Genomic DNA, 144,179 nt, shown 5'->3' with positions numbered 1-144,179 from the left:
TTAGCTAAAATGAATTATTTCCAAAATAGAGTTCATGTTTAAGAAAGAATGTTAAAAGTACCTTGTTACTCATTTGTCACCTATTGAGATTAGGCTACATTCAAATCAGAATTATTTTTTTCAGGCTATGTCTTTTCCAGAAAGACTCCATTTTTAAGCCTCTTTTTACTCTTGAGCTTCTGTGTAGAGAAGTGAACACTGTCTGCCAAACCCATGCCACATAGTCTGACTACTGACTGATTGCTAGTAGAACACAGGCTGCCATTAGATAAACGAATTGGGACTGTAGGAACACGTAGGTATATTAAAACTTTTATCAGGGAAACCATATCCAAGAACCTATCCAATAAACCAGGCAAAGGAAAGGGTGTAATTTCTTCACCTGGACTATATGAAGTGATGGGTATCTGTTGGCACCCGCTCTGCCATGGTACTGAAAGCTGGGCATAGGCCTGCAAGGTTTAAGAAAAAAATGCATACTTGCATCATTCTTGTTACCTGCATGCCAAATCTTTTACTGAGATTCACAGAATATATACCCCAAGTTCACTAAGTGGAGAAATCCAGGAAGCACAGTGGAAAAACAGGCTTATGCCCTCAGGAACAAAGAAATAGGAACAAAGAACAGGAACCGATTTAACAGTGTACTGCCCAGGTGTATCACCCAGGTGTATGGCCCAGGGCAAACGGAAAGGACAGCGTGTTCCTTTGTTAGGAACAAAAGGCTTCTACATGCATCAGCAAGGCTCAGCAGGGGTCAAACACTGACAGGGCCCAGGAGGGTATTTATCACTGAGATAACAAAGTCCCCACAAATACCTGGAGTCTCTCCATGAATCATGGACAAACCTCAGAGATCTCCAGACTGTTTGTGGTTAGTTGGATAGTTTCCCTCCAGAACCACCACTGTTAATATGGTCTACGCAGCTACCTTCTGCCTAGCCACTTCCTTCTCCATCTAGACCTGAATTTTTCTTGCTCCAGATAGGTTCTGTTCTCTAGCCTGTGCAACGGACACATCTTCACTCTTAACCCTGACTCTCTAGGTTCTCCAGCATATCCTTCTTTGAATCTGCTTTTGGGTTTATTTCATCAGTAAAGATTATTTTACCACCTTCTTCTGAAACACCTCAGACTCTACAATATACATTATATACTCCTCACTTTATATTTAGTCTATAAATTGCACATATGCATAAATAAATTTACTATGAGCAGTGTGATGTGTGGTTTTACTGTTCATATTAGTAATTAAGATTAGAATAAAGGAATCTGAATTTTCCTCAGATTTCCAAGATAGACTGGATTTTCTGGCAAAGGCCTGCTATTGAAACTTATATTTTATGAATTCATTGTTATTCAACAACTTCTGACACTGTGGAAAGACACAAACAGCTAGTTCTGGTGAAGCACACTCATAATTATCACTCTGGAAACAATGACTTTCTGCCACTTTTCATTTCCAAGTCACATCATTTTTTCTTTTCTTTTTTAAATTTTAATTTACTTTACACTCCTATCACTGCCCCTTCACTGCAGGTTCCCCACTTACATAGTAACTCTCCCTCAAGCTCACTCCTCTTCTTTTCTGAAAGGGTAGAGCCCACTACCTGGCCAGGTATTTCCTGTTCTGGCTCATTAAGTCTCTGCAGAGATAGTCACATCCATTGCCACTGAGATCAGAAAAGGGAGCCCAGTTAGGGGAATATATTGCACAGGCAGGCAACAGCTTATGGGGTAGCACCAACTCTAGTTGTTGGGGTACCCACCTTAAGACTGAGCTATACATCGGCTACATATATGGTAGGTTGGGGCCAAGGTCCAGCTCTTTAGCTGGTGGTTCAGCTTCTGGAGCAACCAAGGGTCCAGATTAGTTGATTCTGTTGGTCTTACTGTGGACTTTCTATCCACTTTGGAGCCAACTCTACCATAAAAGTCCCCAAACTCCATTCAATGTTAGGCGGTGGGTCTCTGCACCTGTTTCAATCAGCTCGGTGGGGCGTCTCAGAGGACAGCTATGCTAGGCTCCAGTCTGCAAGCATAATATAGTATCTTTAATAGTATCAGGGATTGGTGCTTTCCCAGGACCCCACAAGTGGGTTTCAAGTTGAACCAGTTATTGGTTGGCTATTCCTTCAGTTTCTGCTCCATCCCTTGTCCCTGCATTTATTGTACACAGGATAAATTTGGGAAGGATGTTTTGTGGATTAGATGGTGTCCCTATCACTTCAATGAAATTCCTGCCTGGCTACAGTTAGTGTCCTCTTCAGGTTCCATAGCTACACTGCAATGAATCTCTGCTAATGTTACCCCCATTGATTTCTGGAAGCTTTTCCCATCCAAGGTCTCTGGTATGTCTTCGAAGTGCCCCCATACCCCCGACCAAACACATATTACAGATTTCCATGTGTTCTCCTAGTCTCTGTCCCTCTTGCCTGTTTCTCCCTACACCCTATCCTGAACCTTCTCAATTCACCCTCCAGTCCCCTCTCCCACCCAGGTCCCTCCACCCAACTGCATCCTAGGACTGTTTTATTTCTAGTTCTAAGTGAGATTCAAGTATCCTCACTTGGGCCTTCCTTCTTGTTTAACTTCATTTGGTCTGTGGACTGTAGCATGGGTATTCTGTATTTTATGGCTAACATTCACTTATAAGTGAGTACACAGCATGGATGTCCTTGGGGTCTGTGCTACTTCACTCAGTATGATATTCTCAAGTTCCATTCATTTGCCTGCAAAATAAATGATGTATCTTTTTTTAAAATAACTAACTAGTATTCAGTTATGTAGGTATACCACATTTTCACCATTCCTCAGTTCAGGAACATCTAGGCTGTTTCTAGTTTCTGGCTATTGCTAATAAAGCTGCTATAAACATAGTTGACCAAGAGCCCCTCTGTTATAGTGAGACATTTTTGGGGTATATTCTCAGTAGTGGTATATCTAGGTCTTGAGGTAGAACAATTCCCAGTTTTCTAAGAAATAACCAAACTGATTTCCAAAGTGATTGTGCAAGCAATGGAGGAGTGATCCCCTTGTTCTAAATCCTTGCCAGCCTGTGCTATCAACTTGAGCTTTTAATCTTAGCTATTCTGACCTGTGCAAGATGGAATCTCATGGTTGTTTTCATTTGCACCTTGATGACTAAGGACTTTGACCATTTCTTTGAGTGCTTTTTCAGCTATTGGAGAATCCTCTGCTGAGAATTCTGTTTATTTCTGTGCCTCATTTTTTTGATTGGTTTATTTGGGTTATTGTTGTCTAGCGTCTTGAGTTCTTTATATATTTTGCATATTAGAGATGGTAAGGCTCAATCTGAAGGCTATTTTTTTTTGACAGTGTCCTTACATTGCATTACAGAAGCTTTTCACTTTCATAAAGTAGCACTTATTAATTGTTGATCTTAGAGCTTGAGCCATTCGTGTTCTATTCAGAAAGTAGTCTCCTGTACCAATAAGTTCAAAGCTATTGACCACTTTCTGGTCTATTAGATTTAGTGTATCTCATTTTATGTTGAGGTCTTTGATTCACTTGGACTTGAGTTTTGTGCAAGGTGATAAATGTGGGTCTATATCCATTTTCTACATGAAGACATTCAATTAGCCCAGCGACATTTATTGACAATGCTTTCTTTTTTCCATTGTATAGTTTTGCCTTCTTTGTCAAAATCAAGTGCCCATGGGTATGTGGTTTTAATTCAGAATCTTCCGTTCAATTCCATTGACCAACCTATCTGTTGCTATACCAGCAGTGTTTATTACTATTGCCCTGTAGTATTGCTTGAAGTTAGGGACACTGATACTTCTCGAAGTTCTTTTATTATCCACAATTGTTTTAGCACTCCTGGGATTTTTGTTTTTCCATATGAAGTTGAGAATTCTTCTTTCAATGTCTGTAAATAATTGTTTTGAATCTTTGGTGAGAATTGCATTGAATCTGGAGATTGCTTTTGGTAAGACGGCATTTTCACCATGTTAATCCCACTTATCTGTGAACATGGGAAATCTTTCCATCTTCTGATTTCTTCCTTATTTTCTTTCTTCACAGATTTGAAGTTCTTGTCATATAGGTCTTTTACTTGCTTGGTTATAGTTACATCAAGGTGTTATACAACTTTTAGCTATTTTTTTCTTTTAAAGCCAAGTTATGTTTTATTTCTGAGTAGTGAATTAATAATTGATAAATATAGTAAGTTTGGATATATAAAATGGAAATAAAGAGTAATATATATTAACTAAATGGAATAAATCAAATGATAAAATGTGAAATAAAAAATTTATACATATATTTATGTATTTACTAGGTATATGCTCATGTGTGTGTGTGTGTGTGTGTGTGTGTGTGTGTGTACATGTGTATCTCATATTGACCTGGTTAGTTTATTTTCAACTTGACCAAAGTAAGGGTCATCTAGGAAGAAGGAATTTCAGTTGATAAAATGGCTTTATCAGATTACTCCATGATCTACATTTGTAGAGCATTTTCTTTCTTAATGATTAGAAAGAGGACATCCCACTTCAGGGTGTGCCATTAATAACCAAGTCTTCCTGATCCCTAAGAAGGCAAGTCAAGAAGACTAAGCCATCAAGCATCATGTCTCGATGGTTACTGTTACATTTTCTACCCTGATCTCTATCTCTGTTTTCCATTCATGCTAAACTTAATTTATAAGATGAAAAGTAAAACTGTTTCCTTCTCTATACTGCTTTTATTATGGTGATTTTTAACCATAGCCAAATAAAGCAACTAGGGCACATGGAGTAGGTGTGGAGGTCAGAAGACATCTTCTAAGAGTCGGTTTTCTTTTTTTTACCATACTGTTCCAGTGGATTCAACTCAGGTCTTCAGACTTGGTAACAGGTACTGTTACCACTCAGCTATCTCTCCAGCCCTGAAATATAAAATATATTTGTATTGACTCCATTCTACCAACAAAATTAACTATTTTTATAATTATTTCAGAAAATGATAAAATGACAAATAATCTTTTTTGATTTCTTTGTATCACTATGTTGAATCCTAAATATGCTGAAATCAAAACAGTAATAATTTTCATGCATCTTATAATTAATATTTTTGAAAAGTTTGCATGAATAGAAATAAGTACATCTATTAGTTCTTTCCAAGTAAACATAAAATAAAGAGCAGATAAGTGATTCATTATTCAAAAGCTTTGGGCAGTAATGAAAAATAATGTTAAATGTTCATACAGAGTACTCTAAAAGAATATAATTTTGCATGTAGTGGTGGTGATAAAGCAGCAGAAGTTGCTATGACAAAAATATAAGAAGTTGTAAAACTGAAAGCTACTTGCAAATATGACAATTCTATCATGTTCTAGAAGACTGGAAGTGAATGTCTTATTCTACATGAAGGTAATTCCTCATTTTAAATGAGGCTCATAGATGAAAATAAATTATTTAAACTTTAATTAGTTAAAATTAGTTCAGGCAAAAACCCAGCCATCTGTAAGAGCACATATTTTAGGGTCTTCTTATAATCTATTTGCGTAAATTTGAGTCAGTTTGCACTAGATGCTGGTTGGTTAATTTCTTAGGAAATGCTAATCGGAACTATAACTACAAAATAAAGTTTTTAAATATACAAACTGAAATAACTACTACTTTCAATATTTACCATTAGAATAGCTAAACCTACAGGAGTAATAAAATCTATTTCCATTCAACTCTATATTTTTGTCCAAAGTTCTCTTTATTCCTAAGTCGCATATCTATAAAGGAAAGAGAAACAGGACTTTCAGTCTCACCCACTATGTTGCTTCAGTTTTGAGCCCAGCCCTCTATGGGACCTTTGCTCACAGCTCCCTTTCAGCGTGTATGTTTGCTTTCCTTCTACTAGAAACTGGTTCATTGGTATCCTTCCACTAGAACACTACTGTATTAGTTACGTTTCTTGTTGCTGTGTTAAACTTGATCAAAGCAACTCATAGACTGGCTTTATTTGGCTTACCATCCAAGGGTAGATATTTCATCATGGAGGAGAAGGTATAGTGACTGAATGAGGTAACTGATCACATTGCAAATTGAGTCAGGAAGCAGATCCAGAAGCTGAAATTGGACTGAGTCATATATTAAGACCTGTCCTCAGAGACCCACAGGTTCTGGCAAGACTTCAGTTTCTAAGGTCTGATGACCTTCCCAAATAGCACCATTAACTGATATTCAAACACATATGGCTCTGTATAACACTTCACATTCATGCCACAATTCTTCCTTCTAAGTATGGTCTCTTCTGACCACAAGGAGTCCCTTTACTAATATTGTACTGTTTAAGTTTTTTATACTTATTAGTTTGGTGCAGTATTAGTGATTTGATCCAGGGCTAGGCAAATGGTCTACAGGAGAATATATATCCCCAGCCATTTTGGTGAATTTCACTTTCATGACAAATTCTTGCTTAGTTGTCTAAGTTGGCCCCAAACTTGTAAACCCCTTGCTTTGTTCTTCACTGTGGTAGAGTTTCAGGCAATGCATGGGGGAAATCCTTTTTGAGTTATCTAATGATACTGCAGGTCTGCTGGCAGATAGCCATTAGAATACTCAGCACAATCAAATCCTTGTATGTAAGTCCTCTCCAATGTATTAAAAAGTGACATTTCTAAAGGTCTTAGGACCTTACTCAAATTTGTTTGGAGTTCTGTGGCCCTTTTTGGGTGTCCTACATGTCTGTAACATTCCTCAGTATTCCATCAATTAGGAAAAGGCCCAAGGGAATAGTTTATGGCCTATCCTGGAGGGAAATGCCAAGTTGTATCTCCTTAAAGTCACATAGGCACCAACCTTTGTTCCTCTGAATCTATGTAAATTCTCAAAATAAATACCTTTGGGTTTGATACAGTCCTTTTTCTAGATAATGATCAGGGAAACGATGTGATATCCTTGACTAATAATACTGTCACTGAACTACTTTCCAAAACTGTAGCTACCATCAACATTTCCAGGAGAGTATCTGCAGGATGCTGAAGGGGTACTGTTACATTCTTGTTGTTGGTATTCTGGTGACAATAATATTTGTTACTATGTACAATAATTTCTCTTAAGGATATATCCTCAGAAGCCAAGCCTTCCTGTAGCTTCATGGTCACAGACTGAGATAAAGGTTTCATACAATTAGCTGCCAGAACTTCTATTCATTTCTCCAGGTTTCTGCCACTTGATTCACACTTCTTTTCTGACCAAAAGAAAAACAAGATGTAATCACCTGAAAGAAAGCAGGAAATAACTACAGTACAAGTAAAGGAAACAAGCATTGCAAAGCCAGCTGAACTGGTATTTTCTATTATTCTGGTTATGTTGTTTAACCAGACCAACTAGAATGGTCCTCTAGCTAATTATGATAGTGACCTATGTCTTTAATGGGTTGTGATGAATACAAAGCTGGTTGAGTATCAGATGGTTTCCTTGTAGATAAGCAATGGAGAGAATATTCAAGTGCTTTGGTCTTCACAGACAACCTTTTCAAAAGAATTCTGTAATGAACATAAGAAACAATGAAAATAATTCATTTTGAAAATATAGAAACTCCTAACATTAGGTTACAAAATAAATATTAACTAGGCCTGAGCAGATCTAAATTAGTGGAGAGTGAGCTTTCAGATAATGATTTTCTAAGAAGAGGTTTTCTCGATTTAAAAATATGTTCACAATTTTTAAAAAGTGTTAAGATTACAAATTTTTCTTCTTTGGAGAAGAAAGTAAACATGTGTATGTGGTTAAATGTTATGCTGTTTTCCTAATTCCCCAACATAATATGTTATTAATTCTTTGGGAATTTTATACATTGCACTCCAATCACACTCACTTATTATTCCTCCCAGGTCCTCCTCCTACTCTTGTGCCCTCCTAGCATAAAGAAAAGAAAAACATACACCAAGTCCAATCTGTGTTGCCCATATAACTCATTGGAGCATAGTCAAATGGCCAGTATTCATCTCTTTAAAAATATTCTTCCCCAATCTGCCCCCCACCAGAGACCATCAACTGTGAAGAGCTGCCCATCAGCAACTTTATCAAAAATTTTAAGAACATTCTTCAATAACTTCCTGTGTATAATATTCCTTTTAGGTGGTGGGGGAGGAGCAGTAGAAGTAGTCACAGAAGGCTTCCATGTCTCTTATTTACAACTTTGAGTCTGTAGTTATAGATAACATTGCAAAAGAGCTTCCTTACCCTTAACAGCTGACAGCATGGATCATGCCCATTCACATGGTTGCTGGAGGCAGCATGGAACATGAACTATTGGCATCCTTTTAAAGTTGGGTTCTTATACCTGTACTTCCCTTCCAAACCTTATTCCGTTCTAATTACTTCAAATCGCCACCCCACACCCCAACATGAGGTAGGAGAGAAAGAAAGTTAGAAGGTGAAAGGAGCTGTAGCCCTGTTAGGCTACTTCTTACTGATTAGGGTAATTTGGTTCCTTGGGGCAAGTCCAATCTTTTTTGTCAGGATATCCATCAGTCCAGCAAAACAGCAATTCAGCATTTCAACAATTAGGCAATAGCAAATGCAGCAGTGGTGGGGAGCAGCAGCTGCCACAGGTCCTCTCAGGGATCTCCCATTTATATAGGTCTCCAGAGTTCCTAGAATTAAACTATCTGCGGCCGGCAAAAATCATGCCCCGACAGAGCACAGGACAATCGTAGCTAACGACTGTAGACAAACTGAAGCAGCTCCATATCCCACCCCTGGGATTAAAACAAAACACATTCATATAACATAACTGGGCTTTAAGTAATGCAAAACTCTCACCACAATGAACCTCAGTAGGGTCTCTGGCTACAGCATGGACCATAGACACGAACATGGCTTGTGGCTGCAGCATGAATCATGGACGTCAACATGGCCTTCAGTGGGATCTTGGATCGTGGACATAAGCATGATCGCCAATGGAAGTATTGACCACAGACATCAACCTGGTAGTTTGTGGCAATCCTGATATCAAATAGGTCTGAAATGGCAGCACAGAACACAGATGTCAAGTCAACACGGCTTCCATCAGCCATGGATAACAGGCTACTTTTTGAAAAATAAAATGTGTTATATATGATCATTGGTCATTATGATACCCACTTTTTTGGTTTGTTTGTTTGTTTGCTTGCTTATACTTTGTTTTGTTTGTATTTCTAGACAGGATTTCTCTGTGTAGCCCCGGCTGTCCTAGAACTCACCCTGTAGTCCAGGCTGGCCTCAAATTTAGAGATCCATCTGCCTCTGTCTCTTGAGTGCTGGGATTAAAAGGGTGTACCATCACCATACAGCCATATAATAAAATAGATTGAACTTTACAGAAAATATCTTGGTACTTATAACAACATATTGTAGAAGAAAGAACATTTTCGCACTTGCCATTTTATAAAAAATTACAAGAATTTAATTTTTATGTCAACACTAAGTATAAAGTATTTTTCTCTGTGTTAGGTCTTCTAACACAACTGAAAGACTAACCACAACTCTTAGGAACTCATTACCTGTCATAATAATGTGGTACTTTGAGTTGATACACAGAGTGTAGAAGGAGTGCCATGGATGCCCAGTGACAAGCACACAAAAGAGGGAAATCAATATGAAATCTTGATGACTCTGGGACAGCTTTAATAAAGACTTTTTTTGATGTCTTTTCCACTTATTAGAGATTCTCTATTTTTGAAGCATTGGTTCTTAAACATGATATAGAAAAAAATTGTAATTCCAGATTTTTCTCAAGATCAATTACAATTTTCATGGTTGCCAAGGTTTGGTGTTCATCCATTTCAATGTCTGTTATCAGAAGCAACTGACCCTTTAACTAAGAAGCCTTATATCTTTTATCAGCATTTGACTTCTGATCACCTTTCTCATTAATCATTCCCAGTCCAGTGGTTTTGGATTTACTTTTTGTTAGTGTACTAATGGATACTGGTAACATTTAGATATTACTTACATAACCTTTTAAGTCACAAATCCAGAGTGGATATAAGTTAAATACTATGAATTGCTCATAGATGTCTATTTTCTATGTGTTAATATTATATGTAATATATACTATTCACATACATGTATAGATATATTAATTTTGAATAGGATGACAATGAACACAGGATGAGCAAGCATATCTGAAATAGGATATTGAATAATGGTTGGGTCACATGGTACATTTGTCTTTAGTTATTTGGGGAAGCTTCACTGTTATCTGGAATGACTGCTCCAGCACACAGTCCCACCAACAGTCAATGACTGCTCCCTGGTTGGTTGTTTTTGCTGGTTGTTTAGTCATTCAGAATGAAATTAGATGAAATCACAAAGTAGTATTTCCAAAATTGGAAAAGGAGATGCACACATCTTCAGCTACTTCTTAACCATTTTTATTTGCTCTTTCGAGAACACTGCTCAGATCTATAGCCCATTTTTTATTGGGTCATTTGTTTGCTTAAGTTTGGTTTTTGAGTTCTTCATGCTTTCTAGATATTAATCCTCTCAGAATTATAGCTGACAAAGTTTCTCTCTTGCTCTGTGGGTTTCTTTTTTCACACAGTGGGTTGTTTTCTTAGCTGCACAGAATCTGTTTAGTTTTCCTAGGTTCCGCTTGTCTATTGTGGGCCTTAGTGCCTGGGCTAACTGAGTACTGTTCAGGGAGTCGAATGAAAAGAAAGACGCCCTCATGAAATTTTAACAATAAGGTGGCATGAGCGAAACCTGAAAATGTCAATCACAAATGGCATGCCAGCATGCTTAAGGATCCTTCCACAGTGCCCCCAATGCTAGCATCAAGCAGTCAGTGTCTGCTGAGAAAAGGAGAATCAATATTCTGCGGGAATGAGTTCCCTGATAGATTAATAGAAGTTACCAAATCCCATTCCCTTCAGACACACGATTAACATTAAATGAACTCAGTAGGTGTATTTATATAATTTATATTTATTATATAACAACAATAATAAAAGAGGTGACAAATTCAAGAGAGATGTGGAGAAACACAAGAGAAGGTTGATGACACAGAAGGAAGGAATAGAAATGATATAAGTACAGTAAATGTATATGAAATTAAAAAAATAAATGTTAGAAATCAACTTGGTTTTCAAATATTTCTATCTAATATTTCTTTTCTAAAAATAAAATTTGTTATATATAATTATAGTTATTAAATACTTTGATGGTATCAAAATATAAAATTAAGCACACTCAAAATTCCTATATCTAGAATTTAGTAAAAATTAGTTAAAATAATGTATATAAATGTGATGATGTCTCTTTGCAATGAGTTGTAGAAATAATGTGAAAACTATAGAAAATAGTTGTGCATAGCAAATAAACAGTTTTTGCACAGCAAAAATTTATCAAAAATTTTGGAATAGAGATAAAAAAATCCAATTTAATGTATACAGTATAATCTTTACTTTCAGTCAGCTACTTTCAGTTGACTTAAAAAGTAATTATAGAAAAATTCCCCATATTCTCTTGATTTTTAGTATCTGTATTGTTTGAATCCAAAATAATTAGTTTACTTAAATGTATTTTTCAGCTCTCCTATAATTACACTTAAAACTCACAACCATTATAACATTTGTCCTACTGTGAAACAATTTCATTCACGTAACAACATTTAAAAAGCAAATTGACTCATTTGAAGACTTGACAAAGGAGATTTCACTAGTGTTTTCTCTTTAAAAATCTAGTTATCTAACTGGCTATTATAGATAATTTAAGTTTGCTATCTTGACAAAACACTTCATGAGTAATTAAAATCTGCTGTTAGGAAGTAAGTTATTTAAATATCAGGAAGAATGTTTGTTTTCAGAAAAATGTACAAATATGAGCAAATATGACATACCTTCTCATATCTACCAGAAAGTGTTAGATATAAGGGTTCTAGTAGTGATCAGTAAATGAATAATAAAAATGCAGATTAATTAAAAGGATCTAATAAGACCATCATTTGTGGTATACAATTGTAACATCGTTGACATTACTTAGAATTAAGTGATATAAGAGAAACAGAAACAATGTTAACAGCCTCATGTTATTGACAATTGCTGCCAAATTTATCTTCAAGCAGCAACAAGCAAAAAATGCAAATATACTGAAAACTTCAGCACACACAAGTATTATAATAGAGAGAAAAAATAACACAATTTTAAGATACATGTCTCTGAAAATAGGTGTAACTTGATCCATTCAAGGTGAAATGTGATTAAGAGAGTAAAGAAAATGGAATATTCAAATTGACAAATGAAGAACTGAGTTATGGGTACTGTCTAAAGTTCCAATTGTCCTCAGGACTTTGAGGCACAAGAAGACTACTCGTGTACACATTTAAGCTGAAAACAGGAATAAAATACAGTTTCTCAAAGGAACACCATGACATATTTGTTCCACTGCCACAGCTTAACTCACTAACTGAATTCTCAAATGGTAGTGTATTTTTAATGAATCTCTAAAGTTGATTATAAGATACCAGTCTGTGTACATAAATATTCTGGAAGGAACAGTAAATTTCATTCTAGGAATTTCTTTAGGATAGTAAACTTAAATTTTTTTTTTATTAACTTGAGTATTTCTTATATACATTTCGAGTGTTATTCCCTTTCCCGGTTTCCAGGCAAACATCCCCCTCCCCCCTCCCCTTCCTTATGGGTGTTCCCCTCCCAACCCTCCCCCCATTGCCGCCCTCCCCCCATAGACTAGTTCACTGGGGGTTCAGTCTTAGCAGGACCCAGGGCTTCCCCTTCCACTGGTGCTCTTACTAGGATATTCATTGCTACCTATGGGGTCAGAGTCCAGGGTCAGTCCATGTATAGTCTTTAGGTAGTGGCTTAGTCCCTGGAAGCTCTGGTTGCTTGGCATTGTTGTACTTTTGGGGTCTTGAGCCCCTTCAAGCTCTTCCAGTTCTTTCTCTGATTCCTTCAACAGGGGACCTATTCTCAGTTCAGTGGTTTGCTGCTGGCATTCGCCTCTGTATTTGCCGTATTCTGGCTGTGTCTCTCAGGAGCGATCTACATCCGGCTCCTGTCGGTCTGCACTTCTTTGCTTCATCCATCTTGTCTAATTGGGTGGCTGTATATGTATGGGCCACATGTGGGGCAGGCTCTGAATGGGTGTTCCTTCAGTCTCTGTTTTAATCTTTGCCTCTCCCTTCCCTGCCAAGGGTATTCTTTTTCCTCATTTAAAGAAGGAGTGAAGCATTCACATTTTGATCATCCGTCTTGAGTTTCGTTTGTTCTAGGGATCTAGGGTAATTCAAGCATTTGGGCTAATAGCCACTTATCAATGAGTGCATACCATGTATGTCTTTCTGTGATTGGGTTAGCTCACTCAGTATGATATTTTCCAGTTCCAACCATTTGCCTACGAATTTCATAAACTCGTTGTTTTTGATAGCTGAGTAATATTCCATTGTGTAGATGTACCACATTTTCTGTATCCATTCCTCTGTTGAAGGGCATCTGGGTTCTTTCCAGCTTCTGGCTATTATAAATAAGGCTGCGATGAACATAGTGGAGCACGTGTCTCTTTTATATGTTGAGGCATCTTTTGGGTATATGCCCAAGAGAGGTATAGCTGGATCCTCAGGCAGTTCAATGTCCAATTTTCTGAGGAACCTCCAGACTGATTTCCAGAATGTTTTTACCAGTCTGCAATCCCACCAACAATGGAGGAGTGTTCCTCTTTCTCCACATCCTCGCCAGCATCTGCTGTCACCTGAGTTTTTGATCTTAGCCATTCTCACTGGTGTGAGGTGAAATCTCAGGGTTGGTAAACTTAAATTTTAATAGTCCATTAATACTCAGGTTTATTTCAGCCCAGACTCTTCGCATCCTCACATTAAGAGGAATCACTCTTCTACAAAACACATTTGGAATTTTTCTTTTCTTTTCTTTTTTTCTTCTCTTTCCTTTCCTTTTTTGTATCGACTTTCACTTTATTTCATAATTTAGGTACTTTTTACTTCTACACAAATGTTCAGCAACTTGTTAATCTCTCTCTTTCTCTCTCTCTTCCTCTCTCTCTCTTGCCATGTAAGTAACAGATCCTTATATTATTTCAATGTATTTATATATATTATACTTATACTTATATGTTATTCAAACTAGGGAATCTTATTTAGGAAGTATAAAGTCTTTTTTCAAATTATATTTCTCCTTCTTACCAAGTGAAACACTTACAATTCCTATATTATAGAACGTGAAATAGTTACTCTATTGCTATTATAATTTCATATGCTTAACTTTTAAAAATGATGTGCAATATGAATACAGAATATAATAACAATGTGGTAAAGAAAAAATAACTATAAATACATTTCCTTAGATTTTGGAGAATTTGTAATCTAAGACACTTTTCTTTCCTTTTTTCTTTCTTTTCTTTTTCCTTTCCTTTGTTTCTTCTCTTTTTCCTCTAATTTTCGGGGGCTACTGATGTTGAAACAGGACCTGCTCATGCCAGGTAAACATTCCTCCTTCAGGCTATGTTCTCCATTCTCTTTGCCCTTTTATTTTGAGGGTCTTTAATGTTCTATAATATTATACCAACACTGGAGGAAAGCATCTCTGCCCATGTTCTCGATTCCTCCCCATTTCTAGTTCTGGACATCTTTACTCTGAACTCTTGTGTACTTGCACTATAAAATGAGAAGAAATGCCCATACTGATTTCTATGGTGGCAACTCAATTTTACAAGCCCACCAGCTGTGAATAAAGTTTCGTCTTTCCCCTCATCCTCATCAGCACGTGTTGGCCTTTGTTTTCATGATGATACCAATCCTGAGTGACATCAGATGGAAATCATAGCAACTTTCACCTGCATTTGTGAGTGAATACTGATGTTGCAAACTGTTTAAAATATTTATTATTCGTTCACGTTTTTCTTTTGAGAACTTTGTTTAGTTTCTTAGCCCCATTAAAGTATTTTTAGTTTCATTCAAATTAAATTTAAAGTAGGCAATGTTTCTACTAGCATCAATATTTCTATCGTTAATAGTTTCATATATGCTTGTGATAACATATTCTGCAATGAAAAGTATTCGATTTATTTCCATAGAGTTCAATATTGATTATAATTTATACAAAGAAAATAAACAGCACCAATATAGTTTCAGTATTAATGCATTTATAGCCTGATATTTATATACATAAGCCTCAGGGAAAACAGGTTAACACTGCATGTAATCTTTATTTTTTTTTTTGATCTTCTATAAGAATTCAAAGTCTTCTCCTATTTTAGCCTGGATGGCATCATTTGAGGAGTCTGGAGTTAAAAGTATCCGTTCTTTTTAGGCAACAGTTAATCAGTTACTTTACCATTTGTAGGATTTGTTTTATCAAATCAAGGTTTCAAGTGAAGCCTTATTTTGTGCATATGTTTAGAACTGCAATGAACTCTTTCCTTACTGGGTATCAAGCGACCATTTTAAAATCCTTTCTGACTAGTTTTGGTTTAAGGTCTCCTTTGCAAATATTAGAACTACAAGTACTGTGAATTTTCTACCTTCTTTTGCTTGGGGTATATTATCAATCCTTTCACACTATAAAAGTGTCTGTCACCTTTTATGGGGAGGTTCACTTCTTGGACTCTGCAGGAAGATTCAATGTTCTAATTAGAGGACTTTCTGAATCACTTGTAGACCTTGATCTTTAGTGGCTCAGGCTGTTTGTAATAAACTTTTCTTATGTTAATGAAATTGGACCCTTGCTATCATTGTTTCTAATAGTTGAGTAGTACTCCTTTGTGTAATTGTACCAAATTTTCTACATTCATTCCTTTGTTGAAGGACATCTCGGTTCTTTCCAGCTTCTGGCTTCTTTCTGGCTATTATAAATAAGGCTGCTATGAACATAATGGAGCACATGTCCTTGTCATATGTTGGAGCATCTTTTAGGTATATGACCAGAAGAAATATAGTTGTATCCTCAGGAAGTAATATGTCCAATTTATTGAGGAACCACCAGAATGATGTCCAGAGTGGTTGTACCAGCTTGCAATCCCACCAAAAAGGGCGATGTGTTCCTCTTTCTCCACATCCTTGCCAGTATCTTGTTCTTAGAGCATAAGCCATTGCTGTTCCATTCAGGAAAATTTCCCCTGTGCCCATGTGTTCAAGGTTCTTCCCTACTGTCTCTTATATTACATTCAGTGTATCTGGTTCTTCGTGGAGGTCCTTGATCAACTTCGACTTGAACTTTGTACAAGGAGATAAGTACGATTCAATTGGCATTCATATACATGCTGACCTCTAGTTGAACCAGCATCATTTGTTGAAAACGTGGGTTTTAGTTCCATTTTCAAAGATCAAGTGATCATAGATATATGGATTCATTTCTGTGTCCTCAATTTTATTCCATTGATCTACCTGCCTGTCTCTGGATCAATACCGTGCAGTTTTTATTACTATTACTCTGTACTACAGCTTGAGTTCAGGGATGAAGATTCCCCCAGAAGTTCTTTTATTGTTGAGAATATTTTTTTGCTATCCTGGATTTTTGGTTATTCCAAATGAATTTACAAATTGCTCTTTCTTTTTTAATTTATTTTTTATTGGATATATTTCTTTATTTACATTTCAAATGTTATTCCCTTTCCTGGTTTCCTGTCCGTAAGGCCCCTATCCCCTCCCCCAACCCCATAAGGGTGTTCCTCCCATCCACCACCCCCTACTACCCTCCCCTGATATTCCCCTGCACTAGGGGTCCCATCTTAGCAGCACCAAGGGCTTCTCCTTCCACTGGTGCCCAACAAGGCTATCCTCTGCTACATATGCAGTTGGAGCCATGGGTCGGTCCATGTATATAGTCTTTGGGTAATGGTTTAGTCCCTGTAAGCTCTGGTTGGTTGGCATTGTTGTTCTTATGGGGTTGCAAGCCCATTCAATCCTTTCCCTAATTCCTCCAACAGGGGTCCAGTTCTCAGTTCAGTAGTTTTCTGCTAATGTTCGACTCTGTCTTTGATATGCTCTGGTTGTGTCCTTCAGGAAACTCTGTATCCAGTTCCTGTCAGCATGCACTTCTTAGCTTCATCTATCTTATCTAGTTTTGGTGGCTGCATATATATATACATATATGGCCCACATGTGGGGCTGGCTCTGAATGGCAGTACATTCTGTCTCTGCTCTAAACTTTGCCTCCATATCCCCTCCTATGGATATTTTTGTTCCCCCTTTTAAGGGGTGAAGCATCCGCATTTTGGCCATCCTTATTCTTGAGCTTCATGTGGTGTGTGGTTTGCATCTTGGGTAATTTGAGTTTTTGGACTAATATCTACTTATCAATGAATGCATACCATGTGTGTTTTTTTTTTGTGAATGGGTCACCTTACTCAGGATGATACTTTCTAGTTCAATCCATTTGCCTATGACTTTCATGAAGTCATTGTTTTTGATTGCTGAGTAGTACTCCATTGTCTAGATGAACTACATTTTCTAAATCTATTCCTCTGTTGGTTCTTTCCAGCTTCTGGCTATTATAAATAAGGGTGCTATGAACATAGCAAAGCATGTATCTTTGTTGTATTGGAGCATCCTTTGGGTATATGCCCAGGAGAGGTATAGCTCGGTCCTCAGGTAGTAGAATGTCCAATTTTCTGAGGAACCTCTAGACTGATCTCCAGAGTGGTTGTGCCAGTTTGCAACCCCACCAACAATGGAGGAGTGTTCCTCTTTCTCCACATCCTCACCAGCATCTGCTGTCACCTGAGTTTTTAATCTAACCATTCTGACTGGTATGAGGTGAAATCTCAGGGTCATTTTGATTTGCATTTCCCTGATGACTAAAGATGTTGAACATTTCTTTAGGTACTTCTCAGGCATTCAATATTCCTCAGCTGAGAACTCTTTGTTTAGCTCTATACCCCATCTTTAAATAAGATTCAAACTGCCCTATCTAACTCTAGAAAGAATTCTAATTCTAATTCTAGAATTATTGAGTTGGAATTTTTATGGGGATTGCATTGAATCTATAGATTGCTTTCAGCAAGATGATCATTTGTACTATATCAATCTCGCCAACCCATGAGCAAGGGAGATACTTCCTTTTTCCAAGATCCTCAGTTTCTTTCTTCAGAGACTTGAAGTTCTTGTCATACAGATCTTTCACTTGCTTGGTTAGAGTCACACCAAGGTATTTTATGCTATTTGTGACTATTGTGAAGGGTATCATTTTCCTAATTTCTTTCTCAGCCTGTTTATCCTTTGCGTAGAGAAAGGTTACTGATTTGTTTGAGTTAATTTTATACCCAGCCACTTTGCTGAAGTTGTTTATCAGGCTTAGTAGTTCTCTGGTAGACCTTTTGGGGTCATTTAAGTTTACTATCATATCATCTGCAAATAGTGATATGTTTTCTCCTTCCTTTCTATTTTGTATCCCCTTGTCCTCCTTTTGTTGTCAAATTGCTCTGACTAGGACTTTGAGTACTGTATTGAATAGTTAGAGAGATTGGGCAGCTTTGTCTAGTCCCTGAGTTTAGTGGGTTTGCTTCCAGTTTCTCTCCATTTAGTTTGATGTTAGCTACTGGTTTGCTGTATATTGCTTTTATTATCTGTACTATGGGCCTTGAATTCCTGATCTTTCCAAGACTTTTAACATGAAGGGTTGTTGAATTTTGTCAAATGATTTCTCAGCATCTAATGAAATGATCATGTGGTTCTTATCTTTGAGTTTGTTTGTATAGTGAATTATGTTAATGGATTTCTGTATATTGAAGGATCCCTGCATCCCTGAGATGAAGCCTACTTCATCATGATGGATAATCATTGTAATGTTCTTGGATTCCTTTGTGAGAATTTTATTGAATATATTTGCATTGATATTCACAACAGATATTGGTCTGAAGTTCTCTTTCATTGTTGGGTCTTTGTGTGATAGAGGTCTAAGCATATGGCTTCATAAAAGGAATTGGGTAGTGTTCCTTCTGTTTCTATTTTGTGAATACTTTAAATAATATTGGTATTAGGTCTTCTTTGAGTGTGTGATATAATTCTGCCCTAAACTCATCTGGTCCTGGGCTTTTATTGGTTGGGAGACTTTTAATGTAGTGGGACTTATAACGTCCCCTCTCATTATAATAAAACAATAATAGTTTCTGAGGAAAAGAGAATTCAACCATCTGAGATGCCTTCAAATATTTTAGGGAGTTTCAGAAATTCAGTTTTGTGACTTGTCACAATGTTAAGACAGGATTATTTTTTGTGAGCTATCCATTTTATTTTATATAACCCCTCTCCCACACTTCTTTTAGAATTCCATAAGCTATCAAGTTCACTAAATTAGACTGCAGTCTACAATTTTGTTTGGAATTGTAAACATCATTTTTGAATGGTTAGAAATATGTTCCTATATTCCTATGTAAAGTCAAAATATTTTACAAAAAAGTAATTTCATTTATGTACAGTGACCTATATCTAGAACACAAATTCAGATTAGAAAACAATGAATCTATTAACTTTCATCTAATTCAACTGTGCATATTCACAAAGAAAGACACACACACATACACACATGAACACACATACACTACATTTATTTCTTTTAAAAATCAGCTTTATATGGATTTTTTTTGTTAGAAGTTCAAAGACTTCTACTATATCAAAGAAAAAGTAATACTTCTGACTTTTAATGGAAAATGAAAACTTATTGTTTGAGATGAGTAAAGAACCTTAAACATTCACACCCGCGGATCTTGGCCCGCAGCAGCTCTCTGCCCCCAGACCCTGTGAGAGAGAGACCCAACCGCCTGGTCAGGTGGGCACTCCTGAGGCTGCAGAGCGGAAGAGACCACCAACACTGCTCACCCCTGCCCACATCCCTGGCCCAAGAGGAAACTGTATAAGGCCTCTGGGCTCCCGTGGGGGAGGGCCCAGGAGCGGCAGGACCCCTGCCTGAGACACCACCAGAATCTGAAGGAAACAGACCGGATAAACAGTTCTCTGCACCCAAATCCCGTGGGAGGGAGAGCTGAACCTTCAGAGAGGCAGACAAGCCTGGGAAACCAGAAGAGACTGCTCTCTGCACACACATCTCGGACGCCAGAGGAAAAAGCCAAAGACCATCTGGAACCCTGGTGCACTGAAGCTCCTGGAAGGGGCGGCACAGGTCTTCCTGGTTGCTGCCGCTGCAGAGAGCCCGTGGGCAGCACCCCACGAGCGAACTTGAGCCCCGGGACCACAGGTAAGACCAACTTTTCTGCTGCAAGAAAGCTGCCTGGTGAACTCAAGACACAGGCCCACAGGAACAGCTGAAGACCTGTAGAGAGGAAAAACTACACGCCCGAAAGCAGAACACTCTGTCCCCATAACTGACTGAAAGAGAGGAAAACAGGTCTACAGCACTCCTGACACACAGGCTTATAGGACAGTCTAGCCACTGTCAGAAATAGCAGAACAAAGTAACACTAGAGATAATCTGATGGCGAGAGGCAAGCGCAGGAACCCAAGTAACAGAAACCAAGACTACATGGCACCATCGGAGCCCAATTCTCCCATCAAAACAAACATGGAATATCCAAACACACCAGAAAAGCAAGATCTATTTTCAAAATCATATTTGATCATGATGCTGGAGGACTTCAAGAAAGACGTGAAGAACTCCCTTAGAGAACAAGTAGAAGCCTACAGAGAGGAATCGCAAAAATGCCTGAAAGAATTCCAGGAAAACATAAATAAAAAAGTAGAAGCCCATAGAGATGAGACACAAAAATCCCTGAAAGAATTCCAGGAAAACATAAATAAACAAGTAGAAGCCCATAGAGAGGAGACACAAAAATCCCTGAAAGAATTCCAGGAAAACACAATCAAACAGTTGAAGGAATTAAAAATGGAAATAGAAGCAATCAAGAAAGAACACATGGAAACAACCCTGGATATAGAAAACCAAAAGAAGAGACAAGGAGCTGTAGATACAAGCTTCACCAACAGAATACAAGAGATGGAAGAGAGACTCTCAGGAGCAGAAGATTCCATAGAAATCATTGACTCAACTGTCAAAGATAATGTAAAGCGGAAAAAGCTACTGGTCCAAAACATACAGGAAATCCAGGACTCAATGAGAAGATCAAACCTAAGGATAATAGGTATAGAAGAGAGTGAAGACTCCCAGCTCAAAGGACCAGTAAATATCTTCAACAAAATCATAGAAGAAAACTTCCCTAACCTAAAAAAAGAGATACCCATAGACATACAAGAAGCCTACAGAACTCCAAATAGATTGGACCAGAAAAGAAACACCTCCCGTCACATAATTGTCAAAACACCAAACGCACAAAATAAAGAAAGAATATTAAAAGCAGTAAGGGAAAAAGGTCAAGTAACATATAAAGGCAGACCTATCAGAATCACACCAGACTTCTTGCCAGAAACTATGAAGGCCAGAAGATCCTGGACTGATGTCATACAGACCCTAAGAGAACACAAATGCCAGCCCAGGTTACTGTATCCAGCAAAACTCTCAATTAACATTGATGGAGAAACCAAGATATTCCATGACAAAACCAAATTTACACAATATCTTTCTACAAATCCAGCACTACAAAGGATAATAAATGGTAAAGCCCAACATAAGGAGGCAAGCTATACCCTAGAAGAAGCAAGAAACTAATCGTCTTGGCAACAAAACAAAGAGAATGAAAGCACACAAACATAACCTCACATCAAATATGAATATAACGGGAAGCAATAATCACTATTCCTTAATATCTCTCAATATCAATGGCCTCAACTCCCCAATAAAAAGACATAGATTAACAAACTGGATACGCAACGAGGACCCTGCATTCTGCTGCCTACAGTAAACACACCTCAGAGACAAAGACAGACACTACCTCAGAGTGAAAGGCTGGAAAACAACTTTCCAAGCAAATGGGCAGAAGAAGCAAGCTGGAGTAGCCATTCTAATATCAAATAAAATCAATTTCCAACTAAAAGTCATCAAAAAAGATAAGGAAGGACACTTCATATTCATCAAAGGAAAAATCCACCAAGATGAACTCTCAATCCTAAATATCTATGCCCCAAATACAAGGGCACCTACATACGTAAAAGAAACCTTACTAAAGCTCAAAACACACATTGCCCCTCACACAATAATAGTGGGAGATTTCAACACCCCACTCTCATCAATGGACAGATCATGGAAACAGAAATTAAACAGTGATGTCGACAGACTAAGAGAAGTCATGAGCCAAATGGACTTAACGGATATTTATAGAACATTCTATCCTAAAGCAAAAGGATATACCTTCTTCTCAGCTCCTCATGGTACTTTCTCCAAAATTGACCATATAATTGGTCAAAAAATGGGCCTCAACAGGTACAGAAAGATAGAAATTATCCCATGCGTGCTATCGGACCACCACGGCCTAAAACTGGTCTTCAATAACAATAAGGGAAGAATGCCCACATATACGTGGAAATTGAACAATGCTCTACTCAGTGATAACCTGGTCAAGGAAGAAATAAAGAAAGAAATTAAAAACTTTTTAGAATTTAATGAAAATGAAGGTACAAAATACCCAAACTTATGGGACACAATGAAAGCTGTGCTAAGAGGAAAACTCATAGCGCTGAGTGCCTGCAGAAAGAAACAGGAAAGAGCATATGTCAGCAGCTTGACAGCACACCTAAAAGCTCTAGAACAAAAAGAAGCAAATACACCCAGGAGGAGCAGAAGGCAGGAAATAATCAAACTCAGAGCTGAAATCAACCAAGTAGAAACAAAAAGGACCATAGAAAGAATCAACAGAACCAAAAGTTGGTTCTTTGAGAAAATCAACAAGATAGATAAACCCTTAGCCAGACTAACGAGAGGACACAGAGAGTGCGTCCAAATTAACAAAATCAGAAATGAAAAGGGAGACATAACTACAGATTCAGAGGAAATTCAAAAAATCATCAGATCTTACTATAAAACCTATATTCAACAAAACTTGAAAATCTTCAGGAAATGGACAATTTCCTAGACAGATACCAGGTATCGAAGTTAAATCAGGAACAGATAAACCAGTTAAACAACCCCATAACTCCTAAGGAAATAGAAGCAGTCATTAAAGGTCTCCCAACCAAAAAGAGCCCAGGTCCAGACGGGTTTAGTGCAGAATTCTATCAAACCTTCATAGAAGACCTCAAACCAATATTATCCAAACTATTCCACAAAATTGAAACAGATGGAGCACTACCGAATTCCTTCTACGAAGCCACAATTACTCTTATACCTAAACCACACAAAGACCAAACAAAGAAAGAGAACTTCAGACCAATTTCCCTTATGAATATCGACGCAAAAATACCCAATAAAATTCTGGCAAACCGAATCCAAGAGCACATCCAAACAATCATCCACCATGATCAAGTAGGCTTCATCCCAGGCATGCAGGGATGGTTTAATATACGGAAAACCATCAACGTGATCCATTATATAAACAACCTGAAAGAACAGAACCACATGATCATTTCATTAGATGCTGAGAAAGCATTTGACAAAATTCAACACCCCTTCATGATAAAAGTCCTGGAAAGAATAGGAATTCAAGGCCCATACCTAAACATAGTAAAAGCCATATACAGCAAACCAGTTGCTAACATTAAACTAAATGGAGAGAAACTTGAAGCAATCCCACTAAAATCAGGGACTAGACAAGGCTGCCCACTCTCTCCCTACTTATTCAATATAGTTCTTGAAGTTCTAGCCAGAGCAATCAGACAACAAAAGGAGATCAAGTGGATACAGATCGGAAAAGAAGAAGTCAAAATATCACTATTTGCAGATGACATGATAGTATATTTAAGTGATCCCAAAAGTTCCACCAGAGAACTACTAAAGCTGATAAACAACTTCAGCAAAGTGGCTGGGTATAAAATTAACTCAAATAAATCAGTTGCCTTCCTCTATACAAAAGAGAAACAAGCCGAGAAAGAAATTAGGGAAACGACACCCTTCATAATAGACCCAAATAATATAAAGTACCTCGGTGTGACTTTAACCAAGCAAGTAAAAGATCTGTACAATAAGAACTTCAAGACACTGAGGAAAGACATTGAAGAAGACCTCAGAAGATGGAAAGATCTCCCATGCTCATGGATTGGCAGGATTAATATAGTAAAAATGGCCATTTTACCAAAAGCAATCTACAGATTCAATGCAATCCCCATCAAAATACCAATCCAATTCTTCAAAGAGTTAGACAGAACAATTTGCAAATTCATCTGGAATAACAAAAAACCCAGGATAGCTAAAGCTATCCTCAACAATAAAAGGACTTCAGTGGGAATCACTATCCTTGAACTCAAGCAGTATTACAGAGCAATAGTGATAAAAACTGCATGGTATTGGTACAGAGACAGACAGATAGACCAATGGAATAGAATTGAAGACCCAGAAATGAACCCACACACCTATGGTCACTTGATTTTTGACAAAGGAGCCAAAACCATCCAATGGAAAAAAGATAGCATTTTCAGCAAATGGTGCTGGTTCAACTGGAGGGCAACATGTAGAAGAATGCAGATCGATCCATCCTTATCACCCTGTACAAAGCTTAAGTCCAAGTGGATCAAGGACCTCCACATCAAACCAGACACACTCAAACTAATAGAAGAAAAACTAGGGAAGCATCTGGAACACATAGGCACTGGAAAAAATTTCCTGAACAAAACACCAATGGCTTATGCTCTAAGATCAAGAATCGACAAATGGGGTCTCATAAAACTGCAAAGCTTCTGTAAGGCAAAGGACATGGTGGTTAGGACAAAACGGCAACCAACAGATTGGGAAAAGATCTTTACCAATCCTACAACAGATAGAGGCCTTATATCCAAAATATACAAAGAACTCAAGAAGTTAGACCGCAGGGAGACAAATAACCCTATTAAAAAATGGGGTTCAGAGCTAAACAAAGAATTCACAGCTGAGGAATGCCGAATGGCTGAGAAACACCTAAAGAAATGTTCAACATCTTTAGTCATAAGGGAAATGCAAATCAAAACAACCCTGAGATTTCACCTCACACCAGTGAGAATGACTAAGATCAAAAACTCAGGTGACAGCAGATGCTGGCGAGGATGTGGAGAAAGAGGAACACTCCTCCATTGTTGGTGGGATTGCAGACTGGTAAAACCATTCTGGAAATCAGTCTGGAGGTTCCTCAGAAAATTGGACATTGAACTGCCTGACGATCCAGCTATACCTCTCTTGGGCATATACCCAAAAGATGCCTCAACATATAAAAGAGACACATGCTCCACTATGTTCATCGCAGCCTTATTTATAATATCCAGAAACTGGAAAGAACCCAGATGCCCCTCAACAGAGGAATGGATACAGATATTGTGGTACATCTACACAATGGAATATTACTCAGCTATCAAAAACAACGAGTTTATGAAATTCGTAGGCAAATGGTTGGAACTGGAAAATATCATCCTGAGTGAGCTAACCCAATCACAGAAAGACATACACGGTATGCACTCATTGATAAGTGGCTTTTAGCCCAAATGCTTGAATTACCCTAGATCCCTAGAACAAACGAAACTCAAGACGGATGATCAAAATGTGAATGCTTCACTCCTTCTTTAAATGAGGAAAAAGAATACCCTTGGCAGGGAAGGGAGAGGCAAAGATTAAAACAGAGACTGAAGGAACACCCATTCAGAGCCTGCCCCACATGTGGCCCATACATATACAGCCACCCAATTAGACAAGATGGATGAAGCAAAGAAGTGCAGACTGACAGGAGCCGGATGTAGATCGCTCCTGAGAGACACAGCCAGAATACAGCAAATACAGAGGCGAATGCCAGCAGCAAACCACTGAACTGAGAATAGTCCCCCGTTGAAGGAATCAGAGAAAGAACTGGAAGAGGTTGAACGGGCTCGAGACCCCAAAAGTACAACAATGTCAAGCAACCAGAGCTTCCAGGGACTAAGCCACTACCTAAATACTATATATGGACTGACCCTGGACTCTGACCCCATAGGTAGCAATGAATATCCTAGTAAGAGCACCAGTGGAAGGGGAAGCCCTGGGTCCTGCTAAGTCTGAACCCCCAGTGAACTAGACTATGGGGGGAGGGCGCAATGGGGGGAGGGTTGGGAGGGGAACACCCATAAGGAAGGGGAGGGGGGAGGGGGATGTTTGCCCGGAAACCGGGAAAGGGAATAACACTTGAAATGTATATAAGAAATACTCAAGTTAATAAAAAAAAAAAGAACCTTAAACATTTCTGTTAAGATGCAGACCTCAAAAGGATTTCTCATGTAAAAACATGGGAAGTGACAATTGGCCTTATATATTTTTTATTTAATATTAAGAACATTAATGAGTATCTGTATAAAAGAAAAGTGTTATTAAAATGGGTTTAGGATAAAATCAAATACAAATACATGAAAGTAATAAGATCAAAAGTAGCATATATTAACATTATGTATCCAAAGTTAGATATTATCATTGAAAAATTAAAAACCTTTAACTGAAATAAGAGAGACATTTGAGATATACCATTCACAAAGGATGTGTTAATATGGTTGACTACAATAATCATTTTACTTTGAAAATATATATCAAAATATTATGTTTAATAGAGTGAAAAATATTAAAGTAATTCAGTTTTACTTTGATTTTTTAAAATACTGAATTCCTTTCACATTCTCTAGATGCTATATTTAATTGATTAATTTCAAAATTATGCTATAAGGAATTTATTGTGAAAATAATAACAAAATAAAAAGAAAGAAATTTTATCGCTAGAGAAATTATTGAATAAAGTTATCACTGAGTTACATATACTATTTAAAACCACTACTCTTCTATATGGAGTATATTAAATCATATATTGGTAAATGACTTTTTTCTAATAAAAAATCTAACATACAGCATAAGTTACATTGTATTAATACATGTGTTTCTTGAATTGGTTTTCTTAGAACTCTCATAATTTTAGCAACTTTATTTGCAATATATTTATATAAAAAAACCGTATCCCTCTAATGAGTTCAACTCACATAATCATGATAGATGCATTATGAGTGACATTCAAATAATGTGACAAAATACCTATGGCAAACAATTTCAAGGAAGAAAAATATTTTGCTTCACAGTTGGACAAACTTCAATCCAAGGTTAGGTGGCTCCAACATGGCTGTTTTGCAGAATAGTAAAACATAATGATAGCAAGCATGTGGCCACAAGAGCCAGGACATATAGAGAAAAGGACGTATAGTAAAACGGTAAGCAGGACACATATGCTATAGTTAGAATAGGGCTTGAGATTAAAAGGAAGACTAAGGGATAGCACAACACATTCTTGTATACAGAGCATGATCAGCAATAGGGAGGGCAGCCATCTATTATGAGATAATTAAACTTGATAGACAAGAGAGGATAGCAGCTTTGGTTCAGTGATGATCAGTGGGGGTGGAGACTTAAAGATCTCGAGTGTCAAATGTAAATCCCTTTTGGATTATTTATATTCTTTTTTCTAATACAGATTCTTGTAGCAGACTAAATTGTAAATAACGATGGTGTCTCATCAGATGCTTCTTCATAGGAAGGCATATGAGTTTATTTCATAGGCAATCAGCTAAATAAGAAATACTAAGACTACCACTATATCTTGGCAGCTGTGACTGTGACTGTAACTCTATGTCATGCTATAGCATCAACTTGCTTATGTAAATGTGAGAGCAAAGATTTCTTTCTTTTTTAATCGTTATTAACTTGAGTATTTCTTATTTACATTTCGATTGTTATTCCCCTTCCCGGTTTCCGGGCCAACATTCCCCTAACACCTCCCCCTCCTATATGGGCTTCCCCTCCCCATCCTCCCCCCATTACCACCCTCTCCCCTATAATCCCATTCACTGGGGGTTCAGTCTTGGCAGTACCAAGGGCTTCCCCTTCCACTGGTGCTCTTACTAGGCTATTCATTGCTACCTATGAGGTCAGAGTCCAGGGTCAGTCCATGTATAGTCTTTGGGTAGTGACTTAGTCCCTGGAAGCTCTGGTTGGTTGACATTGTTGTTCCTATGGGGTCTCAAGCCCCTTTAAGCTCTTCCAGTCCTTTCTCTGATTCCTTCAATGGGTGTTCCATTCTCAGTTCAGTGGTTTGCTGCTGGCATTCACCCATGTATTTGCTGTATTCTGGGTGTGTCTCTTAAGAGAGATCTACATCTGGTTCCTGTCGGCCTGCACTTCTTGCTTCATCCATCTTATCTAGTTTGGTGGCTGTATATGTATGGGCCACATGTGGGGCAGGCTCTGAATGGGTGTTCCTTCTGCCTCTATTCTAAACTTTGCCTCCCTATTCCCTGCCAAGGGTATTGTTGTTCCCCTTTTAAAGAAGGAGTGAAGCATTCCCATTTTGGTCATCTTTCTTGAGTTTCGTGTGTTCGGTGCATCCAGGGTAATTCAAGCATTTGGGCTAATAGCCACTTATCAATGAGTGCATACCATGTATGTTTTTCTGTGATTGGGCTACCACACTCAGGATGATATTTTCCAGTTCCATCCATTTGCCTATGAATTTCATAAAGTCATTGTTTTTGATAATTGAGTAATATTCCATTGTGTAGATGTACCACATTTTCTGTATCCATTCCTCTGTTGAGGGGCATCTGGGTTCTTTCCAGCTTCTGGCTATTATAAATAAGGCTGCTATGAACATAGTGGAGCATGTGTCTTTTTTATATGTTGGACATCTTTTCAGTATATGCCCAAGAGAGGTATAGCTGGATCGTCAGGCAGTTCAATGTCCAATTTTCTGAGGAACCTCCAGACTGATTTCCAGAATGGTTTTACCAGTCTGCAATCCCACCAACAATGGAGGAGTGTTCCTCTTTCTCCACATCCTAGCCAGTATCTGCTGTCACCTGAGTTTTTGATCTTAGCCATTCTCACTGGTGTGAGGTGAAATCTCAGGGTTGTTTTGATTTGCATTTCCCTTATGACTAAAGATGTTGAACATTTCTTTAGGTGTTTCTCAGCCATTCGGCATTCCTCAGCTGTGAATTCTTTGTTTAGCTCTGAACCCCATTTTTTAATAGGGTTATTTGTTTCCCTGCGGTCTAACTTCTTGAGTTCTTTGTATATTTTGGATATAAGGCCTCTATCTGCTGTAGGATTGGTAAAGATCTTTTCCCAATCTGTTGGTTGCCTTTTTGTCCTAACCACAGTGTCCTTTGCCTTACTGAAGCTTTGCAGTTTTATGAGATCCCATTTATCGATTCTTGATCTTAGAGCATAAGCCATTGGTGTTTTGTTCAGGAAATTTTTTCCAGTGCCCATGTGTTCCAGATGCTTCCCTAGTTTTTCTTCTATTAGTTTGAGTGTGTCTGGTTTGATGTGGAGGTCCTTGATCCACTTGGACTTAAGCTTTGTACAGGGTGATAAGCATGGATCGATCTGCATTCTTCTACATGTTGACCTCCAGTTGAACCAGCACCATTTGCTGAAAATACTATCTTTTTTCCATTGGATGGTTTTGGCTCCTTTGTCAAAAATCAGGTGACCATAGGTGTGTGGGTTTATTTCTGGGTCTTCAATTCTATTCCACTTGTCAATCTCTCTGTCTTTGTACCAATATCATGCAGTTTTTATCATTATTGCTCTGTAATACTGCTTGAGTTCAGTTCCCCCAGAAGTCCTTTTATTGTTGAGGATAGTTTTAGCTATCCTGGGTTTTTTCTTATTCCAGATGAATTTTGAAATTGTTCTGTCTAACTTTCTGAAGAATTGGGTGGTATTTTCATGGGGATTTCATTGAATTTGTAGATCACTTTTGGTAAAATGGCCATTTTTACTATATTAATCCTGCCAATCCATGAGCATGGGAGATCTTTCCATCTTCTGAGATCTTCTTCAATTTCTTTCTTCAGAGGCTTGAAGTTTTTATCATACAGATCTTTTACTTGCTTGGTTAAAGCTACACCGAGATATTTTATATTATTTAGGACAATTATGAAGGGTGTTGTTTCCCTAATTTCTTTCTCGGCTTGTTTCTCTTTTGTGTAGAGGAAGGCTACTGATTTATTTGAGTTAATTTTATACCCAGCCACTTTGCTGAAGTTGTTTATCAGCTTTAGTAGTTCTCTGGTGGAACTTTTGGGATCACTTAAATATACTATCATATCATCTGCAAATAGTGATATTTTGACCTCTTCTTTTCCAATCTGTATCCCCTTGATCTCCTTTTGTTGTCTGATTGCTCTGGCTAGAACTTCAAGAACTATATTGAATAAGTAGGGAGAGAGTGGGCAGCCTTGTCTAGTCCCTGATTTTAGTGGGATTGCTTCAAGTTTCTCTCCATTGAGTTTAATGTTAGCTACTGGTTTGCTGTATATGGCTTTTACTATGTTTAGGTATGGGCCTTGAATTCCTATTCTTTCCAGGACTTTTATCAGGAAGGGGTGTTGAATTTTGTCAAATGCTTTCTCAGTGTCTAATGAAATGATCATGTGGTTTGAGAACACAGATTTCTTAGGGAAATTAATAGCCCTTGATATAAATGCAAAGTTGGAGGACAGTAGTATTGTTTACTTGTCTAGCAGATGGAAGACCACCAAGGGCAATAACTAAGAATTTTGGTGGAGACTTTTGGATCTTTAAAAAATATGATCATATTGCCTGCAGGTAATGAATTTGACTTTTCCTTTTATTGGTCCTGTCTGATTGGTATAGCTAAAAATTTATATATTATGTTGGATAAGAGTAAGAAAAATAAATATCCTTCTTTGGTTCTAGATTTTAATGAAAATATGCTCAGTTTCCCTCATTCATTACAATCTTGGTTATAGGTTTATCATGAATATTCTTTTTATTGTGACATCCTATTGTTTGGTATACAGTGACCTTCTCTTCCTTTTCTCACTAGACTTGATTTGTGATTACCTTATGAGATATTGAAATAGTAATGCCACTTGTTTCCAGATTTCATTTACTAGCTGGCTTCATTTCCATGTGTTAATTTCTGGTTTACAAATGTCTTTGAGAGCAAGATGTGTCCTTTGGTTAAAACAGATACTTGAATCTTGTTTATTCGTTCAATTTGCCCATCTCTGTCTTTTATGTGAGTTGAGTACCTCTGTATTTATGGGTATTATTAAGATGACTTTGCTAATTCATATGGTTTTGTAGGTTATTTATGTGTTTCTCTGGATCATTGTGTATTTTAATTTCCCTCCTTTTATTTATAAAAAAATATTCACTTATTATGTTGAACATGATATATTATGTTTTAGCTCTTCTTTTATCATTTTTTCCTGTCTTGAAATACCTTTGTGCACTTTTGATTAAAATTATATTTTCCTGTCCATGTAAAGTCCTCTTTGAACATTTTATACAGTTCTGGCATGATTGTCCTGGATTGCCTTAACTTATGCTTGTCTTGGGTTCTCCTCCCTGAAATTTAAAAAATAGCTAGCAATCTTCTCCTGTGGTTGCTTAGTTTTAGAACTTTCAATACATCATTTTATGTTTCCTTATCTTTTAGGGTTGTTGATGAAAGGCTGATGTTATTCTGAAATGTTTGCTTCTTCAGGTGAATGACAGGTTTTAATATTGTTTCTTTGGTTTATACTTCTGACATCTTAACTTGGACGTGAACCTTGTCCTTTATTGCTTCCTCCTAGTTTGCGAGATTTTATGCTCCAGTCATATTGGAGAGATGGTCTGTGACTTTAACGTGGTTTAAACATACTTTAAACTTCTCAGCTTTGTGTCTTAGGCTTTCTGTTTGTTTGTTAAAACACCATGATTAAATCAACTTGGCGAGAAAACGTTTATTTCATCTTACAACTCTCAAGTCACAATCCACCACTGAGAACAGCGAGGGTAGGGACCTGGATGCAGGAACTGGAGCATAGACCATGGAGGACTGCTGTTTACCTACCTGCAGTTCGTATCTTTCTCAGCCTCTTTTTTTTTATACAGTCTAGGAGTACAGATCCAGTAATACCGCAATGCAGAATAAACTGAATATTCCCATATCAGTTATTAATAAAACATATTTTCCTAAAGGCAATCTGATAGGAACACTTTTGCAATTGAAGTTCCTTTCCTAGATAACTGTGGTTTATACAAAGTCGATTTTAAAACATCTAGGAAAATTGATCCATCGTTGAATTGGCACACCAAAACATTACTATTAAGTCACAACAATCCCTTTCTTGTTCATACCCAAGATTTTTATATTAATACCATTGTCACAATATAAAACACACACTATTTAAAATGTGTTTTAAAAATTTCAATGTGGAAAGTTCAAAATCACTTTAAAAATGTAAAATCTCTCTAAAACTATCCAAGACCCCATAACTTGTGTACTGCAAAATTTTTCAATAGTTTCTTATTCCAGGCATAAAGATATATACTTTTTCTGAAAGCGAAAACAAACAAACAAACAAACAAAAATATCCACCAGTTCACTGTCAGGAATCTGGGACTCAGAATCTTTTCGGCTTCACAGGGCTGGAACAAATCAATTTTTCTAGCTCTTGCATCCACAGCACACGCAGATCACCTGGCAGGCTCAGGTCAGATTATTTCCTATCTACTGCTCTTCTCGCCGATTGCCCTGCAGTCCTGGCGTCTTAAGTATGCCTGGGTCTCCACTGGAACTAGGAAGCACCACTCCCTGATCTCTCACGGTGTCAAACCTTGGCTCATCTTCATAACTCCTTCATACTTTCAAAGCCAATCCCAACTGAGAGACTTACTATCAGTTTGGCTTCCTTGATCCCATCTGGACTGCAGGCTTTGTGTCCTGATCTGTGCAGAAACACTTCCCTGAAGCTCTCTGCAAGAGATGCTTCAAGCCTAAATTCTCTAATCCTGTCAAAATCCTCCCTAAAACTCATGGTCATGTCTGTCCCACCCCATTAATTAGAATTAAGTTCTGTCTTAGATAAGGTTTCTATTATTGTGATAGAACTACATGGCTCAAAGCAAGTTGGAGTGGGAAGTGTTAACTTGCAAGACTCTCTGTATTATTGAGGAGGCTAAGTGTTTTTCCATAGCTTCTGCTTCCTTTGCTGCCTCCATGTCCTTGGTGTGATATCTTCAGTAATAGTGTGTGACCAGAGATGAAGATTTAAAAAAAACCCTTTTCCCTATAATGTTCCATGATATTTTGTGAATGTAATATTGTTTTTGTCTTGTACTGTATTCTTTATTTTGTCTGTTCTTGCCTATTGAAGTCTTCCATTGTGTATTTGTAGAAGACACCAAAAACATATTTAGCCAAAGCAAAACTAGATTAGTGGGACAACTTCAAATAAAAGAGCCTCTATTCAGCAAAATAATAAATAAACCAAAGGTCATCTGTAGATTGGGAGGACAAGGTTTAAAAACCATATATCTGATGATAGAATAGTATTCCAATAGATAAGCCCTCCATTAATTCTGTAAGTAAAGAAATGAGAGGCCATTAAATTTGTTTAACAGTGTTAAATAGATTTTTTCCCCACAGAAGACATAGAAACTACTACAACATTATTTACTTGGGAAGCAGTCACCAAATCTATCAGGGATTGCATCACATCCATCAGAATAGCTTCTGCTGAGAACGTCAGCTCTAAGTATGACAAAGCCAATGGGAATAAAAGCCTCTTGTGTACCACAGGTGGGAACACAAACTTGTATGATTGTGGAAATAGTGTGGATATCTTTCATGGAAGTAAATCTGAGTATTATCACAAAATTCAACAATCTTTTCAAAACATATGATATCAGTATTTTAAAGGAAGATCTGTGCTTTTTATATTTGACCATTTGAAATGGCACTATCCTTCATAATAAAAAAAAATGGCAACAAACCAGATGTTTATGATCAGAATGATAAGATATAAATTTTTCCTCAGTGTATGTGTGCTGCAAAGTAGGCATGTGCTAGTTTAAACAGAGGGGTGAGTCTGGAAAAGTATATTTTAAGGGATTTAGGCCCTGCCACGAAAGACAAATTCTATATACTTTCTTTATATGTGGAATTTTGAAAAATCAAATTCATAGACTAACAAAGAAAGACAGTTGTCAAAGCCTTGTGGGTGTAAGAAATTTGGAGATGGTAATCAAAGGGATACTAGCATTCACTTTTGACATGAACAAGTTCAGATGATCCAAAAAATATGAATGCAGTTAAGAACATTTTACTGTAAGCTTGAAACTTGCAGAAAAACTATAACTCTTGTTTTCACCATAAATACTCATAAAGCCAGACTTATTGGGTATTTTAATTAAATTAATTCTGATATCATTTGTAAATTGTATATGTATATATAATCATTACCTCGTAGGAATTAAGTAAATTTAAGTATATTGGTCAATTGCATCTCAACATAGCTGTTAATAAAAATTTTTATTTGCTCGTAGCATCTGGAAATTAAGTTCTGTATCTTTTTTTCCTTTCAGAACGAGTGACATTCTTCCTGCTTGCTTTATTTGAGCAATTTCCATTGTCCTCTGGGATAGCTTTACCATTGTAGTGTTGAAATCCTGTTACATTTCTACAAAAGGTGGTGATGGCACACACCTTTAATCCTAGTCTGGGGAGGCTGGAGCAGGTAAATCTCTGAATTTGAGGGAAGTTTGGTCTATAGAGTGAGTTCTAGGAAAGCCAGGGCTACATAGAGAAATTGTCTCGAAAAACCAAAACAACCAAATCAACAACAACAACAACAACAACAACAACAAATTCCTTGCTCATATTTCAACCACAACCTGCTCTTGCCTGCGTAGAAAAGGCTCGATTTCTGCTTCCTACATTTATCTACAAGTGACTTTGTGTTTTCCCAATATGACTGTGATTCACCCTTTGTTGACTTGGATGGATTTGAGTTTAAAACTTTCTGAATTTTTATTTTTGCAGGATTCTTTACTCATTTTAAAGAAGGTTGCTCTGGTATCTGTGTCTAGGTTCTGTTGCTACCGAAGCATTGAGCACTTGGGGCACAGAGGAACTCAGACTGCCTTCAAACTAAAGTCATCAAACTCATAAGCACGCCATCTGTAACAATTTCCCAGTGCCTTAATCCTTTCCCTCAAAGGAGCATAGAGCTGAGAGAAAGAGTTCATTTTCAGGCTTCCCAATTCATTATCCAGGTTTTATACATTTTTTCAGATGATTCATTAGTTAGCATCATTTCTCTTACTTCAAAATTCCCTCAGGGTACAGCAACTTAATCCTTCCTCAGAAGGAAGTAGTGTCTCTTTTTGAATAAGTTCCAAAACATATGCTACTATGTAGAAAGATTAAACCCCTATCAAAAACTAGATTTTAAAAAATAGACATTTAAAGTTATAAAGAAGTATATCAACAGATAAAAAATCAGTAAAATCATAGATGGAAACTCAGGCAGCATTGAGTTTTTTCCAGTAATGGATATATAACTTATATTTTATTGAACTGGAATTTGTTTTGTTTTTCCCTGTCCCTTGACCAGATGGCACAATATGAATTGTCTCGTTGTCGCCAGAAAGCTGGGCAAATGGTTCTTAGAAATCTAATTTCCTTTCATTGACACTTGTGAACAAAATTTCCTCATCAAAGTTACTATGTGGCAATCCTTTTAATCAATAAGTTTTTATATCACAGGAGAGTCTCATCCAAAAATCTAAGAACTAAATAAAACATGTACATTTAAATCAAAGATTATTTTCACCATTTGTACAGACCAAAGGCTGTAGTCAGAATAAATGAAGTTTAAATTTTCATTTTTGAGACTCAAGTATAGTGAATTTATAGTTAAATTCCTTGATCCTCTTTGTTGTCAACTTCTTTATTCATTTTTATCCCAATATTTTTAAAACAAATGTATAAATTAATGCTGTTTAATTATTAATTGCATTGTTTACATTGATATCTACTTACTTTGTGCACTTTTTGTTGGACATTTCAGGCAGTTCTTCTTGAATTAACACTTGTAAAATCTAAATACATCAGGTGCAGAGCTTTGTAACTGACCGAACATTTCTTGTAAGCATCAAGTTTTTAAACCATGTAACTATGTAAAAACACTTTTACGTCCTTTTATATTTAAAATGTATAGTCTATTAGGTAACCTTAAGATGAAATACTTTTGAGATTTACTATTGGATGAAATTCTAACACCATGTAATAAACAGTAAGTCATTTAGTCATATTTCTTTTTTTTTTTTAGTCATATTTCAAATTCCTGATAAATCATTTCTTTGATTATAGAAAAAGCTACATGAACATTTCTGGCAATAAAATAAACCTAAAATACTGACTATGAAAAATCTAAACTTTAGCTATGATAGTTAGATATTCTTTGGAAAAATTAAGAGTCATAATATTATTTATGAATAATAATGTGTTAATCATTCAAGAATTTGCTAACTCTTGGTGCAACATGAAGATCATTATATATGTCATTAAAACAGAGTTATGCCTTATAAAGTACTTAAATGTATTTATATGTATTTTTAATGTATATATATGACATAGCAAAAATAAATACTATTGTACACTTGACTATAACTTATTTATTTCTTATAGTATTTGAAAGAGTGTTCCATAGAACAAGACTTTTGTACTACTATTCTTTGGTTGAAATATAAATTCAGACTTTACTAAAGGCGATTGGTTTTGGATCCTTCATGATTCAATTCCACAGTGCTGGGTTTACATGTCTGAGCTTAATGGTGTTGACTGAGCCATACCACTAAATGTTAGTGGCATTCGTAGCACTAAAATGTAGTTCTTTCCTTGTCATATTCAGGATTATTTACAAAGATTTTGATTTTTGTAAGATTTAATTAGGCAATCCGTAACCATAGAGAAGAAACTGAGGTACTATGAGATCTTCAGGATTCATTGTAATTAAATGCCTACTATGTCAAACTTAATTTACAATTGTAGGCATTATTTGTACAACTATATCTATCTCATAAAAATGAAAATGGTGTTGTCCTAATTTAATTTATTATAGTTATTTATGGGTTGGCAAGCTATTTGTATACATCCTTTGCATTGTGATCTGGTATGGTTTTAATGTCCGTATGCATTTTCTTCAAACCTTCACTCCCACTCCCTCTCCCTCTCTCCATCACCCCCCTCTCTCTCACATCTGTTTGTATGTGTGTGTAGTGTATATACTTGTGAATGTGGGTATGAGTAATGTTGGTGTGCATGTAAATGTGAAGCATGCACAAAAAGGCCAGAAGTCGGCCTTGGGTATCTTTCTTGATCCCTCTCCAACACTGTTTTTGAGACAGCCTTTCCCTCAATCGGGATATCAGTGATTTACATAGCTTCAAGTATACAGTGTCCAGTCTCCATCCCAGAAGTATGTTATAAGCATGGACCACCTTGCCTACCATTGTATTTGATTCTTAGGATTGGATCCTAGACCTCATGCTCTTGTGGAAGGCATATTAATCCACAGAACTATCTCTACAAAGTATGTATATTTATTTCTTAATGTTAGAAGAGTGTTCATCTGGATGACACCTTTGCAGTTGATGTGTTTTTCCAGTCTCAGTTCTCATCGTGCAAATCAAACATGCAGAGACCACTGTACAGAAAGCTCATGGCTAGCACCCAGAATGAAAGTTCTGCAGAAGCAAAAGTCAGACAGAGTACATGCTTGGAAAATCAAAGAACAAGCTGAAATGTGAAGGGCTTTGGATATGTTCAAAGCCAATAATGAAGCATCAAAAGGAACAAGATATTGCTGATAGATGCTTTTACTAGGAAGATGATGAACCACTGTGAGTTTGTGGTTACCTTTCTTCAGTGGATAGATGAATTCTGTAATTTGGTTTCAAAATAGTGCAATATTACTTCCTGGCATTCTGCAAAACAATAACAATATTTTAAAGGACAATCTTTTTAAGGATATTCAACCTAACAGATCTAAAATGAACACTGATGTATCACATTAATACCTAGAGTCTAGAATTTGTAAAGAGAAATTAATAAATCCAGGACTTCTCTTACAACCCTGCAAATAATAAGTTTCTACTTAGGACACTTGATCCATCAGCCTGACATGGGATATGAAGCTAACAGAATAATTGAGCAGGCAAATTTATTTTTTTAAACTTATTCTAGTTTTGATTCTTTGAAAATTAATAATGACAATGGTCTATGTTACGAACAATAAAAATGAAATATTATAAATACAACGACAATTTCAGTATTACATTATAGACAGGAAACCAGGAAAGGGGATAACATTTGAAATGTAAATAAAAAAACATAAAAAAGAAACATACAACTTGTGACTTGTTACAGAATATAAAACATACCTCCCAGAAACCATGAAAATTGAGAAAATTGAATATCTACCTTGGGGCCAGTATAGATCTAGCTCTCATATTTACAAATTTAAAAATGACATTTGAAGAATAAAGAGAAAAAAGAAACGATATAAATATAGATAAACATGTATATATTTAAATAAATAATTTACAATGTTATGAAATGACATATAAACATAAGATACTCAGAGATTTTTTTGCTTGAGTTCTCATATTATGTATTTGCACATAAAGACAAAAATGTGAACATACATATATTTGGTCAGACATATCATAGTCTCAATCTTCTGGTTTCCCGTATGTTGTGGACTGCACCTATTTATTTATATGTGCATGCAGTGTTCTCTCTCTCTCTCTCTCTCTCTCTCTCTCTCTCTCTCTCTCTCTCTGTGTGTGTGTGTGTGTGTGTGTGTGTGTGTGTGTGTGTGTGTGTGACTATATATGCATCGATGCCTGCATGTTAAGAGGTCAGGGAACAGCTTGTGACAGTGGGTTTTCTCCTTCCACAACATAAATTCTGGGAAATGAAGTCGCGTCTTCAGACTTGCTTGCCTAGGCATCTTGTTGACCCATCACAGTTTATAACAAAAAATGAACTCTTTCTGTTCTGTATTTAGAGATTAATGCAGGCATTCTGCATGAAATTTTGAAATAAACAAGGAAACTTTAATATCAATAATGTTGCACCAACAACACAAGTAAAAAAATATGCAGAGAATTCCTTCAGTGTATCATTTTTTGTTACTAATAATTTTTACTAATTTGTTGTTAATAATTTTTACTTATTCTTCTCTCATATTATTACATCCCAATCATAGGGTACTCTCCCCAGTCCCTTCCAAGTCCCTCTCCAGGCTCCCTCTCCATCTACTCCATCTCCATTTCTCTTCAGGAAATTGCAGCTTTCCCATGGATATCAGTCAAACACGGCATATTAAGTTGCAATAAGTCTAGGCATCTCCCCTCAGATTAAAATTGAATGAGGAAACCCAGTAGAAGTAAAAAGATCTCAAAATCAAGCAAAAATGTCAGGGACTGCCCTAGGAGTACCACTAGAAAAGCAAATTACGCAACCATAAAATATCTGTGCAGGGAGGGTCTCTCAGTCAGACCCATGTAGGCTCCTTGATTATCAGTTCATCTCTGTGAACCCCTTGAGCACAGGTTAGTTGATTTTTGGGTTTTCTTGTGGTGTCCTTCCTCACTTTCTTCAGCAGGATACCCTGAGGTCTGCCTAATGTGTGGCTGTGGATCTCTGCATCTGTTCTCAGTTTCTGGATGAAGCCTCTCTGATGATAATTGGGCTGTGTGCCAATCGGGTTTGTCTTTACAGGTCTGGGTTACTCCAATCAGGATTATTTTTTCAGTTCTATTCGTCTACCCTACAAATTTCATAATTTTTTTAAACAGCTAAATACTAACTATAAAATAGGGTATAAATCTAACCAGAGAGTTTTCAAGAGAGGAGCCTCAAATGACTTAGAAACATTTAAAAAAATGGTCATTATCCTTAGTGGAGAAATGCAAATCAAACCACTCTGAAATTCTATCTTCTACCTGTCAGCATGGCCAACATCAAGAACACAAGTGACAACTCATGCTGGTGAGGAACTGGATCAAGGGAAACACAGATCAATTGGTGATGAGCGTGCAAGATTGTACAGCTACTTTGGAAATCAATACTGTGGTTTCTCCTAAAATTGGAAATTGATCTACCACAAGACCCAAACATATCACCTCAGGGTGTATACTCAAAGGACCCTTCACCATACCACAAAGACACCTGTTCACCTGTTTAAATATGTTTCTAGCAGATTAATTCACAGTAGCCAGACACTGGAATCAACTTAGATGTTCCTACAGTATGGTGAAAAAAAATAAGGTGGTACATTTACACAGTGTATTCTTTCTTAAGAGCAGCCACATGAAACTGAAAACTAATGCACAATAATATGTAGTAAGTTATATTTGAACAATTTGACCTTTGTGATGGATCATTATTTGAATTTATTGGCTTAAACTTCTCTTGAAAAGTAGTTTAAATTAAAAATAAAGGTTCAAGGGAATGGCTCAGCAGAGAAGAAGAGAAAAGTGTCAGCTGTGAGAGCTAGCTGAGCTCTAGCCCAACAACCACGTGAAAAGACAGAATCAGTGGCACACATCTGTAATTACAGCACTCCCACAGTGAGATGGGAAGCAGAGACAGGAGAATTTCATAAGAGACTGTACACCAGGTAGCTTTGAACATGTAGTGCAGAAGCAAAAGATAGCTCTGCCTCACATTAATAGAGAACAGGCAGTGCTCAGGATCCTATCCCTCACACTGGAAAGCAAAACAAAATGTAAACAGCTGGAGAGGAGAAAAGAGCCAGGGAGGATAGGGGTAAGAGGATGACATGAAATACGACAGAGTCATGGGCATTGTCCATTTCTGTAGGGGGAATTTAATGTGTAACATTGAAATTCACAGAAACTGGAAATTTTATATGAAGAAAATACTTCAGAATTAATTATTCAAACATCCGTGTCTTCAGAGTAAATCCAAGATGAATTAGTAAGGGTAAGAAGATATTCTCTGTATTGTAGGCTCCATGTCAGGCCTCAATGTGAGATGTATTTTAAGCAAGTTCTTTCTTGTATTTTCTTGAATATGTACATGTATATTTATAGTTTTAGAAATTAATGTTTCCATGAGTTATTTGTTGTTGTGACAAAGTACTTGACAAGAGAATTTTTGGAAGGAAGATTATCTGACTCAGATTGCTAAAGTACAATTCTTCCTGTAGGAGAAAGTGGGGCTTACACCAGCTGGCTATAGTAACATGCAGCCAGGAATAAAGGAATGACCTGCTTGGCAGGTCTCTCCTTTTACTTCATCCCAGGGCTCCAGCCCTTAAAATAGTATTACCTACAGGTAAGGAAGCTTTCTTACATTTGCTTCCCTAATCTAAATAATTCCTCACAGTCATGCTGAGAAGCCTGTCCCCTGGGTGATTCTAGTTCCTAGTCGATATTAACCACCTCATGGTGTCTCTTCAACTTTCCGTCTGTACTGTGCATTTTATTTATTTCTTCTTCTCACCAAATCTACTCTCCTCCCAAAATTCCTCTAACACAGTTTGCAGGGAAAGATTATTATTATTTGTAGAAAAAAACCCCACTATTTAGCTGTGGTATGAACATCTACAAACATACAACTTTTAGTGAATCAAGCACAATCTTTAAAATCTGAACAGTGAAGATATGGGTGTGTGTGTGTGTGAAAAAACTGAATAATTAAGACTCCATTTACCTTATAATCTTCATTTGATAAATAAAATAGATAAAATGTGTTGAAGTATCTGAACATCAAGAAAATAGAACTAGCAAGGCAGAAATCAATGCTACAGAATTTATTTGGCATTTGATATAGGCAAATGAAAGGAGTGAGTATAATATACTAGTTAGCCTGCAAAGAAGTTTTGATATAATTTGGGGGAGTAGGGGCCAGAGTAAAAGAATAAAGAAAACTGAGCATTTCAGGAAGGAAAAGGACTGACTGTGTGTTGCAGTTGGTGGAATGGGATTTGACACAGATGGTGAGGAGAGTGGTACATTCACGACCTCAAACACTTAAGAGACACAAGGACAAAGTGGGTGTTGACTGGGGAGGTATCTGGCGATTGTAAATTGTTCTATAGGACTTAAATAAAAAAGAATCACAGTCTCAAAGAAGAAGGCATCTTTTATTACATTATGAAAACTACCAGCTAAAGGGAAGAATGCACTGAAAACCTTAGAAACCTTCAAGAGGATCTGATATGTCAACTACATGGCCTCTTGGTTCATAGGGAAAGCATAGGATTCTGATAATTGGAGTAAACCTGAAACATAGCATTTCCTGGTGGAGCAAGCCCAGAGGTGTAGCATATTTTTCTTGCTACAAGAAAGCAGTCTCCTCCAACTGAGGAACATAAATAATAAAAGGAAATGTTAAGTATTCATTTTGAAAAATATATTCATTTTTCAAAACATGTAATAACCTTTAAGAGGAGCAACGTGGATGCTGCACAATCCCAGACTGCACTTCAGCTGTCCTAGAGATAGCCTTTGTCCCATGAGCCACAGAGTGCTCCTACAGTAAAGAGCTACAAAACCAATAGGACAGGTTTCTCCCACATCTCTAAGTTTCCCCTTCTCTGCTGTTGTATTCCCTAAAACACTAAGGTCTCATCTTAACAAAACCAAAAGATTTCAGAACTTCCCTTACTTTGGGGGTTATGTATAGTCATATCCAAGTGTACATAAAAAAATACACGTTTGTCTTTGTACTCAGAAAATTATTCTGTAGAGAAGGAAGGATGTCAAAATATACTGCTTGGTGATAGTGTAAAGAAGGTATAAAGGAAGGAGAGTCTTATAGTCATGCCTTTAAATCCACGACACGTTTGTCTGAAATTAATTTTAAATGAAACCTAATCATAAATGGGGGGAGTCATAGTAGTTCAACTCAATCTTTTGAAACAAATTGTCTGATCCAAACCAAAGACTATAATCTCTCCTTAATAGATCATGATATATTGTGAATATGAGAAGATAATCATATGTGTCGGTTTGGGGCTTAATGGAGCAACCATAATAAGTGATTTCCAGTAATTTTAAACAGAAACAGTGCTATGTAAGGCCTTCAGGTTTATTGCTTTGTTTTAACAAAATGTTTTATAAAATTCTTTTATTAACTAATATTTTACTGTTTTTATTGATACTTTATTGATACTTCTCATCGCTTCTAAATACAAATGCATGCAATTAGTACTAAAAGGAATCATGATGGTTAACTCAATTTTTTGAAACAAATTGTCTGATCTGAAATAAAGACTCCAATTTCTCCTCTATTGATCAATATATATCTATACCTCTTACATCTATCTATCTATCTATCTATCTATCTATCTATCTATCTATCTATTATTTATCTATCTACCTACCTATGTATGAGGATATCTATATGTCCTATATCCTTTATTTTAGTGTTAAACATTTTTAAACAGTTTTCATCTCGTAATATGAAACTTGAAAGTCTCTTGTTTTATGTTTAGGGCAGATATAAGGTTCTCTGAGAAATCATTCCAATGAGAAAGACAGAAATATTTGCTTACTCAGTACTTCACAATTGTCATTTATGTCAGTATAAAGTGTAATTCATTCTCCTTTCCTAGAATATTTATGCTCTTCCTTCTCATGGGAAAGAAAAGTTTTTAGAGAGACTGACCTGTGATCTGCTTTGCAGGTGAAATGCATCTTGCTAGGAGTTTCAACATGGACATATGAAATGCAGCTTGCTCTTAACTGCATCACTGACTACTACCCAGAAAGCCCAGAGTCTAAAGCATATTGTTTAAGGATTTGATTGATTGGGTTCATTGAGAAGAAAAGGAAAGGGCAGAAAGGCTGAAACAGTTGTGGCTAATGCATTTTTGTTTTATGCCTCTAGGACAAGAGACAAGACAAGTAGGTCTAACGCATTCTCTCTTGGATTACACAGTCAGCTGCTCCTATATGGGCCATCAATGAGGGCTCCCATGGCCACTGTGCCATTTAGAGCTTTCTCCAAGTGGCTTCCAGGACCTTTACAAAGTCACATCTTCTAGTAAACTACTTTGACATATACTTAAACAACTTAACTTTTTATAAAATGAAAAGCATTAGAATGTTTAAAATAAAAAGTTTTAGTAAAAGGAATTTCTGGCATAATTAATGACAAGAGTAAGTTCTAGAAAGGGTGAACTCTACAACATGCACATTTGTAACTATTTGAGAGCTTGTAATTGTTGTCCTATATAACTGTATTCATTACTATACTTAAAGCAGAAGGACATAGAAATATGTAAAAGACACACCATTTAATTACTTTAAAATAATTAGAAAATTACAAACTATTCTGAAATATTTGATAGAGGAACAATTCAATTAGAAAAGAATAGAATAATACCATGCAGAGTCTTTTTGCGTAAGGAGAATATAATCATTTTTATTGTTTCTTCTTGATGTTAATGAAGGTAATTTTTTCCACTCAAATGAGACTTCTGTTTAAATACTAATTATACAATTTGTTTTTGACTAATCTAAATTGATTACTTATTATGGTTAATAATATATGTTAATTAACAAGGTACATTAGTTAGAATGTTTAATATCTTCCGGCTTATATAGATTTCTCTAGATATATTAAAGATACTGTTTTGTTTCCTGCAATACATCAAAGCACCAACTTAATTCCAATATTTTTAACATATTTACCAGAAATCAATGCTACATGTAATCATATAATTGGGCTAGTTAAACCCTTTCTAATTTGGACTCCTAGTTTAATTCTTAAAAAATATACAATTTTGTTTAATAAGTGCCATAAATTAAAAATAAAGACTATCTTTCTAAATCATAATTTCTATGTAATTTTTCTTTCTCTTTGTGATTCAATGGGTTGAACCCAGATACTTGAAATACAAGTCAACTACTCCATCACAATTTATATACATAAGTTTGAAGATTTACTTTTAGATGTTGTTTCATTCTAGGAGTATGTCCAACTAAAGGCTAATACAGGGCTATATATAAGATGGAAATGTGGAACAGAAGTGAAAACAAAAACAATAACAATAACATAGAATAAATCTTTTGATGTAATTAATAAAACATTTTCAATATTTTCATATTGAATACTATGAAAAGATATTTGAGAAAGCTAGATCTTGAATTAGTAATTCAGAATGGATGAGACTTATGTATGTCTGATGTGTGTCACAATTTCTTTGTTTAGCCATTATTAAAGACTGCTCCATGCCTTGACTATTGAATATACTTCAAAGACAGGAGTGCCACTGCTATTGATTCCTGTTTGGTGCTTATTGTTGGACAGGACTGCTGGTATCCTGTCACCAAAAATGGAATCCCCCACCCCCGATAAAACCCAACTACTAAACAGGTCCATGACCCCCTTTTCGTATTAACTTTTTTCTCTTCTACCTATGTTTGATGGACTAAAAGGAGGTTGAAGCATTTAAGAACATAAAATAAAGTAGTTTAACTTTAGCCAAACTAACTTAAAGACAGAGAAATAGTAACCAAATAAACAAACCTAAAACGAAGAGGGAGACATAACAGCAGGCACTGAGGAAATTCAAAGAATCATTAGGTCTTACTCAAAGAGTTTGTACTCCAGAAAACCTTAATGAAATGGATGAATTTTTAGACTGATACCACTTACTGAAGCTAAATCAAACCAGATAAACTACTTAAACAGCCAGATCACTACTAAAGAAAGAGAAGCAGTCATTAAAAGTCTAACAAACAAAAATAAAAACAGAAACAACAATAACAAAACAAAACAACAAACAAACAAACAAACAAACAAAAAAAACACAGGGCCAGATGGTTTTAGTGAAGAAATCCACTAGACACTGAAAGAAGCATTAATACCAATACTCTTCAAAATAGTCCATAAAATAGAAAGAGAAGAAACACTGCCAAACTCATTTTGTGAGGCTATATTTACCAGATACCTAAACCAATTTCTCTTATGACCATCGATGTGAAAATACTCAATAAAATATACACAATTTAAATTCAGGAACATATCAAGATCATCATACACCATAACTGGGAAAGCTTTATCTCAGGGATGCAGAAATGTTTAATTATATGAAAATCCACCAGTGTAATCTACCATAATAACAAACTGAAAGAAGAAAATCACATGATAATCTCATTATATCCTGAAAAAGCCTTTTACATAATTCAACATCCCTTCTTGTCATACAGAGATCAAGAGTCATAGAGAGATCAAGGATACAAGGCACATACCTAGAGATAATCAAAGCAATAAACAGCAAATCAATATCAACATCAAACTAAATGGAGAGGAGCTTAAAGCAATTCCACTAAAATCAGGGACAAGACAAGGCTACACACTCTCTCCCTATCTATTCAATGTAGTAATTGAAGTTCTAGCCAGAACAATAAGACAATAAAAAAGATCAAGGAAATACAAATTGGAAAGGAAAAATTCAAAGTATTTGTGGATGATACAGTATTTATACATAAGCAATCCCCAAAATTCTACCAGAAAATACCTACAGCAGATAAACAACTTCAGTAAAGAGACTGGATATAAAATTAACTCAAACAAATCATTAACTTTCCTTTAAATATAAGATAAACAGTCTGAGAAAGAAATTTAAAAACAACACCCTTCACAATAGTCACAAATTGTGGTGTCATTCCAATCTAGTAAGTGAAAAGCCTATATGGTAAGAACTTCAAGTCCTAGAACAAAGAAATTGAAGAAGATACCTGAAGAGAGAGAGATTTCCCATGCCTGTGGGTAGGTAGGATTAATATAGTGAAAATGGTCCTCTTGCTAAAAGCAGTTTATAGATTCAATGCAATCCCCTTCAAATTCCAACACATTTTCTATAGACCTACTTGACTTCAGATGGAAAAAACAAAATCCCAGGATAGTCAAAATAGCCCTGAACAATAAAAGGTAGGAGGAATCACAATTCCTGGCTTCAAGCTATACAACAGAGCGATAATGATAAAAAAAATAAATAAAACTGCATGGTACTGGTACAGGAATAGAAACAGACATACTGATAAATGGAATGGAATAGAAGACCCAGAACACACACACACACACACACACACACACACACACACACACACACACACACACACACACACCCTATGGACACATACTTTTTTTTATAAAGAAGTCAAAATTGTACAATGGAGAAAAAGAAAGCATTCTCAACAAATGGTGTTTGTCTAACTGGATGTCTAAATGTAGAAGAATAAAAATAGATCTATTTTTATCAGCTCTGCATAAATGTCAAATCAAAGTGGATCAAGAACCTCAACATAAAACTGGATACACTAAATATCATAGAGGATTAAGTGGGCAATAAAGGAGAGAATTTCCTGAACAAACACTAATGGCTCAGGCTCTAAGACCAACAATTGATAAATGGGACCTTATAAAACTGCAAAACTTGTATTAAAAAAAGAACAATGTCAACAGGACAAAATAAGAGCCTACAGATTGGAAAAGCTTCTTCATTAACCCTACATCTGACAGAGGGCCAATATCCAAAATTTATAATGAACTCAAGGAGTTAGACACCAACAACCCAGATAATTCAATTTTTAAAATGTGGTACAGAGCTAAACAGAAGATTCTTAAAAAGGAATCTCAAATGGCTAAGAGGCACTTAAAGAAATGTTCAGTGTCCTTAGTCATCACGGAATGCAAATCAAAATATATCTGAAGCACCATTGTATACCAATCAGAATGGATAAGATAAAAAAAAAAGCAAGAGATAGCACATAATGGTGAGGATGGGGAATAAGGGGAACACTTCTCCATTGCTGGTAGGAGTGAAAATTTGTACAACCACTTTGGAAATCAATTTTAGTAATTTCTCAGAAAACTGGGAAGTTCTACCTCAAGATCCAGATAGACCACTCCTGGACATATACTCAAAAGATGCTACACCATCCACAAAGACACTTGCACTACTGTGTTTATAGCACCTTTATTCATAATAGCCAGAAACTGGAAACAACCTAGATGCCCCTCTGTAGGATGATGACGCAGGTGAGGCAGGTACAGGATAGAAGGAGGCCTGTCATTGGAGGAGAAGGAAGGATGGGCGGGAGAGAAGTTTGAAGGAAGAGGAGGAGACTAGGGTAGAGAGGAGGAGACAGGGTGGAGGAGAGGGACTGAGAAGCCGTGGCAGGACAAGATGGCAGGTGATGTTAGGATTCTGCTCTGTGTATTTACAGGTTGTCATTAATGTTCTCAAGGGATGGATAGTACTGGGCTTTGTATGCTTAAGTGGGCAATTATATATTATAAATTGGATCTAAGATTATTGTGTTGTGTGTTCTTTTATGTGAGAGTTTGAGTGTAGGAAAGTGTGCAGCTGGGCTGTGTTTCCGCCAAGATATCTAGCAGATACTTTGGGCACCGCGGTGCGAACCTAGTGGGGTAAAAGACAACAATACTTCTTTTATGTTTATAATTTTACGACAACACTTCTCAACTAAAGAATGGACAAAGCAAATGTGGCACATTTCCACAATGGAAATCTATTCAGCTATTAAAATTAATGATGCCGTGAATTATGCAGGCAAATAGATGGAACTTGAGAATATCATCCCGAGTAAGGTTACCTAGTTCTAAACAGACATACATGATATGTACTCACAAATAAGTGGATTAAGCCATAAAATATAGAATACCTTTGCTATACTCCACTGATCCAAAAAAAAAAAAAAAAAGCTAAACAAGAAGCTAAAACATGGATGCTTGAACCTCACTTGGAAAGCCTATGGAGGGAGAAATCTGGGTGGGGATTTGTTAAGGAATGGGTGGGGGGGCCTCTGGTTCAAGTGTGGGAGAGACAAGAGAGATGGCCAAATGCCCATAGAAATGAATAGAAATCTGCAAGTGATGGAGTTGGGTAGGGAGGGGGCATGTCTAGTTTGTGTGAAGGACGTGTGATAAGGGAGACTCCCAACAAGCAATGGGGGTGACCTTAGCTGAGACTATCAGCACTACAAACATGGAATCTGAAAGGGCCACTTCCCATAGCCAGGCAGGAACCCAACCGGAGTGATAGGGACACCAACTCACCCACAAAACATTCGACTCAAAATTTGTCCTGTCTATAGAAAATTCAAGCAGTGGGTATGGAGTAGAGACTGAGGGAATTGTTGACTAATAACTTGCCCAACTTGAGACCCATCACTTGGGCAAGCACAATCCCTGACACTATTAATCATATTCTGATAAACTTGAAGACAGGAGTCTAACATGGGTGTCCTTGAGACGTTTTACCTAGCAGCTGACTCAGGCAGATGCAGAAACCAACAGCCAAACAGTGAATGGAGCTTGGCGCTCTAATGGAAGAATAAGAGGAAGAATAGCAGCCCCTTAGGGGATTAGAACTCCACAAGAAGACCAACAGACCTGGACTCTTGAGGTTCTCAGGCTGAACCATCAACCAAAGAGCATCTATGCCTGCCTACATATATGTAGCAGATGTTTAGCGTGGCCTTTTTGTGGGCCCCAAACAAATGGAGCAGAGACTATCCCAAAAGCAGTTGCCTGTATGTGGGATGTGATGTAGCTGGGCTACTTTGACTGACCTCAATAGAAGAGGATGTGTCCAACCTCTCAGAAACTTAATATACCAGGGTGAGGGGATAGTCGGGATAGGACCTACGTTCTCAGAGGGAAGGTGATAGAGGAATGGGAGTAAGATGTTGAGAGGGACTGACCAGAAGGGGGATCAGTGAATGAATAAGTAATAAAAAATGTAATCAGCCATATTATTTTAAAACCTAGTAGTTTTCTATATTCATTGAGTTATCAACTTATTTATGCATATAAAATATATTTTTAATAAAAAATAAAGTAGGTTTATAGGAAAATCCAAGCCTACATCTTTATCTCTACCAATATCTATTGGTGTTATAGCTTTTCTCTTTAGTAACAGTCAAACAAAAATTTTAATATCCATAAGTTACTTTATAAACAGGAGTAATGTCAGGAGACATTTGAGTATAAAATTAGACTTCCTAAAGTTCTAGAAGTAGCAAGATGATCAACCCACCTCTCACTGTTACTATAGTCTGTGTGTTTCAAGGTCCAAGGAACCAGTGCAGTTTTCCATAATAGGGATCTATTAGCCTTGTTTAACCAGAATCACTACAAATGGCATCTTTTCTCACTCTCTGGTAGCTCCTTTCATACTCCTGAATACTAGCATGCCCACTTGTATGTCGTTTATTCTTTCATCATTCTGTTAGTAGATTAAAAGCTAGCTTTGTTATCATTCCTTTACAGTTCACCATGAATATCCTGTTTCATTTGCAAACTAAATAACTGATAGAATTGGAATTGATTTGATATAAGTAGCTTATTCACCTCTGGCTCAGATCAGAAAACATGTTGTAGTGTAGATGAAATATTCTCTGCCTGCTTTGACAAGACAGTGTTCAATGTGGTATTCATTCTATTCATTAACAATGCAAGGAGGGAAGGACAGTGAACAGATTGGTGATCAGTATTAGGAAAGGACATGGACCATTTTTGGTTATCAGTAAAGGGAGGGAAGGAGCTAGATTCTTAAGGGAAATGACTTTCCAATTTGACACATGAAAAAACCGAGTTTCAGGAATTTGAGAGTCGAGATTGTAAATTTTTTGAAAACTTGGAATTTCCTTTTCTGCCCCAGTTTAGTCCTACACACTTAAATTTTATCAACAGACTGTGTTATTTTGTTTGTTTGTTTTTTAAGCAAACTCAAGTTTTGGATGACTATGACTGACTATGACTATGACTATGACTATGACTATGACTATGACTATGACTATGACTATGACTATGTATATGTATATGTATATGTATATGTATATGTATATGTATATGTATATGTATGTGTGTCACTGTGTTTAGTTAGAACTCATGTATTGTTTCATTAATTCTTTGAGACTTCATAGTATGTTTTGTTCACCTTCACTACCCCCCAACTCTTTCCAGTTTCACCTTCCTTTCCCTTTCCATAGTATTATTTTTTATTTCCTATCAGTATCAGTGTGAAATTACTCTCCTCAAATACTGTTGAACTTGTGGCTATTCTATTCATGGGACTGTAGTAAATTTATCAGGGATATGCTCTAGAGGAAACTGATCCTTCCTTTCCCAACACTTAGCAATGCTACGTTAGTGTGGATCTTCCCCCACCCCCCTTTTAGGTTTGTTGAATTAGTAAAAGTGGTCTAGATTTCCTAAGTAGTCTGGTGCAAACATCTTTATAACTGTATGTACTACTATGCACATATTTTAAAATCTATGAACATGAAAATGAAGCATTATTATAAGAAACCGCACAGATGTGTCTTAGCAACCTTTGTGCAGAAAGAGCAGCCAAAAAATTTCATAAACAGATGGTATGTATGTGCTATCAAAATAACTAGATATACAACTGAATAAAACAGAAAAGTTCTACTAAAAACAATCAGTACAAGAAAATTCCTGTATAAAACCAGATCTAGAGATTACACCATGTTCAATTTAGTACTTGAAATGAAATGATGTTCAGTAAAGTAATGTTTACTCAATTATTCTGGGTAACTTTTTCTGACTCACAATTCAATATTTTATATTTTAATAGTAACATACAAAACTGCACTATTTTGGACATTGTTAGATAATTTTCAATACATTTCTATCTTTTCTATTTTTCTGTCTTCTTGGAAGTAAAGAGATATAAGAAATGTTCTCATTAGTAAAGTAAAAAGAGGCATTGGAAACAACAAAATAATAATTTACTGTTTACTTTACTTGAGTATGTTTTACTACCGATTGAGATTGAGAGAACAGGAGAGAAATGAGAGCACAACCAAGCTGGCTGTAGGGTTTTAGCCTTTACTTGACGGCATCTTTATTTTCATGAATTACTTAGCCAGGCTTCATTCAGTCATGAAGTGGCAGCCGGCTTTCTTCCTTCTAGTAATGACCATGTACAAGGTCCATCTTTTCGCCAAACTCTGAGCTTTATGCATCACATCGTTGTGGAATAAAACAAGGTAGCATGTAAAGTGACACCCGATAGGATTTTGCTGTAATATAAAGTATTTATTTGCATAGAGCAAATAAGGTTTACATTGAACAATTATTAAATACTAATTCAAAATAGAGAAAAATTCATCCAATCAAAACAGTTATAAGCAATATGAGCAGATTTAACCACCTATAAGTAAAAATGTCTTATTTTTTAATTTCTAAAAACGCCACAGAAAATAGAAAATTTGTTTTCACCAAACAAGTGAATCAGAAAAATATAGTGATATATATACATATATATATGTATATATATATATGCCTGAACTATGAACTTACTTTATGAAACAAAAGAATTCTGACTGTATAAATGATGAATAAAGTTATTGATTTTAAGTCTAACTACTTTTCAATCACTTTTCAGATAGAAGCTCATTTGATTGACGCTTTGATGTAATTATGCATGTCTTTTATTATTCTTTTAAATGAATTTATAATATGATCATTATAGCCACATCCATAATTTTAAATTATTACTTAGTCGTGCATACATTGTGTGTGTGTGTGTGTTTGTGTGTGTGCGCGCGCGCGAGCGCGCGTGCATGTGTTTGCCTGACTTGCTTGAATTTCGTGGGCATGCATCTACACTGGTGTGCATACCTCTCAGTAGGAGGGTCTGTCCTTTAAGCACGAATGCTAGGGATCAAACTCAGGTAGTCTGGCTTGTGCAACAAGCCCTTTTACCCAATGATTCTTTTCATTGGCTCAAATCTGGATTATCTCACAGAACATTAAGAGGCTTTTAATGTCACCAGCTTTTCCTCATTCTCTCAGATTTACAATCTTTTTCAAATATTTTTATCTTTTAAATTTTCTATTATAAACTATGAAAATTATACATTTCGATAACTAATATGCCTTGCATATTTCAACAAGAGGGCAAATGTAGCAGTGACTATTTTTCCTCAATCTGCATAAATTATTAAAATGTAATTTTAATTATGTTATCCCCAAAAGTGACACATGAACCAAGAGTATATTAAGTAAAACAGAATCATGTCACAACAAAGGGCATCTCATTTCATACCCGAATGAATCAGTGGTTCCCTTATGATTCACTGGTACTTAAGACAATATCTAGCATTTTAGCCATAACTATACTTCAATATTTTGTTTGAGAAATTCTTTACATGACAGATACTTTATTTCTGAATCTTTCTGCAGGCTTAGCAAAGTGAGCATACCTACCTGAGTATGTACTGCATTTGTCGAGCACTGAAAATGAAACTGAACAAAACCAGCAAACATAATTCATTAAGAACAACGCGATGCTTTAATCAAAGAGATAAGAGAAGAATGTGTTCACACTCAGAAAAATCAAGGCAGCACAAAAAATAGGAACTAAATATAGATGAAAGAAGTTTCCAACAGAAATAGGAAGGGGAGTGACAGTTGCAAAACAACAAAAGACAGGATGATAGGTGTCACAGCGTTTTACTGAACTAGAACGATGCCAGCTTTGTGGACTGGTTACTTTGGATCACATTCACGCATGCATTTATTCATTCCTCCATTCACTTATGCAGCGCAAGTTATCCAATGTGCATTTGTGTTGGTGACACACCATAATTCCCTCCAGGTCCTCAGCAATAAAATAAAATAATAAAATAAAATAAAGATTCACAACCTTAGGTCTGAATGGGTTACATAAGGTTAAATTCTAATCTAGAGTATAAGTTCAATAAACAAATGCATTGTTCTGAGGTGAGACAAGTACCAGAGTGGTAAGACATGGAATTTGAGGATACTCAGTGTCCTTGTTAGTCATAAAGTCTTTCATACTCAATGACTTGAGTAGTCTTTTATATTTAGACATTTAATGTAAGAACTTCTCAGGTAGAGGTACCAGGTGACCAAAGGGACAGCACCCAGAACACTGGACAGGTTCCTAGCAAAATGGGAGCAAACCATGGCTGAACAGCATCACAGCTCTGTTCATTCTGGACCTCTCAGTATGCACAGTGCTGAACTCAAGTGAGAAGTCAACTGAAGCAGTATAGACTAGGGGAGCATCATATAGATCATTAAGGATGTGGGTTGGTTATAGGCAGCATAAAACACTTATAAATTTCAGTCTGAACATTTTTTAAGATAATGAAATATCAGTGTGTTGAATAATTATTCAGAATTATTTGCCATGAACAACAAAAGACAAAAGATAAGAAATAAAGTTTAAAAGCACAAAGAAAAAAATATGTCATTGATGGACAGTTAAGAAAAAATGCTGCATTGATGAGAGAAATGCATTTTGCATGATGAAACAGCATGAGGTCTCTAGCACTGTTGGTTATGTTTTGTTGCTGTGGAAAACACCATAATTGAAAAGAACTTACCAAAGAGTTTGTGTGGGCTCCTGGTTCAAGGCAGAGAATCCAAATGGCAGGGGAGGGATAGCAGAAAGAGGCTACAGGAAGAAGCTAAGAGATTACAAGATTACTTCTCTCTCTCTCTCTCTCTCTCTCTCTCTCTCTCTCTCTCTCTCTCTCTCTCATTCTCTCTGTGTGTGTGTGGTGTGTGTGTGTGTGTGTGTGTGTGTGTGTGTGTGAGAGAGAGACAGAGACAGAGACAGAGACAGAGACAGAGACAGAGAGAGACAGAGTGAACGGTGACGGATTTCCTCTAAATCCGTCTCTTAAAAGTTCCACAGCTTCTCCAAGCAGCACCCGTAACTGGGATCAAGTGTTCAAATATATTAGCCTATGGGGGAGAGATTTCTTATTTAAATAACCACACTAACTGATTAGGCAGGAGAAAAAATATTTTTGTTTTACATAAGAATTACAGTATAAATGTTGAAAAAATACAGAATATATATTTTAGTTATTCATAAAAGTGATAATTTTAAATATCATGACTATAAAATTCTTTCAGATTGAATAAAGAGAAGATTTTTCAAATGCTGTAAGGATAGTATACACTCACTCCATCTCCCTAGTCTCTCCTCTCGTACTAGCCTCTGTGAAAATTCTAAATAGTTTAGATAGAGTGGTTCTAATACTCACTATTAATGTGAAAGTTAAAAATATACTTAAAACGTTTCTGTCTGCAGTGTCTTTATATCCAATCCAGCCCAGAATTTAACTAGGAACATGAATTTAATTTCTCAAGGTTATTTATTTATTTATTATTAAAAATGTACCTATATTAAAAGTACATTGTTTATACACACACACACACACACACACACACACACACACACACTCCCTCTCTCTCTCTTCTTAGTTACTGCAAATAATTGCAAATAATTCTAGATAAGAGATGTTGCTTTTTATATTGAAAATTAATCCCTTAATTTGAATAATGTTACTATCTGATTCATTCTTATTTAGGTTACCTATAAGCTCTGACTTGTGAAGATTGTATCATTTTTCTCAATGCAATGTTTTTCCCTTTGCTTGCCTAATCTTTATCATAGAAACACTACCTCCCTTTGCATATAGTTTTGACAGCACGTTAAATAATAAGTATCATTTTATAGTCCTTACCTGTGTACTAGTCTTTCAAGTACAATTGAAATTCTAGCTCCTCGGTGATATATGTGCACTATCATATTTGTATCTTTCTTGCTTGTAAGTATTTGACAATTATCATTCATTCATAGAGTGGAAGTTTAATTTTTGCTGTAATGTATAGTTTCCTGTATAAAGCACAGATGATCTAATCTAAGATTTATTAAGAATTGTGTTGATTTAACAACCCAGATACACTTCCTATAGTGGAGCATGCTAGTGCCACTGGGTCTTGACTGACACATGGCAGTTGGGTAAATGGTCTATGCAGTAACCATTGAGGTAACTAACTGCTGAAATTAGACTGACATTGGGCTTTACAATGAATGTTGTCCTTCTAGAAGACTGGAAATTTGAAACAACTAGGCAGAAGTTTCCTTTATATTCAGTGCCCTCCCCCACAAATCTCTGTATGGTTTGTTAGGAGAAATTGTTTGAGTCAGTTTTCACATTTTGAACGTTGGACAAAGGTCCAAGGTCAAATGTTTTTCTTTCAAGTAGTGAGTGATCTTAATGAAGCATGGGCATGAAGTGTTCTCCATTCTGCCTTGATATCTTTCCTTTTATTTTCTTGTATAACTATCTACAAAATTTCAGCCATGAATAAAACTAAGGAATACTACCAGATTTTTCTACCTATCACTGACACATTTTCCAAGGTACAATCTGACATGCTTTATTGATACTACCAGAAGATTTGAGCCACCTGGGTCAGCACAAAGCCTTTTACTACCAACAGAAGAGATGATAGTTGTACGTTCATGTTGGTGTCAGTTTCTCTTTATCTGTAAGTTCCTGAGGATGACACAAAGGGTCTCAGGTGGATACTGTACATAGAGTGGATTAATGAACATCTGAGAAACACTGAACTTGGAGAATTCACCTCTTTCATAATATTTCTGCCCTCAGTCATGGAATGAGACATTACCTCATCATTAAAGATTATTTGTTGCAAAAATAAAATGAGGGAGAAAAACTTGTGTAAGAAATGGGATCTTAAAGTAGACTACTAATAAAAAGCTTACTAGCTTCTCAAGCCTTATGGAAGATACCAGATATTAATAATTCCTTTGTTTGCCATCAAATTTGTAAACGCATAAAAATATCTGACAAGCATTAATTTCCTTTATGCCATTGGGTGCAACTATTATACTGAATTACTGAACATCCAGTGTCTTTTTCCTTGTGTTAGTTTCTTCTTGGTTGTTATAATGAGTTTATAATGACTGTTATAATGAATTATGATGAGTGTGGTCTTATTTTCTAATAGGCTTGGAGACCAAAATTTCAAAATCATTACTACTGGAACAAAATGGAGATACTGGCATGCTCTACTAATCTGAAGAGTCCAAGAAAGATAGAACTCCTCTCCGATTTTGTGTCTCTAGGCTGCCAGTCTCACCTGTTCATATCTGACATTCCAATACTTGCTTTCATACTGTCATTTCTTCTTCTGTAGTATGACAGTGATTCATAGATTGTGAACTCTCTTATGATCATCCTCTAGCAAGGATGTGTTTAATCTGTATCTAGACCTTATATGACCTCCATATTCTCAGCTCAGTCAGTTTCTACTGTACAGGCTCCTTTTGTTTTTCCATCATGGTTCCCATGTGAGTATCTTTTAAAGATGAGTGGGTAACTGGATCTCAAATGGATAATAAAAGGCAAAGAAAGAAATAATACTTGAGGAATAGAACTAATACTCACAAAATAAATTATTATTCGACTAACTTAATAAATCTCCAGAGGCACATTAAAGCTCATAAATATGCTTTGAGAGAAATGAAAAATCCAACCTTATACATTTTACACTCCCAATAGAATTACTAACCAATTCATAGATATTTGAAATAAAATCTATTCCTGGATAAAATATTTGTCAAGTGATCTTCCATAGCATTCTTAGAGCTCTTGAAGAAACTCATCCTCCCTCTTCTCCTTCAGGATAAGTCAAAATAATGGACACATTTTTTAATGGACACATTTTTAATGTGTATTTTGGAAAATTCTGCTAACAGTAAATATACTTTAAGTGATTTAGAACCTCTAGATTACAGATCACAAACATTAATCTTAATTCCAGTGTTTAGGATCTAGTTAATGGTTTCTTTTACTATGTTAAAACTAAGAAAAATGAATACACACACACACACACACACACACACACACAATCTTGAGACTTTAAAGAGATGCCTGCTCTCTTCTGTTCCCAGGAATTCATGAGCAAGTGTGTGTGTTAACCTCTGTGTATATGTGAATGCTTGTGTGTGTCTCTCTTTCTCTCCCTCCCTTCCTTCCTCCCTCCCTCCCTCCCCCTCTCTCTCCATATGTGTATATATATATATATGTATGTATACATATACATGTATGTATATATATGTGTGTGTATATGTGTGTGTGCTTGTGCTTAAATCTGACATGCAGCTTCAAATATGAACTGAATGCAGCAATCTAGCTTCTATTCATAAATTATTTTTAAATCCTTTTCATAGTTCTTTAATCATCTACTTTAAACCTCTCCCCTAAGTTCTGTTTTTGTTTTTTTCTGGAGTGTTTACAACTGAAATTAGAAGAAATGAATAGTTGCATTTGTTAATTCAAATTTTACTGAACTTTTGCTTAGATCTGTGCAGTTGGGTGATAGATCGTCAATATGTTTATGCCGCTCTGACCTGAGGCAGAACAGTTACTAGGTAAGCATGGTATAAGATTTAGTGGTTTATTATTCAGAGGCTGGTTCCAGCCTAACTGCTTTTCTAATGAAAGTTTTGTTCTAATCTCGTCAGTGCTCGTACATTTTTTTTTCCTTTTTTTTTTTTTTTTTATTAACTTGAGTATTTCTTATATACATTTCGAGTGTTATTCCCTTTCCCGGTTTCCGGGCAAACATCCCCCTCCCCCCTCCCCTTCCTTATGGGTGTTCCCCTCCCAACCCTCCCCCCATTGCCGCCCTCCCCCCATAGACTAGTTCACTGTGGGTTCAGTCTTAGCAGGACCCAGGGCTTCCCCTTCCACTGGTGCTCTTACTAGGATATTCATTGCTACCTATGGGGTCAGAGTCCAGGGTCAGTCCATGTATAGTCTTTAGGTAGTGGCTTAGTCCCTGGAAGCTCTGGTTGCTTGGCATTGTTGTACTTTTGGGGTCTCGAGCCCCTTCAAGCTCTTCCAGTTCTTTCTCTGATTCCTTCAATAGGGGACCTATTCTCAGTTCAGTGGTTTGCTGCTGGCATTCGCCTCTATATTTGCTGTATTCTGGCTGTGTCTCTTAGGAGCGATCTACATCCGGCTCCTGTCGGTCTGCACTTCTTTGCTTCATCCATCTTGTCTAATTGGGTGGCTGTATATGTATGGGCCACATGTGGGGCAGGCTCTGAATGGGTGTTCCTTCAGTCTCTGTTTTAATCTTTGCCTCTCCCTTCCCTGCCAAGGGTATTCTTTTTCCTCATTTAAAGAAGGAGTGAAGCATTCACATTTTGATCATCCGTCTTGAGTTTCGTTTGTTCTAGGGATCTAGGGTAATTCAAGCATTTGGGCTAATAGCCACTTATCAATGAGTGCATACCATGTATGTCTTTCTGTGATTGGGTTAGCTCACTCAGGATGATATTTTCCAGTTCCAACCATTTGCCTACGAATTTCATAAACTCGTTGTTTTTGATAGCTGAGTAATATTCCATTGTGTAGATGTACCACATTTTCTGTATCCATTCCTCTGTTGAAGGGCATCTGGGTTCTTTCCAGCTTCTGGCTATTATAAATAAGGCTGCGATGAACATAGTGGAGCACGTGTCTCTTTTATATGTTGAGGCATCTTTTGGGTATATGCCCAAGAGAGGTATAGCTGGATCCTCAGGCAGTTCAATGTCCAATTTTCTGAGGAACCTCCAGACTGATTTCCAGAATGGTTTTACCAGTCTGCAATCCCACCAACAATGGAGGAGTGTTCCTCTTTCTCCACATCCTCGCCAGCATCTGCTGTCACCTGAGTTTTTGGTCTTAGCCAATCGCACTGGTGTGAGGTGAAATCTCAGGGTTGTTTTGATTTGCATTTCCCTTATGACTAAAGATGTTGAACATTTCTTTAGGTGTTTCTCAGCCATTCGGCATTCCTCAGCTGTGAATTCTTTGTTTAGCTCTGAACCCCATTTTTTAATAGGGTTATTTGTTTCCCTGCGGTCTAACTTCTTGAGTTCTTTGTATATTTTGGAAATAAGGCCTCTATCTGTTGTAGGATTGTTAAAGATCTTTTCCCAATCTGTTGGTTGCCGTTTTGTCCTAACCACAGTGTCCTTTGCCTTACAGAAGCTTTGCAGTTTTATGAGATCCCATTTGTCGATTCTTGATCTTAGAGCATAAGCCATTGGTGTTTTGTTCAGGAAATTTTTTCCAGTGCCCATGTGTTCCAGATGCTTCCCTAGTTTTTCTTCTATTAGTTTGAGTGTGTCTGGTTTGATGTGGAGGTCCTTGATCCACTTGGACTTAAGCTTTGTACAGGGTGATAAGCATGGATCGATCTGTATTCTTCTACATGTTGCCCTCCAGTTGAACCAGCACCATTTGCTGAAAATACTATCTTTTTTCCATTGGATGGTTTTGGCTCCTTTGTCAAAAATCAAGTGACCATAGGTGTGTGGGTTCATTTCTGGGTCTTCAATTCTATTCCATTGGTCTATCTGTCTGTCTCTGTACCAATACCACGCAGTTTTTATCACTATTGCTCTGTAATACTGCTTGAGTTCAGGGATAGTGATTCCCCCTGAAGTCCTTTTATTGTTGAGGATAGCTTTAGCTATCCTGGGTTTTTTGTTATTCCAGATGAATTTGCAAATTGTTCTGTCTAACTCTTTGAAGAATTGGATTGGTATTTTGATGGGGATTGCATTGAATCTGTAGATTGCTTTTGGTAAAATGGCCATTTTTACCATATTAATCCTGCCAATCCATGAGCATGGGAGATCTTTCCATCTTCTGAGGTCTTCTTCAATTTCTTTCCTCAGTGTCTTGAAGTTCTTATTGTACAGATCTTTTACTTGCTTGGTTAAAGTCACACCGAGGTACTTTATATTATTTGGGTCTATTATGAAGGGTGTCGTTTCCCTAATTTCTTTCTCGGCTTGTTTCTCTTTTGTATAGAGGAAGGCAACTGATTTATTTGAGTTAATTTTATACCCAGCCACTTTGCTGAAGTTGTTTATCAGCTTTAGTAGTTCTCTGGTGGAACTTTTGGGATCACTTAAATATACTATCATGTCATCTGCAAATAGTGATATTTTGACCTCTTCTTTTCCGATCTGTATCCCTTTGATCTCCTTTTGTTGTCTGATTGCTCTGGCTAGAACTTCAAGAACTATATTGAATAAGTAGGGAGAGAGTGGGCAGCCTTGTCTAGTCCCTGATTTTAGTGGGATTGCTTCAAGTTTCTCTCCATTTAGTTTAATGTTAGCAACTGGTTTGCTGTATATGGCTTTTACTATGTTTAGGTATGGGCCTTGAATTCCTATTCTTTCCAGGACTTTTATCATGAAGGGGTGTTGAATTTTGTCAAATGCTTTCTCAGCATCTAATGAAATGATCATGTGGTTCTGTTCTTTCAGTTTGTTTATATAATGGATCACGTTGATGGTTTTCCGTATATTAAACCATCCCTGCATGCCTGGGATGAAGCCTACTTGATCATGGTGGATGATTGTTTTGATGTGCTCTTGAATTCGGTTTGCCAGAATTTTATTGAGTATTTTTGCGTCGATATTCATAAGGGAAATTGGTCTGAAGTTCTCTTTCTTTGTTGTGTCTTTGTGTGGTTTAGGTATAAGAGTAATTGTGGCTTCGTAGAAGGAATTCGGTAGGGCTCCATCTGTTTCAATTTTGTGGAATAGTTTGGATAATATTGGTATGAGGTCTTCTATGAAGGTTTGATAGAATTCTGCACTAAACCCGTCTGGACCTGGGCTCTTTTTGGTTGGGAGACCTTTAATGACTGCTTCTATTTCCTTAGGAGTTATGGGGTTGTTTAACTGGTTTATCTGTTCCTGATTTAACTTCGATACCTGGTATCTGTCTAGGAAATTGTCCATTTCCTGAAGATTTTCAAATTTTGTTGAATATAGGTTTTTATAGTAAGATCTGATGATTTTTTGAATTTCCTCCGAATCTGTAGTTATGTCTCCCTTTTCATTTCTGATTTTGTTAATTTGGACACACTCTCTGTGTCCTCTCGTTAGTCTGGCTAAGGGTTTATCTATCTTGTTGATTTTCTCAAAGAACCAACTTTTGGTTCTGTTGATTCTTTCTATGGTCCTTTTTGTTTCTACTTGGTTGATTTCAGCTCTGAGTTTGATTATTTCCTGCCTTCTACTCCTCCTGGGTGTATTTGCTTCTTTTTGTTCTAGAGCTTTTAGGTGTGCTGTCAAGCTGCTGACATATGCTCTTTCCTGTTTCTTTCTGCAGGCACTCAGCGCTATGAGTTTTCCTCTTAGCACAGCTTTCATTGTGTCCCATAAGTTTGAGTATGTTGTATCTTCATTTTCATTAAATTCTAAAAAGTTTTTAATTTCTTTCTTTATTTCTTCCTTGACCAGGTTATCATTGAGTAGAGCATTGTTCAATTTCCACTTATATGTGGGCATTCTTCCCTTATTGTTATTGAAGACCAGTTTTAGGCCGTGGTGGTCCGATAGCACGCATGGGATTATTTCTATCTTTCTGTACCTGTTGAGGCCCGTTTTTTGACCAATTATATGGTCAATTTTGGAGAAAGTACCATGAGGAGCTGAGAAGAAGGTATATCCTTTTGCTTTAGGATAGAATGTTCTATAAATATCCGTTAAGTCCATTTGGCTCATGACTTCTCTTAGTCTGTCGACATCACTGTTTAATTTCTGTTTCCATGATCTGTCCATTGATGAGAGTGGGGTGTTGAAATCTCCCACTATTATTGTGTGAGGTGCAATGTGTGTTTTGAGCTTTAGTAAGGTTTCTTTTACATATGTAGGTGCCCTTGTATTTGGGGCATAGATATTTAGGATTGAGAGTTCATCTTGGTTGATTTTTCCTTTGATGAATATGAAGTGTCCTTCCTTATCTTTTTTGATGACTTTTAGTTGGAAATTGATTTTATTTGATATTAGAATGGCTACTCCAGCTTGCTTCTTCTGACCATTTGCTTGGAAAGTTGTTTTCCAGCCTTTCACTCTGAGGTAGTGTCTGTCTTTGTCTCTGAGGTGTGTTTCCTGTAGGCAGCAGAATGCAGGGTCCTCGTTGCGTATCCAGTTTGTTAATCTATGTCTTTTTATTGGGGAGTTGAGGCCATTGATATTGAGAGATATTAAGGAATAGTGATTATTGCTTCCCGTTATATTCATATTTGATGTGAGGTTATGTTTGTGTGCCTTCATTTTCTTTGTTTTGTTGCCAAGACGATTAGTTTCTTGCTTCTTCTAGGGTATAGCTTGCCTCCTTATGTTGGGCTTTACCATTTATTATCCTTTGTAGTGCTGGATTTGTAGAAAGATATTGTGTAAATTTGGTTTTGTCATGGAATATCTTGGTTTCTCCATCTATGTTAATTGAGAGTTTTGCTGGATACAGTAATCTGGGCTGGCATTTGTGTTCTCTTAGGGTCTGTATAACATCAGTCCAGGATCTTCTGGCCTTCATAGTTTCTGGCGAGAAGTCTGGTGTGATTCTGATAGGTCTCCCTTTATATGTTACTTGACCTTTTTCCCTTACTGCTTTTAATATTCTTTCTTTATTTTGTGCGTTTGGTGTTTTGACAATTATGTGACGGGAGGTGTTTCTTTTCTGGTCCAATCTATTTGGAGTTCTGTAGGCTTCCTGTATGTCTATGGGTATCTCTTTTTTTAGGTTAGGGAAGTTTTCTTCTATGATTTTGTTGAAGATATTTACTGGTCCTTTGAGCTGGGAGTCTTCACTCTCTTCTATACCTATTATCCTTAGGTTTGATCTTCTCATTGAGTCCTGGATTTCCTGTATGTTTTGGACCAGTAGCTTTTTCCGCTTTACATTATCTTTGACAGTTGAGTCAATGATTTCTATGGAATCTTCTGCTCCTGAGATTCTCTCTTCCATCTCTTGTATTCTGTTGGTGAAGCTTGTATCTACAGCTCCTTGTCTCTTCTTTTGGTTTTCTATATCCAGGGTTGTTTCCATGTGTTCTTTCTTGATTGCTTCTATTTCCATTTTTAATTCCTTCAACTGTTTGATTGTGTTTTCCTGGAATTCTTTCAGGGATTTTTGCGATTCCTCTCTGTAGGCTTTTACTTGTTTATTAATGTTTTCCTGTGCTTCCCTAAGTGTGTTCAGGTCTTTCCTGAAGTCCTCCAGCATCATGATCAAATATGATTTTGAAACTAGATCTTGCTTTTCTGGTGTGTTTGGATATTCCATGTTTGTTTTGGTGGGAGAATTGGGCTCCGATGATGGCATGTAGTCTTGGTTTCTGTTGCTTGGGTTCCTGCGCTTGCCTCTCGCCATCAGATTATCTCTAGTGTTACTTTGTTCTGCTATTTCTGACAGTGGCTAGACTGTCCTATAAGCCTGTGTGTCAGGAGTGCTGTATACCTGTTTTCCTCTCTTTCAGTCAGTTATGGGGACAGAGTGTTCTGCTTTCGGGCGTGTAGTTTTTCCTCTCTACAGGTCTTCAGCTGTTCCTGTGGGCCTGTGTCTTGAGTTCACCAGGCAGCTTTCTTGCAGCAGAAAATTTGGTCTTACCTGTGGTCCCGAGGCTCAGGTTTGCTCGTGGGGTGCTACCCAGGGGCTCTAGCAGCGGCAGCAACCAGGAAGACCTGTGCCGCCCCTTCCGGGAGTTTCAGTGCACCAGGGTTCCAGATGGTCTTTGGCTTTTTCCTCTGGCGTCCGAGATGTGTGTGCAGGGAGCAGTCTCTTCTGGTTTCCCAGGCCTGTCTGCCTCTCTGAAGGTTTAGCTCTCCCTCCCACGGGATTTGGGTGCAGAGAACTGTTTATCCGGTCTGTTTCCTTCAGGGTCCGGCGGTGTCTCCGGCAGGGGTCCTGCCGCTCCTGGGCCCTCCCCCACGGGAGCCCAGAGGCCTTATACAGTTTCCTCTTGGGCCAGGGATGTGGGCAGGGGTGAGCAGTGTTGGTGGTCTCTTCCGCTCTGCAGCCTCAGGAGTGCCCACCTGACCAGGCGGTTGGGTCTCTCTCTCACCGGGTCTGGGAGCAGAGAGCTGCTGCGGGCCTGGATCCGCGGGTGTGGGACTTCCGGTAAACACAGAACGTGCCCGGTTCTAGAGAAATTCTGCTTCCGTGTGTCCCAAGCTCACCAGGCAGCTTTCTTGCAGCAGAAAATTTGGTCTTACCTGTGGTCCCGAGGCTCAAGTTCGCTCGTGGGGTGCTGCCCAGGGGCTCTCTGCAGCGGCAGCAACCAGGAAGACCTGTGCCGCCCCTTCCGGGAGCTTCAGTGCACCAGGGTTCCAGATGGTCTTTGGCTTTTTCCTCTGGCGTCCGAGATGTGTGTGCAGGGAGCAGTCTCTTCTGGTTTCCCAGGCCTGTCTGCCTCTCTGAAGGTTTAGCTCTCCCTCCCACGGGATTTGGGTGCAGAGAACTGTTTATCCGGTCTGTTTCCTTCAGGGTCCGGCGGTGTCTCCGGCAGGGGTCCTGCCGCTCCTGGGCCCTCCCCCACGGGAGCCCAGAGGCCTTATACAGTTTCCTCTTGGGCCAGGGATGTGGGCAGGGGTGAGCAGTGTTGGTGGTCTCTTCCGCTCTGCAGCCTCAGGAGTGCCCACCTGACCAGGCGGTTGGGTCTCTCTCTCACCGGGTCTGGGACGTGCTCGTACATTTTTGATGACTTGGTTGTTGGTTTGGCTATGCAACAAATTTGAGAAGATGCTAAAGAGGCAGAATGGCTGAAAGTACTAAATTATCTATTCTTTTTTCTCTTGGGCCAAGGTTAATAATGTCTCTTATACAGCATAAAGGACTAACATATTTTAAATATTAACTATTTATTATAAAAAGAAATGTTGAATCAAACTGGAAAAGGTTGTGAAAAGACAATAAATAGGCTAAATTACTAGGATAAAGATAATAAAATTAAATGAAAAGTGTAAATATGAAGCGATGAATTCATCATAGTTATAGGATTATTGTATACAAGTGCAGAAATTGCATAAATAGGATAAGACTTGCCTTAGCCTTCAGTATTACCCAAGTAACTATGGATATAATGTGAACCATTATGACATGATTTCCAAAGCATGCAGGGACCTTTAAACTTTAGAAGGTGCCTTTTTTTTGATTAGCAAAATTAATGATAGCTAACAAACATTGGGTATATATCACTGAAGTAAACATGTTTATGCAAGAATACATAATGTAGATAAATTAATGTAATTGTAACTCATCTGATATGAGTTCGACATAAAATTATATGCAACACAAAATGGTAACACATATTTTATAAATGAGAAAATGGAAGAGCACATTTTGCTAATGATCCCATAGTCCGTAAGCTCCACATGCAGAATCTAGACCTCATTACCAGTCCATTCTTTTAATATGTTGGCCATGAAATACAGAACTTATGTGGCATAACATCTATATCAACATGTAGGAAATTAAAAGAATATTTCTGACGATTGTTTCAGAAAGTCAGTACTGTAACAACACCAAAGATGGAGATCACTTTTATCAAGAAAGCTTTGGTTGACAATCAAAATAAATTCCAAAAGTGGGATGCATTATTTTTGTTTTCTGATCTCACAGTGAAGCAGTATCTCTAAGATCGATGGCTAATTATTTTAGGAAATAATCTGGTGGAAGGTTTTGCAGGATGTACAAGAATGGTAACACAGATGAGAGAAGCAGTGAAGGAAGGATCTATGTAGTGTCTCTCTCTGACACAGCCCCTGCCATGCAGGAATGACTTTTGCATAGAGGAGTAGACAGGCCAGGTCTAGCCATACAAGACACTGAATAGCATTGTGTGCTGATAGTAGGCTTCAGCACTCTCCCTAGAGCACAGGTAATGAGTCAGATTTTGATTCCTGAGTGTTATTTAATTAGGCTTAAAGATGACAGCTCTGGGAAGTTAAAACATTTCACTCTATCAGGAAAAAAGGAAGACTGATAATGCAAACTTCCTCATGATACCTTCGTATTTTAAATCAAGGCTGCTCAACATTCTTTGAGAAATGAACAGACAATTCTTATTCTGTAACCAATCATAATTCTAGGATCTAGGAATCATAGATCTAGGAATGACTCGTTCTGAAGAGTTACTCAGCAAGACATTCTGAGCTTCAGCACAGAAATAGATAGGTGAAAATGACTCCTCACCCCTTGGCTATTCAATTGCTATGTGAAGCACAAGAACAAAGCACAAAATGGGGTCATTTAAAGAGGACAATCACTCTAAATTCTTTATTGAAATGAAGAATACTGATCCAACTCTTATTGTAAGCAGCATGCTAATCACAACGTGTTTTTTAATAGGCAATCAGAATGTGAGTGACTGGTTCAATCCCCAGCACTGAAAAGAATGGGATAAATGCATTATGTAAATACATTTTAGTATTAATAATCTTTAAAACATCTTAGTTATTATTCACTCTTTATATAATTCATTTGCTTTACTGTGGGTCAGTGCTATGCCCTACTGCTGGGGTGCTGAGCAGACAAAATGAAGTACTAGAGTGAATTTACCTTGCACTGCCACCATCTGGTGCTGGGCTTTAGGGTAGCAGAGAAACATGACTCACAGGGAGGGAAATGCAACCTAGGCCTAGTCTAGTGTTCCTTGACTTCAGGGGATATCCAATTACTGCTGAAAAACCACACATAGTAGTCAGGGATAGAGGATCGTTGGTCCCTGGGCTTACAATGAGGAGACCGGGCCAGAACTGGAGCCACTGGATCTTGAGGAGTTGGGAACAAACTGGAGGCCCATGGGCTGAGAACAATGAACCTGGGGCTGGAAGAATGGGGAACTCCAGTTTAGCTCATTTGCGATTGTCCTTACTTTCACTGTGGTTGTCCCAGAGAATTGAGGGTCCTTCTGCAGGATACTGAAGCAGCAGTTATGTGGGCAAAGGCCTTCTCCATGCTTCCCATGATGATTCTTGATGGAAGAGACAATCCTTGCTTCCAAACTCTTTATTGACTGTTCCTTGAGGAAAATAGATGCATACCACCTTCTCAGGGTGGACCAAAGATTAAACACCTTTTGCAGGAGGGAACATCCAGGAAGGAATACTTATTGGCTAAAGCCTCAGGGCCTCTAGTTACCTCATTAGCATAGAGAATTCTGTTCTTGGCTAAGTGAATGTGGGGAGTATGGTCATGAGTTCCAAGCCAGGAATCTAGTGAGGAACAGGGAGATGCCCACCATCTCATGTGGGTGCCTGAGTGTCATAGCCTTGGACCCAGTCATCCTTACCAAGATTCCTGGCATGAACCACTGCCCCATACTTAACCATCTATTTAAATGAAATACATATGTGGTTAGCAACAACATTTCCTAAATAATTTTAATTATTGAACAAAGATTTGCCTTTAGCTTTCCTATTTTGTTATGGAAGATTACTTTTTTCTCATGTTGCAATTGTAACCACAGGATTAGATTTTAAAATAGAAGAAAAAACACACACATACATGAAAACTGAGTGCCTTCACCATAGAGTTACAGATTTCATTTGTGAAAATTATACGAATTTGACTTGAGAAGGTAAAATAAGCTTAATGAGCATAACTTTTGTCAAGCTAGAAAGAGATAAGTAAACACTGAACGGTGAAACTTGTGCAAGTAAAATAACCTTGTATTAATAATTATTCTAATATTAGCTTAGAAGTTTTCATTGGATTTGATTTGAGTTTGTAATTATTTTTCATATGAGAACCTATTCTCTGATGAAAAGGAATCATTTGGATATTCAGGTATATCATGAACTATCATATCAACTGTTTTTAAAGCTGCACTGTATTAGTTTATTATACACTTACATTTAGTGTCCATATCAGATCTTTTGCCTTGCTGATGAGATATTGCCTCAGTTCATGATTGACGTACCAAGATCCAGACTACTATGGGTCCTAACATTCTTAGCCCGATGGGCTTTGGCTACACAATAAATCTCGCAGGGCACGAACTGATGATTGAGTCAGTAAGGAGCAGCCTTTCACAGCTCCTGTCTCCAGGTTCCTGCCATGACTTCCTGTAACAGATTGTGACTTGGATGTATAAGCCAGATAAACCTTCTCTTTCTCCAGTTTTGGTGTTTATCACAGCATCAGAAAGTGAGATAAGAGAAATAGATATAGATGGTGACACTAAGCCATACTTTAAATCAGCAAAACTTACTGCTGTTGAAGCTAGGGTGAAAGGATGACCTTGACTAGCTACTCTTCTTGCAGGTAACATGAAAGTGTCTCCAGTAAGTTTGTTTGTTTTGTTCTTTTAATTCACGAATAATTTTTTGATCCAATCTTCCATTACAATGGTCTTACAAGACATACTATGTTATAGCCCAATTTTACTATGTTTTAGCAATAAAACCAGTGTTTTGAGTGATCAGGAATATGAGTTTTCATGGATTACCAATATTTTCATGATATAATACATATATATATACTTGTTAATACACGAGCTAAAATTAATTATTAAAAATAAAAGGTATTTCTTTCCATAGCAGTTTCTTCCAGTGTTAGAACTACCCTGACAATAGTCTGATTATCTGAGCATATAAAAAAACATGAAATACTTGATCTTGTATCACATTAACAGCTGCAATTGAAATTGTAATCTAAAATATTTGTCTCAAAATATGAAGTGTAAGCAGCTGAGTTACAATGACTATTCTGTATGGATTTTATACATGTCTCCCTATGTAGCATAGATTTGAAATTTATCACATGCGAAAGTCCAACAACAGATGAATTACCGATCAAACAAAATGAATTTCAAGTTAGTCCTGCACTTATTATGACTGATTCACAACAAATTGAAAAGAAAATACATAATTTTATAAAACAACATCTGGTTAAATGTGTATTTATGAGTTATCATTTACTTATTTTTTACTAGAATTCTTAGATGAAATATCCCCTATTGAAAAAAAATACATTTTCTTGATCACTTTAATAATTTTTTTCGGGAAGTCCCACACCCGCGGATCCCGGCCCGCAGCAGCTCTCTGCTCCCATACCCGGTGAGAGAGAGACCCAACCGCCTGGTCAGGTGGGCACTCCTGAGGCTGCAGAGCGGAAGAGACCACCAACACTGCTCACCCCTGCCCACATCCCTGGCCCAAGAGGAAACTGTATAAGGCCTCTGGGCTCCCGTGGGGGAGGGCCCAGGAGCGGCAGGACACCTGCCTGAGACACCACCGGAACCTGAAAGAAACAGACCGGATAAACAGTTCTCTGCACCCAAATCCCGTGGGAGGGAGAGCTAAACCTTCAGAGAGGCAGACAAGCCTGGGAAACCAGAAGAGACTGCTCCCTGCACACACATCTCGGACGCCAGAGGAAAAAGCCAAAGACCATCTGGAACCCTGGTGCACTGAAGCTCCCGGAAGGGGTGGCACAGGTCTTCCTGGTTGCTGCCGCTGCAGAGAGCCCCTGGGCAGCACCCCACGAGCGAACCTGAGCCTCGGGACCACAGGTAAGACCAAATTTTCTGCTGCAAGAAAGCTGCCTGGTGAACTCAAGACACAGGCCCACAGGAACAGCTGAAGACCTGTAGAGAGGAAAAACTACATGCCCGAAAGCAGAACACACTGTCCCCATAACTGACTGAAAGAGAGGAAAACAGGTCTACAGCACTCCTGACACACAGGCTTATAGGACAGTCTAGCCACTGTCAGAAATAGCAGAACAAAGTAACACTAGAGATAATCTGATGGCGAGAGGCAAGCGCAGGAACCCAAGCAACAGAAACCAAGACTACATGCCATCATCGGAGCCCAATTCTCCCACCAAAACAAACATGGAATATCCAAACACACCAGAAAAGCAAGATCTAGTTTCAAAATCATATTTGATCATGATGCTGGAGGACTTCAAGAAAGACATGAACACACTTAGGGAAACACAGGAAAACATTAATAAACAAGTAGAAGCCTACAGAGAGGAATCGCAAAAATCCCTGAAAGAATTCCAGGAAAACACAATCAAACAGTTGAAGGAATTAAAAATGGAAATAGAAGCAATCAAGAAAGAACACATGGAAACAACCCTGGATATAGAAAACCAAAAGAAGAGACAAGGAGCTGTAGATACAAGCTTCACCAACAGAATACAAGAGATGGAAGAGAGAATCTCAGGAGCAGAAGATTCCATAGAAATCATTGACTCAACTGTCAAAGATAATGTAAAGCGGAAAAAGCTACTGGTCCAAAACATACAGGAAATCCAGGACTCAATGAGAAGATCAAACCTAAGGATAATAGGTATAGAAGAGAGTGAAGACTCCCAGCTCAAAGGACCAGTAAATATCTTCAACAAAATCATAGAAGAAAACTTCCCTAACCTAAAAAAAGAGATACCCATAGACATACAAGAAGCCTACAGAACTCCAAATAGATTGGACCAGAAAAGAAACACCTCCCGTCACATAATTGTCAAAACACCAAACGCACAAAATAAAGAAAGAATATTAAAAGCAGTAAGGGAAAAAGGTCAAGTAACATATAAAGGCAGACCTATCAGAATCACACCAGACTTCTCGCCAGAAACTATGAAGGTCAGAAGATCCAGGACTGATGTCATACAGACCCTAAGAGAACACAAATGCCAGCCCAGGTTACTGTATCCAGCAAAACTCTCAATTAACATTGATGGAGAAACCAAGATATTCCATGACAAAACCAAATTTACACAATATCTTTCTACAAATCCAGCACTACAAAGGATAATAAATGGTAAAGCCCAACATAAGGAGGCAAGCTATACCCTAGAAGAAGCAAGAAACTAATCGTCTTGGCAACAAAACAAAGAGAATGAAAGCACACAAACATAACCTCACATCCAAATATGAATATAACGGGAAGCAATAATCACTATTCCTTAATATCTCTCAATATCAATTGCCTCAACTCCCCAATAAAAAGACATAGATTAACAAACTGGATACGCAACGAGGACCCTGCATTCTGCTGCCTACAGGAAACACACCTCAGAGACAAAGACAGACACTACCTCAGAGTGAAAGGCTGGAAAACAACTTTCCAAGCAAATGGTCAGAAGAAGCAAGCTGGAGTAGCCATTCTAATATCAAATAAAATCAATTTCCAACTAAAAGTCATCAAAAAAGATAAGGAAGGACACTTCATATTCATCAAAGGAAAAATCCACCAAGATGAACTCTCAATCCTAAATATCTATGCCCCAAATACAAGGGCACCTACATACGTAAAAGAAACCTTACTAAAGCTCAAAACACACATTGCACCTCACACAATAATAGTTGGAGATTTCAACACCCCACTCTCATTAATGGACAGATCATGGAAACAGAAATTAAACAGTGATGTCGACAGACTAAGAGAAGTCATGAGCCAAATGGACTTAACGGATATTTATAGAACATTCTATCCTAAAGCAAAAGGATATACCTTCTTCTCAGCTCCTCATGGTACTTTCTCCAAAATTGACCATATAATTGGTCAAAAAGCGGGCCTCAACAGGTACAGAAAGATAGAAATAATCCCATGCGTGCTATCGGACCACCACGGCCTAAAACTGGTCTTCAATAACAATAAGGGAAGAATGCCCACATATACGTGGAAATTGAACAATGCTCTACTCAATGATAACCTGGTCAAGGAAGAAATAAAGAAAGAAATTAAAAACTTTTTAGAATTTAATGAAAATGAAGATACAACATACTCAAACTTATGGGACACAATGAAAGCTGTGCTAAGAGGAAAACTCATAGCGCTGAGTGCCTGCAGAAAGAAACAGGAAAGAGCATATGTCAGCAGCTTGACAGCACAGCTAAAAGCTCTAGAACAAAAAGAAGCAAATACACCCAGGAGGAGTAGAAGGCAGGAAATAATCAAACTCAGAGCTGAAATCAACCAAGTAGAAACAAAAAGGACCATAGAAAGAATCAACAGAACCAAAAGTTGGTTCTTTGAGAAAATCAACAAGATAGATAAACCCTTAGCCAGACTAACGAGAGGACACAGAGAGTGCGTCCAAATTAACAAAATCAGAAATGAAAAGGGAGACATAACTACAGATTCAGAGGAAATTCAAAAAATCATCAGATCTTACTATAAAAACCTATATTCAACAAAATTTGAAAATCTTCAGGAAATGGACAATTTCCTAGACAGATACCAGGTACCGAAGTTAAATCAGGAACAGATAAACCAGTTAAACAACCCCATAACTCCTAAGGAAATAGAAGCAGTCATTAAAGGTCTCCTAACCAAAAAGAGCCCAGGTCCAGACGGGTTTAGTGCAGAATTCTATCAAACCTTCATAGAAGACCTCATACCAATATTATCCAAACTATTCCACAAAATTGAAACAGATGGAGCCCTACCAAATTCCTTCTACGAAGCCACAATTACTCTTATACCTAAACCACACAAAGACTCAACAAAGAAAGAGAACTTCAGACCAATTTCCCTTATGAATATCGACGCAAAAATACTCAATAAAATTCTGGCAAACCGGGGCTGGGGATTTAGCTCAGTGGTAGAGCGCTTACCTAGGAAGCACAAGGCCCTGGGTTCGATCCCCAGCTCCGAAAAAAAGAACCAAAAAAAAAAAAAAAAAAAAAATTCTGGCAAACCGAATTCAAGAGCACATCAAAACAATCATCCACCATAATCAAGTAGGCTTCATCCCAGGCATGCAGGGATGGTTTAATATACGGAAAACCATCAACGTGATCCATTATATAAACAAACTGAAAGAACAGAACCACATGATCATTTCATTAGATGCTGAGAAAGCATTTGACAAAATTCAACACGCCTTCATGATAAAAGTCCTGGAAAGAATAGGAATTCAAGGCCCATACCTAAACATAGTAAAAGCCATATACAGCAAACCAGTTGCTAACATTAAACTAAATGGAGAGAAACTTGAAGCAATCCCACTAAAATCAGGGACTAGACAAGGCTGCCCACTCTCTCCCTACTTATTCAATATAGTTCTTGAAGTTCTAGCCAGAGCAATCAGACAACAAAAGGAGATCAAAGGGATACAGATCAGAAAAGAAGAAGTCAAAATATCACTATTTGCAGATGACATGATAGTATATTTAAGTGATCCCAAAAGTTCCACCAGTGAACTACTAAAGCTGATAAATAACTTCAGCTAAGTGGCTGGGTATAAAATTAACTCAAATAAATCAGTTGCCTTCCTCTATACAAAAGAGAAACAAGCCGAGAGAGAAATTAGGGAAACGACACCCTTCATAATAGACCCAAATAATATGAAGTACCTCGGTGTGACTTTAACCAAGCAAGTAAAAGATCTGTACAATAAGAACTTCAAGACACTGAGGAAAGAAATTGAAGAAGACCTTAGAAGATGGAAAGATCTCCCATGCTCATGGATTGGCAGGATTAATATAGTAAAAATGGCCATTTTACCAAAAGCAATCTACAGATTCAATGCAATCCCCATCAAAATACCAATCCAATTCTTCAAAGAGTTAGACAGAACAATTTGCAAATTCATCTGGAATAACAAAAAACCCAGGATAGCCAAAGTTATCCTCAACAATAAAAGGACTTCAGGGGGAATCACTATCCCTGAACTCAAGCAGTATTACAGAGCAATAGTGATAAAAACTGCATGGTATTGGTACAGAGACAGACAGATAGACCAATGGAATAGAATTGAAGACCCAGAAATGAACCCACACACCTATGGTCACTTGATTTTTGACAAAGGAGCCAAAACCATCCAATGGAAAAAAGATAGCATTTTCAGCAAATGGTGCTGGTTCAACTGGAGGGCAACATGTAGAAGAATGCAGATCGATCCATGCTTATCACCCTGTACAAAGCTTAAGTCCAAGTGGATCAAGGACCTCCACATCAAACCAGACACACTCAAACTAATAGAAGAAAAACTAGGGATGCATCTGGAACACATGGGCACTGGAAAAAATTTCCTGAACAAAACACCAATGGCTTATGCTCTAAGATCAAGAATCGACAAATGGGATCTCATAAAACTGCAAAGCTTCTGTAAGGCAAAGGACACTGTGGTTAGGACAAAACGGCAACCAACAGATTGGGAAAAGATCTTTACCAATCCTACAACAGATAGAGGCCTTATATCCAAAATATACAAAGAACTCAAGAAGTTAGACCGCAGGGAAACAAATAACCCTATTAAAAATGGGGTTCAGAGCTAAACAAAGAATTCACAGCTGAGGAATGCCAAATGGCTGAGAAACACCTAAAGAAATGTTCAACATCTTTAGTCATAAGGGAAATGCAAATCAAAACAACCCTGAGATTTCACCTCACACCAGTGCGATTGGCTAAGATCAAAAACTCAGGTGACAGCAGATGCTGGCGAGGATGTGGAGAAAGAGGAACACTCCTCCATTGTTGGTGGGATTGCAGACTGGTAAAACCATTCTGGAAATCAGTCTGGAGGTTCCTCAGAAAATTGGACATTGAACTGCCTGAGGATCCAGCTATACCTCTCTTGGGCATATACCTAAATGATGCCTCAACATATAAAAGAGACACGTGCTCCACTATGTTCATCGCAGTCTTATTTATAATAGCCAGAAAATGGAAAGAACCCAGATGCCCTTCAACAGAGGAATGGATACAGAAAATGTGGTACATCTACACAATGGAATATTACTCAGCTATCAAAAACAACGAGTTTATGAAATTCGTAGGCAAATGGTTGGAACTGGAAAATATCATCCTGAGTGAGCTAACCCAATCACAGAAAGACATATATGGTATGCACTCATTGATAAGTGGCTATTAGCCCAAATGCTTGAATTACCCTAGATCCCTAGAACAAAGGAAACTCAAGACGGATGATCAAAATGTGAATGCTTCACTCCTTCTTTAAATGAGGAAAAAGAATACCCTTGGCAGGGAAGGGAGAGGCAAAGATTAAAACAGAGACTGAAGGAACACCCATTCAGAGCCTGCCCCACATTTGGCCCATACATATACAGCCACCCAATTAGACAAGATGGATGAAGCAAAGAAGTGCAGACTGACAGGAACCGGATGTAGATCGCTCCTGAGAGACACAGCCAGAATACAGCAAATACAGAGGCGAATGCCAGCAGCAAACCACTGAACTGAGAACAGGACCCCAGTTGAAGGAATCAGAGAAAGGACCGGAAGAGCTTGAAGGGGCTAGAGACCCCATATGTACAACAATGCCAAGCAACCAGAGCTTCCAGGGACTAAGCCACTACCTAAAGACTATACATGGACTGACCCTGGACTCTGACCCCATAGGTAGCAATGAATATCCTAGTAAGAGCACCAGTGGAAGGGGAAGCCCTGGGTCCTGCTAAGACTGAACCCCCAGTGAACTAGTCTATGGGGAGAGGGTGGCAATGGGGGGAGGGTTGGGAGGGGAACACCCATAAGGAAGGGGAGGGGTGAGGGGGATGTTTGCCTGGAAACCAGGAAAGGGAATAACACTCGAAATGTATATAAGAAATACTCAAGTTAATAAAAAAAAAGAAATACTCAAGTTAATAAAGATGAAAAAAAATAATTTTTTTCATTAATGATTCTGTTCGTTTAAATCTCAAACAATATTGGCCTTCCTGGTTACCACTCCCCAGCCACCCCATTTCACAACCTCCCTATTCTTCCTCCCCTTTCCCTCTATGAGGGTGCTCCCCTATTCACCTACTCTCTCCTGCCCCACTCCTCCAGCAACCCCCTCTGCTGGGGTATCAAACCTCCACAGGACCAAGGGACCTCTGATTGAAGTCAGACAAGGCCGTCCTCTGCTACCTATGTATCTGGAGCCATGGATCTCTCCCTGTACACTCCTTCGTTGGTAGCCTAGTCTCTGGGAACACTGGTGGTCCAGCTAACTGATGTTACTTTTCCTATGGGGTTGTAATCCCCCAAGGCTCCTCCAGTTCTTCAGACAGCTCCACTACCAGGGTCCCTGAGCTCAGTCTGATAGTTGAATCCAAGCATTCACATCTGGATTGGTCAGTTGCTGGCTGAACTCCCACGAAGCAGCCATACCAGGTTGATGTCAGCAAACACCTCTTGGCAACAGTAATAGTATCGGGTTTGGTGTCTGCAAACAGGATGGATCCCCAGGAAGGACAGTTCCTGGATAGCCCTTTCTTCAGTCTGTGCTCCATTTTTTGTCCCCGTTCTTCCTTTGACAGTAATATTTCTTGGTTAAAAACTTTGAGATGGGTGTGTTGCCCCATCTCTCAAACAAGGGCCGTGCCTACCTACTTGAGGTGATCTCACACAGGTTCTATCTTTACTCTACTAAAATTATCCCCATTGGATCCTGGGAGCCTCTCATTTTCCTGGCGTCTGGAACCCTCCAGACGCTATCCCCAGTTCATCATCCCCTCCTGCCCCATATATTTATTTGATTTTGAGGCCCTTTGTACAGCTCTCCTGTAACCTACCTGATACTGCCCTCTTTATATCCTCTCCCTCCTCTCTCCACCCAGTTCCCTCCTTCCTCCATCTCCTGTGATCATCCTGTTTCTCCCTCAGTGTAGGACTGGAACATCCACAATCTTTCTTCCTCTTAAGCTCCCTATGGTCTATGGGTTGTATCATGAGCATTGTCAGCTTTTGGGTTAATATCAACTTATCAGTGAGTACATACCATATGTGTTCTTTGTGTCTGGGTAAACTCACATAGAATGATACTTTCTGGTTCCATTCACTAGCCTTCAAATTTCATGAAGTCATTTTTAATAGCAGAGTAGTACAACATTGTGTAAATGTACCACATTTTCTGTATCCTTGCTTCTGTTGAGAGACATTGGGTTCTATTCAGCTTTATAATTAAGCAGCTATTATAATTAAGGCTGTTATAAACATAGTGGAGCATGTTTTCTTGTTATATGATAGAGCAGATTTAGAAGATATTCCCAGTAGCAGTATAGCTGGGTCTTCAGGTAAAAATATTTACAATTTTCTAAGGAACCACAGACTGATTTCCAGAGTGGTTTTACCACCTTGCAGTCCCAACAGCAATGGAGGAGTACTCCTTTTTCTCTACACGTTCACCAGCATCTGCTGGAACCTGTGTTTTGGTCTTAGCCATTTTGATTGATGTGAAGTGGAATGTTAGATCTGTTTTGATTTGCATTTCACAGATAACTAAGGATGTTGAACATTTCTTTAAGTGCTTCTCAGTCATTTAGGATTCCTCAGTTGAGAATTCTCTGTTTAGCTCTGTACCCCATTTTTAATAGGACTATTTGGCTCTCTGGGGTCTAACTTCTTGAGTTCATTTTGTGTTTCTGATATTAGCCCTCTATCAAATGTAGATTTGGTAAAGATCTTTTTCCAATCTGTTGGTTGCCATTATGTTGTATTGACAGTGTCCTTTGCCTCACTGAAGCTTTGTAATTTTATGAGGACCCATTTGTCAATTGTTTATCTTAAAGCAGAAGCCATTCGTGTTTTGTTTAGGAAATTTTCTCCTGTGCCTATGTGTTCGAGGCTCTTCTCCACTTTCTCTTTTATTAGTTTCAGTACATTTGCTTTTATGTGGAGGTTCTTAATCCACTTGGACTTAAACTTTTTATAAGGAGATAAAAAGGCATCAAACTGCATTCTACATGCTGACCTCCAGTTGAACCATTGCCATTTGTTGAAAATTCTATCTTTTCCCACTGGATGATTTTAGCTCCTTTGTCAAAGATCAAGTGACCTTCGGTGTGTGGGTTCATCTCTAGGTCTTCAATTATATTCCATTGCTCTACCTACCTGTCTCTGTACCAATACCATGCAGATTTTGTCACTATTGCTCTGTAATACAGTTTGTGGTTAGGGATGATGAATCCCTCAGAAGTTCTTTGTTGAGAAGTTTATTGATGAGAATAGTTTTCTCTATTCTAGTTATTCCAAATGAATTTGCAAATTGCTCTTTCTAACTCTATGAAGAATTGAGTTGGAATTTTGGTGGGAATTGTATTGAATCTGCATATTACTTTTGGTAAGATGGTCATTTTTTACTATACTCATCCTGCCAATCCATAAGCATGGGCGATCTTTTCATCTTCTGAAGTCTTCAATTTCTTTTTTCAGAGACTTGAAGTTCTTGTCATACAGATCTTTCACTTGCTTGGTTAGAGTCCCACCAACATTTATTATGTTATTTGTGACTATTGTGAAGGGTGTTGCTTCCCTAAATTCTTTTTCAGCTTTTTTATCTTTGGATGAGAATAACACTACTGATTTGTAAGTATTTTATATTTTATATCCACTCACCTTGCTGACCTTGTTTATAAGCTGTAGGAGTTCTCTGGTAGAAATTATGGGATTGTTTATATATAATATCATATCTGCAAATAATGACATTGTGACTTCCCCTTCCCAATTTATCCCTTTATTCTTCTATTGTCTAACTGCTCTGGCTAGAATTTATTACTTAGTACAATATTGAATAGGTAGGGAGATAGTGGGTAGCCTTGTTTTGTCCCTGAATTTAATGGGATTGCTTTGAGTCTCACTCCATTTAATTTGATCTTGGCTATTGGCTTGCTGTATATTTCTTTAATTATATTTAGGTATGGACCTGAATTCCTGATCCTGCCAATACTTTTATCATGAAATGGTGCTGTATTTTGTCAAAGGCATTTCAGCATTTAATGAGATGATCATGTTCATTCTTTCCTTTGTGTTTGCTTATATAGTGGATTATATTGATGGATTTTCATATATTGAACCATTCTTGCATTCCTGGGATGAAGCCTACTTGATCATGGTGAATGATTGTTTTGATGTTTTCTTTGATTTGGTTTGTGAGAGTTTTATTGAATATTCTTGCTGTTTTATTCATAAAGGAAATTGTTATGAAGTTCTTTTTCTTCGTGGGAATTTTTTTGTGGTTTGCATATCAGTATAATTGTGGCTTCATGAAAAGAATTGGGTAGCATTCCTTCTTTTTCTATTTTGTAGAATAGTTTGAGAAGTATTAATATTAGGTCTTCTTTGAAGGTCTGATGTAATTCCGCACTAAAGCCATCTGGTCCTGGGCCATTTATGGTCAGAGGACTTCTAATGACTGCTTTTACTTCCTTAGGGGTTATGAATTGCTTAGATGGTTTATCTATGCTGACTCAAATTTGGCTCGTGGTGTCTATCAATTTCATCTAGATTCTCCAGTTTTGTTGAATATAGACTTTTGTAGTAGGACCTGATGATTTTTTAAATTTTCCTCAGTTTCTCTTGTTATGTCTCAGTTTTCATTCCTGATTTTGTTAATTCAGATACTGTCTCAGTGCTCTCTGTTTATTTTGGTTACAGGTTTATCTATCTTACTGATTTTCTCAAACAACCAACTCTTAATGATGTTGATTCTTTGTATAGTTCTTTTTGTTTCTGTTTGTTTGATTTTAGCCCTGAGTTTGATTATTTCCTGACATGTACTCTTCTTGGGTGTATTTGCTTCTTTTTATTCTCAAGCATCCAGATGTGCTGTTAAGCTGCTAGTGTACGATCTTTCTTCATTTCTTCCCTGACCAAGTTATCATTGAGTAGATAGTTGTTTGGTTTCCATATATATGTGGGCTTTCTGTTGTTTTTGTTGTTATTAAAAACCAGTCTTAGTCTTCGCTGCTCTGATAGACTACTTGGAATTAATTCAATGTTTTTTGTATCTGTTGAGGTTTGTTCAGTGTCCAATTATATGGTTGATTATAGAGAGGATACCATGAAGTGGTGTGAAGAAGGTACTTTTTTTTGTACTAAGGTGAAATGTTTTGGAGGTATCTATTAAATCCATTTGGTTCATGACTTCTGTTAGTTTCACTTGTCTTTATTTAGTTTCTGTTTCCAGGGTTTGTCTATTGATGAGAGTGCCATGTTGAAATAGCCCACTTTTATTGTGTGAGTTGCAATGTATGCTTAGATCTTTAGTAAGGTTTCTTTTATGAATGTAGGTGCTCTTGCCTTTGGAGCATAGAGATTCAAGATTGTTTGTTGATCCTGGTGGATTTTTCCTTTGATAAATATAAAGTGTCCTTCCTTATCTTTTGATAACTTTTGGTTGAATGTTGATTTTATTTGATATTAGAATAGCTACTCCATCTTGTTTATTGGGATCATTTGCTTGGAAAATTGTTTTCCATCCTTTTACTCTGAGGTAGTGTCTGTCTTTGTCACTGAGGTACGTTTCCTGTATGTAGCAAAATGCTGTGTCCTCTTTATATATCTAGTCTGTTAGTCTATGTCTTTTTATTGGGGGATTGAACACATTGATATAAAGAGTTAATAAGAATTAGTGTTTGTTGTTTCCTGGGTTTTTGTTGTTGTTGTTGTTGTTGGAGGTGGAATTATATTTGTGTGGCTCTCTTCTTCTGGTTTTGTTGCAGAAGATTATTTCTTGCCTTTTCTAGGTTGTAGTTTCCTTCACTGTGTTGGAGTTTTTCATCTATCTTTCTTTGTAGGGCTGGATCTGTGGCAAGATATTGTGTAAGTTTGGTTTTGTCATGGAATATCTTGGTTTCTCCATCCATTTTAATTGAAAGTTTTGCTGGAAATAGTAGCCTGGGCTGGCATTTGTGTTCTCTTAGGGTCTGTATGACATCTACCCACTATCTTCTGGCTTTCATAGGCTCTGTTCTGAAGTCTGGGGTAATTCTGATAGGTCTGCCTTTGCATGTTTCCTGACATTTCCCCCATCCCTTTTAATATTCTTTCTTTATTTTGTGTATTTAGTGTTATGACTGTTATTTCATAAATCTGCTCCAATCTTTTTGGAATTCTATGGGCTTCTTATGTGATTATGGACATCTCTTTTCTTAGGTTAGGGAAGTTTTCTATTATAATTTTGTTGAAGTATTTACTGGGCTTTTGCATTGGAAACTTCACTCTCTTCTATATCTATTATCCTTAGTATTTAAATTTCTTGTCCTTAATTTCTTGGATGTTTTGGGTTAGGAGCTTTTTGCACTTTATGTTTTCATTGTTGGTTGTGTCAATATTGTCTATGGTATCTTCTGCCACTAAGATTCTCTCTTCTATCTCTTCTATTCTGTTGGCAATGCTTGTGTCTATGACTCCTAATCTTTTTCCTAGGTTTTCTATTTCCAAGGTTGTCTCCCTTTGTGCTTTCTTCATTGTTTGTCTTTCCTTTTTTAATATCCTGATTGGTTTTTTTCAATTCCTTCACCTGTTTGGCTGTGTTTTTCTGTAATTCCTGTAATACCTTTCCTGTAAAGGATTTTTGTGTTTCCTCTTTAAGAACTACTACTTGTTTACCTGTGTTGTCCTCTATTTCTTTAAGGGAGTTATTTATGTCCTTCTTAAAGTCCTCTATATTCATTATGAGATGTAATTTTAAATCCAGATCTTGCTTTTCCAGTGTTTAGTACTTGCTGTGGTGGGAGAACTGTGTTCTGATGATTCCAAATAGTCTTGGTTTCTGTTGCTTATGTTTTTGTGCTTGCCTCTTTCCATCTGGTTATCTCTGGTGTTAACTGGTTTTGCTGTCACTGACAGTGGCTTGACCCTCCTGTAAGTCTGTGTGTCGGCACTCCTGGAGACCTGCTTTCTCCCAGAGGGATCTGGATACAGGAAGTTGTGACACATGTTCAGCTCCAGGAGTATGCAGAAACAGATGGGATTCTGTCCCTGAGTTCCTGTGTCCTGAAGGCTCTAGGCTGGTTTCCCTTGGGCCAGGAATGTGAACAGAAGTGATGGTCTTCCATGTGCTCTCAGGATTGTCAGAACTTTACAGAGTCCTGCTCTCTCCCCCAAGGGATCTGTGTACAGAGACCTGTGGGACAAGGTTAGCTCCAGGCACAGGCCAGGATAGAATTTCTTAACTAGACTCGCAGTGCTCAAGAAATTGCTCAAGAACTGGTAAATGAAAGCACAAGAAATGGAGAAGCTTTTTCACAGCCATAGAAAAAGTCAACAGATTGAATAGACAACCTACACAATACAAGATAATCTGTCCTGGTTTTGCTTCAGACATTACCCGAAATACATACGAAACCATAAAAATAAACACCCATGTAGTAAAATTTCTGATTAATGCATGGTCTAATGAAGTGAGACGATGGTTCTAAGGAGAAGAAATATAAGTGATCAATTAAATACTTAAAAAGTGTTCAATATCTTTAGCTATCAGGTAAATGCTAATTAAAACCACTTTGCGATTCTATATCACTCTAAGTCAACATGACTGCTATCAAAGACACAAAGGACAACAAATGTTGGTAAGGATATTCAGAAAAGGTAACCCTTATTTACTGTTAATGTGATGGTAAACCATTGTAGAAATCAAAGTAGCAGCTTCTCCAAAATCTAAAACCTGAATTATTTTACGGCATCTCCATACTACTACTAGACACATGTCAAAAGGATTCTTTATCTTTCCACAGAGATATTTGCACATCCATGTTTATAGCTACTTCCCTTCTACCCCCATTCAAAATGGAAATGTTTATGAGAAAAGGGGATTTCAATTAAATTTTCTTTGAACCCGCAAAAGCTTTCCTCTCTAGTGGAAGGATTGCAGCAGTCTATGAATCTTAATGGGAAATCAGTCTAATATACTTCAACAGATGAAAGGATAATAAAAAATATATATAGTATATAATAAAACTTTATTCTATTGTATGGACAATGAAATTGTGAAATATTGATGAAACTGGAAAATATTCAATGTTCAGTAAGGTAAGTCGAGTTTAAAATGACAACTACTATATTTGGTTTCTTCATGTGCAGATAGTAGCTTCTAATTATTATTTGTATAGTTTATTTGGGAGTATGAATGCTTAGAGCCCAGTCAATTACAAGCTACTTATACTGTGTGCAAGAAGATGCTGTAAGGAAGAGGTGTCTATCTTCTATAACATGCAATTTGAGCAGAAAGGGAGAAGACTAGGAGCAGAAGGGTATATCAATGGTGGAGGCCAGGAAGATGGGAGGGAGGAATGTATAGAATTGAGGAGAGCTCAACAAAACCTACAAATGAACATTTCATAGAAAAATCTGTGATCTTGTATGAAAATTAGAAAAATAATGAAAATTTTCAATTTATTACCTCTATTTCATGTCATAAAAATATTTGATTTTAGAAACACATTGGAAAACACTCTGTGTTGGAGTTTAGGAAATAATTTTAGGACCTTTTATCTTAGAAACTGCAAGTTCACCTGTATTAATAAAAATCAGATTGAGTGAAAAATAAATTTCTCTATTTGACTAGATGAAAAACTCTTGGAAGATGGCAGTGTCAGGTTATAATTATTAGAGAAAAGATGAGCTGAAGATATATCTAAATAATATGGTTAAAATTTAGAGATTCTGGAATTTCTAAAAGGAAAACTGGTTGAAAGTGAAATTCTTTGAACAAACAACATGATATAAAAATGAAAGTTGGTTCCAAGTAGTATGGAATTCAGATTACAACGAAATAAAATGGTGTAACCTCCACAAACATGACCTGACGTTTGCTTAATGCTGGTAAGGGAAACGTATTTGATACCACAATCTACATAGAGAAGGTATCTTGCTTTTAGGTAGCTACTTGCTTTCAGGTGGACTACTTCCAAAGGATGGTATTTTGGTTGCATAGCAACAAATAAAACAACAATACAATTGGTTTCCAATCATCAAAAAGAATGGCAGATAGTTAAATATATTGAAGTTGATATTTGTTACTTTTAAGGAGCATTAGGATTGTGCTTCTGACTATCCATAATCCAGCCTGCATGAGCAAACCTAGGTGTCAGAGCAGTTAAACCATTAAATCTTTAACTCATTCAAAGCCATGACTCTGTTAATTTTATTTTATTTTTTGAAATAATAACATAGCTAAATAATGTTATCTTCCTTTTCTTCTTTTATACTTTCTCTTACACGACTCCTTACTTTTCCTCAAATTTATGGCCACTTTTAAAATTGCTTTTACATACATGTATACATACATACGTACATAGTACATACATAGATATTATATAATACGTGCATTTACTCACACATCTATCTACCTATCTATATAACCAAATAAATAAATATAACCTACTTTCTCAGTATGTATAATATCACTTGTATGTATGCTTTTAAGACTGACTTTTTGGTGCAGTGTAACCAGCTGCTGTGCTCTTCTCTGGGGAAGATTATTTCTTAAGGCAGTTAAATTGGTCAGACTATATGGGTGTGGCTTTTGGCATATGTAGGAGTCACAGTCTCACAGAAACCAACTGTTTTTCTGGATCTCTATGCCTCTTCTTCAATGATCTACAAGCTTTAGGTGTTTGATAGATGTATTCACTGGGACCAGGTTTCACAATTCTTTATTTTAATTTGGTGTGGTTTTCTGAAATGTATCTCCTTTGTATCAAAGAAGGTTTTCTTAACAAGTGAGTGGGGGCCATAATTATCTGAGGTTATAAGGAAAATATTTAGATTATAGTCATGGATTGTGGTGACTTAGTGAAAAATTTTTGTTGGGCTTCTACCAAGACATTTGACTTCACCAACCATGGGTATATGTCTAGGTTTCTGGTACCAGACATGGTTCATCTCTTATTGAGCAAGTCATAAGTCCAATTAGAGAGTTGTTGGTTGCTCTCAGGGTGTGTGTGTACCATTATTGTATCCTTAGTGTTACCGTACCTACCATGATGGTCTTTGTTATGGTTCACAGAGATCATAACCACTTTTGACTGTTGATTGTTTCATTTCTTTGAAACCTTTCATGGTGAATCCTTCCTGCCTTTCTTTCTTTCTTCCTTTCTTTCTTTCTTTCTTTCTTTCTTTCTTTCTTTCTTTCTTTCTTTCTTTTTTACTTTTTTTTTTTCACCATGAAAGCTACTCCTTAGGGAGGAAGCATTTGGTTACTTTAAGCTAAGGGCTCTAGGCCTTATTTCCGAAGTGTATGGAGACTTCAATAGTAAAAACTTTTTAAATTGTAAAACCCACTAATATTTTAAAAACAATGCTTCTTTGTCCTCTTCATCTCCTGTCTCACATAGACAACATTTTCTAAAGAATGATTTTGTGACCAACATTCAGAGTAATGTATAAAATGATATTACTAAAGTAACACTGGCTCCAGTACAGATCATATTTGAATATCACCTAAATTACATAAAAATTATAATAAGGGGATGTAGATCTATAAAATATTAGCACATTTACAAATTAAAGACTAGAATGATGAGGATTCAAAACCCTCTAAAGCATCTTTATGTCTACCTTTAGGAAATATGCCTTTTCCATTATAAGATCTGATAACAACTTACATGTTTGCCATCTTCTAATTTTGATGCTTGGAGCCCAGTAATACATGGAATCTTTAGAATGAAGCCATTCATTTTACAATACTTTTTCATTTATGAAAAAAATGTTTTATATGTAGAATTCCAGTGTAGAGTTGTGCCACTATTTCTAAATATCACAAATTATAAATGAAACAGTTAAACACTTTTATCAATAACAAGATAATCACTTGCTTTCTTTTGAGATGGAGTCTCCCTATTTAGTTCAGGAACACCTCAGGCTGTATCTCTTGCCTAGGTTTCAGTAATATCAAAAAAATAAAAAGTAAAATAAAACTTGTACATAAGTACTCCATTCTAACCAAGTTTCAGGTTCTCAGGTACTAACTTCAAGATTCATTTTATTAATGCTTGATGATTTGATAAATAGCAAAATTGTTTCATAGATTAAGAAGTTTTAAAGACATGAACCAAAACAAATATTACATGCCATTTCCATACAACTAATTAGTTGAACGATGTAAAAATCCAGATTTTTTCAAAGTTATAAAGGATACTATAAAATTTTTTGATTTCCCCAATTCATTACTTCATTTTTGTTCTACTGTGGTAAGAAAATAGAAAATCAGCAATATCAATATGTCTTTTCTGGGATGATTAATCCTGGTGCTGAGACAGAAATTCAAATGAGCTTAAAATTCACATTGTGTATAAAATTAGGAAGTGCTAAAATATATTAACATACCAAATATTCCTTTGCAGAAATTACATAAGTAGAGAAAAATGTTACATTTCATGTATTCATTGTTTCATAATGAATACATAAGAAAATCTTTTTCTTCCAATATCGATAGGGATTTTAAGCAGTAAATGATGTGTGATTAGTGCAACTTGAAATAGAATCTTCTCAGGCTAGTATAGGATAAGTTTAATAGCTAAATTATCCTTAGTAATGACCATAAAAGATCATGACTGTATTACAACCATTTAAAGAAAATGAGAATACCTAAGTGCATATTTTCAATATAATTCATATGTAGCTGAATAAATAAGAATAGAAAAACTAATATAGTAGAATTTACACATATAGAGTGATAAAGTTGAAAATTTTAATTATTTGTGTTCAATGAGGAAAATAGAGAAAAGATAAAATAATTGCAAAGTTTAACGATGAAAATGTGGGTGTATAGGGTTTTTATACATATTCTAATTACAATTTCATCCCTGAAAATAATTATTAAAAGAAAATTAACTTTGCGGTAAACTAACTCTCATGTGGTCAAATTGTCATTACTAAGAGAAAAGAAAGGTTAAATGTGTCTGGACATTTTATCCCATAGAACACAGGACTGCTTAGGCAGTTTTCCATCCCTCAAAAGCCTGATAATCAGTATGAATACATGAAAAAAGCCATAGAAACCATGTGGAGGAATTAAATTAAAATACCAAAATAAAATTTACTAAAAACAATCTTCTGAAAAATAAATGCCTCTGATTTATAAAATATTCATATCCATATATTCAAGCCTTTTGTTTATTCCACACTTATGTACAATTATGACAAGCTAATTAAAATTAAGATTGACAGATTCTTAACATAAATCAAATAACAGCATGAATAATTCTGAGTATGATATTGAGTTAGGAAGTCATAGCTAGATAGGATATTACTAGGAAAATTGAATGAATTGAAATGTATAGCCCATTCTAAAGTGCAAGATTTTGTGCATTGAGTTTTTTGAAACCATTTTACAAGAGAATCTTTTTGTGTTAAAGAAATAATGCTACCATTTCAGCTTACATTCCTAACTCAAGAGAGAACCAACTGGAGCCCTCAGGACACAGGAATCATAATCGAGGAGCAGACTGGGACAGGATCTTTCTAGTTTCTGCCTGTGCCCAGAGCTGACCCTGTGCCACAGCTCTCTGTACCCAGATCCCACTGGGAGAGAGCTCGTTTCCCAGCTTTGCTGACATATGGGCTTACAAGAAGGCCAAGCCACTGTCAGAGACAGCAAGACCAGCTAACACCAGAGATAAGCAGATGGTGAGAGGCAAGGGGAAGAACCTAAACAACAGAAACCAAGGCTACATGGCTTCCTCAGAACCCAGTTTCCCCACCACAGCAAGCCTTAGACATTCCAACACACTGGAAAAGCAAGATTTTGATTTAAAATCCCAACTCATGATGATGTTAAAGAACTTTAAGAAAGGAATAAATAACTCCCATAAAGAAATATAGGGCAACACAGATAAACAGGTAGAAGCCCTTAAAGAGGAAATACAAAAATCCCTTAAAGAATTATAGGAAAATACAAGCAAATAGTTGAAGGAATTGAACAAAACCATCCAGAATATAAAAAGCTAAAAATTCACAAAGGGAGACAATCTCCGAGATCATGAGTCTTAGGCGCAAGCATAAGCAACAGAATAGAAGAGATAGAAGAGAGAGTCTTAGGAGCAGAAGAGTGACACACTGACACAACTGTCAAACTGCAAAATGCAAAATGCAAAATATCCAGGATATCTAGGACATAATGAGAAGATCAAACCTAATAATAATAGGTATAGACAAGAGTAAAGATTCCCAACATAAAGACCCAGTAAATAACTTCAACAAAATTTTAGAAGAAAACTTCCCTGATCTAAAGAAAGAGATACCCATGAACATACAAGGAGCATACAGAACTCCAAATAGATTGGACCAGAAAAGAAATTCCTCCTGTCACATAGTAGTCATAACACCAAATGCACAAAACAAGAAAAGAATATTAAAAACAGTAAGGGGAAAAGGTCAAGTAACATATAAAGGCAAACCTATAAGAATGACACCAGACATCTCACTAGAGATTTTGAAAGCCAGATATCCTGGGCAGATGTCATACAGAACCTAAGAGAACACAAATGCCTGCCCGGGTTACCATATCCATCAAAACTCTGCCCCTACTGAGAGACTCTGCCAGAGCATGACAAATACAGAGGCAAATGCTAGCAGCCAACCATTAAACTGAGAATGGGTTCCCCATTGCAAGAGTTAGAGAAAGGACTAAAGGAGCTAAATGGGTTTGCAACCCCATAAGAACAAAATTACCAATGACTCAGATCTCCCAGGAACTAAACTACTATCCAAAGAGTACACATGGACAGATCCGTGGCTCCAGCTGCATATGTAGCAGAAGATGGCTTTGCTGGGCACCGATGGATGGAGAATCCAAAGCTGGATCAACCAGTGTAGGGGAAATTCAGGAAGGGGTGGGTGGTTCGGTGGGGAAGACCCTCATAAAAGAAGGGAGAGGGAGAATGGAATAGGGGGGTTTATGGATGGGAATTTGGGAAAGGGGATAACATTTAAAATGTAAATAAAAATATCCAAAAAATGTACAAAGTAAAAGAAATTTAAGAAAACCTGAGAAGATGGAAAAATATCCCATGATCATGAGTTGGCAGGATTAATATAGGAAAAATGGTTATCTTGCAAAAAGCAGTCTACAGATTCAATCCAATCCCCATCAAAACTCCAACACACTTCTTCATAGAGTTTGAAAGAGAAATTTGCATATTTATTTCAAATAGCAAAAAAATCTCAGGATAGCAAAAACTATCCTCAACAATAAAAGAAGATCTGGGGGGAAACACCATCCCTGACCTGAAGCCGTATTACATAGCAATAGTGGTAAAAACTGTATGGTATTGGTATTGGTACAGAGACAGGCAGGTAGATCAAAGGAATAAAATTGAAGACCCAGAAATGGACCCATACACCTATGGTCACTTGATCTTTTACAAAGGAGCTAAAACCATCCTGATAGCATTTAAACAAATGGTGCTGGTTCAACTGACTGTCAGCATGTAGAATAATTCTTATTGCCCTGGACAAAGTTCAAGTCCAAGTGGATCAAGGACCTCCACATAAAACTATATACACTCAAACAAATAAAAGAAAAAAGTACAGAAATGCCTCAAACACATGGGCACTGAGGAACATTTCCTGTATAGAACACCAATGGCTTATGCTCTAAGATCAAGAATCATCAAATGTGAATTCATAAAATTGCAAAGCTTCTGTAAGGCAAAGGACACTGTCATTAGGACTAAACGGCAACCAACAGATTGGGAAAAGATCTTTACTAATCCTACATCTGATAGAGGGCTAATATCCAATATATACAAAGAATTCAAGAAGTTAGACTCCAGAGAATCAAATAACATTCTTTAAAAACGGAGTACAGAGGTAAATAAAGATTTCTCAACTCAGGACTATCAAATGGCCTTTAATCACCTAAAGAAATGTTCAACATCCTTAGTCATCCGGAAAATGCAAATCCGAACAACCCTGAGATTCAACCTCACACCAGTCAGAATGGCTGAGATCAAAAACTCAGGTGACAACAGATGCTGGTGAAGATGTGGAGAAAGAGAAACACTTCTCCATTTTTGGTGGTATTGCATGCTGGTACAATCACTCTGGAAATCGTTCTGGTGGTTCCTCAGAAAACTGGACATTCTACTACCTGAAGACTCAGCTATACCACCCCTGGGCATATACACCAAAGATACTCCAACATATAACAAGGACAAACTATTTTCATCACAGCCCTATTTATAATAGCCAGAAGCTGGAAAGAATCCAGATGTCCCTTGACAGAGGAATGGATATAAAAAATGTGGTACATATACACATTGGAGTACTACTCAGCTATTAAAACCAATGACTACAGGAAATTCATAGGCAAAATGATGGAACTAGCAAATATCATCCTGAGTGATTTAACCCAATCACAAAAAGCACACATTGTATGCACTCACTGATATGTGGATATTAGCTCAAATCTTTGGAATACCCAAGTACAGTCTACTGAGCACATGAAGCTAAAGGAGGACAACAATAATGCATATGCTTCAACCCTTCTTAGAAGGGGGAGCAAAAAAGAACAAAAGGTAAGGAGTTAAGTATCAATCTAAGGAGGAATGGGCCATAGGGTGTTGTGCTCACTCATAATCCCTTTTCTCTAATTTTGAATATTTTTGTTTTGTGAGTAATCTCTAATTTCTGCTTTATATTTTCCTTGTCTTTCATCCTGTTATGAATACTACTTTTGCTTGAGGTTTTTTCCATTGCGAAGTAAATTGATATGTATCTTCAATAAATATATCACTGTATCTTCCTTCTTTTTAAAGACTGCAGAGGTCTAACTTCTTTCTACAGTATGTGAACACTTCTTTTATACATTTTACCTAACTTTTTATAATTTTCAATGAGATATTTGCCCTACATAGGTACACTTGTAATCAAATCAATGGTTTTGAAATCATTATTTGAGTTTGCATTTTTAACTCCATTTTAGAGATTCTCTTACAAGATAGTTTTAGCACCAGCTGAACTGTAAATTCAAATCTCTAATGATGAGTCAATTGATCTTTCAGCTATACCCAAAGGATTATAAATATGTACTTCAGAAAAATTCTAACATACAGAATCTACTTATGAAATATATTAAAACATATACTATTTGTGGATGAGTTGTTAATTTTCATGTATATTGTAAAATACTCTTTATTGATATGTGTTTATTTTTCTTTCAAATACACCATTCTAAAATTATTTTATTTTTGTGAATATATCATTATTAAACGTGACTGATGCTCTAACCCAGAGGGTTTGGAGAGAAGGTATCTTAAGTAGTCAGTTCAATAATGAAATTTCTAGCATGAACCATTAACTTTAATGAATAATTTTTCTGTCTCCCTTTCATATTTTCTCCACTCATGTAATAAATAATAGTCACAATAATACTTACTATAAAAGTGATATGGCTGATTTTAGTTGCTGTTTCATTTCATTCCTCCATGGAACTAAGCCTTGTCTCATCTGTAATCAGTTGTGTAAATTATAGGTCTTAAAGTGATAGTTGGTGTTTTAAAAAGAAAATGTATTTTAAGATAATTTCATCCTAAAAATAAATCTACTCCAATTAGGGATATGATTTCCTCATTCTCCTGCTTGGTTTGGCTTAATGAATATCATTAGCATGAGCTGTTGGTAATAATGAAAAAGATATGAGTAGTCTTCTTCCTCCTTCTGCTTTCTAATTGTGGAAAAAATAAATCCTTCCATGTAAGTGGGGCTTTTAGAGATTTGGCTTTCCTCGTCATAGAATAGGGGTGATCAGACAAAAAATTTTATAGGCGCTTGGACAAGAACATGGCAAGAGAGCAAGTTTTTACTTTCCATTTGTTACTTGTAGAAATTCAAGTATATTACTAAATGTATATCAAAATGGTTTAGTATGTGAGGTTTTAAAAGTATATAGCTACATTTTAAATGCTGTTTATGAATTGTACATAATATAATTATGACATATTATGTGCCTTCCAAGTATATCAAAGCTATCATATATTTGCAAAAATATATACACATATATGGATCTAAGCGTTTGTACAAATTTTATATATATATATTTGTAGATATCAATTTAAATCTTAATCCCTATTATTAATTAAAACATTACTTTAAGAAGTAGAACAATCTCAAAAAAGGGCACTGTCATTTACCAGTAGAAATGTTATAAATAATTGGTAATTAGACCATGGCATGGTGCCATGGACTAGAGAACCCTTTCTCAATGTCCAAAATGATAACATATGTACTTCCAAATGGCTTTCTTCTGTTAATCATCTGTTTTCTATGGTCTATCGTCAAGGAACAAACTTTTTCATAAAATTTCAGACCTAGCAACAGTAACACTATTTTTTGTCACATTAATGAGCATGAACTATATGTTTCATAACTGTGATTATGGCCTTTGATGTCTGTTTTACTAGAGCAATGTGAAATCCTAAAAGATGATTCAGAATCATGCAATAAAAATAAGAACATAGCTGATCTTTTGTTGATGCCAAGATACAACCAAGGAATAGTAATCTATACCTATTACAGAGAATCAAAGTGAAATGAAAATAAAACGATCTAATGGAAAGTTACTACAAGCCAGATCATTAGAAGCTACAGGCTCTGAAGGACACACCCAGTCACCTGCACATCAGCTACATCCAGGTTCCTATCACAGCAGGCTCAGACTACTCCACATTATGCTGTAGTACTGATGAGATCATTTCTGTCTTATACAATGTGCTAAAAGGTCCTGGATCTCTGAAACCTTCACAATGATCACTTTGCTCTCCAAAAGTCATGGAGTTCTCATGGTGTATACAGTCTTGGCTGAAGCTGGCTTCCAGCCCCAGGCAGAACTGCTGAAACTGAGGAAGATCAGCTCTAACTTGGATGGGCAACAAGAAACACAATGAAGAAACATTTCTTCACCAATGTGGCCATTGACTCCTTGAGCCAGGGCCTTGGAGCTGCTTGTGGGATAGCATACACCACAGGGAGAAACAAAGTCAACTATCATATCTATTGCATGCAGGGTGACAGGGAGGAGGGTGCTATCTGGGAGCCCATAGCCTTTGTGTGAATTTGTGAACTAAGTTTGCTACAAATTTTGCCATCAACCATCTGGGCCAGAGTGATGAAGTTTGGCTGAAGTACCAGTTGGACATCTACCAGAAGCGCTGTGAGGCCCTTGGCTGGCACACTATCCTCATGAACGGGCACAGCATATGGAGGAGTTCTGCGTGGTCTTTATCAAGACAAGCACCAACCAACAGTGGCCACTGCCAAGCCCTTTAAGGGCCATAGGATCACAGGCATCAATATTTTATTACATCAATGGCAAATCTGACTAACATTAAAAAATAAAGTAATACCAAACAAAAATAAGTTAGTGTAATCACTGTTGTTATTAAACCTGATCACCTGGTTCAAAAATCTTTGGGATCATTTTGTGGAATGAATTATAAAAGTTTGGAGCACTCTAGAGAAGTCTTACAATGGTAAAAGCTTGGGTTAGTAGACATGTTTTTGTGGGAACTCAGAAAACTAGAACATCAACCGAAATTCTGACATCAAAGAATGTGCTTGTAAAATTTTATGTAGGCATGAAGACCTTAGTGGGAACTCAACTAGAACTCATTTATGTTTTTTCACCAAGAACTGTGTATTTTGTCCCTGTCCTAAGATTCTGTGAGATGCTGAGTATGATGAAGTAATAAACTTAGCAGAGAAAATTATAATGTAAACCAGTACTGAAGTAGCCTAGTAGCATAATTTATGATGGTTGTAGTTAATAAGATTTTAGTGAGGCCATACATCAGGAAACTAAAGTATTTGAAAAATGTTCACATTTAAATTTGGATTCAAGGAAATATGTTTTTCATATAAATATTTATTTTGATTTTTGAAATTATAATTATTTCTGTAGGGGTTGTTCTGATGCTTTGATCTATGTATACTGATGCTGAAGGTCCTCATTCCTGATTTCTTTTTGATTTGTCAATAAAGATACCAGTGACAAATGGTTGGATAGTAAGAAAGGGGTGGGATTTTGAGGTTCCCACAAGCAGAGAAGAAGATGCAGGAAGAGGAAAAAGGATTTGCCATGCTTCTGAGGGAGAGAGAGAGTCACCAGCCATGTGAGATCTCAGGGGGAATGGTCATTGGCCATTTCCCTACATGGGAGATTAAAAACTCAACTAAGCTGAAGGCAGAAATAGGGTTTTGAACAAGGAGTAAAGGAAAAGGCACACTTAGAAGAGCCTGACCGCTGAACCACAAGGTGTGTTAAAGATGAGCTCTGTGTGTGTGTGTGTGTGTGGGTGTGTGTGTGTGTGTGTGTGTGCCCGTGTGTCTTTCATCCATGGATTCAAGGGAACCAGGGTAGTGGCTAGTAGTGCGATCTGCCTGGTGCTTGAAGTGGGGTAGTAGAAATTATGTGCTAAATATTTCCCCTCCTTGTTTTCATGTAGTACCCTTTAGTTTCTTCAAATTTCAATGTCTTCTTTGTCTTTAATTATCAGTGCACATGTACATATGTGTATAAAACTCAATACAGAAATACACCCCGTTCAGTTTTTTGAAAGTTATTTGTATGCATATGGGTTTTTTTTTTTTGGCTGCTCATTGGATAACATCAATCTTATTTAACAAATATGCAGTACTTTTGAGACAGGAGGAAAGACGCCTATAGACCTAGTAAACAGTGAAACCTCTACCTATCATAGTGCCAAGTGTAGAAGTATGTAAAGTTGTTTGAAAAAAACAACTTTGAGAAGAGAAATTTTGAGAAGTCTGCAGGGTTACCAGGCTTCGACAGAGATTCCTGGGATGGTGTTGCTTTGAATCTGCCACATAGTCATTCAGAAGCTACCAAAGATATCACTACAGGACTTTGGTTCTCTGTATTATGATAAAACACTGACCAGAAATAACTTGAGGGAGGAAAATGCTTATTTGGTCTACAGGTTATACTCCAAATTGAAGCCCTGGCAGGAACCTCAGGGCAGTCATTGAAGCAGAGAACATGGGAGGAGAATGCTCGCCTACTGTTTGGTCAACTTTCTAGTAGTGACAGATTCACCTGCTTAGCGATTATACTTCACACAGTGAGCTGAGCCATCCTGTATAAAACTGTAACTAAGAAAGTGCCTCATAGACAGGTTCTTGGGTCAATATGATTTAAGCACTTTCTCGGTTACAGCTACGTCCCCTGGGGTGGGGGACACTGGCTTGTGTTAACAACTGTAGCTCCATATGATGGGTTTTTACACCATGTGAGCTGGTGGCAAATCTTGAAGTGCACCACATGATGCCCATTTTACATTCATATAAAAAATAATAATTGTATATTACTGGAGGCTTCAACCTAGACTTCAAAGAAGTTGATAAACATTAGATAATGTATATAAGAGACACAGAAAGTCTCTAGGTGGCCCCTAACAGGACAATGTGTCAAATAGTGAGGGCCAAACCTAAGTGTCAGTTGAAAGCCAAAGTTATAAAGATGACAAAAATATGTGGCTTCTGGAAAAGAAATATAAATGGATTAAGTGGGGTGAGCCCAAGCAAAAAAGCCAAGTGGGATAAAAATGCAGAGAAAATTAAGGACATTCATTGTCAATACCATCAGAACCCATGTCATACTGCCATGTGCCATGGATATAGAACACTGAAAACTATAGGTGTTAGTGTTTGCCTTGATGTATTCTGTGTTTCCTTGGTCCAACGTTCTTTGCTAGTCCATTCTTTTTGAATTAGAACTTGTTACTCTGCTCCACAGTATACTGAAAATTTGTAAATTGTTTTTTTTTGATTTCAGAAACATGAAAAAGTGAAAAGCTTCCCAGGAATCTCAGAAAAGACTTTGAATTTTCGGAGAATGTTGAAACTGTTAAGAAAATGAAGGTCCTTAGAGATTTATTAAAATTCATTTTGTGATAATTGGGTCCAAGGGTGGAATGTTATGGTTTGAATATAAGGATTCCCATATAGGATCATATGTTGAACCCTTGTTTCTCAACTGGTTTTGCTATTTGGGACACAATGGATTCTTCAGAAGTAAGTGCTGACTGTGAGAAACAGATTATTCTGAACAAGTCTTTGAAGTTTTTCATATTGTCTCTGGGTCTGTCTCAGAATCTCTTTGTCTCTGTCTCTCTGTCTTTGTGTCTCTTTCTTTTATCTCTCTATGTTTCTCTGTTTATCTGTCTCCACTCCCCACCCTGTCTGTCTCTGTCTAAAAGGTGAATAATACCATAATCCCCGCCTTAAGAAGACATTATGCCTCACTACAGGAAACAATGAAATAAAAGTCACTGGTGTCAAGAATTGTGGACTAAGACATCTGAAATTGTGATCAAAATAAAAGAGCTTAGGTCAGGGGCTTCTGTCATGGCAATGTAATATCTAGTACACTCCCTATCACAGATTTTCCCTTTCTTTCTCTTCAGTCTCTTGACAATATCTGTCATTGTTCAAACACACTCAGAATCTAGCTGATGAAGATTTTGACAAAGGCAATGTTCAAAGACTCCTGTACTCACCAGAGGAAAAAAAGTTCTGTGAAATGAAACTGAGGCACAGCTGCCCAGGAATGTAATCATCTACAGAGTGCATACCTGCACACTACTCACATTCTAAAATTTAAAACTTAAACAATAAATTCTTTATTTTATTTTAGTTCCTTTTAGAGCAAACCATAAAACAGAATACACACCTTAAAAACTATATATGATTAGGCTTGTGAAATCTCTTAAGACAGAGTCAAATATAGATCTGACTAAAAGCAGAAGATGATGTCGTCTTGATCATCATACTGGAACCTTTCAAGAGGTCATTACTGTGGACTCATTGAGTTGACTAGATACTAGACACATCAGAATCTGATTCTCCACAGAAAGAGTAATTTCATTAGAATATTTTCTGACCACATATCTAACCACTAGGGGAAAAGGCGAATGAAGGAGAGCTGGTAAGAATAACAATCAGAAAAGAGAAACAAACCCCTCAGAGCTATTTTATCTGTCTCAAAGCAGGAAGCTGAAGTTTTCCTGGCTCTTCGTTAGACTTAGCTTTTCTATTCTTTTTGCTTTTGTTTGTAAGTGAAACTTGCTCATTAAAGTACATTATTTCTAAAATTAATGTGTTTCATTATAATATTTTCATACCATATGCTTCAATAAATTATACTGAAGCCCAGACCAACCTTTGGTAGCCTGATGGTCCTCTTCCTCTTAATCACACCCACTTTCAGGCTCACATTGGAGGTGTGGTAACAGCTTCAAACGTGTCTGGACAAAAAGGCATGGCTACAGAGAGCCTAGTGGAAACAAAGTGGCTTATATTTGTATGACAAACTTCAGATTTTAATTATTTTGGGTCTGAAAAGGGAATGGGTTGACTAAGCAAAAGGCACTTGTAATTCCAGCACTTGGGAAACAGAAAAAAGGATGTCATGGTTGTCTTTGAAGCTAGCCTGGGCTATATGGAAAATACCTTCTCTGGATAAGGATGATGATGATGATGATGATGATGATGATGATGATGATGATGATGATGATAAACATTAAGAAAGCAAGACAAAAGTAGAAGCCTGACTAGAGTTAGAGTTTTACAAGCAGATGCCTGGTCTTTCCGGCTGCAATCTCTGTTCTTCTTTTCCCTATATGAATTATGTCAAAACTACATTGATATATCTTTTCTCATTTGAATCTGACATGCTTTCATATGAGTATCTCTCTCACATTATCCTGTATATGGTGCTGTTTTTCTGAAGTAAAAAATTTAACAGAGGCTGTCAGAGCTCTTCATCAATCATCCTTGTTCCAATTGCAGTGTAATATATAGAAAACATGGTTTGCTTTTAGAAGTATAACAGGAATGACATGTAACAGATGCTTATTAACAAAGCTTAAATAGATTTGATTTATTCACTCAGCTAGGTATATTTAATTTAAAATTCAGGAGTAATAAAGTTGAAATTATTTTTTAAACGTATAACTCTTGACCATGAAGAAGAAGTTGAAAAAAATTACACGCGCATGTTTAAAGCACTGGAAGGAAATCAAGATGTAAAATTCAAGCCAACAAAATTTTAGAACACATGATATAAATGCAAGTTTTCTTTTTCCTTTTTGTTACTGAGGAGGATTATAAAAGATTATCTTTACAGGTTGGTGCTAGTATTGACAATGTGAGAAGGAAACTCCTGGTCAAGTGATACCTGTGACAGTTCTGTTCAAAATATTTTCTGAACACTCATGAAATTACCAGTCTTTCCAAATTAGTTGCTTGAGATCTATGTGGGTATATGGAGCTTGTCACTGGCATATCCTGCCATGACCCTTTCAATATAACATAGTTGAATTAAAAATTCTAGATTTTTTTTCCATCCCTCAGAAAAAACAAACGAATCATTTATTATCAAAGAACCACAAAATGAAATTCAGAAAATGAAGAAAAACACACAGGAAGAGAAAAGACCCTAAGAAGACTCTCTTCGTAGGACACTGAAGTATTTATTGCAGAAAATTTTCTCACTCTGTTTCATTTTCTAACTTTATCATGAGCTAACATCTTTCTCAGTTTACTGTCCATTCTCACTCTATCTACATGGTGTTATCTAAGACAGTGGCTCTTTCCCAATCTGTCTTAGTTAGGGTTTCTTGTTGGTAGCCACCCGTACCACCTGTTGTCTGTTAGTACAGGGCACAGCTGTTGTCCACCCCCGAAGGACACAGTGCGCATGCGCAAGGGTGTGTTCACGCCAAGTCTTTGCCCACCCCGGGGCGTGCCAATGAGATCATGGCTATGTGGCCAATCAGGAAGGAACACGTTGCTTTGGGGGCTATAAAGCTAACACTCTCTGGGGCCGCAGCGACTCTCCTCTTCAAGATGCGATAAACGCTTTGGTGTCTGCGTGCGTTCTTGCTGGCGAGACAATAGCGCGGAACAGTTTCTATTGCTGTGAAGAGACACCATGACCAAGGGAACTCTTATAAAGGATAACATTTAATTGGGACTGACATACTGTTACAGAAGTTCAGTCTATTATCATTGTGGTAGGAAGCATGGCAGCCTGTAGGCCTGCACAGTTCAGAAGAAGGAGATGATAGTTCTGTCTTGATCCGAAGGCAGTCAGTAGGTGACTGCCTTCTCTAGGCAGCCAGGAGGAGAGACTTTTTTCACACTGTGCAGTGCTTGAGCATAGAACCTTAAAGCTCACCCCACAGTGACACACTTCCTCCTACAAGGCCATACCTACTTCAACAAGTCCGTAACTCCCAATTGTGCCACTTAGCATGGGCCAAGCATATTCAAAATACTATACAATCATATTGTGAATTTATGCCTTCTTATAAACTTTATGCCTTTCAGAGTCTTTCAATTCCAGCCATTTTTCTAAAATAGAAGAATGTTCCTTACAGTTTGCGATTAGAATTATAATACAACATGAAGAATACACAACATGAGATAAGAAATATGATATTATTAACATAACACTAATTAGAGTACAATATTTTCCCTTCTCTTTTCTCCCTCAAAACCTCTAAAATCCATTGCATTTCATTATTCCTAGCTAAAGCACTTGTGTATATTAAATAGATTTCCTACCCAGAACACTGGACATTACCCTGGTTATGTATTACTTATTCTCAAGCTAGATGTTCATCCATGATCAAATGGGATGGTGTCAGAAAACGAATGACCTCAAATAAGGTGGGCTGCAACATGTAAAACCTGTGGTGGAGGTTGTTAATGGGGATGTGATGGTAGGTATATAACCATTTAGGTCCTCCTGTAAGTAGCATTTTCTCTCAAGGACATTCCGTTTTAAAAACCTCCCTAGCAGATTTTTTGGTTAAGAAGAATTGTTTCCTTTTGCAAAAGAAGAATGTGAGAGCCAAGAACTTTAAGCTTCATGTTTTTTGTTGTGTAACTAATTACCAGCAGAGCTGGAACCAATGTCTAAGATGTTTGTGTTTGTACACACTGTGCCGATTTTAATTCTGTATTCATTTTAGACTGAACAAAAACAGAAACAGTTTTAGACTGTCAAGGAGCAATCTGTGGAATAAGTCTTTGGAGCATAATTCTGCATACTGTAGCTGGTCATAGCTTTTGGGTACTACCCAAAAGTATTACCAGATGGGCATAAAAGCTTCCGGATATCTTGCAGTCAGTTTCTTTTCAATCTGCAAACACCCACATACTAGGTTTCTTGCTTAGAACTTGTTTCCTTACTGGATGTTGACTATAAAATCAAAGATAGGAAATTGATTAAAATTAAACCACACTACCCACTTTTCTATAAGCTAAAATATATCATCTGAATTCTGTTTATGAGTTATAGTTACGCTATGGAATCCTTTACTTAGGGACAATTCCCAGTATTCACAGATAGAAAGACATGGATAGAGTGATAATTAGAAAAAACTGTTTTCTCTGAGCTAAGACTTCAGATCTCAGAAAGCAATTAAATTCAATACAGTTTGATGGAGGACAGATAGCTTGATCAGAACTGTTGATGGAAAACCACAGAAACAAGGAACACCGGAAGTCCTAGTTCCCTCCATCTTCCTTTATTGCATTATACACCATCTAAATGACTGTGTTATAATGTGTAAATTAGAGACACTTGCCGTGAATGTATTCCTGAAAGCTGGACTCCAAGGAAAAGAAATGACAGAGGGATTTAATAACCAGCGTCTAATCATTTAATGAAAGAACAAAGGAAAGAAGGGAAAAAAACAAAGAAGAGGGAAGAAAATAGGAAAATATTTTTTTTCTCGTTATCTAGCAAGGGAAGATGCTAGCCCTGTTCAACTTGAATGCTATGTGGTACAAAAGCTTTTGTCATACTTTTTATGACAATGAGACATTTCAACAATAATTATATTTAACCAAATTAACACAACATGTATATAATTATTGGTACTTAACAATATGACTTCTATTTAAATGTGTACTGTTATCTTTAAACAGAGCTAAAGTGTTTATTTTTGAGACTGAGAGAAAAGAAATAAAAGAGAATATATTGATAAAATATTTAAAGGGAAACAATAAGTACCTGACTTATATATGTTCCCAAAGTTTATTGTATGTGTTGTCTTGTTAAGACATTGTGAATTAACTATACGGGAACACATAGGGGAAAACAATGATTCTGCACAGCAGTTCTTTAGCCTAGCCACAGGTTCTACTGAGTGCGGTACCAGCTAAATAGTCAGAATCGAGCGTTTTGCTTCTTGTGGAAAGTGAAGTCAGAGAATTCAAATGATAGCAGAACATGATTTACAATGTTAATTATGACACATCTCATATATTAATAATTAATAAACAATATCTTAACAATAAATTCTATTCTAGCATATATATTATCTTCATAAAAAGCTCTGTTTGGTTTGACTTTAGAGAGATTCTCTTTCTGGGCATCACTTTCCTATTTATTTTGGATAGAATTAGTGTGTTAAACCAGGAGAGACAACCATTCTCCATCTCCAGTGTATGCTCTATTTCATTCGGGCTGACAGAGAGTCATTGCCCTAGAAATTCACTCATTTTCAATACAGTGGTGTTTTCTTTGTATATTTGAAAATATGTTTTTTCTTATTCTCATTTCATTCCAACTGTAAGTGTTTTCTTTCCTGGGGTTATATGTCAAAACTTGTTAGTTTTTGTTATGTAGCAGTATTCTACAGTATGAATGGACCCCATGTTTAACCATTTGTCACTCTGAGAGCTACCATAAAGAGAGTTTAGAAGTAGCTACTGGGTAGATTAATGGCTAGCTACTGACAAGTGTTTTACTAGTAGCTATGTGAGATTGAGTTTCCATTCACGACTGTGGATGCCTGCTATCAGCAAGTCTGGCTTGCATGTCAGGTTCACATTCATTTTTATTGGTAACTTTTTTTTGATGCAGATAATTATAAAGTGATTACAACCGAGCTTTTGCACAATAAAGACATTTGTAAGACTGTCTCTAAGCCTCAACGAATACTACTGAAAAGAAAATTGTATATACATAAGAGCTGGAAGTGAGGGTGAAAGGCTGAGAGATATCATCCTGTAGATTGTTTCCACCTTTGCATCTTAGCTCACAGCAACTGTAGTTAACTGCTTTGGGTAAGTACACAATGGCCCTATAAACTGTCAATTAGGAAAAGAAAGGGATTTACACGGTCATACCCTTTATCTCTGAATTCTTGAAGTCTTGAACTCTCAGGGCTTTAGGCTGGAAGGGGAAACAGATGTAGGTGTGTCATTTCCTCTTTCCTCCTCAGCTCTCTTACTCTCTTCTACTTTGCTTCCTTTGACTTCTGTTTATCATCATCATCATCGTCATCATCATCATCATTATCACCATTAATTTAAAATATGTAACTTCGTGAGTTTGTATGTTGTATTTGAACAAGGGTCATATTAATCTTCTCTGCTTTATATCCTAAAGATGTTACACATATAAATTATTCCACTATGAATATGTATTAATATTATGCAGTATTATTGAATATCGATACCTTTAACTGTGACTAAAATAGTAAAAAAAAAAAAAAAGATGGCCAGCAGACTTCCCCTGATCAAATGTAGGCCACACTAGGAGGACAATAAACCCCTGTTTTACCAAAGCTTCTATAAGAGAAAAGACACCATTGAAGGAAGAAAAATGCAGCCTACAGAATGGGAAAAGATTTTCACCAACTCCAGATCTGACAGAGGGCCAATATCCAAATTATAGAAAGAATTTAAGGAGCTAGACATAAGCAAACCAAATAATCAACATTAAAAATAGGGTACAGATATAAACAGAATTCTCAACAGAATTATGCCAAATAGCTGAGATACACTTAAAGAAATGTTCCACATCCTTAGACATCAGGGAAATGCAAATCAATATAACCTGGAGATCTAACCTTACACCTGTCAGGATGGCTAAGATTAAAAATACAAGTTATAGCACATGCTGGTAAGGACGTGGAGCACGGGGAACACTCCTTCATTGCTGATGGGAGTGTAAACTTGTACAGTCACTTGGGAAGTCAATATTATAGTTTCTTAGAAAAATAGGGAATCAATATACTTCAAGATTCTGTTATACCTCTCCAGAGAGCTCTACCATACCACAAAGAAGTTTGTTCAACTCTCTTCAGAGCTGGCTTGTTCCAGAAACTGGAAAAGAAAAACTAGATATTCCTCAACTAAAGAATAGATGAAGAAAACATGATACACTTATACTGTAGAGTATTGCTACTCAGTTGTTTGAAAAAAATGACAGTGTGAAATTTGCAGACAAATGGATGAAGGTAGAAAAAAAGAATCATCATCAGTGAGATAACTCAGACTCCGAAAGACAAAAATGGTATCTACTCCCTTAGAAGTGAATATTAACTGTAAAGTAAAATACAATCTTTGCTAAGGTCCACAGATCCAGAAAGGAGGGCTGAAGGAGGGCACAGGGATCTCCCTGGGAAGGGGAAATGGAACAGATTTTGTGAGTGGACTAGGAGAAGGTGGTGTTGGGAACAGAAGGAATCAGGTGGCAGGACTGAGGAGAAAATACTGGTAGAAAGGACTTCAATTAGAGGTCATTTTGGGGTTGAAGTGGAGCCCTTAGTGCAACTGAAACTTCATGGAATTATACAAAAGTCATTCTAGCAATGACTCATTGTAATGGGGGGACATGGATCCTGAACTGGCCACCTTCAGTAACCAGGCAAGGCCTCACGTGGAGAGATAAGGACACCAATCAAGCTCTAAAACCTTGGACCTAGTTTGTCCTGCTTGCAATGTGTTATGGGACTGGAAACTAGAAGAATCTTTATCCCAGAGACCACAGAGACTTCATCCAGAGACTGATGGGAACAGATGCCGAATCACTCAGACAAACATTAGGCAGAACTTGAGGAGTTCTCCAGAAGAGGGGAAAAAGAATTGGAGGAACCAGAGGAGTCAGGGACACCAAGAGAACATGGGTCACAGAATCAACTGTCCAGGAATCAGGAGGACTTGTAGACATCAGGGAGCCTGTAGGGGTCTGACCTAGAACCTGTGCATGCATGCTAAGACTGTGTTGCTTGGTGATCTTGTGAGACTCCTAACATTGCCAGCAGGTATGTCTCTGACTTTTTGGTCTGCTTGTGGGACCCTTTTTCTCCTACCGGGTTGCCTTTTCTAGCTTTGATGTGTTGGAATGCCTTCTCTCATGCTAACTTGTTATGCCACATTTGGTGGATGTCCCTGGGAGACAGATGGAGTGGTTCTGGAAGACAGCGGAGGTGGTAGCAAGATACTGGGGGAAGGGGAGGGAGGAAAAAACAGGTCAGGATGTAATATATTAAAGAATAATTTTTAGAAAAAGTAATGTACTTCTACTTCTGTCTTAGTTACCATCCTATTGCAATAAAGAGACACCATAGGCATGGCAACCCTTACAGAAGAAAGAATTCAACAGAGCTTGTGCTTAGTTTTAGAGGACTACACTATGAATATTACCATAAGAAGCACACAGGCAGGATACAGAGCAGCAGTCAATGGCAACTTTTACATCCTGATCCACAGGCAGGAGGCAGAGGAAAGAGACTCTAGGCCTGGACTGGGCTTTTGAAACCTCAAAGCCCCACCACAATGACATATCTTCTCCAAGACAGCCATACTGACTCCAATAAGGCCACACATCCTAATCCTTCCCAAACTGCTTCCCTAACTGGGGACCAAGCATTTAAATGTATGAGCCTTTGGGGAGGGACCATTCCCCTTCAAGGCACCACAAATGTTATTATAAAATGAAACTGTTAATCGTAGATTTTCTTGACAGCTACAGTTTGGAATTCAAACACCATCTTATGGAAGGATTTGGTGCTAAGAAACAATATTTTACTCACGAATGAGCAATCTACCTATAAATTATTCAAATCTAGCCAAGTGTTAAAATTGCTTATGTACAGCATCTCACTCATTTATAAATACTTTGCAATCCCTTAAAACTTAAACTTTTGGCTTTTGAAGATAATAATAAGTTGACATTTTCTTTTCATTGTTTCAGTTTAAGGAAATAAGATCGTTTATGCCTAAAAGGGTTAAGAATCCTCAGTCTGGTGGAGACTTTACATTTTTCTTATTTCCTGTAAATTATCAAACCTTCTTTCAAATGGACCATGATGTTTGCCCTTTTAAATTCATGATGGATGCCGTACAATTAACATCATCCTGACAACGGAAATGCAGAAGTAATGGGTCTACACAGTAATTGCCATAAAATATCCTGGCATTTTTCAACCATGGAAGCAGAAAAAATAATGTTATCTGAGCATGCTACCTTCTCTTTAAACTTCACTTAAATTTATTTTTACTTTTAAACAAACTTCTTTATTGTATTCAAAGCTCACATAATTCACTTATTCAAGAAACATTTTTCTTTTTTCTCTATAAAAATGAGTATAATCTCACAAATAAATAAATTCCAGTTGGGTTTAGTTTTTCAAACTTATTAACTCTAATGATTATTATTATTCCTGGCATATGTTTATGTTGTGTCTAATATGTCTAATATGCATATTTGTATCTATGTGTGCATGTGTGTCACATATGTATAGCTGTGTGGCTGTATTTGTACCTGTGCGTGTGCGTGTGTGTGTGTGTGTGTGTGTGTGTGTGTGTGTTATATGTTGGTGTTGGTTTTTTTCATGTTGACATTGGTTTTTCTTTTACTTTTTCTATATTTTTCTTTCTTTTTTTAATCACTCAACAGGTATTCTTCCTAAGGTAGGAGTTTCGAGGTCCATGTTGATATTGTTATCCAGTGAGCCTGGAAATCACCCGCATCTCCTCCCACAGCGCTTGGACTAAACGTGGAAGTGTAACTAGTCGGCTTTTATGTTAGTCTAGGGATCTGAACTCAGATTGTCATATATTTTAACAAAAAGTTTATCTATGCACACACCCTGGCTGGTGTTACATTAAGCATTAATGCTTTATTGGATTCTAAGTATGAGCAATAATTGTGTCTTCATTGTTAGTTATCTATCTTTGCTCCATTTTCCTTGGACTGTAGTTGCAAATAAAATCTTATTGAATACTCATCTGCTTTTACAAGTGTTCATTTTTAAATTTATTTTCTCCAGCATACTGGGACTTTTGCATTTCTGCTTTGTTATTTTAAAAAATTTATTAAAAAATAAACATCATTTTTAATAGCTGAATAATATTCTATTGTGTAAATAAACCATGTTTTTTGTGTCCATTGTCCATTTGACAGACATCTGTTTTTGTCCCAGATTCTAGCTATTACAAATAAGGCTGCTATGAATTTAGTAAAATCATGTGTGCTTGTGGTATGGTGGGTATATTTTAAGTATATGCCCAGGAGTGGTACATCTAGGTCTTCAGGTGGAACTATTTCCAGTTTTCAGAGGAACTGCCAGGTTGATTTTCTGAGTGGTTGTACCAATTTTCAATCCCACCAGGCCATTTGAGGTTCTTCTGTTGAGAATTCTCTGTTTAGCTCTGTACCCCATTTCTGTTTGTTTGTTTGCTTGCCTAACTTCTTAGTTTTTTTGTATATTTTGGATATTAACCCTCAAGCAGATGTAGGGTTAGTGAAGAAGATCTTTTCCCAATGTGCACATTGCCTCTTCAGTGTTTTTTGATTTACAGAAGTTCTTCAGTTTCATGAAGTCACGTTTGTCAATTGTTTAATCTTACAGTATGAGCTATTTCATCAATTTGGCAGGAAAATTGATGGAACGATAAAATATCATCCTGGATGAGGTAGCCCAGACCCAAAACGACATGCATGGTATGTACTCACTGATAACTCACTGAGTTAACCAAAAAGTTCAGAGTATCCATGATATAATTCACAGACCATATGAAGTTTAACAGGAAGGAAGGGACAAGTGAGGACGCTTTAATCCAACTTAGAAGAGAAATAAAATACTCAGGGGATACAAAGGGAGGGAGAGGCCTGGGTGGGAGAAGGAGGGAGGGAGGGAGAAAGGACAAGGGTCAGGTATGGGTGAGACAGAAGGTAAGCCCAGCGGGCCAGGAGAATGCATGGAAATATCAAGCTGTGTGTGGAGGGGTGGTGGGCAGGGGAACCTCTAGAATGTCCCAGGCATCAGGTGTATTAAAGCCCCCCAAAATTTAGTGGTGATGAACTTAGCTGCCCAACAGTGGGGAGATGGAGCTAGAAGAGATTACCTCCAGCAGATAGACAGGGTCCCCACTGAAGAGATGGGGTCACCCACCCATCTTCAAAAACTTTGACCCACAATTGTTTCTGTCTAAAGAAAACAGAGAGACAAAAATGGAGCAGAGACTGAAAAAAGGCCATCCAGTGACAGACCCAACTTGAGATCCATCCCATGGGCAAGCAACAAAACCTGACAGTATTACTAATACAAAGTTGTGCTTGCAGACTGGAACCTAACATAGCTATCCTCTGAGAGGCTCTACCTGTAGCTGACTGGGACAGATAAAGATATGAACAACCAACCATTGAGCTGATCCTGGGTACTCCAATGGAAGAGTTAGGGGAAGGGCTGAAGGAGCTGAAGGGGCTGAAGGGGCTGAAGGGGCTGAAGGGGCTGAAGGGGCTGGCAATCCCAAAGAAAGAACAACAGTATTAACTAACTGGGCCCCTCAGAGCTTCATAGAATAAACCACAAACCTTACCACCCCAGCTCCCCACCCCTGATACATATGTACTAGAGGACTACCTTGTCTGGCCTCTGAGAAGATGTGCCTAAATTTGTTGAGACTTGATGACTCAGAGACAGTGGATGCCGGGAGGATGAAGTGGTGCTGGTTATGTGCATGAGGAGAGAGTGGGTCAGTAGGTAAGTGTGGGTAAGTAGGTAGGTGCGTAGGTGAGTGGTGAGTGGCACTATTAGGAGGTGTGGCCTTGTTGGAGTAGGTGTACCACTGTGGGCTTGGGCTTTAGATCCTCACCAGAGCTGCCTGGAAGTCAGTCTTCCACTGGCAGCCTTCAGATGACAATGTAGAACTCTCAGCTCTGCCTGTACCAGGCCTCCTTAGATGCTACTATGCTCCTGCCTTGATGATCATGGACTGAACCTTGGAACTTGTAAGCCAGGCTCAATTAAATGTTGTCCTTTATAAAACTTGCCTTGGTCATGATGTTGGTTGAGAGCAGTAAAACCCTAAGTAAGACAGTGGGGAGGACTCTCTCAGAAGAAAGGGGATGGCAGATGAAGCGAAGAACTCTGGGAAAGGGGGACAGGGAAGGGGTCAATATTTGGGATGTAAACAAATAAAACGATTTAATAGAAAAATAAAAGAGAAAAATAAGCAAGATAAACTATATCTAAAAGAAGCACAATAAAAAGTCCAATAAAATAAATTTCTATAGGAAACAGCCTGGGAACATATTACTCACTAATAGCTAAGCAATATCTTCCACACTATTAATATTTAATGAATCTTATAATACAATGATGAAGGGAAGAGTAGTGAGGAAGAGAACTGAGAAGATAGCATGGTGTAGAGCATGCTTTATGAGCCGAGGACCTGAGATTGGTCCTCACAGGACATAAAAAGCCCAACATGGCAGTATTTGTATGTAATCCAATCATTGGGGAAATGCAACCAGGAGCAATTCTGGGCCAAGCTGACTAACTAGCATGCCAACGAATGACCCTGTCTCAAAAACAAGGGGATGGCTCCTGTGCCATGTCATCTGACCTCTCCTCTATCCTCCACATGTGAATACATACTAACATTTACACACATTTACATCAATAATAAAGGATTTGGACCCTTTAAATTTTAATTGGAGTGATAAGACTATTTTTTCTTCCTATAAAATTAACAGTAATATGGTCTTATAGATTTTGTACTATACAAGTTTTGATTCCGACATAAAGTATTTCTATGAATAAAACAAGGGCAAATTCCCCAAAACTCAGTCATTCTAAGAAGTTAACCTTTTCATATGTCAATGACAATTCTGGGTTGTCACTTACCTGGTGATAAAGTCTAGCTATCCTTTCAAGTTTTTGTGGAAAAAAAGTCAAGATAAGAGTTTGCATAACTAACATTAATTTCAAATAGCTTTTAAGTATAATTCACAAAGTTATCTATGGAATTTAAATGTTAGGCAAATGTTCAGATATGGGCAAGGATTAAAAAGTCATCTACAAATCACTGTGCAGAATATGCAGTCTCATAAATTTTGTAGGTTTATAAATTTTGTAAGGATTTACAGTACTGCTTCTGGAGCTTGTAATCAATGATGTTCTTTTCTTCCACCTTTGCTGGTGCCTTAAGACAGAACAAAGAACTAAAATCTTCAAGAGGCAAAACACATGAGAGTAAAACGAAGACAGACTACTGAGAATTTGAAAGGTGGGGTAAGCAACATATTGTTCATTACTAAGTATCCATCACTTCAGAAGTAGAATATGTCAGGTGGATCCACCAGTGGGTAATAACCCTGGTTAAGTCAATCAGTATCACTCTTTGCAGCTTGCTAGAAATTGCTTACTGACTCTCCATCCCAGTAAACACTTAAGACTCAGGCTTTCAGTCTCCTGATGTTGAAACAAGGGGGAAACTGGCCTTGGGCCACATTTGTAACTCTACTTTCCTGGACCCCATCAATCACATCTATCCAAATGCCAGTGTGCAGCTGGGTATTACAGATGTTCTGAAGAATCACTCTGTTCCACACAAATAGATTTAGGGGACAAATTGCAGAAGACAGAGCAAAGCAAAAAAAAAAATAGTGGAAATCACTCTTGTACTAGGAGTGTTAGAGACTGATAGAGGAGCCTGTGTTATTTACAACGTGATGAGTCTGTGTATATTAAAGCATAATCGGAGCACTACTATAGCAGCTTTCCATTTCATTGCTCTTTCATTTGCTCTGAGAATCCACAGGACTCATCATAGGAGAGTTGTCACTTAGAAACTAATCTAGAGCACAGCTATCCTGCCTTTAACTCTGGTGAGTGTTTTTTGCTCTGGTGGGTTCGAATATTTGAAGCACTGGTTTTAATGTATTGGTTTGACATGAAGTGACACTAAAATGATATCCCCGAGGCCTTGGGTTTATTCAGCCAGAAAAACAAGATTCTTTCTTGTTCTTAAAATAAAGAAAGTGTAGATACCTACAGTATACTTTGGTTTATTTAAAAAATCATTAAAATGCTTTACATAACATGTGTAATCACTGAATTTTGTACTATATATGCTTGCAGAAATTTAAGTGTACTAGTAGTTTCAACTTTCGATTTACAAAAGAATGGTAAATGTTCTCACTTTTCTTTTTTTCTAACCAAGTACCAATGTCAATTTAGGCAAAGCTAACCTGCAGTTCATATTTGCTTCAACATCGTGCATGAATTACCATAATTGGCTAAAAGTATACACAATTATAACCCAGTAAGCATGATTAACAAATGAACTGGGGATGGAAGGCTTGAAAAATATGTTAACTGTAGTATTCAATCACTTACAGGAACAGTTGATTTAAAATAAAGAAATAATTTCCCAGATGAAGAAAAATGGTAGAAACGGTGGCTTGGGTCCTGGAGGAGAGGCTTAGTAGAGGGTTATTTTAAGAAGAAATTTACTGTTTTACTTGCCTGTCATTTTTGTTCACCTGTTTATCTTCTTACACTCACAATTCATCAATGACAAGAGACCTTACCCTTTTTACATAGTAGCCAGCTGTGTTTAATCATTGTACAGATGGAAAGACACATTGAAACAAAAAAGTACACAGATTCTCCTGTGCTTAAAGCTAATGATCTTCCCTCTGAGCACTTTAAAGGTGGTGATAGAATTTTATAGATAACACAAGGACAGCATATGCATTCATAGCTTTCTTGTTTTATTGTTTTTCAAAACAGTGACTATACAGACACACCTTTCTACTCAACTGTGTCAGCCTAAGTTTCAAACATCGATTTCTTGTTGTTTTTTTTTTCTTCACATTTTAACTTTAAGAAGGTAGGGTTGTAAATGCGAATCCGAAAAACCCTGAGATTCTATCATAGACCACTCAGAATGGCTAAGATCAAAAACTCAGGTGACAAGAGATGCTGGTGAGGATGTGGAGAAAGAGGAACACTCCTCCACTGTTCATGGGATTATAAACTGGTACAACCACTCTAGAAACTAGTCTGGAGATTACTCAGAAAATTGGACATTGTACTACTTGAGGACCCAGCTATACCTCTACTGGGCATATACCCGAAAGCTGCTCCAACATACAGAAAAGACACATGCTCCACTATGTTCATAGAAGCCTTATTTATAATAGCCAGAAGCTGGAAAAAACCCAGATGCCCTTCAACAGAGAAATGGATACAGAAAATGTGACACATCTACACAATGGAGTACTACTCAGCTATCAAAAACAATGACTTCATGAAATTCATAGGCAAATGGGTTATGCTAGAAAATATCATCCTGAGTGAGGTAACCCAATCACAGAAAACACAGATGATATGTACTCACTCACTGATAAGTGGATATTAGCCCAAAAGTTCGAATTACCCAAGATGCAATCCACAGAACAAATGAAGCTCAAGAAGGATGACCAAAGTGCAAATGCTTCACTCCTTCTAAGACGGGGAACAAAAATATTCATAGAAGGGGATATGGAGGCAAAGTTTGGAGCAGAGACTGAAGGAACATCCATTCAGAGCCTGCCCCACATGTGGCCCATATTTATAAAACCACCAAAACCAGATAAGATAGATGAAGCTAAGAAGTGCATGCTGACAGAAGCTGGAATAGTTGTCTCCTGAGAGGCACAGCCAGAGCATGTCAAATACAGAGGAGAATACTAGCAGCAAAGCATTGAACGAGAACAGGATCCCCACTGGAGGAATTGGAGAAAGGATTGAAAGAGCTGAAGGGGCTTGAGACCCCATAAGAACATCAATACCAACCAACCAGAGCTCCCAGGGACTAAGCCACTACTCAAAGACAATACATGGACTGACCCTGGGCTCCAACTGCATATGTAGCAGAGGATGGCCTTGTTGGGCAGGAAAGGAAGGAGAAGCCCATGGTTCTGCCAACGTTGGATCCCCCAGTGTAAGGGAATATCGGGGGAGGTGGGAAGGGGAGTAAATGGAGAAAGGAACACCCTTATAGAAGAAGGGGAGGAGGATGGGATAGGGGGCTTATGTCTGGGAAACCGGGAAAGGGAATACCATTTGAAATGTAAATAAAAAACCCAATAAAAGAATAAAAAGGTAGGGTTGTTGTTAAACCTCATGTTTAGTTTTCCAGTGAGTAATCTGAAAAGCAGTTTCACAGCCAGAACCTGGCTCTGAGCATATCAAGCATATTGGCTCAAGTCATATTCAGGTGTATGGTTGCAGTCGGAGCCAGGAGTCTCATCAGAGTCATGGTGCATCCAGAGGATTCATAGCAGCAGGCACAGTGTGAGTTGCCAGTCAATGGTCATGCCAGGCTTCTGTGCACTGAATGACAAGAAATGAAGCCAATGGCCACTGGTTTGCTAAGGCTCATCTGTCTGCAGTTCTTTTGTCATTCTCTTAAACACTAGCCAGTTCTCAGGAATTAAATCTGAATTTAAAAGGTTTTTGGATAAACTTCTGTAGATGATACAGTGGCATTCAAAATCAATGGTTTCAAAATTCAGGAAAACTAAAGATTTGATTTGTTGCCCAATAGTCTATGCTAAGCACAGGCCTTTTTTATAGCAACAAGCATATCCAGCATTATCTTTTTCTCTGTGTTATATATTATTATTACTTTAGAGTAAATGTAGTTTTGTCTGGTAGCTCAATATCTGGAGAGCTCTAACCAAAACTGTGTATTTTTATATAAAGTACCATAACCTATTTTTGTTTTACTCTTTATACTAACCATCATACAACTTTTATGTTTGGCAATGGTGGGATTTAGAGGTTTACGATAAAACGTTCTGTGATTTTGCACTTTAAGTTTCTATTTAAATTTACATTTCATTCCTTTGCAATGTAAACTGATTGGTCTGCTTATAGCTCTTTTGTGATTCTTATATCACGAATATAAGAGTAAGAATTATTACAAAATGTAGCTTGGCTGATTTGACTAAGCATTTAATATTAAAATATATGTGCTAAGTTTGAAGATATTCTATATTATTTAAAATTATCTTTTAATTTTTTAATTTTATGTACATTGTAGTTTGGTCTGCACACGGTTGAGTGAGGGGAGTCAGATCAAATGGAACTTGAGTTACAGATGGTTGTGAACTGCCATGTGGGTGATGGGAATTGAACCGCAGTGCTCTGTAAGAACAGCCAATGCTCTTAACCACTGAGCCATCCATGTATCCCTCCAAAATCATCTTTTAACTGATGAGTAAAATATGAGTCTGATATGCAAGATTCCTTGGGTTCTCAGTGTTATGGGTTGCTTAAAGTAGATTCATGACCCTTGGCCATAAAGGCTTCTACTAGAATTGGATGTACTCAAGTCCTCCCTCACAGCACCCTGAACAGAGCTAGGATAAGGTTTGGTGTGTTCCAAGCTCACTCCAAAGTGGAAGCAATTGAGTGGAAAGCTGAAATTCAAGAGTTCCACTGCTCCACAGTTTTCATCTGATTCTAAAACCGGTCTAGGAGCTCAGACTGTGAGGCCTAGCCTGCCCGTGGGAATTTCAATTTTGGTGACTTTTGGCTCTCATCATACTTGCCCTTACCCCAAGCTCCAAAAAACAGCCCTGTGCTAACATTCCAATTCTATTCTCTAGTGGACTGCAAAGTTCCCGGTTCTGTTCCAGGTTAAAGAAGAGGCATTGGAAAACATCAGCTGCCTGATATATCTGGTTCCAGAAAGTGGAGAGAGGGTGTCCTTGGCCAGCAGAGGTACTAGGATTTTGCTGCACATTGATGTGACATTTCCTAATGTCTGGACTTGATTCTTTCTACCACAAACCAAACTGTTAGGTGCCTCTGTCAGTGTGACCCTTAGAGTATTAGGAAGAGAGAAAATGTACCTCTTTATTCCTGAACTCTTTAATTCCCTTTTGCATCTTGCTACACTGAAAGCACCCCTTATGTGCTTTCTCTTACTTGGTTGAAGCTAGTTTGTTGTGTAAACATATCATCAGCTTGGCTTGGGGAGGAGAGAGGATCCATACTAGAGGATTTCACTAGGCTATCCTATGACTCCTTTACTGGAAAGACCAGTAAGTACAGATACAGTGTTGAAATTAACTCAGATACTCTGGGACTGAGGTCAGAAGATCCCTTGACCAGAAGGGTGGGAGAAACTTTGAAAACACAGGAAACCTTGTCAAAAACAAAACACAAAACGAAACTAGAAAAATGAAACTTCATATTCCCAATGTAGATTATTATTATATTTGTTCATAAGTACTTATAGCATACACTAAAATTATTCCCCATAATGATATAGAAATTAAATTTCATGAGAATTCTGAAATTAGAGCAGTTTCATTGGAAAGTTGTTTCCTGTCATTAACAAAATTCTCTTGAGAAAGATTTAAGGCAGTTTTCCCTCACAAAGTAAAACTCAATGTTTAATTAAATTCTTTATAAGAACCCTTTTAAGAAAAATTTAGGTTACAGATCTTAACTTCTTTGAGTTCAGTGTTTTCTCATTGTCTTTTTTGATTACCTCTACAATGATTATTGCCTCTGAAACAAGAAAGAAAATATCTCGTACCAAATTCAGTATTTATTTACAAAATGATTTATAAATCATTCAAAACAAAGGAAAGATCTAAGAAAAATGTTTAAACAGAACTGGTAATATAGCTCAGTTAGACATTAGCTTGCTCAACATACATGTGATCACGGGTTCATTGCCACCTGGACTGCCAGGAAAAACAATCCCAACATTTAGGAGATGACGCCAGGGTGACCAAAGCTTCAAAGTCAACTTCCCTGTGTTGTGAAGCAAGATCTGGACAAACATGAATTATATAACACACACACACACACCACACACACACACACACACACACACACACACACACACCTTCAAAATATAATAACTAAAACAAAAAGTGACTAGAAACATACTAAGAGACACTTGCTTTGTATTCTATTTTATATTGGTAATTTATTTTGATTTCAGTTTTAAGAATGGTCTCTCACCATATCCATGACTTTATGGTCTTGACCTTGAGATGGTTGTGATTCCATCTTAAATATTCTGGGATGATAGGCAGTGTACACCAACATGCACATCATCCTAAGTTCTTATCTGTTCTATTTCACATAAAATACAAATATATGTTTATTAGCAAACAAAGGTTAACACTATACTTCTGTTAACATGTTCTAGCAAAACCCAAGTTAAATTATCTACATACAATGGCTATAAAAGTTTTAGGGGTTTATTTTAGATGGGCAAAGGAAGGATGAGTATTGTAAATGTAAGCAAACATATATCAAAAGTTCTTCCTTCTGTTACAGGATACAGTTGCATTTTCTTTTATGTTCTGATCATTCCTTGGCATTTAATGACTGTTAGTGATTTCTGTTGGGAATGTAGGTAAAACACAAGTTGGAGTTAGAAAAGGAGAGTCTTCCTCTCTGCGTATTTCTTAAAGCTCTTCAGGCCTTTGTGTGGGATTGAGGTGTGGAAAGCCGCAATAACATTCGCCACCACAAGATGGCGCTGGCTTCCACTGCGCCCCACGTGGAAAGTCGGGATAACATTTGCCATTACAAGATGGCGCTGGCTTCCGCCGCGCCAGCCCGACTTCCTTTCAGGAAGTTAACTGTGTGCGCATGTACAAGAGTGTCTTCGTGCCAGGTCTTTGCCCACTCTGGGGCGTGCCTATGAGATCATGGGTAAGCGACCAATCAGGTGTGGATGCGCCGCGCTAGGGTGTATATAAGCCGCGCCATGCTGGGGCCCCGGGTTCTCCTCTACAAGATGTAATAAACGCATTGCTACAGAAGGATCCTGGTGTCCGCGCATGCGTTCCTGCTGGCGAGACGTTGGGTGCGCGATATTGAGGCCTCCCAAGCTTTTCCTCATGCACATTGGCATGACTACTGCTCAGGTTCTGTTTAAACAGTTATGTTGGTGACACTTTAATGGCAGAGCTTCTGACATTACTAGGAGACTCAATCTTTCAGGAAATTCCTTATTTCTCTGATTTTTCAGCCCTTCTGCCCCAACCCCATTCTGCAATATTCCTTCACACTTAGGTGTGAAAATTGTTATGTAGATATAGCCATTGGAACTGGTCTCTACAACTCTGAATTTTGATTGTATTTAGGTTTTTGTAATCATCTCTGTCTCTTGCAAAGTGAAGTATCATTGACTAAATGCGAGGACTCTTTTTGCCTGTGGGTGCAAAGACAAATACTTAAAATATAACTAGGAACCATAGTAATTTAGTAAAGAAGTAGTTACAGGTTGTCCTTCAAGCTTCATGACTTCTGGAAAGTTGCCTGGGTTTCTTGTATCAAGCTTGATTTACTTCCTGTGAAACAGATCTTAAGTCCATTACAGAACTGTTGGTTAGCACCAATGTTTGCATATCAAATACTGTGCTGTTTGTTTTTGTATTTCTTAGTCCAAGTAGGACTGTTGGTTGCTTCGCTCCTATAGAAATTTAGGTACCTTGCAAGCTAGTCCTCAGGTCAGTTCCAGTCCAGGGGTTTCAATGCCTTGTTTTTCAAGGGTATGATATTTATAGCAATAAATATCTTCCTCAGGGAAGAGCAGATCAATTTGTTATATAATAGAAAATGGTCCACCCTGAAAATATATTCATTCAATTAACATTATACAGACTGAGCAAGCTATATTTATGCATTTAGGAACATATTCTATTACAAATGAACAAAGACCATAGATTTGAAAGAAAGCAAGAGAGATCGTTGGGAATGTTTCAGAGGAAAAGGAAGAATGAATGGTGTAATTATATTATAATTGCAAGCAGTAAGTAATTTTTAAGAGAAGGAAAAAAATAGAAAGGAAATTCAAACTTTTTTTCAGTTAAAATGAAGCAAGAGAAGAAAAAGACCTCAGTTTGCACATGCTTCTCCTCACTCTGCTAAGAAATGTTTACTTTTTATCCTCTTGGATTCTCACACTGTCTCAAATGATAGGCATTACTATTCCCACTTTCGTATCTGTGATTTTTATCAATCCCTATCAACAGCAGGGTTTGGCAGTTTCTGATCCACCTATGCACTCACAGGCTACAGAGGAAAAGATACACTAGCTGGAAAATAATTCACTTGTTAAGGACTTGTTGAAGTCCTTGGTACATTGTACCCATTGTAACAAGCAGTAGGGAGCTAATGGTTGCCACTAAACTATTGTGCTTTTCACTTTCCCTTAAGGGCCTTCAGTCAGCTTGACAGTGAAGCAGGACTGGATGACCTGTTCTCGTTCTATACTCTCACAAATGGCAACTGCCTGTAACCCTCATTCAGAATGCTCTTTCAGTTGATGGACAGAAATTCCTTTTTTTTTTTTTGCTATAAAAAGCCAAGAAACCTCTGTGTGTAACTTAATTTAAGTTATTTTGTTTGGTGACTGTGTTTTATCTTCCTAAATATCTGCAAGGTTCTTTTGTTGTGAAACTAAAACAAAGCCATTTAGACACATGTACCAAAATCCAGATGTCTAGAACTCACAACTAATATAGCTATGTTGCCTGAGACTAGGCTTTTAAAAGCATTTGCATACCCTGCCTCTAGAAGCTTTTCAGGTGTGGCTGCTGTGTCACTGTGCTTCTGAAGGTGGCAGAGAGGAGAGTCTATGCTCAGTGTTCTGACCTGTCTGAATGATTAACAGATTAACAATCCCTTAAAAAGAGCCCAAGAGTTAGACAACCACTGGACTGGTGCCATGGGGCCTGGTCAGTGAGCTAGGCTGAGATGACCACCAGTCCAGCTCTACACAGGCCTAGACAGACTTCCAAGACAAGGTGCAACCTGCAGACTCAAAATCTGTCCAGGATCTCATTCCCCAAGGCAGAAGTGAGCCCAAGACAGTGGCCTCACATGGGGCCACGTGGGCAGGTCAGGGGAGCAGTGAACCTGAGATGACCACCAGACCATACCATGAAGCCTGGACAGGGAGCTAGCCTGAGATGAACACCAGTCTGGTAACATAATGCATGAGCAGGGAATAGTCTTCCTGAGACTACTCCTGAGATGACCCCAGACACTCAGAGATGTCGGGGAACCACTAAAAGTAGCAAGTAGGTTGTGAAGAAATGGAAGAGAATGTGAAACAGAAGGATATGGGCACAATAAGGAAAATCAGTTGGGAAGTGGAGGGCAGTAAGGAACAATCTGCAGTGAGTAGCTTGTGATCCCACCTGGGACCATGATGGGATCCTGCCATGTGCTGCCATTGGGGGGCTACGTATGGAAATGTGACTCAGGAGTCTATAAACATGAAATGTGCATCAGGAGTCTATAAACATGAAAGGCCAGGTGGACAGTTCTAGCCTTGGTTGCCACCTGAGGACACTTTGCTATCTAAGGGCTGTGCAGAACTAGCTCCACCTCTCACCTGGGTATCATGGGGGATTTGGCTCTGGAGGCATGAGACAAAGAGAGTTGACTCTAGTCTATGCCACAGGCAGTACACAGGAGAGCAGGCCTACACATTGCAGGGAGTTTCAGGACAACCAGCCCCAAGAATATGAGTGTGGGATAGCTGTTCATACCGTATATCTTTCCTGGGATGGCTTGGACAAGGGAGAGACACCCTCCTCAACTCTTACTACTTACACCTACCACTAGGCAGTGGGACCCTACCCTGTTGTCAAGAAAGCAAGAGAGCTGTCCCTGTCCCTTACCTGGGCAGCACAGTAGAGCTGACCCTGATGGCAAAGGCATACATATACTGGCTCCAATGGTATGAGCATGGAAAAGCTATCCACACAACTTCTCTGCCTTGTGGTGAAATGAGCAAGAGAAAGATATCCTTCTATTGTGCTCTTTGTCACCTACCAAGGTCAGGAGACTTGTCCTGAGGTCATCAGAGGGAGGACTGCTCCTTCCTCTTACCTGCTGTTGTACTCAGGAGAATAGTCCCTGCACCTTACCTGAGCAGCACAGTAGAGCCCTGGATGTGGGGATTGCTGGTGAGCCAGCCCATGCTATGGCAGCCAGAGAGCCAATGGTCTGACCAGTTCAGATAACTCTGATGCTCAGATCTAGGCTTTGAATTGGACTGTGGCAGACCTCACTGAGGGTGGTCAATTCCACATAAAGGTAGAGCAGTAAGTGAGGTTGTGCTGCAAAGAGGCAATTTCAACATGAGGGAGAAACTGAAGCCTACCTAAGGGCCTAGGATTGGTGACACAGACAATGGCAGCCAATTGGGAACTGCCACTTGGAGAATATGCTTGCTTAGGAACAATGTGATGAGGAGGAATATATAAAGGGATCTCCTCGAGAATTAATAAATGTGTTTGCTGCCTCATTCTCACCTGCTCCCAGTGTGTGAGCCATTGATTCCATACCACCTCATCCCCAATCCGCAATGGCAAGTACAGTTGGACAGTGGGCAATCCAGGGTGCAAAGAAACAGCCCACCCCAACAGCTACCCCATTGATGAACTGTTGGAGTGCATTAAGGGGCTGGTTCTTTAGATCCTAAACTACAGGATCTCTCTGACACAGGGCAACAACAGGATTTATGACAGGAGTTCTAGTGAGGTTTCAGTATTGATAGAGTAGCAGAAACCAGAGGCTCCAAACCAGAGGAATGAGTCACTGCATTGAACATTTGCAAGCAAGGAAGTGTGGACAAAAAGGAGTACTATGAGACACACTGTGATACACTACAGCGTCTATCTACAGTGAGATGGTTTTTCTCTCCTGTGGGGAGGTGAAGGTGGGGTTAAATACAGGGGAGAAAAAGATGATTTATTTTTAAAATAAATATATACAGACAGCCTGAGTGTGGTGATAAAGGTCTACAGAGACCTAGGCAGGAGAGCCTCTGAAATAACTTAATTGAAAAATAATAAAGATGAAAACTAACCAAAAAAGAAAGAAATTTTAAAATGAAATCCACTTACTTAGAGAATAAACATTATATTAGATACAGATTCCTCAATACTCAAAGACTTAAAAGAGTCAAACACTCAAACACTCAAAAAATCAACATCAAAAATACAGTTATCTGATCAGAAAGCACTTGTTGTAAATCAAGTATGAAAGGATGGTTTTAAAAAATAGAAATAAAATGAAAATTCCAAACTTATCCCAAGATTTAAAAAAAAAGCACAGTAGAAATGAAGGAATTTTTCTATTTAAAGTATAGCAAAAATTTATTATATCAAAACACATGAAATACAGCTTAAAGTAATGGAAAATATACCTATTTAAAAAGAAGAAATGAGAAAAGAAAAACAGAAAAACAAAACAAAATGGAAAATCCATACAGGTTGCATACACACACACACACACACACACACACACACACACACACAATTAAAGAAAAAGAAGCCATGAATTTGAAAGAGTGTATGAGTAGGGTGGAGTGTCACATGTGATGGAAGGAAGAAAGGGAGGCAGAGAAAATAATTTAATTATATTATAATCTAAAAATATAAAAGTATATACTTAAAACATTCCTGAATTATTTTTATGCATACTATCATTCAAAAACTGATCAACTACATTGGTATATTGCTTACTTTTCTTCTGTGATAAAATATTTAAGCAAATCATAGTGAAGGAGAAACACTTATTTGAGTTCAGGACTTCAGTCCATTGCCACTTGACTTTGCTTCTATTCTTGTGCGGAGTCAGTAAGTACAACATGGCGGATAAGCAGAGCATCCTGGCCGAGAAGGAGGGAAAAGACTGTTCATGCATGGAGAGGAGACAGAGAAAGAAAAAATGAGAGAGGAGAAAGGAGAGGAGAGAAGACATGGAAAAATAAAGGAGGTAGGAAGGGAGGTAAGCTGAGAGGGGTAAAAAGGAGGGAGGGAAGGTGAAAGGGAGGGAAAGAAAGATTCCCTCCAACTTGGAAGCCCCTTCTAATGAATCAGTCAATTGGTAAGTCCACTGATGAAGCCACTCTTCTCTTACCAGTTTATTACATATGAATCAAAATTGCTCATGTAATAGCAGAACATTTGAAAAGACTTACAAGAATTCTGTGCGCTTTGACTGGCTTTGTGGATCAGGCAGTCGGCTGTGTAGAAAATTTTTGCTCTGCGTTTTGTATTTTCTCAGTCTTTAAATTTTTCTACTTTTAGTAGTGTCAGGGATTGGTGCTTACCCATGGAATGGCTCTCAAGTTATGCCAGTTATTGGTTAGCCATTCTCTCAGTCTTTGCTCTATCCTCCATGCCTGCATTTCTTGTAGGGAGGATAAATTTTTCATTTAGATGTTTTGTGGATGGGATGGTGTGTCTTTTGCTCCATTGGGCATCCTGCCTGGTTACAAGAGGGGGCCTCTTTAGGTTCCATATCCCTAAGGTAATGATTTACAGCTAAGTTCACCTCCATTGATTCTTGGTTGCCTCCCTTATCCCAGGTCTCTGTGTCATCCTGGAGATCCTTCTCACCTCTTTACCCTCATCCATTACAGATATGCATTCCTTTTCATGGCCATCTAGTAGTCTCCCCTGTTTTTCCCCACACCTGATCCTGAACCCCCATTCCACTTCCCACTCCCCTCCCAGTTACCTACCTCCATCTGCCTCTTATTACTATTTTATTTTCCCTTCAAAGTGAGATTCAAGCTTCCTCACTTGAGCATTTTCTAATAATGATACATTATTAGACTTGCAGACAGAAACCTAGCATGGCTGTCCTCTGAGAAGTTCCACCTAGTAGCAGACTTGGACAGATGCAGAGACCCAAAGCCAAACTGGATGGAGCTTAGGGACTCTTACTGAAGAATAGGTGGAAGGATTATGGGCACCAAAGGGGATAGAAACTCCACAGGAGGACGAACACAATCAACTAACCTGGATCCTTGGAACTTTCAGAGACTGTATTAATGATGTGCAACTTGGTCTTCATGTAGGTCCCAAACAACTGGAATAGTGGCTATCTCAACAGCCTGTTTATGGGTTATATTTTTCAAGCTGGGCTGCCTTGTCTGATCTCAATTTAAGAGGAAGCATCGGGGCTGGAGAGATGGCTCAGCGGTTAAGAGCACCCGACTGCTCTTCCAGAGGTCATGAGTTCAATTCCCAGCAACCACATCGTGGCTCACAACCATCTGTAAAGAGATCCGATGCCCTCTTCTGGTGTATCTGAGGATAGCTACAGTGTACTTATATATAATAAATAAATAAATCTTTTTAAAAAAAGAGGAAGCATCTAGCCTTATAGAGACTTGAAGTGCCAGGGTGGGGGAATATCCAGGGTGGGTCCCACCCACTCAGAAGAGAAGAGGAAGCAGGTAGGAGGAAGAATTATGGGGACCATGACCTGGAGGGGGTAGTGAGCAGGATATAAATTGAATAAGTAAAAATGTAAAAAAAATAATTTAATTAAATTTTTTTCTATTTTTATTAAGACTTCACTAGTGAAATTGAGATTCTTTGGTATCCATGTTTCTTAGCTTTAGTTTTGAAATATTAAGGGCTTACTTGGGGCTCCAAGAATATGTTACCCTGTGCCTTCAATGTGGCTAACTACAACAATTTTTGAATAATATTAAAACCAGGAAGTCAACATTGGTGGAATATGCATTTATTCTTTACATTTCTTAAGTCCTTACTTTAAATTGGCAACAAAATGTGCTTGTCTTGCACAACAGGAAATGTTGAATTGTTCATGAAGTGTCCAATTACCATGTGAATTACTTCCATTTCATGTTGATGGTAAAACATTATTTCAAAAATACAATGTATTACTAACTGTAGTTATCATGCAAAATGCATCTCTAGAACTTATTCCTTGTAGCCGAACTTTGCCCCAACACCGCTTTGCTCCCTCCCATCTTAGAGCATTATTTTATTCTTTTCTTCGGTGAGATCAGTTTTCTTAGATTCTACACAGGAGTGAGATCACATGGGATTTGTCTTTTGTGGCCGAATAACCCAAAGACCCTCTACTAAAATCTATACTCTCTTTTAAGAGTACTATTCTGGAGGTTCACCTTCTTATATATAGCCTTTGGGATTACCAATCCAGTCAATGGCCACTATAGTAGTTTACTATCCTGTAACAACAGTGTTTAATGGAGTACATGGAGTTTGCCTGGTGTTGGTTGTTGTGAAGTAGGAGAGCTAATTTGCAGTTGACTATCTAATTTCTCCCTAGGGGTGGACAAAGCAAGTTAGGCTAACTGATCAGTGGATGGAAAGCAGCAGCAGGCATTTCTAGTAGCCAAGTGAATGTATGACATTCACATATATGGAGATTTGTTTTTCAGTGTGTTGGGAGGGACCAACACACAAATAGAGTTGTTTAATGCTCAGGACAGCACATAGCTAGGCTGGCTAGTAACCATTATGCAGATTTTCATCCTTGGTAACTGTATCTTACCATGAATACTAGCTGCTTACACTTTTAAGAAAAATAGTAATTAGTAGTGATTTAAAATAGAATGGGGAGGTTTGGTTATGAATTGTGAAAGCATATAACAAAGGCATTTTTAAAAAATCCCTAACTGATTAGTATTCTTGTCTGTGCAAAAAAGAAAATCTTCATGAATCTAAATAAAGGATCCTGCTATCATTCTTTCCTAGGTATTTGTGAAATCAACAATCTTTATATCTTCAAAAGAAACTATTGAAAAAGAAGTAAAAAAGGAAGGGAAATGATAGAATTAGTTTTTGAAGAGTTTGGAATAGAATACAATTTATCACTATTGATACAAGACGAAAGTTGATATATATCTTATGCTTCCTATATATCATATATATGCTTCAACATTTGACATTTGATGTACAAATATAAACTATTTGTACTTAGCATTACATATATCTTTATCCTGCCTTAGATGGGGGCTATGAAATGACTAATGACTCCTAAAGTTGTCAATTTTACAGTCAAAAATTTAGTCCTGTTTTGGTGATTTGCATGAAAGCTTAGAAACTGTGAAGCTTAAAAATGAGTCACTTTAGGAAAATTAGAGCTATCATCAAGGGAAACATGTGCATTTTCTCACAAAACTATTATATTTATCTTGGCAAAATTTGCCCATTTCTCTCTATAGAGTTCTATGAAAGATTGACATAATACCCATTGATGGACTTACTAAGTTCTGAGATTGGAGTATATATAACATGCCACACAGACAAATGCCAGAAGTACACATAAAAAGAAATAGTTTTCAGGTCACATTGTGATAGTATGACCTCAAATTTTGTTCCTTACTGCCTCCAAAGGAGGAAATGAAGAGAAACCACTGGAGGCTTTTCATGTGGACCATGTCATGGTTACAGAGCACATGGCAAAATTCTGCCTGTAATAACAACATTAGCAGTTACTTTATGATTTTACATCATAGCTAGGACTTCTACCATTTTCTAGATTTTGCATGTAATGCCTACATTCATGTTTCATTTAAGTTATGTGATCCATAAATGGTTGAGACTAATCCTAAGAAGTAGTATTATTATTTAGTAAGAAACAGAGGTACCTTTCCTTTTTACCATGTTGTTTTTTTCTATTTTGATAACCTTATTAAGCCATGTTCTTTACATTTTTTGTAGCATGCTACAATGAAGTCCTGTACTATAATGTGGTTGTTAATGGTTCTAAAAGGCTGAAATATTTTAATGCTTGGTCATTAGGGAGAGCTGCTACTTGAGATAGAGTAGGAGGTGTGATCTTGTTGGAGTGGGTGTGGTCTTGATCGAGGAAGTGTCACTAGCCCAAACCAGACCCAGTGTCTCTATTTCTCTGCCAGTGAATCTACATACAGAACTGTCTGCTTTCTCTTCGGCCTGCTGCCATACTGACAATGGTCTGAACCTCTGAAACTGTAACCAAGTCCCAATCCTAATTAAGTGTTTTTGCTAAAAGAAAAAAAAAGTTGCTGTGATCATCTGTGATCATAGTGCTTCTTTACAGCTCTACTAAAACAAAGACTGAGACAGAAGTAAGTATCAGGGAGTGGGATGTCCCTGGCAGGCTGAACCATGCTGCTTGTTGGTGGATTTGCAACTTTGGATTAGGAAAGCAGTTGGATGCTCTATGCAGGGCTCAATGGGTCACACTAGTAGGAGCACGGGAGATAGTGGTTCTGAGAATAAGGTAGACTAAGTCAGTTTGGCACAAGAGGTTTCAGAGAAGATAGTAGTAAGTGGTTTAGAAATAATTATTGTGATATTTTGGCAAGGAATATGGTTGTTTTCTGCCCTTGTCTAAAAAAAAAAAACCAAACAAACAAAAACAAAACAAAACAAAAAACCCACAAATCTTCCTGAAAGTAAATTAGAGAGTTTTGCATGAATGACTTTGGCAGAGAAGATTTCAAGGTAGCCTAGTATTGACTCTCTATTGTGGCTATTTATGGTTACTCTTATGTATATCTATAAGGAAAGGGAGCAAGCTGAGCAAGAAAAAGTACAAACTGTACAGTCTGAGGAAAAAGGAAGACCAGTAAGTGTAGTAGAGTGAAGTACAAGGCTCAAGGAAATAAGACAATAAAAGAAAAGTCTGTTCTGAAATGAATAAAGGAAGTGGTGATCTCAGGGCAAGACCCCACTCAGCTAAGCTTTCAACTTGAGAAAAAGAATTATAGGAAGGCTTAAGCTGTGAAGGGAACTATGGGAAACAGAAAGCTAATTCAGGTGTTACTGAAGGAGGAGGCCATGTTCCAGCCCCAGCAAGTGGCACAACTTGGAAGTTGAGGTCTGGCTTTAGAGTCAAGAATACAAGAAACTCCAAGCAGGCACTAATTAAATGCTTTTCTCTTAAAAAAAGATGCACCAGTCATGGTGTCTCTTCACAGCAATAGATATATAATATGGTAGATCATTGACGTGTGTTTATAACGGGCTTGTGGGCCAATATTTCTGTGAAACTTTCACTTCTAATTTGGTACATTCAACCTTCCTTGGAAGGTTCAGGCTCATTTTAGCCAATGAGTAAATGGCATTTCAGTTGGAGGGAATGTGAAGAAACCTAGGGAAAGGAGTCAGCAACCTAAAACAAAAATGGTTCTGAGCACATCTGACATCTATTTAGTCAGAATTCCCACTGGTGATTTACGACTCTTAATGTATGTTCACAGCTAGCAGAAACTATGTCTCCTATTTTCTCAAGGCTCAAATTCTCTTTGAAGATATAAAACTATGAAAGAGAAGAAGACAAATTTGTCTCTGCTTGCAAAAATATAATTTTATATATAGAAATTCCTAAAGATCAAATATCAGAATTAATGAATGTTTAGCAAATTTATCATAGTAAAACAAATTTATATTGATTATATCTTTAGATAGAATAGTTCAAAGTGAAAGTTTAAAAAATTAGTCCATTTGTAAAGTCAGCAAAAAGGAATTTAGAAATGTAACAAAAAGCATTAAGCTACTTGCATTCAATTAAATAAGTTTATTTAAGTGAGACAACAGTAGTCATGTTCCTGAAACAAAGGGCTAAATAATGATTAAAGGGATAGTAGTCTCTAACCTATACTCCTGAACTTAATTTTATTATGCTCTCATGTAGAAAATGACAAGCTTGTCTTGAAGTTCATATAAAAAATATTTGAGCATCTGAAAAAACGATCCTCTGAAGCTAGTATAATAAAGAGCATTGAATGGAATAATCAGAAAAGTAATGACATAACTGTCCAGAAATAAACTCTTACATTTAATGTAGTAGCTACATTTTGAAAAGAGTACTGAGTCAGTGCTATAGAAGAAGATTTAAAAAAAAATAGCAAGTGAGCTGTCTACCTATATGATCACATATACTAATTATAAAAGTTAAATATTCTGAAAATTAACAATCATAAATATAAAGCAAAAAAAAGGAACCATCAGAATGGAGGCAAAGGCTTTTCATAAAAGACAGAGTTATAAGAACTACACCTGGGGAGAGAGACCCAACCGCCTGGTCAGGTGGGCACTCCTGAGGCTGCAGAGCAGAAGAGACCACCAGTACTGCTCACCCCTGCCCACATCCCTGGCCCAAGAGGAAACTGTAAAAGGACTCTGGGCTCCCGTGGGGGAGGGCCCAGGAGCGGCAGGACCCCTGCCTGAGACACCGCGGGAACCTGAAGGAAACAGACCGGATAAACAGTTCTCTGCACCCAAATCCCGTGGGAGGGAGAGCTAAACCTTCAGAGAGGGAGACAAGCCTGGGAAACCAGAAGAGACTGCTCTCTGCACATACATCTCGGACGCCAGAGGAAAAAGCCAAAGACCATCTGGAACCCTGGTGCACTGAAGCTCCCGGGAGGGGCGGCACAGGTCTTCCTGGTGGCTACCGCTGCAGAGAGCCCGTGGGCAGCACCCCACGAGCGAACTTGAGCCTCGGGACCACAAGTAAGACCAAATTTTCTGCTGCAAGAAAGCTGCCTGGTGAACTCAAGACACAGGCCCACAGGAACAGCTGAAGACCTGTAGAGAGGAAAAACTACATGCCCGAAAGCAGAACACTCTGTCCCCATAACTGACTGAGAGAGAGGAAAACAGGTCTACAGCACTCCTGACACACAGGCTTATAGGACAGTCTAGCCACTGTCAGAAATAGCAGAACAAAGTAACACTACAGATAATCTGATGGCGAGAGGCAAGCGCAGGAATCCAAGCAACAGAAACCAAGACTACATGGCACCATCGGAGCCCAATTCTCCCATCAAAACAAACATGGAATATCCAAACACACCAGAAAAGCAAGATCTAGTTTCAAAATCATTTTTGATCATGATGCTGGAGGACTTCAAGAAAGACGTGAAGAACTCCCTTAGAGAACAAGTAGAAGCCTACAGAGAGGAATCGCAAAAATGCCTGAAAGAATTCCAGGAAAACATAAATAAACAAGTAGAAGCCCATAGAGAGGAGACACAAAAATCCCTGAAAGAATTCCAGGAAAACATAAATAAACAAGTAGAAGCCCATAGAGAGGAGACACAAAAATCCCTGAAAGAATTCCAGGAAAACATAAATAAACAAGTAGAAGTCCGTAGAGAGGAGACACAAAAATCCCTGAAAGAATTCCAGGAAAACACAATCAAACAGTTGAAGGAATTAAAAATGGAAATAGAAGCAATCAAGAAAGAACACATGGAAACAACCCTGGATATAGAAAACTAAAAGAAGAGACAAGGAGCTGTAGATACAAGCTTCACCAACAGAATACAAGAGATGGAAGAGAGAATCTCAGGAGCGGAAGATTCCATAGAAATCATTGACTCAACTGTCAAAGATAATGTAAAGCGGAAAAAGCTACTGGTCCAAAACATACAGGAAATCCAGGACTCAATGAGAAGATCAAACCTAAGGATAATAGATATAGAAGAGAGTGAAGACTCCCAGCTCAAAGGACCAGTAAATATCTTCAACAAAATCATAGAAGAAAACTTCCCTAACCTAAAAAAAGAGATACCCATAGACATACAAGAAGCCTACAGAACTCCAAATAGATTGGACCAGAAAAGAAACACCTCCCGTCACATAATTGTCAAAACACCAAACGCACAAAATAAAGAAAGAATATTAAAAGCAGTAAGGGAAAAAGGTCAAGTAACATATAAAGGGAGACCTATCAGAATCACACCAGACTTCTCGCCAGAAACTATGAAGGCCAGAAGATCCTGGACTGATGTCATACAGACCCTAAGAGAACACAAATGCCAGCCCAGGTTACTGTATCCAGCAAAACTCTCAATTAACATTGATGGAGAAACCAAGATATTCCATGACAAAACCAAATTTACACAATATCTTTCTACAAATCCAGCACTACAAAGGATAATAAATGGTAAAGCCCAACATAAAAAGGCAAGCTATACCCTAGAAGAAGCAAGGAACTAATCGTCTTGGCAACAAAACAAAGAGAATGAAAGCACACAAACATAACCTCACATCCAAATATGAATATAACGGGAAGCAATAATCACTATTCCTTAATATCTCTCAATATCAATGGCCTCAACTCCCCAATAAAAAGACATAGATTAACAAACTGGATACGCAACGAGGACCCTGCATTCTGCTGCCTATAGGAAACACACCTCAGAGACAAAGACAGACACTACCTCAGAGTGAAAGGCTGGAAAACAACTTTCCAAGCAAATGGTCAGAAGAAGCAAGCCGGAGTAGCCATTCTAATATCAAATAAAATCAATTTCCAACTAAAAGTCATCAAAAAAGATAAGGAAGTACACTTCATATTCATCAAAGGAAAAATCCACCAAGATGAACTCTCAATCCTAAATATCTATGCCCCAAATACAAGGGCACCTACATACGTAAAAGAAACCTTACTAAAGCTCAAAACACACATTGCACCTCACACAATAATAGTGGGAGATTTCAAAACCCCACTCTCATCAATGGACAGATCATGGAAATAGAAATTAAACAGTGATGTCGAAAGACTAAGAGAAGTCATGAGCCAAATGGACTTAACGGATATTTATAGAACATTCTATCCTAAAGCAAAAGGATGTACCTTCTTCTCAGCTCCTCATGGTACTTTCTCCAAAATTGACCATATAATTGGTCAAAAAACGGGCCTCAACATGTACAGAAAGATAGAAATAATCCCATGCGTGCTATTGGACCACCACGGCCTAAAACTGGTCTTCAATAACAATAAGGGAAGAATGGCCACATATATGTGGAAATTGAACAATGCTCTACTCAATGATAACCTGGTCAAGGAAGAAATAAAGAAAGAAATTAAAAACTTTTTAGAATTTAATGAAAATGAAGGTACAACATACTCAAACTTATGGGACACAATGAAAGCTGTGCTAAGAGGAAAACTCATAGCGCTGAGTGCCTGCAGAAAGAAACAGGAAAGAGCATATGTCAGCAGCTTGACAGCACACCTAAAAGCTCTAGAACAAAAAGAAGCAAATACACCCAGGAGGAGTAGAAGGCAGGAAATAATCAAACTCAGAGCTGAAATCAACCAAGTAGAAACAAAAAGGACCATAGAAAGAATCAACAGAACCAAAAGTTGGTTCTTTGAGAAAATCAACAAGATAGATAAAACCTTAGCCAGACTAACGAGAGGACACAGAGAGTGCGTCCAAATTAACAAAATCAGAAATGAAAAGGGAGACATAACTACAGATTCAGAGGAAATTCAAAAAATCATCAGATCTTACTATAAAAACCTATATTCAACAAAACTTGAAAATCTTCAGGAAATGGACCATTTCCTAGACAGATACCAGGTATCGAAGTTAAATCAGGAACAGATAAACCAGTTAAACAACCCCATAACTCCTAAGGAAATAGAAGCAGTCATTAAAGTTCTCCCAACCAAAAAGAGCCCAGGTCCAGACTGGTTTAGTGCAGAATTCTATCAAACCTTCATAGAAGACCTCATACCAATATTATCCAAACTATTCCACAAAATTGAAACAGATGGAGCCCTACCGAATTCCTTCTACGAAGCCACAATTACTCTTATACCTAAACCACACAAAGACACAACAAAGAAAGAGAACTTCAGACCAATTTCCCTTATGAATATCGATGCAAAAATACTCAATAAAATTCTGGCAAACCGAATTCAAGAGCACATCAAAACAATCATCCACCATGATCAAGTAGGCTTCATCCCAGGCATGCAGGGATGGTTTAATATACGGAAAACCATCAACGTGATCCATTATATAAACAAACTGAAAGAACAGAACCACATGATCATTTCATTAGATGCTGAGAAAGCATTTGACAAAATTCAACACCCCTTCATGATAAAAGTTCTGGAAAGAATAGGAATTCAAGGCCCATACCTAAACATAGTAAAAGCCATATACAGCAAACCAGTTGCTAACATTAAACTAAATGGAGAGAAACTCGAAGCAATCCCACTAAAATCAGGGACTAGACAAGGCTGCCCACTCTCTCCCTACTTATTCAATATAGTTCTTGAAGTTCTAGCCAGAGCAATCAGACAACAAAAGGAAATCAAGGGGATACAGATCGGAAAAGAAGAGGTCAAAATATCACTATTTGCAGATGACATGATAGTATATTTAAGTGATCCCAAAAGTTCCACCAGAGAACTACTAAAGCTGATAAACAACTTCAGCAAAGTGGCTGGGTATAAAATTAACTCAAATAAATCAGTTGCCTTCCTCTATACAAAAGAGAAACAAGCCAAGAAAGAAATTAGGGAAACGACACCCTTCATAATAGACCCAAATAACATAAAGTACCTCGGTGTGACTTTAACCAAGCAAGTAAAAGATCTGTACAATAAGAACTTCAAGACACTGAGGAAAGAAATTGAAGAAGATCTCAGAAGATGGAAAGATCTCCCATGCTCATGGATTGGCAGGATTAATATAGTAAAAATGGCCATTTTACCAAAAGCAATCTACAGATTCAATGCAATCCCCATCAAAATACCAATCCAATTCTTCAAAGAGTTAGACAGAACAATTTGCAAATTCATCTGGAATAACAAAAAACCCAGGATAGCTAAAGCTATCCTCAACAATAAAAGGACTTCAGGGGGAATCACTATTCCTGAACTCAAGCAGTATTACAGAGCAATAGTGATAAAAACTGCATGGTATTGGTACAGAGACAGACAGATAGACCAATGGAATAGAATTGAAGACCCAGAAATGAACCCACACACCTATGGTCACTTGATTTTTGACAAAGGAGCCAAAAACATCCAATGGAAAAAAGATCGCATTTTCAGCAAATGGTGCTGGTTCAACTGGAGGGCAACATGTAGAAGAATGCAGATCGATCCATGCTTATCACCCTGTACAAAGCTTAAGTCCAAGTGGATCAAGGTCCTCCACATCAAACCAGACACACTCAAACTAATAGAAGAAAAACTAGGGAAGCATCTGGAACACATGGGCACTGGAAAAAATTTCCTGAACAAAACACCAATGGCTTATGCTCTAAGATCAAGAATCGACAAATGGGATCTCATAAAACTGCAAAGCTTCTGTAAGGCAAAGGACACTGTGGTTAGGACAAAACGGCAACCAACAGATTGGGAAAAGATCTTTACCAATCCTACAACAGATAGAGGCCTTATATCCAAAATATACTAAGAACTCAAAAAGTTAGACCGCAGGGAAACAAATAACCCTATTAAAAAATGGGGTTCAGAGCTAAACAAAGAATTCACAGCTGAGGAATGCCGAATGGCTGAGAAACACCTAAAGAAATGTTCAACATCTTTAGTCATAAGGGAAATGCAAATCAAAACAACCCTCAGATTTCACCTCACACCAGTGAGAATGGTTAAGATCAAAAACTCAGGTGACAGCAGATGCTGGCGAGGATGTGGAGAAAGAATAACACTCCTCCAATGTTGGTGGGATTGCAGACTGGTAAAACCATTCTGGAAATCAGTCTGGAGGTTCCTCAGAAAATTGGACATTGAACTGCCTGAGGATCCAGCTATACTGCTCTTGGGCATATACCCAAAAGATGCCTCAACATATAAAAGAGACACGTGCTCCACTATGTTCATCGCAGCCTTATTTATAATAGCCAGAAACTGGAAAGAACCCAGATGCCCTTCAACAGAGGAATGGATACAGAAAATGTGGTACATCTACACAATGGAATATTACTCAGCTATCAAAAACAACGAGTTTATGAAATTCGTAGGCAAATGGTTGGAACTGGAAGATATCATCCTGAGTGAGCTAACCCAATCACAGAAAGACATACATGGTATGCACTCATTGATAAGTGGCTATTAGCCCAAATGCTTGAATTACCCTACATCCCTAGAACAAACGAAACTCAAGACGGATGATCAAAATGTGAATGCTTCACTCCTTCTTTAAATGAGGAAAAAGAATACCCTTGGCAGGGAAGGGAGAGGCAAAGATTAAAACAGAGACTGCAGGAACACCCATTCAGAGCCTGCCCCACATGTGGCCCATTCATATACAGCCACCCAATTAGACAAGATGGATGAAGCAAAGAAGTGCAGACAGACAGGAGCCGGATGTAGATCGCTCCTGAGAGACACAGCCAGAATACAGCAAATACAGAGGCGAATGCCAGCAGCAAACCACTGAACTGAGAATAGGTCCCCTGTTGAAGGAATCAGAGAAAGAACTGGAAGAGCTTGAAGGGGCTCGAGACCCCAAAAGTACAACAATGTCAAGCAACCAGAGCTTCCAGGGACTAAGCCACTACCTAAAGACTATACATGGACTGACCCTGGACTCTGACCTCATAGGTAGCAATGAATATCCTAGTAAGAGCACCAGTGGAAGGGGAAGCCCTGGGTCCTGCTAAGACTGAACCCCTAGTGAACTAGATTATGGGGGAGTGCGGCAATGGGGGGAGGGTTGGGAGGGGAACAACCATAAGGAAGTGGAGGGGGGAGGGGGATGTTTGCCTGGAAACTGGGAAAGGGAATAACACTTGAAATGTATATAAGAAATACTCACGTTAATAAAAAAATAAATAAAAAAAAGAACTACACCTGGTTACCTGGGACATCAAAATTAAAAAATTAAAATGATAAATACTTGAAATAGCTTATAGTTAATATAATACAAGAGAAAATATTTGTACATTATATATCTATATGTAGATATAAACATATACAGAATATGTATAGCCAGTAATAAATCTATTCATTTCTTTATAGAGATAACTAAATGTGAAATATATGAACAGATGGGGGTTGAATAAATTTAGCCCATATACTAGTATTATATTCTTCTAAATACAATGCTATTAAAATGAAGTTCTCCTCATTTTTTTAATGTGGTGTTTGGGCTGTGTTTTTGCACCACAGTGCAACAACATACACTATAAGTAGGCCATCATTTCTTGTAAAGCTGTCAACTCAGAATTCCATGACATATGTCACCTTATTTACAAGCTTGCAAACCCAGAAATATAAAGAAGAAACAAAACTCTAAGAGTTATGAGTGAGATAAGATTAGAGATATATTTGCAAAGAATGCAAAATTTTAGCAAAGTTCAAGAGCTGTATTATACATAATAATAAAATAGTCAATAGTTATTATATTTTTGGAAGTCTTAAGGATTGATTTAAAGCGTTTTTACGAAAAAATAGAAATATAAGAAGCAATAAATGCCAATTAGCTTGGCATGGCCATATCTCGTGTTTACATTTCAAAACATGGTATGTGCAGTTGTGCACTTAATTTTATTTTTTAATTAAAGTAAGTATGAGAATAAAGTCCTTTTTTCTAATGTGGTATGCTTACATAGAAAATTCAGTTAACCATATGGGAAATTTACTTTATGTAATAACAGAATTTAGTGAGGCGACAGGCAGTGGGATGAAATCACACTACCAACTACAATTCAGTTCATGGAATTCCATCTCATTGCTGTGTATACTTTGTTAAGGCTTCATATTCCTCTTTTAAAATACAGGAAAATGGTAGTAACTTGATTACTGTCCATTATTCGATAAATGATTCACCCACATCTTCACGCCTTTGATGAGATAGGACACCATGGCACAAGTATGTACTATAGAAACTGTTCTCCTTGTGGTGTGATATAATTGCTCTTTGTAAAGGTGAATAAAAAATAAGTTTCATGAAATGCTGGGTGGCATACTTAGAAGATGGACACAGGTGTAAATGGAGTAGGATTATGAGTAATAATTGCATTATTACATGTCCTGACTCAAAAATTTAAGAAAGAAATATAGATGTTATGCAATAGCCTTCCTATCTGCTGTTACCAGAAATAATGACTTGCTAATTATTCCATGTGCGAGACCCTCCATGTGAATTGTTGGTTAGTGAGACTTCAGTTCCCCCAAACGACATCAGTTTTATTTAGTTCCCATGGCTGCCTAGCAGAACTAGGTGACTAAAATCATCACAAACATTGACCACTGTGAAAATCAGTATGGTGGTTTCTCAAGAAACTGGGAATCAATCTCTCTCAAGATCCAAGTATACCAATCTTGGATAGAAACCCAAAGGACCCTTCATCCAACCTCAAAGACACCAAACCATGTTCATTACTGCTATATTCATAATTGCTAGATATTAGACACTACCAAGATGTCTGGATGAAGAAAATGTGGTACATTAACACATGGAATAGAAAGCCATGGAACTAGCACACTAGTCCAAAGTAAAAGTAAGATTAAGATGTGTCCAAACCCTGATAATCTCTTCCTGAGACAGGCAGGAGTAGGACCGTTTTTCTTCTTGCTCTGAGCCTGCATGTCCTAGCTCATGTAAGCTTTGCAACACCCACCTCTGCCACCCTTGAAGTAGTCATGCAGCCTGGTGGCCAAATCCCAGGTTTAACTCCCTTTCTCCCTATAGATTGCTGGACATGTCTGGCAAGCACATGGAATTCCTCTTCATGTGAATGAAGCATTCTCAGCACCTCAGTACCAGCCAACAATGTAATATGCACTTTCCCACAAAACTCTACCCACTCCCCAAGGTTTATGTAGCCCTTGTAATCCCCTATAAAGGAGAAGTATTTCACTGCTGTTTTTCTTGGAGAAGGCTGTTTCTTCTTTGAACCCTACGCAGTATCTAACAATGCAGAGGCACACCCAGGCGGCAGACTATCACTCAGCTGTTTTAAAATAAAAAAAGGAGGAGGAGGAGGAGGAGGAGGAGAAGGAGGAGAAGAAGAGGAAGAAGAAGAAGAAGAAGAAGAAGAAGAAGAAGAAGAAGAAGAAGAAGAAGAAGAAGAAGAAGAAGAAGAAGCTAGAAACCAAGAAATTTGCATGTAAGTGAACAGAGCTAGAAAAAAATCATTCCAAGTGAAGTAACTTAGACTGAGAAAGACAAATATCATTTATATTCAGTTACACATGGATGTTACCAGTTAAGTCTTCCAAGTGCAAGCTACAATTAGTGAAAACATAGAAGTTGGGTATAGATGTAACGACTCCAGGTAAGGGGTAAGTCACACTAATGTGAAAAAATAAAATAGTTATGCATAAATGGGGGTGGGGTGACAAGAATAAGATCACATGGAGAGGAGATGAAAAGGAGAGGGTAGGGAGTAAATACAGTGTGAATAAATACGGAAAGGAGTCTTATGAAAATCTAATGTAATAGAAGCTTAATATGTGTACACATATGTAAACACATCAATACTTATATACATATATGGAACATGAGACCAAGAGCAAGTACAGAAAGTACTCACTCATTCTGGATGAAAAATGAGTTCCAATCTCTATTGCATAGAGAAATAAAAAGTATCTATCTTGTATTGCTAAATGAATTAAAGCTGAGTCTGTAAGAAGAAAGCTTTTTTCTTGTTAGTTCCCTTGCCTGCACACACACACACACACACACACACACACACACACACACACACACACACACGGAGCATAAGACCAACAGCCAGTGCAGAAAGAACTCACTCACTCTGGATGAAAAATGAGTTCCAATCTCTATTGCATAGAGAAACACAAAGTGTCTACCCTTTAATTGCTAAATGAATTAAAGCCAAGTCTGAAACAAGAAAGCTTTGTTCTCTTGAGTAAGTCTCAGCCTGCTATGCAACAAGGAAAAAACTGGTTCCATCCCATGATTGTATGCTTCTGCATATTGCTTTTAATTTTTTAAATTGCCTTATAATTTCTAAGTTATTCCACTCTGCATTCTCCTTCTAATCTTTCTCTTTCCTTCTGCTCTGTTGTAACAATGTCCATTCTCCCAAAGTCTTACTCCCAATGGTATGTTCCCAAAATGTTATATCACCAAAGTTAGACCATTGAATATTACTTTTCCTAGTCTTCTGTACCTTTTCTAGGAGAATAGATAACATGGGTTTTCCAAGCATCGCCCCCTAATGAAAAAGGTTCACTAGAAGTTCAATCATAAATAAGTTTACAACAGATAATGTTTACATGAATATTCATTAGGAGTAATTATATGACTAAACATTCATCATGTGTCACTAGTTCTATAGGTTCACAGATAGTTAAAGACCATAACTAATTTATCATTGAAGTTTTGTATAGATAAACCCAGTCAATAATTTATATTCTACCCTAGCACCTATAATAAATCCTTAGATTCCTTTTATTACCTTTGGTTAGTTGTTTGACAACCTCTTAGAATGTGTTCTAAGTTGTAGATGCCTGATTGCTCTCTCAGAAGCAACTAACTGGTGACACTTAAAGATTGTCAGAGTTATCAATACAGTTTTGATATCAGAAAGAAATTAATAGCAGTCCTATTATAAAAGAGCTTAATAATTACTAATATAATTTTTAGAAATTCTCATAGGATCATCATTAGGAATTAAGAAATCATCTACTTGTCTATATAACATCACTACAAAAGAGGACATCTTCATTGTTCTGCAGAGATCTGCTCAATAAGGTGGGCTAATATCTAGTGATTGTCGATATATATATATATATATATATATATATATATATATATATATATATATATCAGGAAAAGCATGTTAATAGCAGGGATCTTCATTTTTTTAGGTATTTCTTTTTTTTTCTTTTAAAGATTTATTTATTTATCATATACAAGTACACTGTCACTCTCTTCAGACACACCAGAAGAGGGCATCAGATCCCATTACAGATGGTTGTGAGCCACCATTTGGTTGCTGGGAATTGAACTCAGGACCTTTGGAAGAGCAGTCCATGCTCTTAACCTCTGAGCCATCTCTCCAGCCCAGGATCTTTATTTTTTAAAGAGCTTGCTTATTTATTTATTTATTTATTTATTTATTTATTTATTTATTTATACACTCCATATTTTATTTGCCTCCTGGTCCATCCTCCATACACATCCATAACTTGTTACCACCTCCCTGTCTCCATGAGGATGTCCCTACCCTACCCATCCTCCCAGATTCCTAAACTTCCTAGGGCCTCCAGTCTCTTGAGGGTGAGGTGCATCTTCTCTAACTGAAGCAGACCCAGGAATCTTCTGCTGTATATGTGTTGGGGACCTCATCTCAGCTGATACATACTGCCTGGTTGGTGATCCAGTGTGTGAGAGATCTTGGGGTCCAGGTTAATTGAGACTGCTAGTCCTCCTCCTGGTTGCCCTGCTCTTCATCTTCCTCTAGTTTTTCCCTAATTCAACCAGAGCAGTCAGCAGCTTCTGTTCATTGGGTATGTGAACATATCTTCATCTGACTCATTCAGCTTCTTGTTGGGTCTTTTGGAAGGCAGTCATGATAGTTAATTTTTAGCCTCAGGAATGGGATCCCACTTGAGTTGGATCCCACTTTGGGTATATTGCTGGACTTCTTTAACTAAGGCTCTTCCCCATTACCATTTCTGCATTTTTTTTCAGACAAGGAGAAATATGAGTCAGAGCTTTGACTGTGGTATAGAAACCCTATCCCGTACTTGATGTCCGGTCTTGATGCTGGAGGTAGGCTCAACAAGCTCCCTCTCCCCACCATAAAGTTTTTTATCCATGCCCCCCCATCGATACTCGAGAGTCTCTCACCTCCCAGTTATCTAGTACATTCTGTAGGGTCCTCTCAACCTCTTAAATCCCAAGGTCCCCTGTTTCCATTCTTTCTGTTGGCCCTCTGGGCTTCAGTCATTTCCTCCCACCCAATGCCACATCACGTTTCTCTCTCTCCACACTCCTGTCCCCTTCTCCTCCCAAGTCTCTCCCTACCTCCCCCTTTGTGGTTGCTTCCTTCTCCCTCCCAAGTGCAACTGATGCATTGGGTCCTTCAGCTTGTTGACATTTTTGAGTTTTGTGGATATTCCATACTTGTTTGATTTTTTTTCTTTTTATTTTTTTTCTGGCGGCTAATATCCAGTTATTAGTGAGAGCATATCGTGCCTTTTTGTGATCTGAGTTACCTCATTGAGGATATTCCCTAGTTCTATCCATTTGCCTGAAAAACTTAGAATATCCTTGTTCTTAATAGCTGAGTAGGATTCAATTGTGTAAATGAAACACATTTTTTGTATCCTTTCTTCTGTATTGGGACATCTGGGTTGTTTCCAACTTCTGGCTATCACAAATAAGGCCACTATGAACATAGTGTAACAAATGCCCTTGTTCCTGATGGGGCATATTTTGGGTATTCCCAAGAGTGGTATTGCTGAATCTTTAGGTATTTCTATTCAGTTTTCTGAGGAACTTCCAAATTGATTTCCAGAGTAGTTTTATCAGTTTGCAATCCCACCAGCAATGGAGGAGTGTTAGTGATCAGAGAAATACAAATCAAAATGAGCCTATGATTCCACTTTACACCAATCAGAATAGCTAAGATCAAAACCTCAGGTGACAACACATGTGAGCATGGATATGGAATCTTTTATAAAATAAAATTCTTCTCAACTTTGCCTAGAGAAGCAAATCTATCATTAACTTTGACAGTCCAAGGCAGAACCATCACAGGAAGATCATCTGCTAGTTTTTATCTTTTCCTTGATGTCTCCTGGCATCAATGAATCTTTCAGTGCCAGCAATGAGTTACATCTCATGCAGTTGTTGGTCAAAAGGGGCCCATAAGAACCCAAACAAACTAGGCTCCTGCCAATGCCTTTGGCTACTGTCCACAAACTGATGGTAAGGTCTTATTGCTGAAGACAACACCTATGTAACTCATTCAGTGTGGAGAAGTTGAGCTGATAACTATATTAAATAGAGATTTAACCCGTAAAGACTAGTGTCAAAGGTAATGAAAGGTTCTCTGCATGTTATAATAAGAGTGTGATAAACACCAATGCAACTACAAGTTCTTTGATCTTCAACATGATCTACCTGCAACATACATCAATACAATACTGGCACAAAGCATGTTGAACTAATCAACCAATATCTGATTGGATTAAGGCCCACTCCTCAAAATGGAACCCATGACTGACATTGCTTGGGAGGCTAGGGACCTGAGAGTAGATAGGTCAAGGACACAGAGGAAAACTAAATACTTTTTCTCTGCTAAAGAAATGTAGCAATAAAAGTGTTCCTAATGATATTCCGGTATACTAAAGTATCAGGGTCTTGTTATGTCATCATCAAAGAATATCAAACGTCCAGAAGCAAATAAAGAAATGTTCAACATTCTTAGTCATCAGGGAAATGCAAAACAATCCTGAGATTCCACCTCAAACCTGTCACAATAGCTAAGATCAAAAATTCATTTGACAGCAGATGCTGGTGAGGATTTGGAGAAAGAAAAACACTCCTCCATTATTGGTGGGATTGCAAGCTGCTATAATAACTCTGGAGAACAGTGGTGTTTGTTTGTTTGTTTGTTTGTTTGTTTGTTTCAGAAAATTGGACATAATACTATCTGAAAGCCCAGCTATACATACACTCAAATGATGCTCCAACATATAACAAGGACATATGCACCATCATGTTTATACCAACCTAATTTATAATAGCCAGAAGCTGGATAGAACCCAGGTATCCTTCAATAGAGGAATGGATACAGAAAGCATGGTACATTTACACAATGGAGTACTACTCAGCTATTAAAAACAACGACTTCGGGTGAGAGAGAGACCCAACCGCCTGGTCAGGTGGGCACTCCTGAGGCTGCAGAGCGGAAGAGACCACCAACACTGCTCACCCCTGCCCACATCCCTGGCCCAAGAGGAAACTGTATAAGGCCTCTGGGCTCCCGTGGGGGAGGGCCCAGGAGCGGCAGGACTTCTGCGCCTGAGACACCGCCGCCGGAACCTGAAAGAAACAGACCGGATAAACAGTTCTCTGCACCCAAATCCCGTGGGAGGGAGAGCTAAACCTTCAGAGAGGCAGACAAGCCTGGGAAACCAGAAGAGACTGCTCCCTGCACACACATCTCGGACGCCAGAGGAAAAAGCCAAAGACCATCTGGAACCCTGGTGCACTGAAGCTCCCAGAAGGGGCGGCACAGGTCTCCCTGGCTGCTGCCGCTGCAGAGAGCCCCTGGGCAGCACCCCACGAGCGAACCTGAGCCTCGGGACCACAGGTAAGACCAAATTTTCTGCTGCAAGAAAGCTGCCTGGTGAACTCAAGACACAGGCCCACAAGAACAGCTGAAGACCTGTAGAGAGGAAAAACTACACGCCGGAAAGCAGAACACACTGTCCCCATAAATGACTGAAAGAGAGGAAAACAGGTCTACAGCACTCCTGACACACAGGCTTATAGGTCAGTCTAGCCACTGTCAGAAATAGCAGAACAAAGTAACACTAGAGATAATCTGATGGCGAGAGGCAAGCGCAGGAACCCAAGCAACAGAAACCAAGACTGCATGCCATCATCGGAGCCCAATTCTCCCGCCAAAACAAACATGGAATATCCAAACACACCAGAAAAGCAAGATCTAGTTTCAAAATCATATTTGATCATGATGCTGGAGGACTTCAAGAAAGACATGAACACACTTAGGGAAACACAGGAAATCATTAATAAACAAGTAGAGGCCTACAGAGAGGAATGGCAAAAATCCCTGAAAGAATTCCAGGAAAACACAATCAAACAGATGAAGGAATTAAAAATGGAAATAGAAGCAATCAAGAAAGAACACATGGAAACAACCCTGGATATAGAAAACCAAAAGAAGAGACAAGGAGGTGTAGATACAAGCTTCACCAACAGAATACAAGAGATGGAAGAGAGAATCTCAGGAGCGGAAGATTCCATAGAAATCATTGACTCAACTGTCAAAGATAATGTAAAGTGGAAAAAGCTACTGGTCCAAAACATACAGGAAATCCAGGACTCAATGAGAAGATCAAACCTAAGGATAATAGGTATAGAAGAGAGTGAAGACTCCCAGCTCAAAGGACCAGTAAATATCTTCAACAAAATCATAGAAGAAAACTTCCCTAACCTAAAAAAAGAGATACCCATAGGCATACAAGAAGCCTACAGAACTCCAAATAGATTGGACCAGAAAAGAAACACCTCCCGTCACATAATTGTCAAAAGACCAAACGCACAAAATAAAGAAAGAATATTAAAAGCAGTAAGGGAAAAAGGTCAAGTAACATATAAAGGGAGACCTATCAGAATCACACCAGACTTCTCGCCAGAAACTATGAAGGCCAGAAGATCCTGGACTGATGTCATACAGACCCTAAGAGAACACAAATGCCAGCCCAGGTTACTGTATCCAGCAAAACTCTCAATTAACATTGATGGAGAAACCAAGATATTCCATGACAAAACCAAATTTACACAATATCTTTCTACAAATCCAGCACTACAAAGGATAATAAATGGTAAAGCCCAACATAAGGAGGCAAGCTATACCCTAGAAGAAGCAAGGAACTAATCGTCTTGGCAACAAAACAAAGAGAATGAAAGCACACAAACATAACCTCACATCCAAATATGAATATAACGGGAAGCAATAATCACTATTCCTTAATATCTCTCAATATCAATGGCCTCAACTCCCCAATAAAAAGACATAGATTAACAAACTGGATACGCAACGAGGACCCTGCATTCTGCTGCCTACAGGAAACACACCTCAGAGACAAAGACAGACACTACCTCAGAGTGAAAGGCTGGAAAACAACTTTCCAAGCAAATGGTCAGAAGAAGCAAGCTGGAGTAGCCATTCTAATATCAAATAAAATCAATTTCCAACTAAAAGTCATCAAAAAAGATAAGGAAGGACACTTCATATTCATCAAAGGAAAAATCCACCAAGATGAACTCTCAATCCTAAATATCTATGCCCCAAATACAAGGGCAACTACATACGTAAAAGAAACCTTACTAAAGCTCAAAACACACATTGCACCTCACACAATAATAGTGGGAGATTTCAACACCCCACTCTCATCAATGGACAGATCATGGAAACAGAAATTAAACAGTGATGTCGACAGACTAAGAGAAGTCATGAGCCAAATGGACTTAACGGATATTTATAGAACATTCTATCCTAAAGCAAAAGGATATACCTTCTTCTCAGCTCCTCATGGTACTTTCTCCAAAATTGACCATATAATTGGTCAAAAAACGGGCCTCAACAGGTACAGAAAGATAGAAATAATCCCATGTGTGCTATTGGACCACCACGGCCTAAAACTGGTCTTCAATAACAATAAGGGAAGAATGGCCACATATATGTGGAAATTGAACAATGCTCTACTCAATGATAACCTGGTCAAGGAAGAAATAAAGAAAGAAATTAAAAACTTCTTAGAATTTAATGAAAATGAAGATACAACATACTCAAACTTATGGGACACAATGAAAGCTGTGCTAAGAGGAAAACTCATAGCGCTGAGTGCCTGCAGAAAGAAACAGGAAAGAGCATATGTCAGCAGCTTGACAGCACACCTAAAAGCTCTAGAACAAAAAGAAGCAAATACACCCAGGAGGAGTAGAAGGCAGGAAATAATCAAACTCAGAGCTGAAATCAACCAAGTAGAAACAAAAAGGACCATAGAAAGAATCAACAGGACCAAAAGTTGGTTCTTTGAGAAAATCAACAAGATAGATAAACCCTTAGCCAGACTAACGAGAGGACACAGAGAGTGCGTCCAAATTAACAAAATCAGAAATGAAAAGGGAGACATAACTACAGATTCAGAGGAAATTCAAAAAATCATCAGATCTTACTATAAAAACCTATATTCAACAAAACTTGAAAATCTTCAGGAAATGGACCATTTCCTAGACAGATACCAGGTATCGAAGTTAAATCAGGAACAGATAAACCAGTTAAACAACCCCATAACTCCTAAGGAAATAGAAGCAGTCATTAAAGTTCTCCCAACCAAAAAGAGCCCAGGTCCAGACTGGTTTAGTGCAGAATTCTATCAAACCTTCATAGAAGACCTCATACCAATATTATCCAAACTATTCCACAAAATTGAAACAGATGGAGCCCTACCGAATTCCTTCTACGAATCTACAATTACTCTTATACCTAAACCACACAAAGACACAACAAAGAAAGAGAACTTCAGACCAATTTCCCTTATGAATATCGACGCAAA

At 37.7% G+C, this 144,179-nt stretch overlaps 1 pseudogene; it reads left to right on the top strand.

Annotated features, from left to right (window-relative positions):
* The first annotated feature begins 117,879 nt into the window (after positions 1-117,879).
* LOC120102698 (small nucleolar RNA SNORA17) lies at positions 117,880-117,996 on the top strand (annotated as a pseudogene).
* Positions 117,997-144,179: the final 26,183 nt, after the last annotated feature.

This window comes from Rattus norvegicus, chromosome 4 (genome assembly GCF_036323735.1).
Source record: "Rattus norvegicus strain BN/NHsdMcwi chromosome 4, GRCr8, whole genome shotgun sequence".
NCBI classification, from domain to species: domain Eukaryota; kingdom Metazoa; phylum Chordata; class Mammalia; order Rodentia; family Muridae; genus Rattus; species Rattus norvegicus.
This window is presented reverse-complemented; position numbering and strand designations above follow the sequence as displayed.